Raw genomic sequence first — 104962 nt, 5'->3', positions numbered from 1 at the left:
TGCACTGAGTTTTGCAGCTGTTTCTGTATCATCATGAATGGTGAGCGTTTATATTTTCAAGATCTGTGTGGGGAGGCTTCCCACAGACTTTTCTTAACAAGGTGAAGTCAAAGGCTTTTCGTCTCTTTAACTCTCCTCCTCTTACCGGCTCCCTTCAACCTGTTTCATCGTCGCACTGTTGCATCTTTATCTCCTTTCTATCGCAACTCCATTGGTCACTGCTACTCTAAATTGTGTACTTGCATCCCTCTACCGCTACGGCGGGTGCGTAGCACACGTCTAGCAACAAACCCTCATTCCTTTTCTGTCCAGTTCTTTAATGCAAGAGTGAACCGTTACTCCGAGTCTTTCATGTATGCAACAGGTCAACTCTGGAACTGTTTTCCTTTATCTACATTTCCTACTGCCTATGACCTCCAGAACGCAGTGTGTCCAGGCGTCTTGAAATGAATAGATCTTGAATTTGGTTTCTTGTTATCTTTTTTTTCCCCTTGGAGGGAACAGTCTTGCGAGTTTCTGGCCTTAGGTTCTTTCTTCCTTGCATAAAAAAAATAAAAACTAACGCTAAAATCACCAGTACTTCACATCAGACGCAAGATAAATATACTTCCATCAACTCATCAGTGCCGTTAGATATATAACATTCATACAGGCATAAAATTCAGAGCATTATAACTGCATGAATTAGTGATTGCTCCGTACCCGCTAAATGTTGCCTAAGCTTCTTCCTTCCTCTGATATGCACTTCCTTACCATGTTATTCTTCCTCTGTCCACGTTCCTCCTTCCGATTTAGCGACAAGCTCCATACAGTCAGCGTGTTATCCTTGTCAGTCACGCTAAAACATATGACACCAACTTCTGTGCTTATAGAATTGTAATATTGTAACACTGTCGATTTTTAGATCAACTGGGGACATTAATGCAGTGGTGATTTGACTGTTGTTTACGATATTTTCTTTCATTCTCTTCACGAACGGTAATTTCCATTCTAAAAACACGAATTGCACACAACATATAAATTGTCTTTGCAAACATGTACTACCTCTCTCATTAATGGCCTTCCTAACTTCCATTCTTCCCTTTTTTCGTGAATAATATTTTCTGCGTCTGTCTGTATGAAGTTTAAGACAGCCATTGCCTTCACGAAATGCCACCTCTCTGTTGACAGTTCTCTTTACAAACTCAAATTTCGTAATGTCTTCACGAAATTTAACACGTCTGTGGAGGGCACCTTACTTACTTTCTTTCTTTCTTTACTTTCTTTCTTTCTTTTCTTTTTTTTCACTTCGCGATCTCAGGGTATGTTCTTGTCTCCTCGCAACGCATTTTTGTCTTTATTTTCGTCTCTATGAACCACATTTTTCTACCTACATTTTCACAGTTTTCGTGTCTTCACCATTAATATTTTTTGTCTGTGGTGGTAATTTTTCTTCCTGTCACGAACTTGGAATACATATTTTTCTATCACGATTTTTTCCCCTGTATCTCTAAGGGGTAATATTGTTTTCATTTTCTCCAGGACCTCAGATAAAGAATATTGTGTCCTGTCGAATTTTAAGTCTAGTTGCTATGTATGTTCACGAGTTTTATGCCTTTTTTCTGTGTCCACAAAAAGTAAATTTCTGTCTTCATATTCCCATCGAAGTCACAATATATTCGGTACATCTTTACGAAATTTCACGTCTCTTTTTCTTATGGGCAAATTTTTATCTTGTATTCACTGTTAATATGTTATCGTCACTTTGTTTACATAATGCATTTTTCCCCTTTAGCTCCAAATATCTTCTTCTTGTTTCATTTGGGCGAGAAAGAAATGTAAAGAGTGGAAGACGGAGATGAAGAGGAAAGAAAGGAGGGAGCAGAGGGGGGGAGGAAGAGAGAGGGATTGGAAGGAAGGGAATAGAAGGATGAAAGGGGATAGAAGGAAGAGGAAGGATGGAAGGAAAGGAAAGGAAAGTGGGAATGGAAGGAAAGACAGTGACAGTTAAATTAGGAGAGAGAGAGAGAGAGAGAGAGAGAGAGAGAGAGAGTGTCCAACGCGTTAAGACTGTGCTTTATACTGCTCAGAAAATAGATGCTGCTGTAGCTTGGTTCCTTGTGGGGGGGCTGAGGTGTCGGGGGGCTGAGGTGGGGCGGAGGGGGTTTGGGGGGGCAGGCGGGGGAAAGGGGGAGCAGGGGCCGGGGCGGGGGTCATAGTGGGGTCCGGGCCGGGGACGGGAGAGGGGTCAAAGGTCAGGGAAGGAGGGAGATGGGGAAGGTGAGCGCCGGGGTGATTGAGATACGTCACAACCCTACGTAACTCTTCGATGGCGTTGGACTGCATCAGGATAAAGTTCTTGGCTAGGAGTAGAGTTGCGATTTTGGACAACTTACGCACGGAGGGAGAGTGTGCGTAAGGTATGACGGCGCGTAACTCATCCAGGGCGTCGTTCAGGTCGTGCATCCTACGCCTCTCCCTTGCGTTGATGGACAGGCGTATGTGTTTTTGCTGCCGCGTTTTCCTGTGGTCCCGAGAATCTTGCGGTAATGTCCCCAGTCCTCTCACCTCCTCCTCACTTCCAGAGCCTCCCGTCCCCTCCTCCCTCCCTTCCCTCTCCTCCTTCACCCCTCCTCCCTCCCCCTCCCCTCCCAGCCCCCCACCATCCTCAGGGGGGGCCAAACGGGGTAGGGATAGGAGATCATGTCGAAGTAACTGAAGTGAATCCCGCTGGAGCTGGAACGAGTCTCTGTGTCCTGGAAGTGTCTCTCTCTGTATTGTGTCTCTCGTCTCGTCTCTGGGGGTGTCTCTGGGGTAGTACGGGGTGTGGGGGTCTATGCGGGGGCGTGGGGGGTGCGTGGGGTGCATCCCTGGGGGACGCACCTCCCCTGAAAGAAGAGGGGGCACACCCAGGACTCCGGGGTATGGAAAGGAACTCATTTTGTTCACCTTCCCTTCCTGCTTCCTTCTTCCTTCACCTGTTGAGAGTTGGAATTATTATTATTATTATTATCATTATCATTATTATTATAATAATTATTATTATTATTATTATCACCATTGCTAAAATCATTATTATCATCACTAACATCATCTTCACCATCATTACCACTCATCATCGGCATTATTACTATCATCATCATCACCATCATCACCATCACTAACATCACCACCATCACTAACATCATCACCATCATCATCATCATCATCATCACCAACATCATCACCATCATCACCATCACTAACATCATCATCATCATCATCACCACCACCATCATCATCATCATCATCATCATCATCACCATCATCACACCTCAACAGACAACTCGCAGACTCAGCTGAAAGGGGTGATCTAGCGATTTTAGATTACAAATAGAGACTGAATAGGGAGGCTGCCAGAGATCGAGCAGCATGAAGAGCCGCCATTAGGTGACCAAGGCCGACGGTACGAACGATACGAAACCCACTCTCAGGAGATAACAATAAAGATAACGATAAATATAACAACTTTTCTTCTAGGTGTCTGTACGATGGAATATATCAAATCTAAATGAATCTCTCTCTCTCTCTCTCTCTCTCTCTCTGTTGAAGTAGCTGCGGATTTTAACGTCCTGTCAACCCTTTCAGCACGATGACGTATACCTATTCCTATATGGGTGGTGGAGAAGGACGCCTTTACGTGGTGGCACTGATATGACAGGCCGGTGGAGCTGCCCAGTCATAGGTAGATAGATAAATAGGTAGATAGATAGATAGATAGATAGATAGACATACAGATAGACAAATAGATACTGACCACTAGTTTTAAACGCATTACTTAAAATATGTGTACAGTAACATGGTCCATATTATTATACAGAAAACATTTAAAACTAAGGATGTTTAGTGTTTGACCTAGAGAGAGAGAGAGAGAGAGAAAGAGAGAGAGAGAAGGTCCCTCCATTCCCTCCCTGAATCCTCCCCACCAAAAGGAGAATGGTGAACTGGGAAAGAAGGGTAGTTTCAGCCAGCAGTCTACAGAGTTCCCATTCAGACGATTTAGAGCAAGCTTCTGACAGAGAGAGAGAGAGAGAGAGAGGATGCGGAAAATCGTCGAGAGGCAGCAAGAACAAACGCACATCGGTCGGGAAGGGTTAGGGGTCACCGAACAAACGCGTGTCGGTCGGGAAGGGTTAGGGGTCACCCAAGACGATTTATATCACGTAGAAGACCGAAAACCACCCCTGTACTGGCAAAAAACCGTCTAGCATAAGAAATCTGAGGTTGGGAAAGGCTTGCATAGTGAAGAATGATTTTTTTTTAGCGGTATTTAGAGGACAGACACCCACTCCAGCGCTGAGGGAAACCGTTTGTTGCATAGCACGAGTAAAACAGGAACGATTTACACAGCCCTGACGGTTTTGCTTAGCGTACGGGAGACTTTTGGACCTGGAGGGGTTAGAGAGAGGCTTCATTCACCCCCCCCCCTTCCTGTGCATGACATTATTTTTGTGTTAAGTAAAATTGTCTGAGTTGGAAAGAATCTCTCTCTCTCTCTCTCTCTCTCTCTCTCTCTCTCTCTCTCTCTCTCTCTCTCTCTCTCTCTTTCTCTCTCTCTCTCTCTAGTCCCATCAGGAGCGTAGGGACCCGGGGCTAGTCTTCAGTTCCTATAAATAATCTGATACATCGGCTCAATCTGCTGGTGTGGGCGTGGTTGTGCCAGTGGGAGTAGGGAAGGAATGACTGATGCGGGAAAGATACAGATAACACCTAGCCGTCCCCAGAAAGCACAAGAGATGGCCCAGTGGAGTGTTTTAAGGCTACCTAACACCTCTTCCTTAGCGATTTATTTTTGGCCGGTTAATATCCTTTTGTGCGTTATGTATATAGAGTATGGCAGTGTCAGAAGGATTTATATAACAGAAGAGGGCAGCAAGGTGTAAGAGGTAAAATAAATCGCTTAGGAAAAGGTTTTAGGGAGAGGAAATATGTACAATTTATAACACGCGACGTCCTCCATATTGTGAACTATCCCCACCTTCACGTACACCTGTCCTACACCTGCCCTGCCCTGCTTTGTCCTTACCCTCACACACACCTGCCCTACACCTGCCCTGCCACACCCTCACACACCTGTCCTGCCCTGCTTTGTCCTTACCATCACACACACCTGTCCTGTCCTGCTTTGTCCATACCTTCACACACACCTGTCCTGCCCTGCTTTGTCCTTACCCTCACCCTCACACACACACCTGCCTTCCTCTCATTCTCACACAACTGTCTTCCCCTCACCCTCACACACACACACACACACACCTGCCTTCCCCTAACCCTCACACATACCTGCCTTCCGCTCACCCTCACATACACACACCTGCCTTCCCCTAACCTTCACACACAACTGCCTTCCCCTCACCCTCACACACACACACACACACACACCTGCCTTCCGCTAACCCTCACACACACCTGCCTTCCGCTAACCCTCACACACACCTGCCTTCCGCTAACCTTCACATACACACACCTGCCTACCCCTCACCCTCACACACACCTGCCTTCCCCTCACCCTCACACACACCTGCCTTCCCCTCACCCTCACACACACCTGCCTTCCCCTCACCCTCACACACACCTGCCTTCCCCTCACCCTCACACACACCTGCCTTCCCTTAACCCTCACACACACCTGCCTTCCCTTAACCCTCACACACACCTGCCTACCCCTCACCCTCACACACACCTGCCTTCCCCTCACCCTCACACACACCTGCCTTCCCCTCACCCTCACACACACCTGCCTTCCCCTCACTTTGACACACATAATATTACACCAGCTAATGATAATGGAAATATTATATTCACGTACTGAAAAGATTATTATTGTCTACTAATATTATCACTACAGTTACTATTATAAAACCTAGTACTACTACTACTACTCCTACTACTACTACTACTACTACTACTACAGATCGTAATATCATGTCTTACTATATGTACTCTTGTAACCATTAAGTGTTGTCCATAAGAAAAGGTGTAATGAGGGTGGGGGAGTCAGGGTGGTAGAGGTGAGGGTGGGTTGGGGAGCATAGGAGGGTAGGGGTAGGGGTTAAGGGTAAGGGAAACAGGGGAGGGGGGAAGGGGATGGCTGTAGGGAAGGGGTAGGGCAAGGAGACGGGGGGGTGGGGATATCCAACCATAACTATCCACCTTGAAGTACCAGTCAATCAGCCAGAAAAAAAAAAAAAAAATACTATATCCTCTTACCTTGTAGTGGTGTAGTGGTTAGCGTATCGTGGTGCCCCGGGGGTCCATGTGCCCTGGGGTGTGAAGGGGGGCTCGTGGAGGGGGGCTAGGGGGCAAGGGCGAGTCACCTGTAGCGCAGCATCCTTGACAAAGCCCGTTTCCCCCTTAAGTCCCCCCAGCAGGATAATTAGGGACCTGGGTGTAACACGAACTAGTCCTGGCTGTGTTCTAGGGGGTGACTGGGACTTGTTAAATGGTCCTTCGCCTTAATGAGCCACGTGTAGTTGGTAGGCACTAATCTGGGCCTTCTGACGCAGGACACAAGCGGCTTGAGTGATGGCGGGGATGGTCGGGGTAGAATCTGCTCCAGTCCGCCCAATCTGTCGCCACAGCCGCCTTGGCCCGCCCACAGCCTGCTCCTCCGTCTGTGAGTTGCCAAAACAGATGCACTAATTTCACCTATCTCTCTAAAATTATTCTCAGAAGCTGCTAGAAACGCGCGAGACACAGCAACGTCCATTAAATCACTGTAAAACTAGCTAACATTCCTAAAGGTCCATATAACTTTGCTAAATCTTGGGTAGGATCCTTAAAAAAAATGGTGCTAAATGGAAATAAATGTCTTTGGAGCGAGTTTACAAAATCGCCAACATGGCAACTTTTCAGCGAATCAGCTTCCAATGGCAGGAAAGTCGCCCGGGAAGTCAACAAACGGAGAGCCAATAGAGAGTCTCTATTTTGATGACGTCACTAAGCCACACGCTCTAGTGTAGCCAATTGGAAGATGCGATTTTGATGACGTCACTAAGGCCTGCCCCCAGACGCACGCATCCTGGGCTCTGATTGGCTGCTTTCATATTTAAATTACCAATAGGGAGGATGGCTTGGCGCTGGGAGGACATGACAGATGAAGGGCCGTATGCAAAGTAGTGGGTTTTACCGCAATAATATCATCAGGACAACCACAATAAATGCTTCGAGGTGTCTAGGTTTGACACGGGGAGAGAGACAGAGAGAGGGGGGAGGGGAAAGAGGGAAGATGGAGACAGGAAGAAGATAGGAATGAGAGAGAGAATAAGATCACGTAACTGACAAGGAAAACAGCCGAAATACAGCGAATCTCATCATTAAGTTGGAAAGAAGGAAGGAGGGAAAGAAGGATGGATGGAGGGAGGGATGGAAGGAAGGGGATGGAGGAAGGAAGGAGGGAAGGAAAGGGACAGAGGAAGGAAGGAGGAATGGAAAGAGGGGGGGCGGAAGGAAGGAAGGAGGGGGACGGAAGGAAGGAAAGAAGGACGAAGGAAGATAAAGGAAGGAAGGAAAGAAGGAAGGAGGGGATGGTGGAAGGAAAGAAGGAGAGATAAAAGGAGAGGAGTGGAGGGAGGAAGGAAAGAAGAAGGGTAAGGGACGGAGGAAAGAAGGAAGGACGACGGAAGGAAGGAAGGAGTGGATGGTGAGGAAGTGAATTTTGGAAGGGGGGAGGGTAGTATTTCCCTCAGCTGACATAAATGGCTTGGTGTGGTTCCGTGGAGGCGAAAGGGTTAATATTCCCAGACTCCTATGACTCACTCCCAGCTGAACAAAATCGTCCAGGAGGAAGAGGAGGAGGAGGAGAAGAAGAAGAAGAAGAAGAAGAAGAAGAAGAGTGAGGAGAAGATGAAGAAGAAGAAGAAGAAAAAGAGGAGGAAGAGGGGGAGGAGAAGACGATTTGCTGCCGTATTTATTTCTCTTCATCTTCCTATCTCCAGACGGTTTTTATTCCGTTTAGGATATACTTCAAGACCTAGAAGGGTTACACATAGTCTCCTCCTCCTTCTTCTTCTTCTTCTTCTTCTTCTTCTTCCTCCCCAAACCCATCCGCCACAGATAGCAGTACACCGTGTAGGAATCCGGTGTCCTCTTGTGGTAGACACCGCTTCACTAGGGTCAGACCAGTGTCCTTCCCACGGCGAGGTGCAGGGAAATATGAGGAGGTTTGGCTCCCGGGTGGACGCCGCAGCTGCATCGTTCCTCATAGGGTACACTATGCCTCCACGTGTTGGCTCCTCGTCAGTGTCACGTCCTTGGAGTGAAAGGGTTAAGTGTGTCCATAAATAAGGATAATAATTAATATAAAGATTTTTCTTTTATTCTAGTCTTAATTTAGTCTTTGGCCCGTGGTCTTTTTCACCTAAGGAAGCTTCGTAACACCTCTTCCTTAGCGATTAATTTTTAGATATTCTACAGTTAAGGAGACTCCCTAGCACCTCTTCCTTAGCGATTTATTTTTAGATACGCTTCAGTTAAGGAGACTTCCTAGCACCTCTTCCTTAGCGATTTATTTTTAGATACTCTTCAGTTAAGGAGGCTTCCTAGCACCTCTTCCTTAGCGATTTATTTGTAGATACTCTTCAGTTTAGGAGGCTCCGTAGCACCTCTTCCTTAGCGATTTATTTTTAGATATTCTTCAGTTAAGGAGACTCCCTAGCACCTCTTCCTTAGCGATTTATTTTTAGATACTCTTCAGTTAAGGAGGCCTCCCAAGCACCCCTTCCTTAGCGATTTAGTTTTAGATACTCTTCAGTTAAGGAGGCTCCCTAGTACCTCTTCCTTAGCGATTTATTTTTAGATACTCTTCAGTTAAGGAGGTCCCCTAACACCTCTTCCTTAGCGATTTATTTGTAGATACACTTCAGTTAAGGAGGCTCCCTAGCACTTCTTCCTTAGCGATTTATTTTTAGATACTCTTCTGTTAAGGAGGCTCCCTAGCACTTCTTCCTTAGCGATTTATTTTTAGATACTCTTCAGTTAAGGAGGCTCTCTAGCATCTCTTCCTTAGCGATTTATTTTTAGATACTCTTCAGTTAAGGAGGCTCCCTAGCACCTCTTCCTTAGCGATTTATTTTTGTATATGGCTAGTTAATATCTTTTCGTGGGTTATTTTATGCAGAGTATGGTGACACTAGAAGATGCATATATCACACAATAGGACAGTAAAGTGTAATAAGCAAAATGAAAAATTAATCGCTTAGGAAAAGGTGTTAGGGATGTGACGTTAGAGTGATGTAGCAAAGATATAACACGAAAGAATGTGACGCTGGAATGAGGTGTGACTGGAGTGAGATGTGACGCAGGAGTGAGATGTGACGCTGGTGTGAGGTGTGACACTGGTTTGAGGTGTGACGCTGCTGTGAGATGTGACGCTGGTGTGAGGTGTGACGCTGGAGTGAGATGCGACGCTGGTGTGAGGTGTGACGCTGGAGTGAGATGTGACGCTGGAGTGAGATGTGACGCTGATATGTGACGCTGGAGTGAGGTGTGACGCGGAACTAATTTTTATAGAGCTTTACATGTCTGGGAGTCAATATAGAGCTTTGGGAGAGGAGCCAACTATGGAAAGGAGGAGAAGGAGGAGGAAGAGGAGAAGAAGAAGAAGAAGAGAAAAGGAAGAGGGAGGAGGAGGAGGAGGAGGAGGAGAAGAAGAAGAAGAAGAAGAGGAAGAAGAAAAGAAAAAGAAGAGGGAGGAGGAGGAGGAGAAGAGGAAGAAGAAGAAGAAGAAGAGGAGGAGAAAGAGGAGGAAGAAGAGATGATGATGATGATGATGAAGGATAAAGAAAAAAATAGAAGAGAGAGAGAGAGTGAGAGAGAGAGAGATTGGCAGTCATCCAAGTGATTTGCAGTGAGTGGTTTTGCCGAGACGAAGGTGGGAAGAGAGAGAGAGAGAGAGAGAGAGAGAGAGAGAGAGAGAGAGAGGATATATTTTTGTGCAATAGACAGAGGATGAGGTGGAGGGATGGGGTGGAAAGGTATAGGAGGGAGAGGAGTGTGTCTTGGAGAAAGGGCAGCTTGATGGCTATAGACAGATAGATAGATAAATAGGCAGATAGATAGATAGACAGACAGACATATAGATAGATGGGTAGATAGACAAATGCAATCTTTTTTGTGGCATCGTCCGTGTTTTTTCCACTAATTTACAAAAAACACATTGTATTTATTTATTTATTTATTTTCATCTTTTGTTTACTGATTTACTATTGCTTTTCAGAGGCTGCAGGGGCGAGGTGAGTGGAGGTGATGGTGATGATGATGGTGATATTGATGATGCAAGGGAAAGAGGAGGGATGGAAGTGATGCAAAGGATGAAGCAAGACAGACATCCAGTGAAGCAACGGTGAGATAAGTCTCCTTGGTAACTAGTCAAATCAAGCGTCCAGTCTGACTATACTTGGCCATCAACTGAGCTGGAATGGATTAGGGATATTTGTCAGGTTAAAACAAACTGACTATATAAGAGAGAGAGAGAGAGAGAGAGAGAGAGAGAGAGAGAGAGAATAATATGTGCTGTAATTATAGTTCAAATTTATTCCCCAACTTTCAAGATGAAGAGAGGGAGCTGATGTCCACCAATCAGGAGGAAGTATAAAGGGAGCTTATGACGTCACGGATCTTGGCCAGTCAGAAAAAGAAGGCCCTGATGACGTCACGGATATCTACCAACCACGGAAAGAGGGCCCCTTATGACGTCACCGATCTCAGGACCAATCAGGAAGAAGCTGCTTGTGACCTCACGGATCCCTCCACCAATAAAGCAAGCCCCGTCCTCGACTGTACTTGTAAAACTCTACGCTCACAACTTGCCATACTTCACCACCGAACGTCTCAAAGGCGGCCAAAGCACCCCCTCACAGGACATCAATGTGTTGAAAGTAATTGTCATGGAGTTTTGCTACATATATAGATACTGTACCTACATACTGGTGCTGAACAGGGACGCCTTCACGTGTTGGCACCGATATAATTGGGCGGTGGAGATGCCTGGTTATACAAACGTCCCTCAGCTCCCTCCCTATCCCCCGAAAAGAGAGGATTCTTGGTCTGCAGGAGAGGGGAACTTCAGCCTGCAGTCCACTGGGTTCACGTTCAGATAAGCTTTGGGTTGCACTGCTACTACTACTACTACTTCTTCTTTTCTTCTTTCATACTGCTGCTTACACACACACACACACACACACACACACACACACACACACACACACACACACACACGAACTCTACATCCTCGGGTTGAAGAGACGAACCTCAAAGATCTCAGTGACGCCCTTTACCATTAATTCTTTCTCTCGCCAGACGATTTTATTCAGCATAGTAAAGGCCTCTCATTCAAGGGGTTTTTTCTCAGGGCTGGATCTAACCCCTCCAGTTGGAAAAGCGTCTCCTGGGCTGAGTAAAATCGTCTGGAGATGGAAAAAACATGAAAAAAACACTCCAAACTCAATTAACCCTCTGAATTCGTTTTTTAATAATCTGCTAAACTTTTTTATTGTTTCTTTTTACAGTTTTTTTTTATATATTTTGTTTACTTCCTCTTTTCCTGTTTTTTCCTGTTTTTTTTTACTGTTTCTTCTTTTTTACTGTTTTAAGCTGTCCGTTTTTTACTGTTTTTACTGTGTTTTTTTTTTGTATTTATCCTTTTTTAATGATTTTACTGAATTTTTTATTTTTAATTGTTTTTGCTGTTTGTTTACTGTTCGTTTTTTTCCTGCTTTTTTAACGTTTTTTTAACTGTTTTCGCTTTTTTTTTTTTTTTTTTTGTTTCATGCAACTTTTTTTCGATTTTTTCCAATGAATGCCCGTTCAAAAATCATAAGTTTGTTTACATTTTTTCGCAGAGGCTTGTATCCTCGTCGATTAAAGAAGCTCCCTAACACCTCTTCCTTACCGGTTTATTTTCGGATACGGCTGGTTAATGTCGTTTTGTACGTTATTTATGCCGAGCATGGCGAAACTGGAAGGATTTAGGTACCGCAGAAGAGGACGGCAAGGTGTAAAAAGCAAAATAAATCGCTTAGAAAAAGATGTTAGGGAGCTTCCGATATTACAACGATTAAAGTGACACAGAAAAGGACGGCAAGGGATAATAAGCAAAATAAATCGCTTAGGAATAGGTGTTAGGGAGCATCTGATATTAGAATGATTAAAGTGACACAGATGAAGACGGCAAGGTGTAATAAGCAAAATAAATCGCTTAGGAAGAGATGTTTGGGAGCTTCCGATAGTAGAATGAATATAGTAACGCAGATGAAGACGGCAAGGTGTAATAAGCAAAATAAATCGCTTAGGAAGAGATGTTTGGGAGCTTCCGATAGTAGAATGATTAACGTGACGCAGATGAAGACGGCAAGGTGTAATAAGCAAAATAAATCGCTTAGGAAGAGATGTTAGGGAGCATCTGATATTAGAATGATTAACGTGACGCAGATGAAGACGGCAGAGGGTAATACGCAGAATAAATCGCTTAGGAAGAGATGTTTGGGAGCTTTTGATATTAGAATGATTAACACAGAGGAGGACAGCAAGGTGTAATAAGCAAAACAAATCGATTAGGAAGAGACGTTAGGGAGCCGATGGAGCTGGAGGGATTTAGAGCCAGCCTTCATTAACCCCTTCACTACGAGGGTCCAAAATGCGTCATGGGAGTGAAGGGACGAGGATATACTGAGGTTGTTGCTGTTTTTCTTCTTCCTCCTCCTCCTCCTCCTCCTTCTTCTTCCTCCCACTTCTCAACCCCTCCAGTATCATTATTTATATTGATAGGTAGTCCTCCCTCCAGACGATTTTTTCAGCCCAGGACAGCAGCCTCGTGGTGAAGGGATATATAAAGCTTAAGAAACTCGTCTGAAGATAGGAAGAATTATATATGTTTTGTTTTGGGTGATGATGGTGGTGGTGATGGTGATGATGATGGTGGTGGCGATGATGATGATGATGGTGATGATAATCATGGGGATGATGGTGGTGATGGTAATGATGATGGTGATGGTGGTGATGATGATGATGATGTCGGTGATGGTGGTGGTGATGATGATGATAATTTGTGCAGTAAGGTTCATGTGTACCATTCAGAATGTTACCATGTAACTATAAATCTCTGCCCACTATGTATGTATGTATGGATGGATGGATGGTTGGATGAACGTATGAATGTACAGTACAGTTAGTAATGGTAATCAGTACAGTAACTTTCATAACAGTGTTCATAGGCCGGTCAAAGTACAATTCCATTCATCATAAGTGTCAACACGATGCAAGTGTTTAAACTGTCATAGTATAATTATAACTCTTATGTAAATACTTATAATCATACAGTTGTATACACAAACTCAGTTGATGATTGTTGCCATTACACTGTATATGTAAAATAAAATACAAGTTACGATATCCAACGCATCAGTTTTTGTTTGTTACCCATTAAATTGGTCCTTTTCTATGGTTGCCATGAAGAGAGAATGGTATCCGGCAGGCTGAGTGAGTGCGGCCCCACAGCAACGCTGACAGATGGGCGTTGATGGGTGCGGGTGAGCGTGGGTGAGTGTGAGTGGTTGTAGGTGGGCGTGCATGGATGTCGATCGGTGTTGACGGGTGTAAGTAGGTGTAGTTGCGTGTGGATGTGTGCTGAGTACGTCGCAGGTAGATGAAGGTTGGGGTAAGTGGGTGTGGGTTGGTGTGGTTTGCATAGGTGTATGTGGGTTTGTGTGGGTAGTTACAGGCGGGTATGGCTGGGTGTACATAAGTATGGGTGGGTGTAGTTGGGTGTGGGTGAGTGTAGACGTGTTTATAGAGTGGGGTGCTTGGAAGAAGGAGAGGGAGTCCAAGAACAAGGAGCATAGTGACTAACCAGGAATGTGGTAAAATGATGTGGTTGGGGAGAATGAAGCGAAGAGCGAGAAAGAGTTGGACAGATAAGATGCGGGGGAATTTACGAGAGGGAGGTGGTGTGGCGTGAGAAGAGGGATCGTTACTGAGTAAGGACAAAAACTTTAGGAAGTCGTTTACCCGAGGTCACTGCTGATAGTGTGCAGCGTTAGACCAGTGGCGTAGCAGGTCTTAACAGCTGGGGGGCCAAGGTGGGGTCAAGGACTAATTTGATGGGGTCAAGGTGGGGCCATGTCCTAATCGGAATTGGGGGGGCAGGTAGGGCGAAGCCCTTATCTGAGGGGGCAGGAAGGATTGCTGATCAGTCTTTGAACATTAACATAAATGTTAAAAGTGGAGAGTAGGGAGGGGGCCAAGGGTCTGGTTTGGGGGGCTCCCAGCCCCCCTCCCCGGCTCTGCCACTTCGTCTGACGAGGGTAAAACCTTGCTAATATTTATGCTCACGTTCTCTTACCAGCGTCTCAGGTGGTGGCCACAGCACCCCTACAGAGGACATCAGTCATCACCTGTACCCAAATACCCGACACTGGATCCGAAGGCTTGGCTGTACACAGCTGCGTTAATAAGGTATGTTTGGTATCACAGTTTTTTATGCATACATACAGTACATACAATACAATACATACGTATTTACATACTGTAGCGAACTGTATATACATATAAACTCAGCATTAACAGGAGTGTTGATGTACGTGGATGTGGAGGGACATTGGTACATAGGAAGTAAGTGTGGATAGAAAGTTGTGCTTATGGACATAACGTGTAGGTGGATTTGGACAGATAGTGATGCGTATAAGTACACCTATCTTTACTTACCCACCCAACACCTACCCACCCATCACCTACCCAACCAACACCTACCCACCAATCACCTACCATGACCTACCATCACCTACCCACCAAACACCTACCCACCCATCACCTACTCACCCAGCAGCACCTAGCCACCCATCACCTACCATTACCTACCCACCCAACGCCTACCCACCCATCACCTACTCACCCAGCAGCACCTAGCCACCCATCACCTACCATTACCTACCCACCCAACACCTACCCACCCATAACATACCATCACCAACCCACCCAGCACTTACCCACCCATCACCTACCATCACCTACCCACCCAACACCTACCCACCCATCACCTACCATCACCAACCCACCCAGCACTTACCCACCCATCACCTACCATCACCTACCCACCCAGCACCTACCCACCCATCACATACTATCACCAACCCACCCAGCACTTACCCACCCATCACCTACCATCACCTACCCACCCAGCACTTACCCACCCATCACATACCATCACCTACCCACCCAGCACTTACCCACCCATCACCTACCATCACCAACCCACCCAGCACTTACCCACCCATCACCTACCATCACCTACCCACCCAGCACTTACCCACCCATCACCTACCATCACCTACCCACCCAACACCTACCCACCCATCACATACCATCACCAACCCACCCAGCACTTACCCACCCATCACCTAGCCTACCCACCCCAACACCTACCCATCCAGCAGCACCTAGCCACACATCACCTACCCACCCAACACCTACCCACTCAACACCTACCCACCCAACACCTAACATCACGTACCCATCATCTACCCACCCAAGACGTACCCACCCATAACGTACCATCACCTAGCGACCCATCTTCACTTACCCACAACCACTCACATTCACCTACATCGTCACATCCATTCACCAGTGGGGGTAAGCAGGTCTAGACAAATGGAAGGGGATGGGGGGAGAGAAGATGTGGCCAAATATCTGAGAGGGGGCCCACTGCTATAGAATAAAACATATAATAAATAAACCAAAATTTTAAATATGCATCAGTGGCGGGGGAGGGGGGGGGGGAGAAGGCCACTTGTCTCAGTGAAGGGGCCCAGGACCACCCGTAGCTCCGCCACTGCCATCTACATACACCCACACCCACCTAGAGCCACCCACACATACATATAGCCACCCACACCCACATATATGCACCCACACCCACATAAGCACAACCTCAGTCATCCTCAGTTATCCACACGCACTCAGTTCTATCTACACCCAATCATAGTTAGGTACACCCAACCAAAACCACCTACACCCATCCACATACATCCACCCAACTCCACAACCATTCAGATCCACCAAAGCCCACGTACACCCACTCACAGTTACCTACACTGAACTCCTGCCTACACTCACTTGAATTCATTCAGAATTAACTTCACCCATTCACTGCATAACCACTCAGAACAAACTGCACCCACCTACACCTACCCCTTCTTACATATACCATCCATACCCACCTAAGAACCCCACACCTACCTACTCCCACTTGCACCCACTTACTCCCACCCTCTTCCCTCCCACCATTTCCTTAGCGATATATTTCTCGTATTTCAGCTTAATGTTCTCCTCTATGATATTAATATTGTTTTGTTACCCAAAATATTTGTATCAGTATCACACCAGCAGATACTGAAGGGTTATATGCAGAATAAATCACAATAGGAAATGTATAACAATAATACAGTCCAGCGTCTTCGTTGCCATGGATACCATTTGCTTATCCGCCTACCGGAGTGACGTCTTCAGCCACCCTCTGTCCTCGGTGGCCGACATAAAAATGAAGATATTTCCACTATTTTATCGTTCAGGACTGTTTCTTTGGTGCAGACGGGTGGCTGTACCGATATTACAATACAGACAATACTTATTTATTGTCTGTATACTTGAATAACGTTACTTGAAGCTAAAATGATGTGCTCACCAATGCTACCAACTGTCAAAGTACACTTGGTCTCTGATTTCGGTTCGAGATTAAACCGATATATTAAAGACCGCTAGTTTCTCTGACATATTTCGTCCGTGCTGTCTTAGCGGTCATAATCTAAAACCATTCTGTGAGATATTTGTGTTTCTCGGTTGATTGAATTTATGACATGCAATTTCCTGAGACACCCTGTGATCTGGTAACTGTGTGGGGTGATGCGAGGGTGTGAGAGTTATAGGGCCGTATTCGTAAATTATCTTAACTATTTCTTACGCTAAATATTCATCTATAGAAGTGAATCGGTATCAGAAATCGGTCTGTATGGGCGTATTTCCAACTAAATATTCAACCTGGATTTGCTATGCAGTGTTTGGGCGATATACGAGTGAAAACAAATGCTTCTGTACACAGGTAAAGGTCGAGAAATTTAATGAATATTACGTCATATTTTGTTGGAACTTAATTAGTCACGTCAGGTAATGTGGTGCTAATGTACACCCGATGTCTGGTTGAACTGCACTACATAACTACACACAAATTACCATGTTTTTTAGTCACACAAGTTAATAATAATATTACAAAATGGATGAACGGCGCTAAAGTAGAATGATTTAAATTCTGACGTCATTTTCAGGGAGTTGTTGATAAGTGTGTCAGGTTCTGATACTAAGAAGAGCAACCCTTGCAAGTAAGTAATTCGCTGAAGGACATTTTGTGGCTGTCTCTGGTATCATTATTAGGTAATTTTGGAGGCTGGTATTCCGCCTGAAGGTGGTATAGAATGGGCTCTTTGCGTATACAAGGAATAGGACAAAATTATCTCTTAAAGGAAAATAATCGCAAAGATATCACTCTGGTAATTTCTGTGTGCGTGTGTCTCCCTGGCCCAACATGGATGCCAAAGACTGCCAATTCTACTTTCATAATATCAGCAGGAAAATCCAGACCTGTGGCTGTTTTTTAGCGCTGCATGAGGTATTTATCGCTGATAATATATGGTACTTAACCCTCCTGATGTGCTGTTGTGGCTGTGTTAGTGAAAACAAAGTCAGATAAGAGTGTAGTTGAAACACGCAGGTTATTTAACCTCGTCAAGTTGACTCATTGAAGCAGCTCAACCAAAGGCGTTTTTGAGCTTGACCGAAACCTCGAGGTCTCACAACGCTACACAGTTCCCAGATCTCAGTGGGCTAGGCATTTACGAATTTATATAATTATTACAACAAGAGCGATCATAAAATTAAGGGCTGCGGCATAAATATTTGTGTTGTTACAAATATTTAAGCTCCGTGAACTTTAAGATCACTAAAAACTAGAAACCTTAGTTTTTTCTGTGATTTTCGATGGAAACAGGAGGATAATAGTCTTAATTTACTTGGTAACTCTGCGCAGCTCTTTATTTTGGCTTAAATAATCTTTATGGGCTACAAAGGCAAAATATAAATAATGTAAATACTGCATTATCCATATACCCACTCGCCTGTACCCAAGAATAAGTCCAGAAAGATAAAATAATGGAAATATCGTCATTTTTATGTTGGCCACCGCGGAGAGAGGATAACAGGGACATGGTTCCTGTTGGTGGGAAAACGAGTGGTCTCCATGGCAACGCAGACTCAACTCGCACCTCAAAAATATTTGCTGGTTTAGGAGTGTATTGGTATGTGTGGGTGTAGATGGGAGTTGATGGGTGTACGTCGGTGTGGGTGGGGGTATATGGGTGTGATTGGGTGTAAGTATACTGGGATGGACGTTGATGGGTGTAGGTGTGTGTGGGTGAGTGCGAGTGGGTTATAGGTGGGCGTGGATGGATGTAGGTCGCTGTGTGGATGGGTGTGGGTAGGTGCACTTGGGTGAGGTTTAGTAAAGTTCAATGTGGATGCGTGTAGGGGTTGTAGATGGATGAAGGAAGGTTTAAGTGGGTGTTGGTCTGTGAGGTTGGGTGTGGGGTGCATAGGTGTATGTGGGTTTGTGTGGGTAGTTACAGGCGGGTATGGCTGGGTGTACATAAGTAAGGGTGGGTGTAGTTGGGTGTGGGTGAGTGTAGACGCGTTTATAGAATGGGGTGGTTGGGAGAAGGAGAGGGAGTCCAAGAACAAGGAGCATATACAGTAGTGACTAACCAGGAATGTGGTAAAATGATGTGGTTGGGGAGAATGAAGCGAAGAGCGAGAAAGACTTGAACAGATAAGATGCGGGAGAATTTACGAGAGGGAGGTGGTGTGCCACGAGAAGAGGGATCGTTACTGAGTAAGGACAAAAACCTTAGGAAGTCGTTTACTCGAGGCCACTGCTGATAGTCTGCAGCGTCAGACCAGTGGCGTAGCAAGTCTTAACAGCTGGGGGGACAAGGTGGGGCCAAGGACTTATCTGGGGCGAGGGCCAAGGTGGGACCATGTCCTTATCTTGGGAGGCCAAGGGGACGGGGCTAAGTCTTAATCTTTAGGGGCAGGAGGGATTGCCAATCAGTCTTTGAACATTAAGTTAACATAAATCTCAAAAGTGGGGAGCAGTGAGGGGGCCAAGGGTCTGGTTTGGGGGGACCCCAGCCCCCTCCCTGGCTCTGCCACTTCGTCAGACGAGGGTAAAACCTTGCTAATATTTATGCTCACGTTCTCTTACCAGCGTCTCAGGTGGCGGCCACAGCACCCCTACAGAGGACATCAGTCATCACCTGTACCCAAATACCCGACACTGGATCCGAAGGCTTGGCTGTATACAGCTTCGTTAATAAGGTATGTTTGGTATCACTGTTTTTTATGCATACATACAATACATACGTACAGTACATACATACATACATACATACATACATACAATACATACATACAATACATACATACGGCAAGATGTATATACATATAAACTCAGCATTAACAGGAGTGTTGATGTAGGTGGATGTGGAGGGACATTGGTACATAGGAAGTAAGTGTGGACAGAAAGTTGTGCTTATGGACATAACGTGTAGGTGGATTTGGACAGACAGTGATGCGTATAAGTACACCTATCTTCACTTACCCACCCAACACCTACCATCACCTACCCACCCATCACCTACCCACCCATCACCTACCATCACCTACCCACCCATCACCTACCAACACCTACCATCACCTACCCACCCATCACCTACCATCACCTACCATCACCTACCCACCCATCACCTACCAACACCTACCCACCCAAGACCTAACATCACATACCCACCATCAACCCACCCAAAACCTACCCACACATCACGTACCATCACCTACCCACCCATCATCTACCATCACCTACCCACCCATCATCTACCATCACCTACCCACCCATCATCTACCATCACCTATCCACCCATCACCTACCATCACCTATCCACCCATCATCTACCATCACCTACCCACCCATCATCTACCATCACCTACCCACCCATCATCTACCCACCCAACACCTACCCACCCAACACCTACCCACCCATCACCTACCATCACCTACCCATCCATCACCTACCATCACCTACCCACCCATCACCTACCATCACCTTCCCACCCAACACCTACCATCACCTACCCGCCCAAGACCTACCCACCCATCACCTACCATCACCTACCCACCCATCACCTACCATCACCTACCCACCCATCACCTACCATCACCTACCCACCCAACACCTACCATCACCTACCCACCCATCACCTACCATCACCTACCCACCCATCACCTACCATCACCTACCCAACCTACCATCACTTACCCACCCAACACCTACCCACCCATCACCTACCATCACCTACCCACCCATCACCTACCATCACCTACCCACCCAACACCTACCAACACCTACCCACCCATCACCTACCATCACCTACCCACCCATCACCTACCATCACCTACCCACCCATGACCTACCATCACCTACCCACCCATGACCTACCATCACCTACCCTACCATCACCTACCCACCCAACACCTACCATCATCTACCCACCCATCACCTACCATCACCTACCCATCCAACACCTACCATCACCTACCCACCCATCACCTACCATTACCTACCCACCCATCATCTACCCACCCATCACCTACCCACACATCACCTACCATTACCTACCCACCCAACACCTACCATCACCTACCATTACCTACCCACCCAACACCTACCTATCCATCACCTACCATCACCTACCCACCCAACATCAACCCACCCATGACCTACCATCACTTATCCACCCATCTTAACCTACCTACCCACCCATCACCTACCATCACCTACCCACCCATCTTCACCTTCACATAGCCACTCACACATATCTACACCAAGGCGTATTCATTCACCAGAGGCGTAGCCAGGTCTTGATAAATGAAGGGTAAGAGGGCGAAGGTGTGGCCAGACCCTCGTTTGGGGGGGAGGGGAAGAGCTATAGAATGTGCACATTATAAATAAACCGAAGCTTCAACGGTTGGCCAATGGGGGGGAAGGGCAAGGGTCTGGTTGGGGGCCGAGTACCCTCCATATCTACGCCACTGCCTTTCACATCCACCTACACCCGCCTCGATTCACCCACACCAACTTACATCCATCCACACCCACATATATCCACCCATTTCCACATACACCACTACACCAATCTAGTCACACGCACACACACCTATAGTCACCCACGCCCCCATACATCCATTCATACCCATATACATCCACCAGCAACCACATCCATCCATCCACATACATCCACCCAACTCCACAACCATTCAGATCCACCAAAGCCCACGTACACCCACTCACAGTTACCTACACTGAACTCCTGCCTACACTCACTTGAATTCATTCAGAATTAACTTCACCCATTCACTGCATAACCATTCAGGCCAAACTATATCCACCTACAGTACACCCACCCACTCTTACCTACACCACCCGACATCCACTTAAGAACCCCTACATGTACCCACTCCCACTTGCACCCACTTACACCCATCCTCTTCCCTCGTACCTTTTCCTTAGCGATATATTTCTTGTATTTCAGCTTAGTGTTCTTTTCTGTGACATTAATATTGTTTTGATACCGAAATTATTTGTATCAGCATCATACCAGCAGATACTGAAGGGTTATGTGCAGAATAAATCACTATAGAAAAGGTATAACAATAATACAATCCAGCGTCTGCGTTGTCATCGATACCATTTGTTTCCCCGCCCACAGAAGCGACATCCGAGCCACCCTTCCACCTCGGTGGCCGACATAAAAATGAAGATATTTCCACTATTTTATCGTTCAGGACTGTTTCCTTGGTGCAGACGGGTGGCTGTACCGATATTACAATACCGACAATACTTATTTATTGTCTGTATAGTTGAATAACGTTACTTAAAGCTAAAATGATGTGCTTACCAATGTTACCAACAGTAAAAGTACCCTTCGTCTCTGATTTCGGTTTGAGATTAAACCGATATATTAAAGACCGCTAGTTTCTCTGACATGTTTCGTCCGTGCTGTCTTAGCGGTCATAATCTAAAACCATTCGGTGAGAAATTGATGTTTCTCGGGTGAATGAATTTATGACATGCAATTTCCTGAGACACCCCGTGATCTGGTAACTGTGTGGGGTGATGCAAGAGTGTGATGGTTGTAGGACCATATTCGTAAATTATCTTAACTATTTCTTACGCCAAATATTCATCCATAGAAGTGAATCGGCATCAGAAATCGATCTGTATGGGCGTATTTCCATCTAAATATTCACCCTGGATTGGCTATGCACTGTTTGGGCGATATACGAGTGAAAACAAAAGGCTTCTGTACACGGGTAAAGGTCGCTAAAATTTTATGAATATTACGTCATATTTTGTTGGAACTTAATTAGTCACGTCAGGTAATGTGGTCCTAATGTACACCTGATGTCTGGTTGAACTGCACTACATAACTACACACAAATTACTATGTTTTTTAGTCACATCAGTTGATAATAATATTACAAAATGGATGAACGGCGCTAAGGTAGAATGATTTTAATTCTGACGTCATTTTCAGGGAGTTGCTGATAAGTGTGTCAGGTTGTGATACTAAGATGAGAAACCCTTGCAAGTAAGAAATTCGCTGAAGGACTTTTTGTGGCTGTCTCTGGTATCATTATTAGGTAATTTTGGAGGCTGGTATTCCGCCTGAAGGTGGTATAGAATGGGCTCTTTGCGTATACAAGGAATAGGACAAAGTTATCTCTTAAAGGAAAATAATCGCAAAGATATTACTCTCGCAATTTCTGTGTGCGTGTGTCTCCCTGGCCCAGCATGAATGCCAAAGACTGCCAATTCTACTTTCATAATTTCAACAGGAAAATCCAGACCTGTGGCTGTTTTTTAGCGCTGCTTGAGGTATTTATCGCTGATAATATATGGTATTTAACCCTCCTGATGTGCTGTTGTGGCTGTGTTAGTGAAAATAAAGTCATATAAGAGTGTAGTTGAAACACGGAGGTTATTTAACCTCGTCGAGTTGACTCAATGAAGCAGCTTGACCAAAGGCGTTTTTGAGTATGACCGAAACTTCGAGGTCTCACAACACTACACTGTTCCCAGATCTCAGTGTGGTGGGCATTTACGAATTTATATAATTATTACAACATGAGCGATCATAAAATTAAGGTCGGTCGCATAAGTATTTGTGCTGTTACAAATATTTAAACTTCGTGAATCCTAAGATCATTAAAAACTAGAAACCTTAGTTTTTTTCTATGATTTACGATCGAAGCAGGAAGCTAATAGTCTTAATTTACTTGGCAACTCCGTGCAGTTCTTTATTTTGGCTTAAATAATCTTTATGGGCTACAAAGGCAAAATATAAGTGATGTAAATATTGTAATATCCATATACCCTGCCGCCTCTACCAAAGAAACAGTCCAGAAAAATAAAATAATGGAAATGTCTCCATTTTTATGTTGGCCACCGAGGAGAGAGGATGACAGGGTCGTCGCTGCACTTGGTCTCCATGGCAACATACACTCAGTCACACGCAAAAACACCCGCAGTTTTGGTTTAAGTGAGTGTGGCTGGGTGTAAGTCGGTGTAGGTGGGTATGGGTGTGTGAAGTGTGGTGTAGTTGGGTGTAGGTGGATGTGACTGGGTGTGGGTAGGTGTAGGGGGACGTGGAGGTGTTTGTGGGTAGATGTGAGTACAGTATGGGCGGGCTTAAGTGGATGTGGGTGGGTGTAGCCAGGTGTGGGTAGGTGTATTTGGCCGAGGTAGGGTGTAGGTGGGCATGAATCGATGTAGGTGGTTATAGAGGGGTGTCGGTAAGTTTGAGCATTTGCACGTGGATCTGGATGGATGTAGGTGAGTGTGGGTAGGTGTAGATGGGAGTAAATGGATTGATGAGGGTTGGGTAATTGGGAAGAAAAGGAGATACCAAAGACAAGGTGAAACGTGGGAGATATACTGTGAGTGTACGAAAGGGAGGTGACTGAGGGAGAAAGAGAGGATGCCAGAGAACGAGGTGGAAAGTTAAGGTGCTGGAATATGTAAGGGAGCTTGAGGGTGTGTCGTGGGAAGAGGGATTGTTACTGAGCAGGGATATAAACTCTTGAAGGTCATTTGATCGAGTCTGGATACAGTGTCATACAAGAGCAAGAGCTTGTAAAACTCTACGCTCAAAACCCGCAACATTTCGCTACCTGATGCTGAAGGAGGCGACCAAAACAACCTTCTCAGAGGGCATTAATCTAGACCAAACTCAAAATGTCAGCTGTTGGACCCGAAATGGTTGACCGTGCAAAGTTACATTATTAAAAAAATTTCAATGTTAGGAGTTTAATTGCAGACATATATACTGTGCTTAATTATACGTGAATAGTAGAGTTATTGTTGGTGCATATGTAAGTGGGTGTGGATAGACAGTCGTGCCTATGTAGGTGGGTGTGGATAGACAGTCGCACCTATGTATGTGGGTGTGGATAGACAGTCGTGCCTATGTGAGTGTGGATAGACAGTCTTGTGTTTAGGTCTACATGTAGGAGCGGAATCAGTCATACACACAGTCATACCTATCTACACCCACCCACAACCACTTATACCCACTTACACCCACCTGCAATTACCCATAAGTACCTACACGCACCTACATCCACTTCCACCCATCTACATCCACCCACACCCATGTAAATTCACCTACACCGACTTCCACACATTTACATCCACCCACACCCATGTAAACCCACCTACACCCAATTCTATCCATATACATCCACCCACACCCATGTAAACCCACCTACACCCTCTTCCATCCGTCTACACCCATGTAAACCCACCTACAGTACAACCACTTCCATCCGTAAACATGTACCCACATCCATGTAAACCCACCTACACCAACTAGCACCCACTTCCATCCATCTACAACTATCCACACCCATCCATACCTATCCACACCCATGCACACCTACTCACACCCATCCATACCTGCCCACACCCCTCTACACCCATTCACCCTACCCACACCCTTCCATAAGTATCCACATCCTTCGACACCTACCAACATCTTTACACACCCATCCACACATTGCCCACAACCTTCCACACCTACACACACACACCCATCCACACCTACCCACACACCTGTCCACACTTTTCCAAACCTATCCACACACTTTCAAACCTACTCACACCTTTTCATACCTATCCACACCAATCCACACCCACCCACACCCTTCCACACCTACCCCCACCCTTCCACACCTACCCACACCCTTCCACACCTATCCATACCAATCCACACCCATCCATATCTACCTACACCCATCCACACCTACCCCAACCCATCCACAACTGCCCACATTCCTCCAGATCTACTCACACCCTTCCACACCTACCCACACACATCCACACCTACCCACAGTCTTCCACACATACTCACACCCTTCTATATCCACCCACACCCATCCACACTTACCCACACCGTTCTACACCACACCTTCCCATAACCTTCCACACTTACCCACACCCATCCACACCTGCCCATACCCTTCCATACACACCCACACCCATCCACACCTGCCCACATCTACCCTCACCGATCCACACCTGCCCACACCCTTCCATACCCACCCACACACATGCACACCTACCCATATCCATGCATATTTTCCCACAACTTTCCACACCTACCTCCACTCATCCACACCTGCCCACACCCATCCACATCTACCCATCTCTTTCCACACCTATCCACACCCATCCATGCCTACCCACACCCATCCACACCTACCCACAATCATCCACACCTACCCACACCCATCCACACCTACCCACAATCTTCTACACGTACCCACACTCTTCCATACCCACACACACCCATGCAAACCTACCCACGTCCCTCCACACCTACTTACCCACAACCTTCCACACCTGCGTACACCCCTCCACATCTACCTACACCCATTCACACCTACCGACACCCTTCCACACCCACACACACCTTTCTACATCCTTCCGCACCTATTCACATCCTTTCACACCTATCCACACCCATCCATACCTAACCCACAGCCATCCACACCTGTCCCCACACTTCCACATTTACATATCCATCCACACCTACCCACACCTAACCACAAAATTCCACAAGTACCTGCGCCCTTCCATACCCACCCACATTATCCACACCTGCCCACAAACCTCCAGATCTACCCACACCCATGCACAGTTTTCAATACGTACCCACGCCCTTCTATACCTACCCAAACCCATGCACATTTACGCACACCCTTCCACACCTATCCTCAGCCTTTCACACCTGCTCACTCCCTTCCACACCTACCCACACCCTTCCACACCCTTCAATACCTACCCTCACCCATCTACACCTACCTAAACCCATTCACACCTGCCCACACCCCTCCACATCTACCCATACCCATCCATACCTACCCACACCCTTTCCCACCTATCCAGATCTTCCACACGTACCCATACCCTTCCACATCTAAACCTATCAACACATACCCACACCCTGTCATACCCACCCACACCTACCCACCCACGCAAACCAACCCACACCCTTGTACATCTACACACACCTACCCACATCTTTCCACACTTATTGACACTCATACATACCGACCCTTACCCATCTGCACCCATCCACATCTACCCACACCCATCCACACCATCCATACCCACCCACACCCATTCACACCTACCCACACCTTCCATACCCACCCACACCCATCCATACCTACCCATTCTCACTCATACCTACCCACATCCATTCAAAACCTACCTACACCCTTCCATATCCAACCACACCCATCCACACCTACCCACACCCTTCCACACCTACCCACACCCTTTCACACCTTCCCCATACCCATCCAAACTATCCACACCCTTCCATAACTACCCACACCCATCCTCACCTACCCACAATCTTCCACACGTACCCACACACTTCTGTACCTACCTACATCCATCCAAAGCTACCCACACCCTTCCACACGTACCCACAACCTTCCACACCTACCTCCACCCATCCAAACCTATTCACACCCCTCCACACTTACCCACACCCTTCCACACCTGCCCAGACCCTTTCACACCTATCTACACCCTTTTATACCTACCCTCACCCATCGTTACCCACCCACACCCATCCACACCTACCCGTCTCCTTCCACACTTACCCACACCCATCTACACCCATCCACACCCTTCCAAATCTATCTACACCCTTCCATACCTATTCTTACTCTTCCATAGCTACCTATACCTTTCCTGACCTCCCACACCCATCCACAAGTGCATCATCCTACACTCTACAATACCCATCCCCTATTTACCTATTTACATGCACCTACAGCAATTTATTCCCCCATTTGTTCCTTCGACAATATTTTTCGTGGTGTCTGGGGGGGGGGGAGTCCAACAGCAAATCATAACCCCCCTGTCCTGTACGGCATAGTTTAGTTCATATTTCAATAATAGATGGCTCTGTTGCAGGTTTCACCGAGAGAACGGGATGTTTCTGGCGGGAACGTGACGTCAGCCCTACGTGGACCAATCAGCGATCACCCAAGCTCGATCAGGGAAGCGGCCTTATGTTGTGCTGTTCCTGTACCCCCCCACGGCGCTTTATAACTATGCTTAAGACGAATTTTGCATACATAAAGGATCTTATCTCGCTCGTGCAGTTTTTGCCTCCAGATCAAGTAAATAAAAATGATAGGTTCTGTATTGTATTTTGCACGTTATTACCTAGTTTAAATACGTTACCCAGTGTATTTAAAGTTAGGATAAACTTAAAAATAAACGATCTTATGGTCATTATATACTTAAGAATATTTATAAATACGTCTGTCTGAGGCCCATTTTTCAATAAACTTGATACTGCAATTTGTCTTACATCGTTTTACTTCGTATTCATTGCATTAGAGGCAGAGCATGGTTCATGACTTACACACCAGGTGGCGCTGCATGTCTTCTAAAACCACTGTTTAGCTCTTTTTTTTTTTTTTTTTTTTTTTTTTTTTTAAAGGATATCATAAGGCCCCGTTGCTGAGCTGTGGACCATAGTTCAGGACACAAACACCAGCTGGCGCTGCATGTCTCCTAAAACCACTGTCAGCTCACCATTTTGGGGGATTTGAACAGGACCTCATAAAACCCCGTTGCTGAGCGGCGAAGCATAGTTGATGATCAATAGATGGCGCTGATGACTCTGTGTTGGCGGGAACCAGCCTGGCTAAGGGAGGGGTCTTATGTTTTCCTATTAACGAAAAACTTAGCTCGCTCAAAAATGTCTCTGGTGCCCATTGACAGGTCTCTAAATATGGCCACGAATATTTCTATTGCATTTTTCATGTCATTATAGGAGTTTTATTAAAGCAGTTTAATGACATTAGAGGAATAATAATAAATAAATGCTGCCTAATTCATTTTATTTCACACCCATCTACACTTCTTCCTTCCTTATACCCAATGACACATTATCACACAGGCAACCACACCCCACCTACAAGTGTGCACACCCCACCCTACTCACTCAAACTCACATACACCCACATCCATTCATATACACCCATTTACACCCCCTACATGATCAGATTCAAGGAGGTTTCAGCAACAAATTACGATTATACACAGCTTGAGCATTATTTATGAACACCTACCCACCACACCCACTTTCATCCTCCCGCACCCACTGACATCCACACACATCCACTTATATCCACCCACACCCACTCACACCTACTTACATCCACTCACACCCACCTACTCTTACCCACACAATCTGCATCCACCCACACATACCCACAACCACCTATGTCACGTAATTAACAAATCCGGTTATTTCTTATTTTCATGTGACAATTTACAACTATCTAATGAAGGAGCCTGAGATGCATTGGTTAGGAGAGGGTGTGGGTGCGTTTAAGTGGGCATGGGAGTGTTGAGTGGGTGTGAGTACGTTTGAGTGGGTGTGGGTGCATTTGAGTGGGTGTGGGTGTGTTTGAGTGGGTGTGGGAGTTCAGTGGGTGTGGGAGTGTTTGAGTGGGTGTGGGTGTGTCTGTGTGGGTGTGGGTTTGTTTGAGTGGATGTACGCACGTCTGAGTTCGTATGAGTGGACGTGGGTGCTTCTGAGTGGGTGTAGTACTTGAGTGAGTCTGGGTGTGTATGAGTGTGTGTGGATATGTTTGAGTTGGTATGGGTAGGTATGGGTGTGCTTGAATGGATGTGGAAGTGTGAATGATGTGTTTGAGTGGGTATAAGTGTGTTTACGTGGGTGTGGGAGTGAGGGTGTGTTTACATGGGTGTGGGAGTGGGAGTTTAAGTGGGTTTGAGAGTGTGAAGGTGTGTTTGAGTGGTTGTGGGTGTATCTACCAGAAAATTATGTGAATGATTATTATCAGATGGGTGCATATCGGTGTATGTGAGTGTAGGTGAGTGGGTGGATATACCTGTATGTAGGTGTAGGAAGATGCAGACAGGTGGAGATGGGTAAATGTGCATGTGGATGTCCGCGAGTGTGGTGTGTGTGCATAAGTGCAGAACAGTGTAGGAGGGTGAAGATAGGTGTACTGGGAGTGTGTGGGTGTAAGAAGCTGTACATACAGAGTACATGGGTGTATGGGGATACAGGAGGGTGTGAGAAGATGTAGATGGCTGTGAGTGAGTGTAGGAGCTGTGGGTGTGTGTGCATGGATATAGGCAAGTGCTGATAGGTAGATGGGTGTAACTGGGTGTAGGAAGTGTGTAAGTGGCAGAGTGTAGATAGGTTTTGGTGGCTGGATGTGTGTATATGAATGGGCATGGGTGTGAGTGTAGATGGGTATTGAAGAGTGTACATAGGTGGACGTGGGTGTGGGTTGTAGGTAAACCATGAAAGAGACATTTGCAATTTGTCAAAAAGAGCATGAAAAGACAGTGCCACTAATTGTTGTAATCTTTAACGACAGTCCCATTCACATCCACACCTCAGACACTCACACTTAACCCGCACCCATCCATACACCAATGTTACCCACCCACACCCACCTAAACCCTCCTGACTGCATACCCATCCCTGCCCACTCTCATCCACCCAAATACAGACCCAAAATCAGCCACTCATACCCACCCATTCCCACCTATAAGCACCCACACTCATCTACATGCACCTACACCATGACAGTGTGGTGTGGCATGGTAGAATGGTGTGGTGCAGTATGGTGTGGTGGTGTGGTGTTGTGTGGGGTTGCAGTGCTGTGATGTGGTGATAGTGGTATGTTATGGAGTGATGGTGAGGTCATGTGTAGTGTAGTAGTGTGGTGTGGTGGTGTCGCAGTGTGGTCTGGTGTGATGGTATGGCAATGTGGTGTGGCAGTGTGGTGTGGTGTGTAGTGGTGTGGCAGTGTGGTCTGGTGTGGTAAAATCAAAACTGAATGAATGTATGAACAATGGACCAGTATCAAATAGTATGTCCAGTAAGAACCACATAGTCATCAGCACATCACTAGCCCCTGAAATCAATCATTATTCAACCTTTTTTATGAGTAACATTCCATTAACACTATATGAGGTTAATTAAAAGACACTGTTTGTTCATGCATGCATTCATTGTCTTAATACTGGGGCTTAATGAGTATGAAAAATACTGAAAATTACTCAATGTTCCCAGAGATCAACATGTGGAGTACAAGAAACTGTTATTTGTTAATATAAGGGAACATTAATGTCATGGACAAAAGGAACATATAATTACAATAACACATTCTTTCACAACTGCAGTGCTGTCTTGCCAAGTACTCTCACATGCCTAGGCCAAGAGAAATATTGTCGATAGATATAGCACAATGCTCAAGCCTGATAATGATCCCTTACCCCTTTTAGATCAGCTGATGGCTAAGTGTAGTCAAACTGGAACACTGTATTGACTTCACTGGTAACCAAGGAGATTCATTCCTGTCTCATATCTATATCAACAAATTTCATGCAAACACAGCTTAATATTCAAGCCGTAGGAGTGGATCAATTCATCCAATGAACATAGATCAACTTCTTCCTTACCTCTTCCTTACCCATTTTTTCTTGATAATGTATATTCTTATTAATTTTTATGCCATTTTTATACACATTTCCATATACTGAAAGGCACTAATTGCAAACAAATGAACAGTACTAAGTAGTATGAAAAATAATCAGTTAAGGAAGAGGTGCCACAAAGCTTCCTAATTCAACAATACGACTACCACTGAACTCTATACTGGCAGTCAACTTTATCAGTTTGGTGTGCATTCCAAAGTATCACAACACTTTTTCTATACATATGGTGCTGTAAACTAAAGGACCTGGCAAATCAGCATTAAAAGTACAAGAAAACCGACAATAGTTCTGCAGTTTACCAAGGAATTAACTGAAAAAATTTGTCATATAACAGACTTGCCTTACTAGTTGTATGGAAAAATCTGTTGGTAATATGTAACACATCCCTAACTTATAATAATACCACATGCTGGATATGCTGGAGGGACACCTTCATATAGTGATACAGATATGGCTTGGCAGCTCAACTGCCTGGTTGTATAAATGTCCCTCAACAACTTCCCAATCCCCAGAGAGAATGGAGGACTGCAGGAGATGAGCAATTTAAGCCTGCAGCCCACCAGGTTCTCATTTCAAATGGGCCTGTGGCCAAAAAATAACGATGAAACCTGCCCGTATGCATATCAAACTTGAAGAACACTCAGGAATCTGGCTAATCAGAATTCTGCCATAAAACATACCAGTATCCACAGCAGCAATTGCCCTCTAGTATTATAAAATACAGAAGTAAACATAAAACATTAAGATAAAAGCTATGAAAGCCAGTCTGGGTCCTGGTGATTGAGATAATAAAGCCATATTCTAGTTGGCATATGAGATTTTGCAACACCTCATCTTTACCTGTTCATTGTCTATCTATCTATCTATTGCCAGATGCCTCAATCCCGTTTGGGGTGGCCACAAACAAATCGCCTCCAAGTCGCCCTGTCCCCCGCCATTTCACTGCCCTGCTCCCAACTCACACCCCCCTCTCTCATATACCTCTCCACCCCATCCCTCCATCTCATCCTCGGCCTCCCCCTCCCTCTTCCCCCCTCCACCTCACTCACATACACTCTCTTCGTCAGTCTTTCACCCTCCATCCTCTCCACATGGCCAAACCACCTCAGTGTGTTCCTCATAACGCTTCCTATCACATCTACATCAACACCACAACGCTCCTTTATATCCGCATTCGTCAGCATGTCTCTTCATTGTGCTTATCATAAATTAACACACTCCTATGACATACTCACAAATAAATAATATCATATAACATTAGCTAGAACAGAATATAATAGTGCTAAACTTCTCCTAAACATAAAGGGTCTGCTCTCATACAGGCCTGAGTGTTTAACTTTCAACATCAGTCATACCATGCAACTGTGCCATTTGATTCCTGATAATGCTGAAGATTTTATTCAGCTGATTAAGTCACATAAGTTGAGTGTTACAAATAATACCACTAACCACATGGTCAGGTAAATCCAGTGTTCTGTTCCAACAAATATCACATAATTCATTCAGCTGAGTGAGACATAGAAGGCTGAGAATGTTAGTGAGTATGCTGTAATGTGAACAACTGGTTACAAAGGAAGAAGTATTATGAAGTCACCTATGCCAACTAGTACATGTTATAAATACTGCACTGTCAATAGATGTAAACAATAATACTGCACTATAATGGGAATCAAACACATATACACATCACAAAATACACATCACTTATATCTCATTCCTGCTATTTCCAGATGAATTGATTATGCTTAGGATGGAGTTTTCAAAGTACAGTATGTGTTAAAGCCAAAACTACCTTCACCAACCCCTTCCACAGCATAGGCCTTTACTAACCCCTTCCACAGCACAGGTCTTTACTCTTAACCTCTTCAACAGCATAAGTCTATGTTGAATAAATCCTTCTGGAGGTAACAAGAATACACCAAATTAATGCATCATTTCCGTGAAGGAATTAGCCACTTCCATCAGCTGATGCAATCTTCTGTTCAGTCTTATTCTTGCTGCCTCTGGATGATTCTACTCAAAACTGGAAAGAACTCTTGGGCCCATATTTTCATCAGTTGAGGAAGTTCCTAAACATTTTTTCCTATTTGATATATTCTGTGTTAGATAAATCCTTCCAATACTGCCAACTCTGCATAAATAATGTAAAAAAAGGCTATTAACCACCCATACCCAAAAATAAATAGAAAGGAAGAAGAGGTGTTAGGGAGATTCCTTAACCAGCAAGAATACGAGTTCCATATGGAAGTACAGTAATCAGTGAATTAGATATCTATGTGCTATAGTTTGAAAAGCCTCACCTAAATTAAATAAAACCATCTGGTAGTGGCAAGGGTAAAATGAAAAGCTACATCTTGAGCTCAAAGGGCAACAACAGAGAGAATAGACAGAAAAACAGACATCCCTGCAAATCAGTGAACAGATCACTCGTAAGCAAAGTAGTTTGGTGTCTGTGTGGAGCAATGAGTCACTTATAGCCTACTTCTAAACAGAATTACACTTGGGTACAAATTACAACCTTCCATGCCTGCCCATATTCCCTCACTCTAGCTTCATCAGTATCTATAACACTAATTTGGAGTGGACTAAAGCTACAGGTGATGAAGTTCCAGTGAGGAGGTAAAGGACTGGAGGAGGGAAGTCACGATGGAGTGTAATTCCAATCTGAAATGGACTACAACCTAACCTCAATTCATAAAGCTTCATGTAGATTAACTTCCTCTCTGTGATGATGAAGTTATTGTTATTTAATTTTTTGCTACCACCAGATTATTTTTTCAGCTCAGGAGAGGCTTTTCCAATGAAAGATGTTCGTTATGGACTTCATTAATAATATCATACTCAAGAATTCTTCCTTACGCTGAATATCATAATTTGCAGGTAGCAAGATTATAACAGAAAAATTATCATCTAAAATATCATCTTGAAGAAATGTTAAAAGTATATCAATATCATCATCACCATCATTTTTTTTCCCACCTAAAGACTGGGTAAGGCAGGATTAACAAACAAGAAATGAGAAAGTGTGAAAGTGGAAGGATTATCAACAGCATGCCCAGTGAAATGGACCACACAGTCACTCACACACATCCTTAAATTGTAAAAAAGTACTAAAGTTTCAGAAAAAGTTCAAAAGTTTCAGATTCTTATGTCCAGTAGACACCCAATATACAGCACCATCTCCAGACCATCATCATCATCATCATTATTTTCATCATCATCACCACAATCATCATCATCATCACCATTATCAACACCTTCAACACCATCATCAACAGCACTACCATCATCTTATCCTATCATGACCACCTTCATCATCATGTCCCCAGTCCTTATTCCCATCTAATACTATTTCATCCTACACTATTAAGTAATATCTGGCAATAATTTATAATGGACTGGCAACTACAATACAACCATACTATTACACATTTTGATGGGAATGTCTACCCAAATTTACAAGCTGAGGAGTTTTGGGAAGGAAGGGAGCATGTGCAGTTACATGGAGAGACAGACAGACAAATGAGGAAGTGAAGGAGTGTTGTGGTGTTGATGTGGAGTTATGTGGAGAAACAGGCAGACAAGTGAGGAAGTGAAGGAATGTTGTGGTGTAGATGTGGAGTTCTATGGAGAGAGACAGATAAGTAAGGAAGTGAAGGAGCATTATGGTGCTGATGTGGATGTGCTGGAAAACATTAAGAGAAATACCTGGAGATGGTTTGGCCCTGTAGAAAGAATGGGGGAGAATGGAGAGAGGCTGACTAGGGGAGTGTATGCAGGTGACGTGGAAGGGAGAGCCTGAGGATAAGATGGAGGGACAGCGTGGAGAGGTATATGAGTGATGGGGGTGTAAGTCAGAGAGAACAACCTGATGGCAGAGGACAAATTGATAGACAGATAGGCAGCTAAATAGGTGGACAGACAGACAGGCACACAGACAGACCAACAGACAGAAAGATAAATAGACCCTTGCCTTCTAAAGTTTTAGAATACACCCTCTCAATTTTAACTTCTAGAGCCTCGGGAGAACAACCCATATGTGAATAATATTATCTAAGCGTATTTTCTCTAACCTGACAAACGTCACTAACCTCTTTCAGCCCAGTTGATGGTCACATGTAGTCAGACTGGAGTGTCAATCTGACCAGTAAACAAGGAGATTCATTCCTATCTCATAACGAACACTCACAAAATTTCACGAAACACTAAGCTTAGTATTAAAGTTGTACGAGTGGCCCAGATCTATCAGATGAAAACAAAACTGATTATGATACTAGTCACAATTAAAAAAATAAATAAATCAAAGAATTACAAATACATAATCATACTATTAAGTTTATCCCAGTCAGGCCAAAGACGTGATTTTATTCAGCTCAGGATAAACTTTTTGAACTGGCAGAGTTACATACAGCCTTCAATAACCTTTTCAAAACAAGAGGTCCTTTTCAAATAGAAGAAAGCTGTGTGGAGGAAGCATGAATAAATAGCTGAAGACATCGCCATACTGAAAGGCTTGTTAATCATCATCATCATCAACATCTGGACCTCTTTTCCCACCTTAGGGCAGGGTGAGGAGTAGCAATGTCCAGACAGCCCAAATTTGCCCAATCCAATGGGCCACACTTCCATTTGCTCACCATTCAAGCCCCCAGAATCCTAGCTCTATCTGATACGCCAAAAACATTCACCAAGTTCTGTAGCTTCACATTAACGTATTCAATAAAGTCAATCCAGATGCTGTCACATTAAAAAGGGTTTGTTAAAATAAATAAATAAACAAATGAAAAAAAGTCTCATATATCTAAAAATACTGCACATCTTCCCAATTTTTTGAATACTGCTGCTCCCCTACTTATATTAAAAAAATAATAATAATGAAATAAAATAAAGACACCCTCATATATCTAAAAGTACTGTACAATGTCCTAAATTTTCAAATACCACGGCTCCCCAGCTCATGAACTTAACTGTTTCTGAGACTTTGTTTTTAAACTGGAAAGCTTGTAGGTTGAGATTCACTGATACTTGAGGTTAAATATGTACAAATCATTGATGAACACAGGCAGACACTATATATTATTCGTGTGATAAATACTTCAAGTAAATATAAGAGTGATCATTCTATACCATACCACCGTCATTACATATTAACAAATACTGTATACAATAATTTGTACATGTCATTAATAAAATAACAGTGCTGAAGTGAGATGCATATACTTGTTGACATCAATATAACTAAGCAGCTCCACTGTCCACTTATACAAGCATCCCTCAGTTTCCTCCTATACAAGCATCCCTCCTATCTGTCAAAAGGAGGATGGCAGACTGAAGGAGACAGGCAGCTTTGGCCCAAAGTCCTCTGGTTCATGTCCAGATAAGCCTGTGGTTGCAATTACTACTACTACCACTACAAAATAACTTAATGATTCCCCCCTCAAAAAAAAGTTTATATCTCTGAATGTTAGTATCTCAAAAGTTCACGAGCAGGGGAGTCACCATACATGCTCAGGCACTTATTATAAAACTAAAGTGGCACACTTTTCTCTATCCTTCCATCCCATCACTTGAAGTATGGCTTGATGTTGATATACTCCGGCTGTGACCTGAATATTGCTGCCAGTTCCCTGAAGGATGGGCGCTGGGCAGGGGTGTAGTCCCAGCATCGCAGCATCAATGCAAACACTCCCCTCGGGCATTTCTCTGGGGCCGGCAGACGCTTGTTTTGGTCCAGAAACTCCACTACCTGAAGCAAAGACAGGGAACTGGCAAAACTAAAAAAATGCATCATCATACTAAAAAAGTTATGCAAGGTAATAACTGAACAACACCTCCGACACACCACATCCCATGGTAGATCTCCTTATGGCTGAACATAATCATTTGGAGGTAGCAACAGTCACTGAACAACCCTTGCAACCCATCTTTTGCCCTGCACTGCTTAATTAAATCATCTGGAGTTTGTCAAACATCACTAACCCACCTTATGTCCAGGCAGGTCTCCATAGGGTTGGTCTCCGAAGGTGTACATCTCCCACAGTGTAATGCCGTAGCTCCACACATCGCTGCTGTGTGTAAAGATTCCATAGTAGATCGACTCTGGCGCATACCTGACAAAAATGGAGCCTTGAGTTGTGAGTGTCCATAACAGATCAAATTTACACTTGGCTGCAACTAATATTTACACTGGGCCAACACTAACATTCTTCCACACCTACCTATAACTCCTCATGACAACTCCATCACCTGTATTCAAGCAGTAGTTAATTCTTTTTAACTAGGAGAAAATTTTTGTCCTTATATAGCTTACTTCCCGTAACTCAGGGGCAGAAAAAGACAATACTGCAGCTCAAAAACCTCTCCACAGAACTTCTATGTGGCTGGCACAATATTCTAGTGTTATTCTATTGTTACAGCACAACATTCAAGATGAAGAGACAGGAATATTTAATGCCTTTTTAAAGTAAACAAGTACAGACTCCATTCCCAATAAAAATTAATGTTATTAGTGACGGAATTAGAATGAAGGATAAAGGGCAGGTGTGGAAGGCTGCGAGTTCAAGTTGAGTGTAATTTTAGTTCGGGAAAAATAATAGGACAGGACAATTTTTAATAAACCATCCACAAAGTCTTCATATGACCACAGAAATTTTAAAAGAAATTGTACCAAAAAAAAAAAAAAAAAAAAAAAAATAAAAAACAATGCTTCCTCTTCAGTCATCACCATACTGAAGTTGGCCAGGGTACAGCTTATGTTTTGTATGGACTGGAAGCTATACCAAGCGACCAAACCAGCCAATTACTACCCAACAGTTGCTGTAAGCTGTTGCAATTACCATCCACACAAAATTTTGTAACCCTGCTGATGTACATACCATTTACATGGCCATCTTCTGCCATTTTGTGTGGTGTAGTAATCCTAATCCACACCCAGAGCCCTGAACACTCCAAAGTCTTACCAAGAGTCAAAAGGAGAGCTGGATGTTAAACGGATAGATGATTAAACAGATAAATATAGATATTGTAGACAGAAAGACTGACAGATAGATAGGCAGCCTGACACCCAAGCAAACAGATACAGATAGACAGATAGAGATACAGAAAGACTGACAGAGAGGTATCATTAACACACCATTAAAGTGCTAAGGATCTTAGTATGCATCATGTGTTGGAATGTAATGCTGTAGAGTACGGTAGTGAGACCTGGGTAGCACAGGAAGAGGATATTCATATGCTTAAACATTCCGGAATGACAATGATTATATGGATGTGTAGTGCTTCCTTGAATTCAAGGCCTGGGGGGGCTAGGACTGCAATTAAAGAGTTGAAAAGAAGGATGGAACAGGAATGTACTGGTGTTGTAATGAGGAGGCATAGACTGAGATGGTATGGGTATGTTGAGAGGATGGAGGATGATAATTGGATGTGGAAGGTGAGAAGTGTAATCATCATGGGTAGGGATGCAAGAGGGAGACTAAAAAAGACCTGGGATGAGATTATAGAATGTGACCTCAGGGATAAGGGACTGAACAGGAAGGCTGCTAGAATTCGAGCAGCGTGGATAGCCTCCATTAGGTGACCAAAGCCAATGCATGCAAGTATGTTGGAGCCTTTATAAATGAAACAAGAAACAACATGAATGTGGTAGCCTGTAACCCATGCCAAGCTGAATCTCTGTAGGTAGTTTACCTCCCATGAGTCACTGTTTTACAACCAAGGTAAATTGTACCTCATATAAGATTGCAGCTTGGCCTGTTCAGACCTTCATTGTACCTCATATGAGGTTTACACCTTGGCAAAGTTTAAATACTGGGACTAAGTAGCCAAGCTCTGAGGGACTCTACACTCTTCATTAGGCAATACAAGATTAGATAATAGATAGACAGAAGGACACATAAAAAGACAGCATCTACAAACCATTTAAGTGGCCATCGTCCACCATTCTGTGCGGTGTAGTAATCCTTATCTACACCCAGTGCCCGGGACAGTCCAAAGTCCGAGATCTTACACAGGGTCAGGGAGGAGAGGAGGATGTTACGTGCGGCAAGGTCACGATGGACAAAGTGCCGCTGTTCTAGGTACCTCATCCCTGAGGGGGGGAAGGGGTATAGGAGAGAATACTGTCACCATCATCAATATTGTAATTATTATAATATAACCACTGTTGTTATCATCAATACCATCATCACCACCACTGACACCATAAATATCATCATTATCATTCAAAACATTATGCATCCTGGGGTACATGGAAGAACATAACATCACTGTCATCACTTATCATCATCATCATCATCATCATCCCACACATTATGTTACTTGAAGCAAACAAAAGAATATCATCACCATCATTCCAAGCTTTTCAAACTTAACACATCACACCAAACAGACTTATCTAAGGACAAAGAAACAGCATGCCACTCTTGGCTTAGGAATACCTGTATTACCTAGCAACAGAGAGTGAAAGGAGGTGTAGAAGGATGTCAAATATCTCCCTATCTTACTTCCACAATTACAGACAAGCATAAAGTTTTAGTCAAAATTAAGAGTGCCATGTTTGTTTATATTCTTTATTTGAAGTATATAATGGGATCTAGGCTATTAATTACTGAATAAAGTTTCTGAATTTAACCCCTTGAATATGGAGAAATATCTTTTATTATACTCTTGCAATCACCCCATGATTTTCTTCACCCTGATGGATGCTTTTCACAGTGGAGGACAGATACAGCCTTCATTAACTTCAATACCAAAGCTCTTCCCTAAGCTGAATAAAATCATCTCATGGCACCAAGACAATGAGGGGTTAAAGAGGGGATACTAATTTATTGCTGTCATCTGTGCCGGCAATCATGACACACAAGACCCACCCTCGGCTATTTGTGCTGCCCAGAGCTTGAGGTGGAAGTCGGTGCAGATCTCGGCCTCGTGATCAAGCAGGAAATTCAGGAGTGACCCCATACCCATCAGTTCCTGTACCTGCCACCAAGGGATACACCACATACACAGACAACAAAATAATGCACCATGTATACAGATAACAAAATAATAATACATGCTAAAGTAAATATATAAATAATTACACGTTAAAAGAGTTAAATGTATGGTATTTCAGCCAAAAAATAAATATATACTTAACAGAAAATAAGTTGCAAAATAATGCTACTACTGAGAGAGAGAGAGAGAGTCACAAATTAAAAAGATTCATAAAAAAACACAACACAAAAAAACTCAAGGCAAATACAATAAAAACTTCTGATAGAAATTTCGTTTTTTTAGTAACCATAGCAACAGGCCTTACCATGGCAACGGGGGGTCCATGGCAGACCCCAACGAGCTTAACGATGTACAGGTGGTTAAGGTTCATCATGACCTCTGCTTCCTTCAGAAAATTCTCCTTGTTTACTTTGTCATCGTTGTGTAGCATCTTCACCGCTACGTCAATCTGTGAGGGTTTGTTTAGGGTTAGGAAGGGTGTTGGTATTGTTATTGTTCTTGTCATCCAACCACCTATCTATCTATTTATCAATCAATCCATCCATCCATCTATCTACCAATCTACCTATCCATCTATTTATCTATCCAATTCATAATGCCCCATCAGAAGCATAGAGCAAAGGGCTATAAAACATTTACTCTTAACCTGGCGAAGATCCCTGACCCCTCTCAGCTCAGTTGGTGGCCAAGTGTAGTTACACTGGAGAGCTGCTTTGACTAGTAACAAAGGACACTCATTCCTACCTCACAACTAAGGTTCACTGAATCTGATGCAACTTTGTATTTTTGCTTTGAGAATGACCCAGTTCCCTGAGATTAAAACAAATGACTATAGGCTACTCAATCCAAATACTGAAGAAAAAAAATCACTATTATCATTATTATTCATCGCTGTTGTTAGGTGGGGAAGCTCGCCATCCACTCACTCAATGTAGTGTTGCTCTTGGATGTCTGCCCATTCCTCTCCTCCATCCTTCTTTCCTTCCATCCTCTTCTGTCTTTCTTTCCTTCATTCTTTACTCGTCCTTCTGCCTACGGACGACTGTACACTTCCTCTTCTGTCTTTCTTTCCTTCATTCTTTCCTCTTCCTTCTGCCAGTGGGTGACTCTAAACTAAGTGACAAACCAAACAGTTTCCTGTACACCAGGAAACTATTTACTACACTGGGTGGTAACCATATAACCAGATTTTGGCGCCTGGTGATTTAGTGGGTAATTATGGCACTCCAATCGGATTGAGCCGGTGAAGGTTTATATTCAAAGGGTGGTTGGGGATTATTGCTGATGTAATGCCACTCAGGGATGAGTGAGGCTGGTCACTCTCATCTTAAATATCAGGACCAACCTGCCTAGCCCCGGGCTCCTACGCTCCTTATGGGGCAATGTAGGATTGGATGATGGATGGATGGATCACTGTCGTTGTTAATATCACTGTTGTTATCAGTTTTTGCTATTACCACATCATTATCAAAAGTTCTTAGAACATATTCACTGTTTTCATCTTTGTCACCATCATGGTTAGTACTTGGATGGGTGACTGCCTGGGAACACCAGATGCTGTTGGCATAACGTTCTCCCAACATGTCAAGTGGGGTTAGTGGAGGATTAGTGCCCCTCCCTGTAAAACAATTAACTCTAAGCCCTTGGCCACCCCGTTTGGGATACATGGCATCTGGCAATGAATGAATGAATGAAAATTTTTATAACATTAACCACCAAAAATTATTAAATTCATTCTTGTCATCAAGACACAGTAATTATCATCATCACAAGGAGCTATATTCGTTGTTGTCATCTTTGACAATCATCATTTTTGCGATACTCATCAACAAAGTTATTAATCTCATCATCATCATCATTTTTATAATATTCATTATTGAAAGTTATTAAAGTCATCATCATCATCATCATCTAGCAGCAGCAAGAATAAAACAAACTTATCCCTGTCTCACCTTATCTCCAGACGGACTAAGCCAAATGCCCTGGAGCACTGAGCCAAACTCCCCTTGACCCAGAGTCTCCCCAACGGTGAGCCGAGACATGTCGATCTCACCCAGGATCTCGTGTGTGCGGTTACCATCCATAGTGGGGCTGGAGCCACTCGGATTAAGGCTACCATCAGATGGGTGGCTGTTTAGTCGCAGGCTCTGGGGTTGTGAAGAGAAATGATGAATTTGAATAATGTGGACATCAAAGTGGTAGAGCAGATGATGTGAGACAAGGCAAGTACAGCAGGATGAGGTGGTGGGGATGAGAGAGGAAGGGCTGAGCTTGGAACTAAGTGGTACTTGATGAGATGATGTGAGACAAGGAAAAAAGGATGAGGCTGTTGTTCTGTCCTCAGGCTCATTTGAATACAAATCTGGTGGACCATTGATTAAAGCTGTCCTTCACCTGCATTCCACCATCCTCCTTATGGAAGACAAGGAGGGAACTAAGGGACATTTGTAAAACCTGACAGCATGGCTGCTCAGTTACAGATGGAGTCCCTCTCAAGCACCAAGGGTGAAGTACCATGTCATAAAAATGACACAATGATTCCTCTGAAATCCCCGAACTGGTGCAGCTGATGTTTTCTATGGACTGACCAAGTACCAAAACCAGCTAAATACTTTCCAGAAGTTGGTGAAAGCTGTTGGGAAAAAAAGAAAATATGCAAAATATATAAACTGTTAAGGAAGAGATGATAAAAAGCTTCCAAATCCCTCAAAAATATGGCTGACAGTGTGACAAATGCTCAAATTTGCACCTGAAGGTCAAGCCGTAATGAGTCCCTTGAGGGTGCTTTTGACTGGTTGGGCTGTAGGCTAGGCTGTGGGCTGGGCTGGGAACTGGGCTGTGGACTAGGGTGGGAGCTGGGCTGTGGGCTGATGCTGGGGCGAGGGCTGGGGCAGGGGCTCCTATCCCCTCTCTCACCTTCATCCCACAGATCTATTAAATTTGGTGACAATCTCGTCTCTGTAATAACATGTTAGGTATCAGCATCCTCCTCACTCCTATTCCTTTTTGATGTGATAGGTATAATACAGACAGCCCTCATTTTTAGTCACATATACTCCAAAACATCAAAACTTTTTCTATATATCATTATCATCATCTCATACGTTTCTCTTACCTATGGATGGGGTGAAATGGGATTCATTGCATCCATAAACAAGGAAAGAGAAAGTATCATAAGAGGGAAAACTATTAACAGCATACCTAGCAAAATGGTCCAAAAAATCATTCACACATGATATGGTAGATGGAGTGAACAGTTATGCAAGTCTGTTTGCTGATGATGCAAAGCTCTTGAGGAAGGTAGAGGTTGAGGAGGACTGTAAAATGCTGCAGGAGGATTTGGATAGGATACACCATTGGAGCCAGATGTGGGAAATGAAATTCATTCAAAGAAATGTAAAATATTGGAAATGGGTAAAAGTACCACGAGGCCATCACTGATTTATTTGACGGGTAATGAACCAATCACAAAAGCGAGAGAAGAGAAAGATTTGGGAGTGCTGGTCCAGGATAGTTTGTCATCTGAAAAACATATTAACAAGACAGTTAGAGAGACGTATAAACTCTTGACTAACATAACAGTGCCATTTCATTATATGGATGAAGAGATGATGAAAAAATTGATAGTGGCCATGATCTGCCCCAGGTTAGAATATGCAGCAGTAGTGTAGTACCCAAACAAAAAGAAAGACATAAACAAGATTGAAAGAATACAAAGAACAGCAACCAAGATGGTCCCCAGTCTGGCAGATCTGTCGTAGAAAGAGGCTGGAAAAAAGCTGGATTTGCCTTCCTTAGAGGAAAGGAGAAAGAGGGGTGACATTTTGCAGTGTTCAGGACCATGATGGAAGCAGATAAAACTGACAAAGATCAGTTTGCATGGGATATGAGAGTAACAAGAGGACACGGAATGAAATTGAAGAAGCCAAGCTGCTTGAAGGATAGCAAGAAATATAGTTTTCCTTATAGAAGCACAGACCTGTGGAATAGCCTGGACAAACAGATCATCCTGTCTAAAAACTTAAATGAGTTTAAAGCTAAATCTGACTTATTGAGAAACAGAGACAGGACCCCACGAGCATAGCTCATTTCCTGTATATCACATTAGGTAAATTAGGTAAATACATCACTCAAGTCCATGTTCTAGCATGACTAAAATAAAACAATATGTGACTGGACTGAAGAGGGTTAACAGCAAAAAATAAATTAATTAATAAATAAGTAAATACAAAAATAAATAAAGGTGACTCACAAATAAGGCTCTTGTGTACAGTATTTTCCTTTTCATTCTCACCGCACAACAAATATGACACAAGAAAGTCCTCCAAGCACATACTAGTGACTACAATGTCCGGTGTGTGTGAGCCATACGTGCCAGAGGAGGGCGGCCTCAGCTGGTCCTCGCTGGAGATGTAGAAATGCACGTCTGATGAACTGGGATGCTCATCACTGTTGTGGTTGTTTAGTGCATCCTGGGGAAAGGATTGCTCTGGTCTAGGACTACAATCTAAAATAAAGTTAGCCTTATTATGTTATGCATGTTTTAAAAGACAGTAAAGCCCCTTCCAGGCAGACCCTCTTATGGTGGACGTCTGATTAGGTAGAGAAGTAAAGTGACAAATATTTCTATTGTGTCTAAACACAGCCCTAAGCATGGCACCAAGTGTGAGCCCTACATCTTATTGTTTTATCTGTCCTTTCTTGTTGCTAATTGAATAAAACAATGTGTAAAGTTTTCAAATAATGAACACTAAAATGGTGTGCAGGTGAAATGCCAAATTCTGGTACCATATTATAAATTTACTGTATCATGGATAACCTGGTACCACATGTATAACAGAGACACTCCTCCCATTATTAGTCCACCTGAAAGTTGTTTTACTGTATAACTAATTTTACCTTATAAATGGTCCTGTTCGCTGGGAAGAACTGGCAAATATGCTGAATACTTTAGGTTGCAAGGGAAAGTCTGACAGGCAGATCTTCTATGATTCTGTGAGGACTAAACAAACAAACAAATAAAAAGGGTGGGGGGAGGACACTGAAATAGTACTTTTTGTAACTATAAGGCCTTGTTCACACGAGGCATTTTTAAAAGCGCCGTCTACTGCCAGGGAAACACGGCAGTAGATGCCGCGTTTCCCTGGCGGAAATAGTTAACCATATAAAAACCTCAAACCGCTGAACAAACGCGTGGTAGAAAGGGAAATGTCGGATCGCGCGTTTGGACCAGCGGTTGGGAAAAACGCACGGTAGCGCGTGTACAGTCCAATACGATACCATTGTCTTTGCTAACGCACGTTAGGAAACGTGTGTTTGAAAACGCCTCGTGTGAACAGGGCCTAAGGATTGGTTTCCAAAATATTCAAATTTATTCCACACAATTAATGCTGATGATAAAGATGACGAAGCTGATTATGATAATGATGATGCAGAAAATTATAACATATGGTGCCGGTTAATAATGAATGTGAAGTTATTAGGACATAAACTCAAGGGTCAGCATTAATTACCTGAGGTGTGGCGTAGGCAGAGGAGTGGGTGGGGTCAGGGGGCAGGAATGGGACCACCTCATCCTTATGGGGTAACGATAACATTAATTATGATGATGATGAAGATTTGTATACCTCCAGTGTCTATGTAGCCATTTATCTGTCTGTCAGTCTACCCACCTACCTATCTACTCTGCCTATCAATGTCTCTATCTACCATATCTTTATATTTATCTATCTACTTATTAATGTCTCTCTATCTACCATATCTTTTTATTTATCTATCTACCTATAATCTACTCCTTTATTGCCTCATCAGGATCAAGAGGATCTGGGTGGGCTACTTAGCTTACACACCTGAGGAAAGTAACCAGTAGGTCAGCCCTGAATGGCTTTCTGTGATTAATGAACCCCAACCATCCCTTGTACATAATCTCTTATGGGTCACATCTGTGTGGAGTCCCTTAAACTACTACACCACCATGCATCCATTTATTTTTATGGGGTTACCACACAGCAGTGTAAAGTTTTCAAGGCTACAAGAAACCATCTGGCTTGTCGATCAGTGTACAGATGGTGGGTGCCCCACCTACCACCTATGACGAAGATAAAGACAGAAACAATGACGATAACTATGAAGATGAAGATGATGATGATTATGATGATGATGGAAAAGCATATACTGATTAAGATAAAACTATATACAAAGATGACAACACAGGTAATAATGAAGCTAAGGATATTAGGACACAGTGCAGAGTGAATGCCATATTATAGGCAGCACAGGATACTTCATAGCACCTCTTCCTTGGCAGGTGAATTAGCATATTCATTACTCTTTAGCATTCTCTAATATTCATTTATATTGTTTTAATACAAAAAAGTTTGCATCAACAATATACATGAGGATATTTATGAGCAAAGTGCAGCATAAATCAATATGGAAGAGTTGCTAGGAATAATAAGCCCAATAGAAAAACTTACTAGGACACAGACTCAGGGAGCAGTGTGAGTTACCTGAGGTGAGGCGTAGTTGGAGGTGTGTGTGGGAAGGATCGGACAGGAGCGAGTAGGATCGGGTGGCAGGAGAGGAGCCATGTCATCCTCATAGGGTCTTGAGGACAGAGGTGTTATAACAGGACAGCTGGTGCCATCTTGCCTCAACTCCTTCTGAAAAATGAATAATATACTGTAAAGGCTGCACTCAAATGGGCACTGTATGCTTAACATCACTTATCATTCTTGGTGATTTATTATGTTTATTCAGTCAATCAAATGGTGCTGGGGATGGATGCCTTCATGATGTGGTAAAGGTATAACCATAAAGCAGCTCCACTGCCCAGTAATATGAATGTCCCTCAACTCCCTCCTTAACTCCTAAAACAAGGACAGTGGACTGCAGGAGGAGGGCAACTTCAGCCTGCTGTCAACCAGGTTCACATTTCAGATGAATGAACCTGGGGTTACACTTACTACTACTATTACTACCACTAATCAATCAAATCATGCCATACTTTCCCTTAAACAATCTCAATAATGAGGTTGGCCATGGTACTGATGAGTTCCCTATGTACTGGGCTCTAAACCAAGTATCAAAACCTGCTAATTACTTCCCAAAAGCTGCTGGACACTGTTGGGAAATTTATATGATGCCTTTTTGGACATACTTTTCTGCTAATAAGTCCTCATTAAATTACACAAAAACTTCCTATTAATACATATACCAGTATTGTCAGTTGGAACCACCTTCCCTCATCCCTTCTGTGCAATGGATCACATACCGCACTATCATGAAAGCATTTGTTACACTGAAAGATGCTGGCAAATTTTATGCATGCTATCAAAGTAGTAGTATCAGAAGTTGCAAACCCAGGATAATCTGAATATGAACCCAGTAGACCGCTGGCCAAAGTTGCCCTTCTTCCACAACCCACCATCCTCTTTCAGGGGCAGGGAGGGACAAAGGGACATTTGTATAACCAGGTAGCTCCACTGGACCATCATATCAGTGTATCATTATTATTATTTTTTTTTTTTTTTTATTTTTTTTTTTATGTGTCCGACTCTGGACAAAGGCTTCAGGGCCTATATCTCGGGGGCAGTAGCCTATCCCAAGGCCCAGTAGTCCTCCTACACCTCCACATGTCAGCACTTCGGTGCTAACACCCACCGTCCATATTGAATACATGCTAGGGCTGTCTCATACAGGACTGGTGTATTGGTATTAGCGGGGGTACTTTTATGACATGTCGGCGGGTCATCTGGTAGATCAGGAAAGTCTGCTTCTATGAAATTCAAATCCTTAAACTGTTCCCTGCACCAGCCGGGATTTGAACCTGGGTCCATCAGGACTGCAGGCTGCCTCTCCCTCTCCAGCTATAATAAAAACTGCTTATTAATGTTCCACTGTTATCTCTACAGCTAATTTACAAGCTCTTATCAATTTTCAGTGCCAGTTTTAGGCTATGTATGCAGCTGTGATAATTTGGAAGGCATCTTTGACTTATAATCTAATGAAGACTACCTCAACAAAGTTTGAAAAAAAAAAAAAAAAAGTTTTATGCCAGGTATCCCCGAAAGGCTAAGGCGTTGCCCCTGGGTAGAGGACTTTATGATTGGAGCGTGTAGCATCTCATGACTGGAAGCCCTTCCTGATGTCTACCAATGACCCTTGGGTGGATTCAATCCTCCAACCCTTCGGTCAGAGCAAAGCACTCTAACCCACTGAGCCATGGATGCTGGATATTGGAATTAAAGACCTAACTATTCACTTCAGTGATGGTCTTTTCCATTTTATCCTTACCATACCTTCTCTTGATTAAATTATTCAGGTCAAGATAGAATTTTTGAGCTGAGAGAGTTATATACAGTTTTAATAATCCACTTCAATATAAGATGCCGTTAGTAGTAAGTCTCCTTTTTTGTCAGTACTGTATTTCTCTTTATAATATTTTCACAGAAGCTAAATCTTCCTTTTCTTGATGAATTTTATACAGTGAACCCGTTTTTTATGATCTTTATATAGTGAGCACTTTTTTTACATATAACTTAATGTTACTATCTGGCAGCAGCAAAAGTAATATGAAAAAAGATGCCCCCAAACTGTTAGGGTTAAAGCTGAACTCACCTTGCCAAACAGTATGTGTGGTGGGTATTTGGGTGGCAGGAGGTGGGCAGGGAGGGGGTGTGGAGGGGGGAGGGGTTGGGTGAGGCGGCAGGGAAGACCATCAACAAAACGTACATAGTGGTCCACCATTGTCTCCAGCGAACCAAAATAAGGGCCGTCGTCAATGCTGAATAACTCACCCTGGAGAAAAAAAGAAAGAAAAAATTATACACACTAGCCATCATCACTGTAATCATTGCTAGTGTTCATTATACTAGCCATCATCATCACCATCATCATCTATCTATCTATCTATCTATCTATCTACTGCCAGACGCCCCAATCCCGTTCGGGGTGGCCACAAACAAATCGCCTCCATGTCGCCCTGTCCCTCGCCATCATCATCAAACCAGTATTTCAACCAAAAGACTGGGTGAGGTAGGACTCAGAAACATGGAAAGTTCTAAAACAGGAGAAGTATCATCATGTAACCCTCATTCCCACATCAAGTTAAGACTAAGTGGGATCTTGAAAGAAGGAGAAAGAATGCAATAAAGCAAGTGACCTATTAAATGGTGTGCAATAGAAAACTGGCAACTCTTAGCCTCACTGCTAACCCTTCAGATGTTATGGATGTACTTATGTATTTTACTGAACCTTCTTTTCGTAACTCATTTGGTTACAGGAAAAAAAAAAAAAGCTACTGTATATTTCTTAAGACAAAAAACTCCAATTGTTCATATAGACAATAATGATTATCTTGATGAGGATGACAGACACTGACGATTATATATTGATGACAATGATGAAAACTATAATGACAAAAAACAATAACAGCAAAAAATACTACAAAAAACAAAACAACCAGCCTCTCACCTGGCCCGACACCTCATAGTTAAAAACTGTCGTGCCGTCGTAAAGAGTGAGTACATAGACGCTGTGTTTCCTGGTGCTCTGCCTTAGCAGGAACAGACCCAAGGCTGCATTGGGAGCCTCTAACAGCCTCGTGTGAGCCTCCTGCCGCTCAACACTCCCATGGTAGTACTCGCGCAGCCGGTGCTTGGGCACAAATGGCCGGTGGTTCACTGTGAGAGGAGAACAGCATGAAATTAATGACATGAAATTTGAGTAGGTTCTTAGTTTTAAGTTTTTTCACTCCTTTTTTTTTTCTTTTTTTTTTTTTTTACCTTTTCTTCCTATTATACATAACATATTAGAGAATATTTTGCTGCAGCATGGAAAATAAGTTGTTAAAGAAGACAAATTTTGAAATTAGTGGTACGAAACTTAAGTTGGGTCTTGGTTTGTTGTTCCTCTCTTTTTTTACTTTTTTCTTACTATTATATGTAACATATTAAAGGACATTTTGCTGTTGTATGAAAATTAAATTTCTTTTTTAATATTTTTATATTATCGGTAACATAACAAGAGAATATTTTGCTGTGGTATGGCATATAAACTGCTGTGGAAGACAAGCTATGAAACCACTTAAATTAACAATAAACAAGAAGCAGTGCAAGGCACAGCAAACCCATCCCCAGCAGTCATTTTAGTGCTGACCTATAAACATAACAGGATATCTAGTCAAAGATGTCACACGTCAAATTTGGAGTAAATCAGGAGAAAACTGACGATTTTATGCCCATCTGAAATTTTAGGCCCAACCCACCTAACACTGACCTCCTACGCTAACTGGAGGGTGACCCCCTGATGTAATGAGACATGTTATTGGATGCAGATCTGAAAGATGTACCTTTCGGTTTTGGTTTCATGTCAATGTGATGAATCTGAAAGGAGTTATGGCTAAAACACGATCTATGTTTGTTTACATTTTTTGGGTCTACAGCCTAGGCCTTCGCCCACTTTGGCCAAATATTTAATCAGGTGATCAGAAGGTCATTGCCCATCATCCCTGTACTTTTAGCCAAAATCGCACCAGTAACTTTTGTGTAAAGTTGTTAACAAACAAACAGACAAACCAAGTGAAAACAATACCCGTCCCCGAGCCCCTCTGTGGCGCAGACGAGGAAAGAGCCTAAGACACAGAACATCTTTCACATTGACACGCTTAAAACAGATCGATGGACAGACAGATACACGGATAGATAAAAGAGAGATACACAGAAATACGCACACACACACACTCATTCACTCACCTAAAAGCGAATAGCACTCATTATGTTTTCCCCTCTTTGCGAGATCAAGCGGAGTCTCTCCAAATGCATTCCGTGGGCATGAGGGGGCACCCAAGGCCAGCAGAGTTTTAATACAGTCAGGATTACCATGTTCTGCTGCCTCATGAAGTGCCACACTGTCTGCAGGGGGTAACGTAAATTATAGCAGCTTTACTCGGTTCATTCTGCGGGTGAAACATACATCTTAGAAAATAAAGGTCCCTACCTCTAAATGGTGTTTTAATTGATCAGTCTGTCAGGCATACTTGCCCAAATACTACACTTGCATACGTCGGCCTTGGTCACTTAACGTAAGCCCTCCACATCGCATGATCTCAAGCAGCCTTTCAATTCAGTCCATTATTCCTGAGGCCACACTGCATTACCTCATCCCAAGTCTCTTTTGGTCTGTCTCTCACAACTCAACCCTCAACATTCATTCTTCTTATCCTTTGCATCCAGTTGTCATCCTCCTCTGTCTTACAGCTGAGAAAAAACTGCTACCTCTTCTCCATATTGATTACTGAGCTGTTATATGACATGGGTAGTAAAATACGTTGACAGCTATGAAGAAATGTTAAAAAGATGTGATGTAAGGATGTTGTGCTACCTTTTTCTGTCATTATATAACACGTAATTTGATAAAAGAGGACACAAATCTCTGTCAGGTATGATGAAACTGACTATAGGTTACTGATTATTTTCTACTTTATATATTAATGTATTAAAACATAAATTAAAGAAGAAAGAAAGCTCAAGGTAGAGTCAGGGATAAAAGCTGGCCTACACTAACACTGCATCACATGTACACGTAGGTTATGCTTGTCACTTTCCTCCCTGATACATCATAAAAAAATAAAAAAAAATGTCTATGGGCTGAGAAACATACTACGGCTCTCACATTATAAATACGAACCAGCAGAAGGTGCAAAGTGGATGATGTGAAATATTTTTATTGATGCATCATCCAAACTGTAACTTCTACTCTGTCTCCCATGTCAAAGAATTTATGAAGAGACTGTTTGAAACATTACAAGTAGGCAGTGGAATTGCCACCTACCTACACCTACAAAGAGAACAGCAGTCTCTAGATCCCATTACTATTCCTTTTCATCTCTTATATGACATGCTGGAGACATGTGGGCAGTACATTTTCTCTGTAATTCAAAGCACAGTATAATCAACATGATTCATAAAATATATCATTGCCACCATCATTACCATCATAATCATATTTCCCACTACTAAATGGGGTGGGTGGGAGTCTTTACCACCATTATTATCATCATCATAACCATAATAACTATTTCCCACTACTAAATGGATTGGGTAGGAGCTGCCATTACATCATCATCACCTCATTCCCACCAATATACAAGGTGGGAAGGAGCCATCAACACAACGAACACAGTGATATTTCCCAGTTACCTGTACAAGTGGCCCTTGCTTGGACATCGGCACTGCTGGTCTCCACAAGCAGGCGAACTATACCAGGCCTATTGTGTCTAGAGGCAAGCTGCAATAATACACCAAGCGAGTCATGCATGGGTAAACACAAAAAGGGACACTTTCACTAGAACAAAATGGAGTAAACTTGCCATTTCAGAAGCTGCTGCTCCAATATGCATGTATCCAGACCCAATCTCTCTCTCTCTCTCTTACACACGCATACACACACGTATGCAAAAACTTCCTCAGAAAAAAAAAAGACTAACTTAAAACTATGAACTTGGTGTCATAATAATCAGCTATCACCATGTTATCCTCCCACAAATATGCATTTTTTAAACTTTATTATTCTTTTTCCTTTTTTTTTTTTTTTAGGTGAGGACAGGGATAGACAGATACAAAGATACTGTCCAAACGTGACCATATTAGAGCAACTGTGTCTAAAACGGCATCTTTACCCTGCAGTTGGTACAGTTCAACGTGGACATAAACTCGTTGAATCCAATGATGTAGTTTTCAGATTATTCTTGCTCCCCATACATGATCTTATTCAACTTAAGAGAGACCTCTATCATATTAATGAGATTAATAATGTCTCTATCTAGTACAAGCAGGTCTCGTTATATGTTTGTTCAGTATATGATAAATCGAAAGAATGATGAACTAAGAGTTATACACAGTTTGCATTAACAATTTTGAAAACTGCTTATACAATAATTAAGGTGGCTGCATAAGACAAACCTGTGCATACACGGTGTCTCCTGCACAAGTCAACTGTCAGATGTTTGAGCCAAGATGGACACCTAGTGTTTTTGTTCCATTTTGTGCATGCAGGGTCACTGAAACACCACTGCTATTGCCAAATAACAGTGCAAGTGCACAAAGAAAAGTGCAGTGTGCGATATTAAGTTGAGCAATAGCTTTTTGTTTGTGAAATTCTGAAACTTGTGACTTAGAAATCATGCCTGGCAAGGAAGCTACCCATAGTGGAAAGCATGGTGCTACTGAGGGTGCTGAGGGCAAGACTAAAAAGCTTTTTTTTAGATTCTAGGTTATGTAATCCTTGGTCCTCTCCTATCCCAAATGAACCCATGTCATACTGGCCAAAGTATAAGATAAATCGTTATGAGATGAGTTTTCACTTGACGTAAACCCTTCACATACCGAGGCATGACTGTACTAATACTAGTTCCAACCCCAGTTTCATTTGAATGTGAACCCAAAGGATTGGGGACTGGAGATGCCCTTATGCAGTCCACCATTCTCCATTTTGTGGGATATGTAGGGAGCTGAGGGACACTTATATGACTGGGCAGCTCCACAACCTGGCTATATCAGTGCCACCACATAAGGGCAACCCTCTCCAGCCTCTAACCTCCCCTGTCCAAAAGGTGTCTGATAAGTTGAATAAAAGCCTCTGAAAGTAACAAGAATAAAACACAATTTATGTTACAACAGCAACGTGAAATAAGTATACGGCAGGGAAACTAACCTAAAAAATAAGCATCAGCCAACCCTTTCTACGTCTCCAAGATTGTAAGAAAAACTGAGGTTAGACTATCATAATCCAAATCATTTAAGCTATAGGCAACCACCCTTCATCCCAGGCAAATGTCCAACAATCAACTGAACCAACCGTGTAACATAAAAAATAAAATACACTACGGCCACTGTTCATATGGGAAGAAAATAAGTGGCATGATATAATAATATACAGCTACAATACAGCCATTCTTCATTCAGGAAAAAATAAATGTGGCAAAATATAATAACACAAGTGATAATACACTGCACAATGAAAATACCATAATTGAAAAACTAAATTAAAAATACACTACAAGCATTATTTAGTTGGGAAAAAATGAAAATACAGTCATTCCCAATTGGTTTAAAGATCTACTGGTAAAATATCAGCATTCCTCACTGAACCCCTTTCAGTTTCATGACATCAACTGTTTATATTCACTCCTGGTACTGCCAAAGTACTTTATTTAGTTTTCTGATACCTACTGTATGACTGGGCTAGAAAGCCTCTTCACCAACCCCACATAATGACATCTATTCTTATCATAGTCTTGACAATGCCAAAAAATTTTCCTTACCTTATCAGTAAATGAAACTCTAGGGTTCAAGTGTGTAAAAGGACTTTTGTATACAACCAAGCACCAACAGATTACCCATGCAAAGGATAATTCTCTTCAATTGAGCCTGTGGTAAAATCATGTTTCCCACAATGGTAAGCTTTATCCATATCTGAGTTACAGTATGTTGCAAGATCACCTGCATGACATCCCACTCTCTTGCTACCAGGCTTCAGAATGGCCTCAGTAATCACGAAAGGATTATGTATGCTGCCAGGGAATGTGAACCCAATGCTCAGGATGTGTACTGACTGGTACCTTCTTTTCAAAAAGCCAACACATAAACAAACACATTATGGATACAGTGCTTTCTTACATATGGGACACAATGTAGGAAAAATAAACAGGTGAAGGGGATTTTGAAGACTTCAGTAACAGGTGTTGTGAGGAATACCTGTATTTACTGACGTGAGTGTGGTGGTGGTGGGGAGGGCAGAAGCTCCCTTACACACAAACACAACTCTGAGGTTTACTTTGCCAAGATTTTTGACATTGTTGCTTTCTGAAGGATGACAAGATATGCTTAAACAAATTCACTACACTGTGCTAATGAAATGTTCCTTTTTAACAATTCTGGGACCTGAGCCCTGCACTGCATCTTGCAAGGGAATACAGGCTAAACAGATTGTATACTTAAGGGACTCCAAGTTGTTCCACATAAAGCAGCATATGGCCAGCACACATCACTGAATTTCAGTAAGGAATGTCTGCAATAAAATGTATATAAACATCATCTTCATCCATCATCATCCGGACCTCCTTTCCCACCCAAAGGCATGGTGAGGAGTAGCAACATCCAGACAGCCTAAGCCTGCACAATCCAATGGGCCACATTTCCATTCAATCATCATTCAAGCCCCTGGAATCCTGGCTCTATCTGATACGCCAAAAACTTTCACCACATTCTGTAGCTTCACATGAACGTATCCCATTGAGTCAATCTGGACACTGTCACGGTAAAAAGGGATGTCAAATCCCTGATCATGCACTTCTTCTCACAACACTATTCTCATGCAATACTAAGGTCATTTTGAAGTCTGATACATACCCAGCCATCTACCAAACTTCACTCTAAAACCAAGTGATGAATAAGAACAACTATAAGCATCTAAGGATCTAAATGACAAAATGTAGACTTACTCTGTCCGACATGGAAGTAGTTCAAATTCTGTAACAAAAATTAATATCTCTGAGGGAAATTATAATCACAGACAAGCCAGCCACACTCTAGACAAAGACTGGACATCATTACCATCTACTCCTGTCTCACCCCATGAGGAGCACAGGAGCCCTGGGCTAGGCAAGTTGGTCCTGACATAAGATGAGAGTGACCAGCCTCATCCCTGAGTGCCATTATGTGAGCAATATACCCCAACCATCCCTTGGATATAAACCGACACAGGCTCCATCCAGTTGGAGCGCCTTAATTACCCACTAAACCACCAGATGCCATAGTTTGGTTATATGGTTGCCACCCAGGGTAGTAAATGGTTTCCTGGTGTACAGGAAACCATTTGGCTTGTCACTCAGTGTAGAGTCAACCACAGACAGAAGGAAGAGGAAAGAATGAAGGAAAGAAGGACATAAGAGGAAGGAAAGAAGGAAGAGAGGAATGGGCAGCCACCCGAGAGCAGCACTACATCGAATGAGTGGATAGTGAGCGTCCCCATACCACACAATAATGTAATAAACCATAATCAAAGTGAGTGAGGAGAGGAGAGGAGATAAAAGAAAAAAAAAAGGGGGGGGGAGGAATCATTCTCATTCATCATTATTCCTCTATGTCGCTAGAAACATAAAATCACACAGAAAGATATCATTATCATCAACAACCACCCCCCAAAAAACCCACATGCAGTGGCGTAATCCCTTCTTCGTTTCTGGCCTCAACAAAAGCCCCAGCATCAAGGAGGGCTGCAGCAATCTCCCTGTAGCCCTTCATGCAGGCTATGTGCAGTGCCGTTTGCCCCTGGTTGTTTTTGTCATCCAGTTTGCGATAGCCACACTTCAGCAGTTCCGACACAACCATCATGTTGCCTGGGGAAGTTGGGTTAGATTGGTTAGGTAAAGTTAGGTTAGGATAAGTTGGATATGATTCAGATACATTAGGCTTGGTTTGGGTACATTAGATATGGGCTTGGTTCAGTCAGGCTCAGGCAGATTTTGCTTAATTAAGACTGGCTAGTATTACTGTACAGTATATTAGATTTTTTTGTTAGGTTAGGCCCCACACTTCAGGAGCTCCAGTGTCATACAAAAACCGTACCCCATGGAAAACTGATCTCCAAGCCACTTTTCTATATAGGAACCTGAACACTGGATCACTTTTCTAGTATGGAAAACTGACAAGGCCTACAGAAAACTGACCTCTCATGTAATTTCTCACAAATGTAGTTATGTAAGGACGTTAGGGTGTTTTACGACATATCAGCGGGTCTTGCAGAAAATCATGAAAGTCCACTTCACTGAAATTCAATAATGAAACTGTTCCCTGTTCAAACCTGGCACTGATCTAATACTTCCATACAACATTGGTCTGAATCCGGGTCCTACCAAACAAATGTATTCAACTCGGGAAAGTTGTTTATTAATTCTATATCCGACCTTTCCAATTTGAGATCACTCCTAAGCAGAATAAAACTGTCTGTAAACAGCAAGTGGAAAATACATTAAATGATTACACAAACTTAGAGAGGTAAAAAATAATTCAGAACAGCTAAAAGGTTATCTGAATTAAATATCGGGCTCCTCAGACTCACTCTCACCTTAATAAATCATCTGGTATTAGTCGAAATAGACACTAGCACTGTTCAGACGATGAGAAGGTTAAGTGATGACAAAGGTTATGTACTGTACATTAACTGGAAAAGAATACCAAAGCTGCTTCAACAATGACAGGGTTAACTGGGAAAGAATACCAGAGCTGTTCTGACTATGAGAGGGTCAAATGGAGCCAAAGGTTATCTCAAGCAACTAACCTTGACTGGTGGAGCGGTGGAGGAGACTAGATGCCCCATGGAGCCTTGCTTCAGCTGGGAGTGAGTCACCGGGGCAGGGGTGATTGAGGGTGGTGTGGAGGCCAACGGGATGTATTGTGTAGTGGGCAACCAGTTTATCCAAACCATGGAACACGGGGGACTCACCTTCAACAACTGAAATAATACAGGCTGTAGGTATTAGTGCCTGACTAAAGGTGTGCAAAGGGGAAAGACAGGGAGAAGGAAGGAAGGAAAGTAGGAAGGGAAAGGAAAGAGGAAGGAAGGAAGGATACATATACAACTAAACAGATACATGGATGAAAGAAAAACTGTACATGTCTGTGCTCTACTGGTAACAGGAGAGGGTGTGTGGTATCATGAGGAAGGAAGAAAGGAAGGGTGGTGTGGACATCCAAGGGATGGCATGTGTTGTGAGCCATCAGTTTGTCCAGTCTATGGGCTTGCCTATAACTTAACTGTATCAGCTTTATTTCATCAATTATAAAGAATATAAAAAATGAAATAAATAAATAAGTAAATAATCAATCCATCTAGATGCCATAATCCCGCACGGGGTGGCCATTTGAGTTAGCTGTATTGCAGGGTGGGGCACTAACCCTCCACCAATCCACTTATTGACACATAAGGAGGGAATACATATGGGTTGGTTATGTGGTTACCACCCAGCATTGTAAACGGTTTTCTGACTTACAGGAAACCACTAGGTTTGTCACTCAAAGTAAAGCCACCTTAGGTGGAAAAAATAATAATAAAAAGCGATAGGAAAGATGGGAGAGATAGGGAGAGGTGGGGAGACAGAAAATGAATGATAAAGGTGAATGAAGAAGTAGGCAGCTCTACATCAAGTGAACAGATGATCTTTGCCACCACGTATCACAATCAATCAATCAATCAATCAATAAAAATAAGCATCCAGTGGCAAAAAGGTACCATACTGTATAAATGTCATCCATCAGCTATGATGGAGGAAGGGTAACATACTGTGCCTGGTGAGAAAAATGTACCGGTACTTTGCACCATAACTCTACTGTACCTGTTGTGGAGAAAATGAGTATCCCCTTATGCATGAGGAGGTTTTGTTCATTCCATTAATGTTATATTTGGGCAATTATATTTGCCTAAGGAATGACTTTTTGAACATGGGAGTTAAGATATCATCATCATCATCATCATCTGGACCTCCTTTCCCACCCTAGGGCCCCATCTCCTGTTCAGAGATACCCTTGATAAAACTCTCTGAATACAATATGCCTTTCCAAAGTTAAATAAAATTGTCCAGTAGTAGAAAGACTAAACTAAAACAAAAAGAGATCACTTGGATTGAAGGACCATGCCAACACTAACATACCGGTACCAAGTGAAAAGAATGCACCCTTAAGGTTCTTCTGTATAAGAATGTGTATGAAAAACTCACTTTGCACCATATCTCTATTGTGGAAACAATTTCAAGCAAAACCACAATACATAAGTACCAAGTGAGAAGAATGCATCCTCGCGGTACTTCTGTATGAGGATGTGTATGGGGTGACCCTCAGTGATGAAGGAGAGCACATAGTTGCCAGGGGAGGAGCAGCTTTCTCGTACCAGGAATGTCCCTTCCTCACCACCCTCTGTGGAAATGCAGAGATGAAATTATATGTACAGTACATTCTCTCTCTCTATTTTTACATACATGTGTGTGCCTATCTGTCTAGCTGCTTATCTGTCTGTCTGTCTATATGCCAGCAACCACTCCACAGCAAAAGATCATTAAGGACGACATCTGGTTGGAGTGTCTTAACTCACCAGATCAGCTGTATTTTAAAAACTGTATGGTGGCCTTATGCACTACTGCAGATGCTACTCAAATATGTTTTAGTTGTCTTGCAAAATATATACTCTTAAACAAACAAACAAAAAAGTACTGTACCAGACAAACCTTCCCTCTTTTCAGAATTTTGCCTTAAGAAGCAAAATCAAGAATAGACAGAGTGACAAACTCCTCACTCACCTTGTTTGAGAATTTCATCAGCCTCCTCGCTGGTTATCTTGCCAAAGAAGCATTTGTCCTCATCCACCTCAGACCTGGACGCTGACGAGGCCATCACTGAAAAGAAGAGACCCAAATTTAACCCAAAGTGTCCAAGTATGCGTTTTTCACTTTTTCTTGCCATCTACTGATAATTTTATTCAACTTATGACAAATTTTTCGAAATAGAGGGGTTTGATATTGCTTTAACAACATAATCACAACTTCAATGCAAAACTGCTGCAGGACATACACTCATCTCTCAGAAACAGCCAACATTTTTTATTTTTCATAAGAGTAGTACCAGTACGGCACATTTAATTATATTCTACATTCTCTACTCTATTTAAAATGCTCAGTAATTTTTTCTTTCTTTTATACTGCCCTGTGCATATATGGTACCTCTTGGTTATCTGTATGGTTACCACATCTGACCAAAAAAAAAAAAAAAAAAAAAAAAAAAAAAAGATGTTCTGAAAAAATTGGGGACAGAAGAGGCTGCATCAATACTGATGGAAATGCAAATTTTTGGATTCTATTACTGAGGAATAAAAGGCACACTAGAAGACTATATGAACGAGGTATAGGGTGAGACCAAGAATGAGATGGGGGGATGGGCTGAAGGGATATAGCCTATGAATGAGAAGGTATGAGTGGCAGGGAGGACATGGCAGAGGAAAGTTAGACATGGAGGCAATTTGTCCGTGGCCACCTCTTATGCCTGATCGAATTAAGGTTCTGGCTAGAGATTGTGAGTAGATAAATTAATGCATTATATGCTGTACATCATATTTCATTCCTATTACTGGTAGGTATCAGACAAAGTGCTGCAGTCTCAATTGTTCAGTTAATTGCCATACTTAAATTCTACTGCAACTGTGCCAAAGGAAGGTCACAGTGAAAAGTCATACCAGTCCAAAACAAAGACCAAACTCCACAGCAATCTACATTCAACGAAAAGATCAAAATACAATTTTCATCTTTCTCTTAAGACTTAAAAAAATATACTGCATCATATTCCTAATTTTATAATACAGTATTATCAACTTCATATTAAAAACTCAGAAAATGCAGAAAGAGCAAAATTCCACATACTGGTAATCTTAAATATCTAAATAATTCTTTCAGATGTAGATTCATTCATCCATTCATTCATTGCCAGACGCCATGTATCCCAAACAGGGTGGCCAAGGGCTTAGAGTTAATTGTTTTACAGGGAGGGGCACTAATCCTCCACCAACTCCACTTGACACGTAGGGAGATGTAGATGAAATGGCCAAAAAGGAGGATATGCCTGGAAAAATATAAAAATATGATAGCCCCACTTACATGGTTACCACTCACTGCTGCTTTCAGCATAAATTTTATCACTTTAACCAGGTGTTACATTGCTATCTCCAACTTGAATACTGGGCTGCTATAAGAGATTAATTTAAGCTATTGTAGAATGTTTTAACTGTCATAAAGAAGTGTCATGGAAAGGATGCAGAGTCGTAATATTGTCATCTTTTTCCACTGAGTTGCTGGAAATACGTGGCAAAATGATGAAAATATCCACTCGGTTACACTGAATGAATGGTAACTATTTAGCAGAAGCCACAGCTGGAATTCAAATAGTCTGATTGTTTTCTGTTTATATCTCACCATTTACTGACACTTTCCTTCTATGGAACATCCATTCCCCCCCCCCTTGAGGTCATTAATCCTCTCTGGGGGTCATTAATAACCTCAGGGGTCAATTATGTTGGAAGTGTCATAGAAGTGCTAGCAAATGATACCCGGTAATATATACACAGAAAACACTTCAAAATACTCGAATTCCAGTTGTGGCATCTGTCAAATATTATCAGAATGAGCTATGGGGGCTACTCTTAAATGGTTATATCAGTGCTAATAAAACACGATCTGTTTTGATTGCATGCATGTAATAACCCCAAACAACCTTACCCCGCGACAATGGAAGAAGGATGTCATGTTATCTCTCATCAGCGAAACGCATTCTGATAATGATGAGCGTGAACATGTGTGAACAGGGAAAAATGAAGTTGTCATGTTCTGGCAAGGTAACAAAGGCAGTATTTATCACTAGGGACCCCACTTATTTTACACTACCACAGAACACTGGCACCTCACCTGATTATTCTACATGTCATGCCGCTAAATAGTTGTGAAAGATGGGCCCTGGCATGAAAAGTGCAGTGGTCTCTTCATCCGCGGAAGTGAGAAATGATAACCGTGACGTCACAGTGTTGACATCCAGTGCAAGGTTGCCATGGGGTCAAAAATAAAATTAAATACACTTAAAATCGCTAGATGCTGTTTCCGCATAAACAAATTTTAAAAATATATTGAAAAGGTGTTAAATTCTCTAAAGTACTGCGAATAATTTGTAAAAAATAGTAATTATATCGCCAGATTTCGTGTCGATAAACATTGGAAATAATTGTTAAACTGAGAAGCAAACATTACTAAATCTAGCATCAGCGCTAACTTGTCAACTCTGATCTTGCAGCCTCATTGTTGTCGTTGGCACTGGAGTGTTCGTCTACTAATATATTCCGCCAATGATTTCGTGAAAGTTGTGATTACCTAATATCCATATACGTCTTATAATTAAGTTGCTAATATGACTAACTGTTAGAATATAAGAATAACGCTATGATGTACACCCACGTAACCTGAGACGAACATCTTATGGAGCGAAAGTTTCAGGGGTAACAATAAACCATAATATAGCATTTATATTAAAATATTATACAGGAAAATGTAAAAAAAAAGCCGTTAATCCCAGAATGAATGGCCACAAATGAATTGTCTCCATGTCATCGTATCCTCTGCCTTCTCTGCAGTACACACAACCCTGTACCATTTCACCCCATCCCTCCAGCTCAAAGTTTACCTCATCCACTCTTTACATACTCTCCTAGTAAATTTTTCACTCTTCATTCTCTCCATATGGTCAAACCATTACTATTCCCAGCTTAAAGTTGTTCAGGATTTATTATGAAGTTGTTTTTAAAATAAAGAAATTAAAGTCTATTGTGCTTTTTACTCTGTCAGTGATTCACTACCAGTAGATGATTATACAGTATTCAGTTTAGGGTGAGGGACTAGGAACAGTCCCAGTTAACCCCTTTGCTAACTGAGATCTTTCCTATGGCGAATGAAATCATCTGTAGGAAGCAAGAATATAAGCAAGAGTTCACTATATTCATCACTATCAACATCTGACCTCATTCCCATCTAGGTTCAGAAGGTATGGAAAGAGAATGCAGTATAGGGGAGACCAATCTACAGCATGCCCAATGAAGTGGACCAGGCATTCTATCTGTCTGTTTAGAGCCAAAAAAGTGGCCACAATTGAATTACTTATGTCACCGTCCTGCCATCAGCCTGCTGTCTCTCTAGACACTATCTATCTATCTATCTATTGCCAGATGCCACAATCCCATAAGGGGTGGCCATTTGACTTTGAGTTATTTGTTTTATGGGGAGGGGCACTAATCCTCCACCAACCCACTTGTTGACACGTAGGGAGCACGTATGATTTGGTTATATGGTTACCACCCAGTGTAGTAAATGGTTTCTAAGCTTACAGGAAACCATTTGGGTTGTCACTCAATGTAAAGCCACCTGTAAAGGAAAGAAAAGCAATAAGAAGTGACAAGAAAGATGAGAGAAATATGAAGAGAGGAGGGCAGACACAGAAATAGAATGATAAAGGCTAAGGAAGAAGTGGGCAGCTCTACATCAAGTGAGTGGATGATGGTCGCCACCACCTACCACACTTCTCTAGACACACTTAATAATAAAACCCTGAGGCATAACCATATCCACATTTTTTTTTTCTTTACAGATGCATTTCACATTACCTTTCAGATGGTCAGTCCACTGATAATCATATTAAAAGGGATGCCAATCCCTTATCACGTGCTCCTCTGTACATAAACCATCCAACCACGTCAATATCTTGTCAGTACACTGGCCTCACCAACATCCATATACCTCCTTTTCTTACACTCATTTACCACTTTCATCCACCTTTTTATCATGCCTCTTATCTCTTCGCATCTTCAAACTCACTTGCATATGCCTTTTCCACGTGCATTCTCTCCAGTAACACATCACCTAAGCACACTCTTCAATCCAAATGTCAACAGACTTCCTTCCTCACCTTTCATGAACCGCATTATCCATTCTATGCTCTCTATACACATTCCTCAATAACTTATTCCCACCTTACTCTTACATTTTCATTTTCATACCACACCAGCCTCACATCCATGTTAATGTAGGCACTAAAACACCTTCACAGAATACTCTTACAAGTACAGCCTCCTTTTCTAGTAACGAGACCTTCATAACACCAGCCGCTTTCCTTCCCTGTACCATTTCCCTCTACTTTGCACATTTACCAGCAACTCTCTTTTCTGCTAATGCACTGAGAAATTTTCTCCCTCACCAGTACAAGTCTCTCTCCATTCACAAGCACATCACACTAAGAGTAACCTTCTCTCTTAGCAACCATCACTTACTCTTATGTACATTTTCTTTCAAAGCACAGTGCTCATAGACATTCACCAAACTCTTCACCAATATCACATCTGCACTCATCAGATTTGAGAAATCTACTCTTTACCATTCATTACCATTCCCATCCCTCTCTTCACAACTCAACTCACTGGGTAAAACATGTAAAGGGAGAAAGTAAGACCCATAAGGGGATGATAAAGTAAATAAATAACAGAAGAAGCTATCTATGAAGGTTATAAGACAATCTATATTCAGTTTTTCATATTTTTATTAAGGTATCAAAATATATTTTTAAGATCACATCTAATGAAAGGATGCTGCAGATCAAAACATCACTGAATAAAAATAGGCATCGTTGCATCACACTATGCTAATTCGCAGTTACGCCTTTCACAACTATGAACACACATGGTATATTATTGTGGATAACAGTAATCTACTCTGTTCAGCTGAATGAAATCAAAGCAATAAAAGGCTGATGCTATGAATGCACTGGTGTATTGTATTCAGTCTTATACTTCGCTATTTTGTTACACTGAAAGACCTCCGGTAATCAGTTAATAATGTCTGGGTTAACCATTACTCCTATGGATGCACTTATATTGTTTATTTGGACTAACGTCTATCTCTTATGTTGAGCTGAAAGAAATCCTAGTGGTCAAACTTAAAATGTAAATGAATAAATCCCTTCATTGTTACAGATACACCAAGGTATTTAATTCAAGCTATTATACACTTAGCATAATTTGCTCAACGTAGAGAAATGCTAGCAGTCAAAGAGTTATGACAGTGAGCTGCTGAATACTATGAGGAACAACAAGAATGCAATGAATAATATTTACAGGTGCTGCACAAAACTGAGGGAATGTACGAACACAGTAACCTGTAGACTTGTGTTTGAGAGATATCTGATGGGTGGAAAATTTTATATTCGTACAGTAAATACCAAATCAAGCTGAGGGTGGGGGTAGGGACGGGGTGAGAGGAGATAGGGGGATTTGAGAGGCTTAAAATCTTTCACATTATGTCAATTGTGGATGAACTCTGGGTCTGGGTGTTGGGCAACAGAAAACTGATTAACTGAGGTATAAAGTGCAGTAGTATTGAAAGAATGGTGGCTTGGAATGGCAGGAAGAATTAATGAAGAGTCATGAGAGTCTTGGTGGTGCCTTTAAAAGATGCACGTAGCATGAGCACTAGGATTCATCAATTATTTCCATTGCTTTGCCCTCTCTTGGAAACCTCCCAAAATAGGATGGCCATGATTGGGCAACTATCAATTATATTACATGAAAGACAACTGCAACTGCTCATACAAGATATAGGCATGATTATTGGAGAATTAATACAGAATGATCATATCTTCTACCAGACACAAATAGGGAGAGGGTGAGATGAATGTATGCAGGAGGAACTATTATGAGATGAAACCCTGGTCACAGTGAGGAAAGCTACAAATGTGAACAAGTATTCTTCACATCCAAAATGACAGTGCAGATATACGGTAATTATGGAAATGAAACTATGATAATTCACACTAAAAAAACAAAAACTGAAATAAATGATATTAAGAGTATCCACATGTAATGAGTAAACTTATAAGCCTACAGACTTAAGACTTTTGACTGAATCATTTTTATGCTTAACAATACCTTAAAAATCTATTCATGAAAAGAAATGAGGGCATTTTCCTCTTCAGTATCTCACTAACTGGCTTATTAATACAGTAAAATCATCTCATGTAGTAAGGACACATTTCTAATTGAACTTTCATATCTTTTTAATGAAATTTTATCTTCATCATCATCATCATCATCATCATCTGGACCTTCTTTCCCACCCTTGGGCAGGGTGAGGAGTAGCAACATCCAGACGGCCCAAATTTGCCCAATCCAATGGGCCACGCTTCCATTCACTCACCATTCAAGCCCCCAGAATCCTGGCTCTATCTGATACACCAAAAACATTCACCATGTCCTGTAGCTTAACATGAATGTATCCGATAGAGTCAATCAATTTTATCTTTATTATTGAAAATAATAATAATAATAATAATACAGGTATACCCCGGTTTAACGATGCAATTGGTTAGATAAAAACCCATCATTTGGTGGGGTATCATATATCGAGGTAGTTTAAACATGTAAAGTAATGGGATGTGTTTTTCAGCCTTGGGTTTACCCCCCAACCATGTCCAAAACCCACCCAAATGAGCCCAAAAACAAGTTTAAAGCCATTCTAAATGGCCTAACGCTACAAAAGAAGCTAACCTAATTCTGACACCTGTAAATAACTCACTAAAACCAACACATAAAATCTGAAAATCATCAAATTATTATGTCTGGAAAAAATCAAACTTAATAAACTGTACCCAATATGACAATGTTCACCCCACCTATGGCTAAAACACATTAATCTAAGTCTAAAAACTGTTTAAAAATCAAACTAAACACACAATTTTGGTCTACAAAATCATCGAAATTGGTAAAAAAACAAATCAAAACCTATCGTTAACCCGGGGTTTGGCCATCGTTAGGCGGGGTATGGTGGTATTTCTACCGCCATCGTTAAGCCAGGGTATTGCATCTAGGGGTATTGTATATCGGGGCATTACTGTACCAGCAATCTTATTAATATAACTAAAACTGCAAATAAAAACAGTGTCTGAATAGATGATAATCACTAAAAATACACTAAAATTAAACCCTTTACTAATCAGTACTAAAAATCATAACCAATCTGATTAAGTCCTAAATAATGACTGACAAATAAACACTTGTTATACCTAAGATTTCTTTTGGCAGGAAGGGCTAGGAAAGGAGTGTAGAACATCTCCATGCCTCTAGTTCTTCCTCCAAGCCTAGATTTATTTCACAAGAATGACAAGCGAAAGCAAATTACGGAATCTTTCCATTCCTCCTGTTTTTCCTGCAATAACAAAACTACCTTACACTTGGGAAATTATTAGCTGTTATCCCCATTTATATTGCTCCTAAGCCCTAGAAAATTTAATTTAGCTTAGGAAAGATTTCTCTTATGAAATGCACTGATGATGGCTGCATTTAACTCTTCTAGTGATTCTCTCTCTTAAGCTGAATAAAGTCCTATGAAGGTAGCAAGAATAAATTTAAAAAGTCATTACAGTGAAGTGATTAAGAGGTGATACACGATAAGCTACTATCATCTTTTAATCTGTTATCTCAGGATTGGTTTACTTATGCTAAAAATAAGATGCCTAATACCTTAATGACTCAATCCTGGCTTTGTAGTGCTAAAAATTCCGAGATGTATACTAACAGCTCGAGTCGTTAAAGTCTTTGTGGCCTGTTACTATTCCTTAGTGGCGTGGAGGCAGAGGGAGGGGGAGCCAGGGAGGACGTGGAGGCGGAGAGGAAGGAGGCATTAGAGTTCTCCTTGTCCCCCAAGGAGCGGGAGGTGTCGTGGAGCCGTGTTGTAGAGCCTCCAAGCCGGGACATCTTCTCCTCCAGCCGCCTCATGGCCTTGCGCTGCCTCTCACCCTCTTGACGCAGCTTGTGCACCTCCTGTTATGAGATGTGAGAAAAGTAAGTTAAAGTTGAGGTGTGGTGTGGTAAGGTAAGATGAGATGAAATGAGGTGTGGTGTGATGTGGTGTGGTGTGGTGTGGTGCAGTGCAGTGCTGTGTGGTGTGCTGTGATGCGGCGTGGCATGGCATGGTGTGATTAAGAGTGGGATGAGGTGAGATGAAGTGAGGTAGTAAGGTGTCGTGTGGTGGGATGCAAGATGAACATTATGAAGCCACTGTAAGATGGGTGTTGACAGAGTAAGTTGAAGTGAAACAAGATGTAGTAAAAAGTAATTTTTTTTTTGTTCTATGTGCTCGACTCTGGGCATAGGCTTCACAGCCTGCTATCAAGGCCCAGTAGTTCTCCTACATACCATACACCTCTGCATGTGGTGATGTGGCATGTGAAAGGGTAAGTTGCACAATAAAACCAACCGCAACATTACCTCCTTAAGCTGCCCATTCTCTGTCTTGAGCTGTAGGACATGCTGGATCTTCTGCTTGTGGTTCTGGTGGCCAAGGAGTTTTGCATACTGCTTGCTCAGCTTATCCACCTCCTCCTTGGCTGCTGAGCTGCGTTCCAACAGACTTGCCTTCTCAACCTCATATGCATCCAGTTGTTCCTGAGGCAAGAGAATGGATGAGAAGGTGCTTGAAAGAGAGTACAAATGTATCTTTTTAAGTCTGTCTGTAAAGGAGGAAATTAAAGTAAATGGTATGAAATGTACAAATGTGTACAATTACCTTCATCATCATCCCTTATAAGTAATGCTGGGTGTGGTGTGGTGTCTTATGTGGCATCAATGTATCTGCTAATATCTCAAGTACACAATAGTTTGACCAATTTAACATGGTTGTTCAAATACAACAGACATGAGATGTAAACAGACTACACTAGTGCCAAATAAGACCTAAAAAAATCACCCCAGGTAGTACTTTGGTCAAAATGACTGAATATTAATATGTTTGTGTGCTCATATGCATGCACACATAAATGCATGTGTGTATGTGTGTGTTCATATACATGGATCCCTTGGTGTACTTCGGAAATTGTTAATATTGTGCATCTTTCTTGTGTGTAGCACCAAATACTCATACCGTATATAAAACTTTGGTAATTCGCTAAGTACTTTATCACACTATCAGGTACAACAGAATATCCTCACAATATCTGAGAAAATGGCTGGGTGGAAAACATCAACAAGAAGGGAGGAAACTGAGATGGTCTGGACAGGATGAATGGATGGACCAAGGGGGTTCGGTGAGGAGGTAAAAAATTACTGGAGTACCTGGCCTTTGACAAAGCGGTAGATTAAGAAAGACATGGAATGAGGTGGTGTGTAGCTGTCCTAAGATCCATCCATCCATCCATCATCCAATCCCATGCCCCCCCATGACGAGCACAGGAGCCCGGGGTCCTGACATTTATGATGAGAGTGACCAGCCTCACTCATCCCTGAATGGCATTACATGAGCAATAATCCCCAACCACCCCTTGGATATAAACTTACACAGGCTCAATCCGATTGGATCTAATGGTATTACTCGAGAGCTGGCACAGAACAAAGCACAGTAAAGAAGTGCTATTAACACAAGGGAAAAAAAATCTGAAATACCACCTAATTCAGACATCCAGTTGAGCCTAGGCCACAACAACAACAAGGACTCACTCTGAAAGGCTCAATCATCTTTTCAAGGTGTAGGAACTTATTCTTCCACGTGTTGAGCTCCTCAGTGATGGATGCATTGGTGGAGGTCAGTTCACTACGCTCCTCCTCCCACACCTTGGACAGACGAGAGCACTCTGTTGATACTGCCTCCTTGCTCTTCACCTCCGCACTGTGGCAAAGAATGATCACTGTTGGCATTATCATCATTACAGTTATAATCATCACCATTAAATCATCATCTCTGGCAACTTGCTCCTTCCTGGGAAGCCTCTAACAGAGGATGACCTTGACCCAAATACCCCTAGGCTTTTTTATACTCCCATACATTTCTCACTCTGAAACATTCCACTCTCTTTTCCTCCTCTTCCACCAATATACTGCTCCACTCTCTTCTTCTTTATCATCATCAACATTACTATCATCATTAATGCTGTCACCCTAACTAGACTTCAGATTAATAAGTTCCTCAATGCCCTCTCTATCACCCAGACTGCCAGAAAGGGGTGAGCCTGCAGTCCACCAGGTTCACATTCATATGAGTCTGGGGTTCCAACTACTACCACTACTACTACTACATGTACTACTCCTCTACCCACCTTGCCAGCTGCTCCTGTACTGCTGACAGATCATGCTTCAGCTGTGTGATGGTCTGCTCTGCTGCCTGTCTCTTCTTGTTTAAATCATTCCTATGGCTCTCAAGCTCTTTAACCCTCTGCTGCTCATTATTAAGTGCTGCATCCTTCTCTGCCAAGCTCTGGTGACAAAAATATAGTTGTTTATCTGTAAAGGCACTCCTTATTTTAAGTGTGAGAAGTCATCGGCATCATCCATACCTCTCTGTCCATCTAAGGATGGGATAAAGTGAGGTCAAGATAGCAAGTAAAAAGTGTAAATGAAGAACTAACTAAAAGACTTCCCAGTTAAATGGGACACACTTTCATTCACACACCATTCAAGCCCATGGAATCCTGACATTGTTGGAAGGACACAGGTCAAGAGTGAGAGCAGTGGAAATGAGTTATTTAAGAGGAGCCTGTGGAGTCACATGGAGAGACAGGCTGACGAATGAGGATAAAAAGGAGCGTTGTGGTGTTGATGTGGATGTGATAGGAAGCGTTATGAGGAACACACTGAGGTGGTTTGGCCATGTGGAGAGGATGGAGGGTGAAACACTGACGAAGAGAGTGTATGTGAGTGAGGTGGAGGGGGTAAGAGGGAGGGGGAGGCCGAGGATGAGATGGAGGGATGGGGTGGAGAGGTATATGAGAGAGGGGGGTGTGAGTTGGGAGCAGGGCAGTGAAATGGCAGGGGACAGGGCGACTTGGAGGCAATTTGTTTGTGGCCACCCCAAACGGGATTGAGGCGTCTGGCAATAGATAGATAGATAGATAGATAGGAATCCTGACTCCACCTCACTGGCATAAACATCCATACTTTTACATTTCATACTACCTTCTACTTTTTTCATCATCATCATCATCATCATCCAGACTTACTTTCTCAGCCTAGGGGAAAAAAAAAAAAAAAAAAAAAAAGGACAATGAAATACTAATCAAAGGCTGCCCAACTGAATAAGTCACACTCCCATTCACTCACCATTAAAGCCTCCAGATTTAACGTACATATGCTGGATAGTTTGAACTTAATATAGCATCTTTCCACTATGCATCTCCCATATTAAATGGAGTATGTCTGTACCACAGCAAACATTTTAATATCCTACCTTGTGCAGTGTCGCCAGCTCATCCTGTGTGGTGGAAAGTGTGGCATTAATGGAGTCAAGGGCGAAGGTTTTGTCCACTAGTGACTGGTTGGCCTGGTCCACCTCGTGACGCAGTCTGTTGGTTGTGGTCTCCAGCATGGCACCCATCTCTGATTTGTATTGCTCCAGTTCTGTCACCTTCTCTAAAAGTAATGTCTGCAGGCACAGAATGGGGGGGTTTGGTAGGGTGATGACGACGATGATGGTGGTGGTGGTGAAAATGGTGAGTTTGATGACGATGAGGATGATGATAATGATGGTGGTGGTGGTGGTGGTGGTGAAAATGGTGAGTTTGATGATGATAAGGATGATGATAATGATGGTGGCGGTGATAATAGTGATGATGATGATGATGTGTGTAGTAGCCATACATGCCACTAAAGGCAGTCCTTTTAGGTTGTGTCCACATTAAGGGCTTGCTAGCATGGGTGGGACTTCTGGATCATTTAATTCATAGAAGTTCTTACCCACACCTGCCAGCATCCAGTGGTGCCACATGTATGGGCTTTGAAACAAAACTCCCATCTATACCAGCAAGCATTTGGCATGGACGTGTCCTTATTCAGATAAAGCCGCTTCAAATGTAACAACTTTGAGACATGCTTCTCCCTCATGAATCAGGGGTAAAGCACACATTTCTGGCAACAAATCAGTAACTTTACCTGAAAAACAGAAATTAATCAAACAGCAACTTAATTTGTGAAACAACTGTAACTGAGACTATAAACCCTTCATTGCACTGACATCTTGCTTACTTTATCCATCTCACCACCAGATGATTTTATTTGGCATACAGGTGCTGGAGAGGGAAACCTGCATGTGGTAGCACTGATATGACCTAGTGGTGGAGTTGCCTGTTATTTATAATGTCCCTCAATCCCCTCCCTCTCCCCCAGAAGAAGGATGGTGGAAATCACATTCAAGTGACAGTCTGTTGATAGAGCTCAGCTCTCATGATAAAGAGATGGCAATTTTAGACCCAGTGAAAGTGAAAAGATTATATGCAGCTTCCTTACTAACCTCCAAGTTCCTCAGTTGGTCCTTGTCGCTGTCATACTGCCTGGTGAGTTCCTCCAGCTTTGCCGTGAGTTGTGTGATGGTCTGGGTCTTCTCCTCCAGCTGCTGCTCATATGTCTTACTCTGCTTCAGGCTCTCTTCCTCCAACTGAGTCACTTTACCCTCCAGCACCCGCATCTGAAATATTATACCGAACATCGTATTTCACCACCATCCAAACCTCTCCTCCCACCTAAGGAAGGGATGCGATAGGGTCCAGAATAAAAAATATAATAAAATAAAAAATAATCATCTTAACTATTATGAATGAAATACTGTATGGAATCATCATCATCAATCAGACCTCTTATTCCCACCTTAGGATGGGGAGAGAGAAGATCCAGAGAGCAGAGGAAAAGACAGACAGAAGGAGAAATAGTTACAATTTACACAACTGCATGGGCCACGATCTTCTTCCTTAACCACTCAAGCCCTGGAATCCTGACTCCACCTCACAGGCATAAACATTCATACTTAGAAGTTTCATACTGTACAGCAGTATAAAATAATTTGTCCAGTCCATAATTTGGCCACCAAAGAATTATCTGAATGTCAGTTCTGCATGATTAACATACTGTACATACATATACATCATCTAATCCTGTATTGCCCCACGAGGAACGTAGGAGTCTGGGGCTGGGCACGTTGGTCCCGACATTTAAGATAAGTGACTATCCTTACTCATCCCTGAGTGGCATTATGTGAACAATAAACCCCAACCATCCCTTGGATATAAACCAACACAGGCTCAACCAGGTTGGAGTGCCTTAATTACCCACTAAACCACCAGATGCCATAGTCTGACTATATGGTTACCACCTGGCATAGTAAATGGTTTCCTGGTGCACGGGAACCCACTTGGCTTGTCACTCAGTGTAGAGTCACCCATATACATAAGGAAGAGGAAATAAAGAAGGAATGAAGGACATAAGAGGAAGGAAAGAAGGAAGAAAGAGAGGAATGGGCAGCCACCCAAGAGCAGCACTGCATTGAGTGACGATTTTCATTCTGGTACACATTTTCTATTTATCTACATACTGGCAAATGCTGGAAATTACAATCCAGCTACTATGTACAAAAAAGATATGACTCTAAGCATATCATCACCAGTAAATATTCCTACAAATTACATGCATCCTCTCTCACACAAACACATCAACACAAACTTCCACAATAAAAACACCACTGCTTACCACATCAGCCTTAACATCAACCTCTTCTTGTGTCTCTTTTAAGTGATTTTCAAGGTCGGCCACTCTGGACCTAAGGGTAACTCGGTCCTCTTCAGCCTCCCTCTCAACAGTGGAGACCCTGAGCCGTAGCTGGGCTATGGTGTCGTCCCGACTGGCCACAGTGCTCTCCAGGTTGTCTCGCAGTGTGGTCAGATGCTGCTTCTCTTCCCGCAGCACCTCGATACATTGCTGCATTTCTTCTACTGCATCCGACTTCTTGCGCATGTCAATCTGGTAAAAATTAGAGTATTGTATTCACGCAATTGTTGCAACTCTTTCACTGCATCTTACTTCATGTGCATATCAATATAGAAAAAGTCACAGTATTGTATATACATGATTTACAAAAATTTGTTCACTGTTGTGGTCATCATCCAAACCCTCAATAGTAGTTGTAGCCACAGGTTCATCTGACAATGTGAATCTGGTGAGCTGCAGGCTGATGTTCTTTTTCTGTAGTCCACTATCGTACCTCCCTTTTGGGGGACAGGGAGGGAGCCGAGGGATGTTTGCATAACCAGGCTGATCCACTGCATGGCTATATCGGTGCCACCACAAGAAGGTATTCCTCTCCACCACCTGTGCATACCTATTTCCCACTAATAAGAGGAGTGGGTATGATCCAGAATGATAGAAAGGACAGCACAAAACCACATGCAGCACATAAGGAAATGGATCACATTTCCACTCTCATTATTGTCATTCTAACCCAGATTTCTTCCTAACAGATGGTGAGGTAGGATCCTGGAGCAAACAGAAGGCACAAAAGCACTATCAAACAGCATGTCCAAACTATCCACACAGTCAATCACCATCTACCAACCTGTGTACCTGTCTACGTCCAAATGCCTCTAACCTGGGAGAGGCGACCATAAAAGAATCACATCCAAGTTACCCTGTCGTCTGACGTCAGGCTGTTTTCTCATGAACTCACACCTGTCTTATATACCTCCCTACCTCACCCCATATCTCATTCTCAGTCTTCCCCTCTCCCTCAATGTCATACTGTTCACTCTCCTAGCATGTCTCTCATTCTCTATTCTCTCCACACAATCATTCACACATGAAAACCTTGGAAACAGTTGCTTTATCACATTAGCAAAAGCACCAGCACCAGAATAATCCCGAGTGGAGTTGGAAGCAAAATGAACACGGTAACATCCATTCATTAAATCACAGTGAAGAGATCATTAAGAAATGGGTCCAAACATCACCATATACTTTGCTATTTACACATACCAGTACCAGTTTATGATGTCCTCAACACTGTTACCATAATCATCCCACGTCTTCCCACCAATAGGCAGGGTGAGGCGGAGCGTAGAAAACAAAGACTAAGATAAAAATACCGGTACTGATGCTGAAGAACTAATCAAAAGCATGCCATGTGAAATGGGCCAAACACTCATTCATTTACAATTCAAGTTTATGTAAGCATGTGTGGATATAATTACCTTAAGTTGTGTAATTTGAGTGCAGAATCCTGAGTTAGATGTAATGAGGGCCTCCACCTCACGCTGAGCCTCCGCTGCTGCTGCCTTTGCCTCAGCAACCTCACGTTCAAGGCGCTCCTCTAAGTCACGGTTCTCAGCCTCCTCACATGCTAAAGAAGAGAAAATGGAGGGGAAAAAAAAAATCACCATCTTTCTGACCATTTTTCCCCACCTAAATATAGTGTCTCGTGGGATCAGAAATTCTGTTTTATTCTATCACCTAATCTTTCAGTAAACCATAAAGAATGTAAGGTTCATGACTAAGTTAGGCTATTCAGCACTGACACTTAAGGCAAAGGTGACCAGCATCTTTCTCTTGGGTGGCATCAGATGAGCAATAAACCCCAATCACTTCTCACTAGTAAATCCTTATAGGCCCTATCCAGCTGAAGCACCATTTCCTACTTGATCACAAAGTGTTTATTAGGGTCATAAATAAATATAATATGTACAGAAAAATATGTACCAAGTAAAACTGAAACTACTGTATGTCTGATACTACATGTCTTATATGATAACCAAACTGATGTACAGTTAATGAATACACTGTTTGGGTCTATTAAATAATTAAAAAGAAAATTAACGCTTTAAAAGACAGGCACAAAAGAACTGACAGCACCAAAACAAAATTGATGCAGTGTGTACGAAGATGGCAAAACAAAAGATGCAAGCCTCTATACATCTGAAAGTTGCCAGAATGATATTACATCACTAGTATAATAATCACTTCAACTTCTCTCTCCTCTTTTCTCTTAATACTGTATATATCAGATGCTGGAGAGTGATGCCTTCAAATCGTGGCATAAATATTACTGGGCGACTCTGCACTATGGTTAAATACATCCATCGACTCTCTCTATTCCCTGAAACAAGGATGATGAACTAAAAGAGAAGGACAGTTTCAGCCTGCAGTCCACTGGGTTTACAATAAGATGAGCCTAAGGTTGCATCTACAAGTACTACTACTATTACTGCTGCTACCAGTACTATTCACCCCCATCCTCTCAATTTCTCCTCCTCACTCTTTCTCAGAACCTACCAAGGGCATCTTCAAGGCTGGTATACTTCTGCACTAGGTTCCTTAAGTTGCACTCCATGGCCTGGTGCTCCTCCTTCAGCTCAGCCAGATCCCCCTCAGCAGCTCCCCTCACCAGCCGCTCCTGCTCCAACTGCTCTGTGGTGTGCGTGAGGACACGGCGAGTGGCTTCCTGCTCTAGTAGTGCCTCTGAATACTTCACACCAAGGTCCTCCAGCTCACTCTCGATATTCGTCACTCTGTGGGAGGATTGGGGAATGTGAGGAGCATCTTACACCCTTAGTTTTACCCTCACAGCACCAATATTCCAACTGCCTAAATGAATGAGATAAAGTGTATCCATACTTTTACACTCACACCAACACTGAGAATGGCTAAAGCAAAGAAGTTAACTAGGCTATAGCCCATTTACTCGTGTCTGACAAAGGTCTCTATTCTCTTGCAGTTCAGCCGATGGTTAAGTGTAATCAGACAGGAGATATGATATGTCTAGCAATGAAGAAGACTCATTCCTACCTCAAACCGAGGCTCACTGAATTTCATGCAACTACAACTTGATGTTCAAGTTACAAAGGCACACCGAGTTCCATCTGGTGAAAACAAATCAGTTGTATTCCCTACACTCTTACACTCACAGTAACCTTGTTAGTGCCCACCTTGCTATGTGCTGAGCCTCACGGTCACTGATCTCTGCCATAAGCTCCACTATCCTCTCCTCCAGCTGACGGTTGGTGTCTGCCAGGTCTGTGGCTCGGGTCTGCAGGTCACAAACACTGTCCTCGCGGCTACGCAGAGTTGCTCGAACCTGGCTTAGCTCTTCCATTAGGCTCATTAACTGTAAGGGCAGGGATTCCAAGTTAGGCCATACACAACAATCTCTGGCTACTGTCTACTGTGCTCATTAACTGGGATTGGGAGGAAGCTGAGGTTTTCCTTATGGCCTCAGGCTCATTAAAAGTGTCAACCCAGAAGACTGCTTACTTACGCTGCCCTTCCCAGCAGTTCATCATCTTCCATTCAGATAGGGAGGTAGCTAAGGAATGTTTGTATAATCAGGCAACTGCACTGCCCAGCCATTTTAATACACACCAAGTAAAGGCATCCTTCTCCAGCATCGGGAGTTGAGGTGCCTTTGTATAACCAGGAAGCATGGTGACAATACATGAAGGAATCTCTCTCCAGTACCAAGACAACATTAAGGTACTGTATATGCAAGTATTAGTATATAAGGGAAGTACAGCTAGGAAGCCCCCTAAACTCAAGAGCTTATGGGACAATGATCTCTTCCTTTACACGGTGGTGGAAAGTCGATAATTGCAATGACAATGACAACGACAATAATGACAAAGATGATACTGGTGGCAATGATAATAGTGATGATGATTCTGTCCTTCCCCCTGCTATCTGCCCACCTGTTCCTCCTGGCAGGTAAGCATCTCCTCCACCTGTGCAGCTGCTGTGGATTTCTCCTGGAGCTTCTCCTGCAGTACTGTTGTCTCACACTGACGATGGCTCATCTGAACAGACAAAGGGTAGATTATCATAAAACTGAGATTATGGGTGTTTCACCTAAACTTGGCCTTGATGTTTGTCCTTTTGCAGCTTATTTCACATAGCTAATTGGCACAAGACAATGCTATGACTCTACATTATTTTCAGAGCCCTTCTTCATGACTACCACCACATTCTAGCATTAATTTACTGTTATAACGCATCATTCAAAATGGAGAGTTTTTTTTTTTTTTTTTTTTTTTTTTTTTTTTTTAAGGCGGTTAGAATAATAAAAGCACAGTACCCATGGATATTCATTCCTATCTCATATGGAAAGCTAATCAAATTTTATACATCAACAACTTAGCACCAACATCCAACTGTGTAAGTGCCCTAGTTCCATCCATCGAGTAAAAACAAATAAAATATAATCTCACCTCCTCCTGTAGGGTAGAGATAAGCTCTGCCTTTGCCTCAATGTCGTAGTCCTTAGCACTGATCGTTGCCTTGAGTGTGAGTACCTGGTTTAGCTGCATCTCTGCCTCTTGTTGTAGGTCCAGTGCAACACTTCGAGCAGTCTCAAGCTCTTCTTCAACCTCACACAGCTTCTTGGATGACTCTGCCAACTGACCACAGATATTAAATGCTATTTAGACTACTGTACGGGTTCAAGATCTTCCTACATGATTCTGAAAACTTACTAGACATTAGGCACTCGCTGGCTCTGGTATACAGGTTATTGCCTCACACTGTCATCTTCACTGTCAATGCCAGGTCAATGGAAAAACAAATTTCTATCATCATCATCATCTGGACCTCCTTTCCCACCCTAGGGCAGGGTGAGGAGTAGCAATGTCCAGACAGCCCAAATTTGCCCAATTCAATGGGCCACACTGCCATTCACTCATCATTCAAGCCCCCAGAACCCTGGCTCTATCGGATACGCCAAAAACATTCACCATGTTCTGTAGCTTCACATAAATGTATCCGACAGAGTCAATCCGGAGGCTGCCATGTTAAAAGGGGTGCCAAATCCCTGATTATGCACTTCTCCTAACAACATTCATCCAGCCAGCTCAATCTCTTGTCAGTCCCCTCGCCTCACCAACTTCCAAACCTCTCTTCCTAACACACTCATCCACCATATCTCTTCACCTCCTCCTTGGCCTACCTTGCCTCCTCCCTCCTTTTAATTCACTCAGATATACCTATTTTACCAAATTTCTATCACTAACCAAAACAACCCCGATTCTTTCCTGGTGAAGCGATGGTAGATGAACTGACTAGCTGATAGGTGGTATGAATCACATGTGAGTGGATGTTTATGCCTGTGAGAAGGAGTCAGAATTTTAGAGACTTAATTGATGTTTGAATGAGTGTGTGACCCATTCAACAGGGCAGGGTTGTGGGTAAATCCTCCTTCCATTCCCCCCCCCAATCTGGATTGTACCTTTCCCCACTTTTGGGAAGGAAGAGAGGTTTGGGTGATGGTTTTATGCCTGCAATTTCCTTCTCCTACCAGATACATACTTAACAAACCTTCAACTGGTAAGGGAATCTACAAAGTAAACAAAATAGCTTAGCATTTGCCTGAAAAAAATCCTTATTGTGTCTCATTTACTTAAGCTATATATATATATATATATATATATATATATATATATATATAAACACAGAATCAGCTACATCACACTGGCATATGAACACCATGACATTTCTGACACTACAGAAAGAACCATACTGTACTAACCTCTGCCTCCCTGGCCTCCATTTCCTTCTCCAAAAACTGTTGCACCACTTCCTTCTCCTTCACCTCTGTCTCCAGGCATTGTGCTCTCTCCTTTGCCTCCTCCAGTGCCACTGCCAGCCGTGCCTTCTCCATCATGGCCTCACTAAGCTTGGCTACCAGCTCCAACTTCATACCCTCCGTCTCTGCTAGCCTGGTGGCCAGGCTCTCTTTCTCTGCCTTAGCTGCCATCAGACTGCCCTCAACATCACTGATTTTCTGTTCCAGTTTGGTCACCTGGGAAAGACGAAAGAGTAGGAAAGTATTATTTTTTAGAACATAAAAATATCATCTAACCCTGTGTTGCCCCATGAGGAGTGTAGAGACCCGGGGCTGGGCAAGTTGGTCCTGATATTTACGATGAGAGTGACCAGCCTCACTCATCCCTGAGTGGCATTATGTGAGCAATAAACCCCAACCACCCCTTCAATATAAAACTACACAGGCTCAATCCAACTGGAGCACCCTAATTACCCATTAAACCACCAGGTGACATAAGTTGGTTATATGGTCACCACCCAGATGTACAGGAAACCATTTGGCTTGTCACTCAGTGTAGAGTCACCCACAGACAGAAGAGGAAAGAATAAAGAAAAGAAAGACAGAAGAGGAAGAATGAAAAGAAGGAATGATGAGAGGAAAGGGTAGTCACCCGAGTGCACCACTACATCGAGCGAGTGGGTGGTGAGCGTCCCCACCTTAAAAAAAAAAAAAGTCCCTAATTTTGTCATTAACAGGAAAGATAATTTATTTTCTTGAAATTCAGTGAAATCATTTATATTAAACTTTTCCAAACTTTAAACAATCTGAGTGAGCTTAAGACTTTCAGAGTTGGAGAGGGCTTCACATAAAGCATATCCAAACACCTTCAGTAAGAAAGATCCTTTGCAGGCAGATTACAATTCTCAGGAATTAGTTTAATTATGGTCAAAAAGACATTACACTAGTGAAAAGGTTAACACACCAAACAAATAACAAACTGAACGGGGAAAAGGCACTAGAGGGCTTGTTAACCCCTGGTCTGTGGCAGCCCTAAACACTTCCTATGTCTGTGGTGCAGGAAAACTGGTGAAAAAAAAAATCATGTTTTCATCATGCATTTTGACCCACTTATACCTAACCAAACATGATAACATTTTAGTCAAAGTTTATACTTCACACTGACAATTTGTGACCTACTCATCACGCATAAGCATGCAGTAGGCATGAAAAATGACCGAAAGTTCACACTAATTCACAATGCTTTTCTGGAATGTACAACGCAGTCTACCAACTGGCATTTCCAGAATGCTACAAGCAGTTAACCCGCGGCGTCCCGTCAACGTTCTTCCACATCCTCACGTTTTGTCACTGCCAATCCTGTCGACGTACTTTAACGTCCTGCAATTGCAAGGTTCATAATTTCCACAATTTTCAAAATTCGCGCGAGATTTTCGATTCGCCCACCTACCCAAGCCTCCCCTACCTGCCGCCAGGCGGGCAGCATCCCAGACCCCGCGTGACCCGCGCTCACCCTTGTCTCGGTCACTCACCTGTTAGCAGTGACCCAGGTCAGACATGGCGCGTAAAGGTCTCTCAGACGACGAAATACAACCCGCCCTGGATGCCTTCACTGGAGATAGTGATTCTCCACTTGATGATGATGTGGTGGATCGAGATTACGTCCAGCCTGAGGAGGAAATAACAAGCAGCGATGAGGAGGTCCCTTCGCCCCGGAAAAAGCGGTATGTGACATATCGTAAGGCAAGGGAAGGCCAGCCTGCACCCAAACCACCTGCACGGACCTCTCTCCATCCCCTAGAGAGAGATTCTGATGAGGATGAGGATGAGAATGATGACGATGACGGCGGCTTAGGACGTGATGTTGCCTCGTGGTTGGGGAAGGAAAAAATCTCACCCCGAGGATCAGAAGGTGGGGCGAGAAGGCAAATAAGGTATGGTCCTAGTGTTTTGTCTGGGGAAGGCGAAAGTGGTGTGGTGGGAGTGCGGGGTGAAAGGGAAAGTGGTGTGGCGGGAGCGCGGGGTGAAAGGGAAAGTGGTGTGGTGGGAGTGCGGGGTGAAAGGGAAAGTGGTGTGAGGGAGGCAGCACAAGCACGTGGTGCACGTAGGCCTAGGGGAGAGGAGGTGGAGCCACTCCCCAGCACGTCTCGCCCCACAATATTCCCAAACTTTCTCCCCACAGCCCCAGGATGTGGGGAAAGGAAGGAAAGGGAAGGGAAAGGGTAAAGGAAAAGGGAGAGGGAAGAGAAGTGCGAGTGATGAAAGGCGCCGCTCTCCACCTCCCCAACCTCCCCCACCACCCTCACCTCCCCACCCTGACGAAGGCGACGATGGGGACGTGGCTGGAGACAGTGGTGTCTCATGGAACTGGGAAGATGGGAGTAATTTTACTCTCATCATTCACCCTTTCACTGAGGAGTGGCAGTCTGGTTGCACGGCTCCAGGTGTGCAGGCGGGTTCCACTAGGGTGGATTTTTTCCACCTGTTCTTTGGCGAGGCGTTTGTGGGGCGCATAGTGGAACAGACAAACATATTTTCACGAACACAGTGCCGTGAAAGTGAACGTTTGGGAACAACGAGCAGGCATTCCCAGCAATATGACTATCCTGTGACAATTTCTGAGATGTTCTTATTTTTTGCCCTGGTTCTCTTGATGGGTGTTGTAAGAAAAAATCAAATACCTGCATACTGGACCACTGACCCAATGACCATCACACCTTTCTTTGGAAAGGTGATGAGTCGTAATAGATTTCAGCAGATTCTCGGCCGCCTCCACTTTTTTGATGCAGAAGATCCAGCTAATGCTAATAACACTGATAAAATGAGGAGAATTAGGCTTGCATTTGATCATTTACGGGAAATGTTCCGCTCCTCATTTTATCCTTAGAGACCTCGTCTTAGACGAGAGTCTTGTGTTGTGGAGAGGCAGTATTTCCTTTCACCAGTACATACCCAGCAAGAGACACCATTTCGGGTTCAAGATCTTTGTTATGTGTGACTGTAAGACTGGTTATGTGCAAGACATAGTCTTGTACACGGGCGCACAGACAGATATAACAGAAGATCGTAGTATAGGACTCCCAGGGGCCGTGGTGAAGACAATGATAGAGGAGTACCTTCATCGTGGTCATGTGTTGTACCTGGACAACTGGTACACTAGCCCTCTTCTCGCTAGGTTCCTCCACCAACACGACACCGGAGTCTGTGGTACAGTCAAGAGAAACCGTTGCCATATGGTCAAGATAGGGAGGAAACTTGACAAGAACGAGGTGGTTTTCTTCCAGGCAAATAACATCCTTGTCACCCTGTGGAACCACAACAGGGAAGTTTGCCTCCTATCAACTGTACACAGCCCCCTGATGCACCGCACAGACTCCGTTGATCACCGTAGCGAGAGGAGGCGCAACGTCTGGAAACCTGAGTCTGTACTGGACTATAATCTGAACATGAGGCAAGTGGATCAGTCAGACTCGATGATTTCCAGTCTTGACTGTGCCAGGACCATGATGAAGTGGTACAAAAAGCTCTTTTTCCACTTGCTCAACATCACGGTCCTGAACGCACACTAGCTGCATGCCATGACAACGGGAGTATCAGAGACCTTTGAGGGGTTTGTGAGGGAGCTGGCACGTGAAATAATCGCCAGGCATGCCCAGGACAGACCCACACACCGCACCCGCACCCCCATGGCTGCCCAGACTCCCCTACGCCTCGCAGGACGCCACTATCCTAGCACAATCCCTTCCGAACCAAACCGTCGTAAACCCCAGCGCCGCTGCCATGTATGCACGCACTCAACAGTCAGACCAGCCACTCAGAGAAAAGACACAAGGTACGAGTGTGTAGAGTGCAATGTTGCGTTGTACCTTCAGCCATGTTTCAGAGAGTAACATAACTTCCTACACTACTGAAACTGTGTGGGATGGCAATATGACGCTCAATATAATGATAAGGCCAGTCAGTATGTGCTAAGTCTTATATAAAGTTGAAACGGGTGTAATGTTAGCAGGAAAGTAATGTATAAGCTGAGAAATAGAGTAAGTTGAAAGAAGTGATATCAAAACTACACCCACTGTGTAAATCTGCGAAAATATGACGCTCAGTCTAACACTCTGGTCAGTAAATATGTGATAGCAAGAATATAAAGTGGAAACGGGTGTAATGTTAGTAGGAAAGTAATTTATAAGTTGAATTCTAGTGTAAGATGAAACAAATGATATCACGATAACACTCACTGTGTAAATATGTGATAATAGGACGCTCAGTAGAATAGTGAGGTTTCCAATTATGTGATAGCAATGATATAAAGTGGAAACATGTGTAATGTTAGTGGAGAAGTATTATATAAGTACAAAAATAGGTTGTAAGTTGAAATAATAGTCATAGCGACTTCACCCTCTGTGTTATTATGCGCTATTATTACGCTAAATATTTACGTAAGGCCTGAAACTATCTCAAAACAGTTCTCAAAAGTGGAAAAGTGTATAATGTTATTAGGAAAGTATTATGTAAGTTGAAAAAACACAATACGAGTTGAAACAACAGTCACAGCGAGTTCACTCACTACGTAAATAAGCGCTAACATTATGCTAAATGTTATCGAAAGGCCTGTGAATACGTAAAAACAGTTCAATAAAATGTAAAATGGTATAATGTTATTGGAGATGTATTATGTAAGTAGAAAAAATGATATGTATCATGATTCAGCAATGTTAGCGATTCATCGTGACCAGTCTGGCCGATTTCGCTCGGTTCGCACGATGGTACAATGCTTATTTCAACTCTATTTTTGTATAAAATCCAATTTACTCTTGTATCACATGTTTTTATGTTTGTAATAAATACATATCTACTTACTTTCACTGGTTTCCCAGACTTATAATACCATAGAAAACGTGAGAGCCTCAGACCACCAATATAGAACACGGTACCAGGTGTAACGAAGGTATACCTGTTTAGGCCACTTATGGACCTCGGTGAACACTTTCTTGGTGATTGACTATTGTTCCTGACCAAAAGCGAAAGTTTTAGCAAAAAAAAATTGGGTCCAAAAATGGTCGGGATTGGGGGGTACCAGTGGTGAAAAAGTGGTCGGCACAGGGCGGGTTAAGGGGTTAAATATATTCGACAAATTGAGCTTGTGACTAACCTCCTGATATCGTGCATTAAGTTCCTCCTGATGCATAGTGTCAGTGAGCTCCCTCTCCTTGGCTGCCAGACTCAACTCTGATACTGTGGCCTCCAACACTGAGACTCTAGCAGCCTCCTCCTCTAATGTGGAGATAGTCATCTCATACTCAGATATCTGTAGACAAAGAGCATAGTAGTATCATCATCATTATCATCATCCAGCCCTTACTGCCATCACCATCATTATCACCCAGTATCATCAATGCTGTCATCCCTACCCTTCTTCCCATCTCATAATGGGGTGAAGCAGGATCCAGACATAAGGAAATGCAATGTGTTCAGGTATCTTGAATGAATGAATCTTGAATTTGACTTTCTTCTTCAATTTCAATTGAAAAGAACAAATTTGGCTGGTTTTATGCCAGCCTTTTTTTCTCTATTTCTTTCTTTTTGTGCATAAATACATAAATAAATAAATAAAGTAGACAAAATGAAGTGTTCTTGTGTTACCTTAGAATTGAGGTTAGTAATGCTGGTGTTAAGAAGCTGTATCTCAATGTCCTTCTTTTTGATGGTCTCCTGGTGGTACTGTCGCTGCTGCTCCCGTTCTGCCACCAGACTCTCGTACCGCGCCACTAAGTCTCGCACTCGACCCTCCACTTCATACTTCCCTCGCACAGTGTCATCCAGCTGTACAACAGGAGAAAAATCATCATATTCATCATCATCGGTATCACCCATACCTCTTTTCCCCACCATCATCATCAATTCATACCTCTTTTCTCACCTAAAAATGGGGTAAGGTAAGGTCTTAAAAAATAAAATAAAATAAGGGGGGGGGGAGAGACTAATCAGAAGTCTGTCCAAATATATGGGCCACACTGATTCACTCACTATTTAAGCCCTATAATTCCACTTCACAGGCACACAGATCCACCCTTACACACATCATCTCTCTCATTAACCACAATTTTAAAAAATCACCAGTCTACCTTATGCTGTAGGTTATGCACTTCATACCTCTCGTTAACCAAAAGTAAAAACACCATTCTACCTTGTGCTGTAGGTGCTGCATGCCGACCTGAAACTGATCAGCGCGTATGTGAGAGCTGGTGGCGTCGGCAACCACCTCATCCAACTGTAACTGCAGTTCGGCAATCAGGTCCTCTTTCACCAACAGGGACGCCTCCAGATTGTCTCGTAGATGGGTTAGGTGGCTTATTTCTTCTTTCATAACTGCTGCAGCTTCTTCACTTAAAGATCCTTTCTCATCACTTTCCTAGAGGTAAGAAAAATAATTACTGCATCACCATCCTGAGATGAACAACAGAATCATCACTTTTCCACTTCTAATTCTTGTAGGTGGATTATATACATGGTTTAATCTTCTTTCACAGTTACTGAAACTTCATCACTTATGGATCCTTTCTCACTGCCTTCTTGAAGCTATAATCATAATAACCAAATTCCTCGAGAGATAAGAGAGGAGAAAAGAAAGGAAAAGACAAGGAGAGAGAAGATGAAATCCTCTCCATCCAGCTACCTTTTCTCCCAATTTATCACAAGGACATAAATGTTGTCTAAATTATTTTTAAAGAGAACAGAATTGACAAAAGGAAAAATATGAGAAATAAATAATCTCCACTCATCTTTCTTCTCTCTCTGAAGTATGCACAATGAAGCATGAATAAGTATTTGTATTTTTCTAAATCATATAACTTCCCTTTGCCCTAACTCTCTCTCTCTCTCATTATACAGTATTTAATTATTTTTCTTCACCTGGACTGACCTGCATTTCCTTTAGTTTAAGCTGGAGACCAGAGCGTTCATCTGTGAGTGTGGAAATGACCTGCTGAGCTTCGGCCAATTCCCTCCTGGTGGCATTCAGCTGCTCGGCCAGAACAGGCACATTTGAACCATCCTGAATTGTGGTGGAACCTGGGGATGCAAATGAATTGAAGTAAAGTTTTGGTTTTGATGTCAATATGCTGGAAAGTTTTAGAAGAAACTAAGGTGTTTTGATACTGGTGTCTATCTATCTATCTATTGCTGAAAAAGTTAGGAGAAGTGGCTATCCTGAGACAGTTGGTCGTGTGGAGAAAATGGATAACAACAAAATATTAACCCATTCCTGGTTGGCACTTAGTTTATAGTTACCTGTCCTGGTGGGATGGGTGGACAGTATGGCATATAAAACCTCCCTACAACCTGGGCAATGATTTCCTCCATTTTCTATGGGTTCCCAAGGCCTGATGACCAAGCGGACCAAGCGGGATTTTTAAACATCCAAGGGTATATATACTGTACATACTAAACCTTGTGTGACGTGCTTTAAAGTGAGTATATGTATGTACTAAACCTATCTCTATCTATCTATTGCCAGACGCCTCAATCCCGTTTGGGGTGGCCACAAACAAATCACCTCCAAGTCGCCCTGTCCCCCGCCATTTCACTGCCCAACTCCAACTCATACTAAACCTCCTATGGGTTAATGATGTCACTTTCACCACCAATGTCATCATCATCATCACTATCAACCGCAGCAGCAGCAACTTCTCTATGTTTTCAAAAATGTACAGGAAGGATCCAGTAACCGAGAGAACAAGACATGTAAGAATGAACTAAGGTTACAAGCTTGGTAATTAACTACACAATAATCACTCTTAGGAAGGAAACTCAGCCACAGGTAAATAAAGTCAAGGTTCAAGCTAAGACATATACAGTATTGCTACAAATCTTATTACACAACTGAAATTTTCTTCAAAAGTCCCAAGTGACTGGTGATCTGCTGATTTTGGCATTTGATGTAGCTTCCAGATTACAGAAAATATCAGTTGTACAATAGCCAGCCTCAATATGGGGATTCCCTAAAATGAAGCACAGTATCATTTATTGCAACACTTTATAAACAGGCCACAATGTAAATTACCTTGCTGAGTGGGTGCACCATGGGGAGTTGAATGACCGTTTCTTTCATGCCCTGGTGAAACAAATGCTTCATCATCCCCCACACTGAAAAAAATAGATAAATAGAAAATAAAATACTTTATCACTGTCCCTCTTTTCCCAGTCTAGGATAGAATGTGGTGAGGAAAAAACATACAAGTGCTCTGGGACCTGTGGTGAGGTTAGATGGCACCACCACAGATGTCAGCAAATTTGGATTCTCCATGTCACATAACCATATATGGGACCTGGGCTGTGCACAGGATTTCTGAAGGGGGGAAGGGGATTTGGGGGAAGGGGAATCATAACACAGATTATTCACTTTACTTCATTCATTCATCATCTAATCCTGTGTTGCCTCATGAGAAGCATAGAAGCCCAGGATTATGCAAGTTGGTCCTGACATTTAAGATGAGACTGACCAGCCTCACTCATCCCTGAGTGGCATTACGTGAGTCATTAACTCCAACAACCCCACGAATGTAAATCTGCACAGGCTCAAATCAACTGAAGCACCTTAATTACCCGCTAAACTATGCAACGTAATACAGTAAACTTACGTACTGTAACTGACTAAAATACTGAATGGGTACAAGCTTGGGTAATTTACATACTGAACGCTACAGAACCTTGGATGTGAAACAAAGAATTTGGTCATTTACTTGACATCTTTCACTAAAAAACACAGGAAAAACAGAAGAAAAAACTTCTTCACACGCTGATTTCTGACCATAAACTAGCTCACTCTGCACAAAAGTACTGTTTATATACCCATATGAAACATTTTAGAAATTTCCACTACATTCTACAAACTTCCATTTTTTTCAATAGCCTTCCATGACCTTCCATTATTCTCTTCGGTAACAAAACATTCTAGGACCTTCATGAAACTTCTTTATTCGTTCTTTCTTATAATTTGTAGAAATTTATAACTCTTTTTCTATTATTTCTCTATCTTGTTACATTCTTAACAGGATTTAATCAATTTAATAAGTTGCAAAATTTTTCATTCTTTCCAAATAAGGGGGGTTTAAATCCCCAAAACACCCCCCATGTGAACAGCCTTATATAGGCCAATTTTGTGTCTCAACAGGCTTTAATTAGATACTTTAACTAAAGCTGTTGCTGGATAGCACCACCTCTGGCATCAGCTGATGGCAGATTTCGAGTCTCCACGTTAAATTCCCAAATATGGTGCCACTTTTGTCTCCAAAGGCCTCCTTTTAACAAATTTGCCAGAAGCAGAAGAATGCCGGCCACTCACTGACCTGCTGGCTATCGCCGGAGGTGAGAGAGAGAGAGCGAGAAAGAGAATAAATTACCCTAAGTCTGTCTAACTGAACAAGTGGCACTCCCATTCACTCACCATTCAAGTCCCCTGAACCCTGACTTCACCTCCTAAACTGAATACAACTATCAGACAGCAAGAGCATGATGCAAAAGATGCCAGTGTTTACCTTTTGCAAGCAGTGTCTGCATCTTCACTGACTGCTGTTGCTACATCATGGGTATCCTTCTTGCCAAGGCGACTCTTAAGCACTGTCAACCTAGAATAAAAACATTAGTATAAAATATATGGAATCCAGGAGAGTGTATGTGGGTAGGGAAGGTGAGACTGAGGACCAGACAGAGGGACGGGGTGGAAAGTCACATGAAAGAAGGGGGGGTTGAAGAGAGGGCAGACTGATGTCAAAAGAAATGGTGACATGGAAGTAATTCTAGTGTGGCCATCCCTTCCAGAAAAAACGCATCTGGCTAATTTATCTATCTATCTGTCTATCTATACATACCCAGTACACAGTTAGATGACTATGTACTCTCCAGTAGCATTATGTGATCATAAAAACTTCCAGTTGACTCTCAAATTTAAGTCATACAGACAGTCAAGTGGTGGCACTGAAAACATCCCTAAACTCTTTCCTTATCCTTCAAAAGGAGGTTGATGGACTGCAGAAGGGTAATTTCATCCTGCAGTTCACTGGGTTCAAACTGAGAAGAGCCTAGGGTCACAACAACTATGGCTCATTCATTTTTACTAAGCTGAGATTTTCATCCTCTCCAGTTAATTACTCCTAACTCAATGGCAGAACAAAACAATGCTATGGCTCTATGTCTTTCCCTGAGCACTTCCTCCGACCAGTATCATACCGTTGTGTTAATCTCTTGTTATACAGTAACTCAGCACTCAAGACAGAGAGATGGTACGGTAAATTTATGCCTACTTAAAGGGAACAGAATATAGCTGCAGTAAATGGAAGTTCTCATGATAAGTCAGGCATGAGTTACATAGTATTATCATTTTTTCCCAGACAACTGGTAGTGTAGATTGTGGCAAATGGCAAATCAGCTTCACAGGTAGCAAAGAATTTTAATATGCAATGTCTCAGTGATTTTCCATGGGGGTAAACAACAAAAAAGAACATGTAGTAAGTTATAATGAGTACTTATGGCCATACAGGTATTAATAAAACTGAAAGAACAAAAACGTGGACAAGACCCGAAATTCTGACCGTAGTTTCAGAAGCACTTGATGGTGACTGAAGATGTTTGACCTTTCTGAATGGTTACTGACTACACTCTACAATGTGGGATACAGATCAATCATATCGAACAATTACAGGTGCTCCACATGTGATCATCAGTATCAGGGGTTTAGCTTACCCCTTCGCTCACTTGGTTTTAATATATTCATCAATGTACTGTATGTTATTCTCTTCCAATGCCAGGATACTCACTGTGACTCCAGCTGTGTAATAACCTCCTTCATCTTGTCGCGCTCCTCAGTCAGCTGCTTAATCCTGTCCTGTAGCTCCCCAACCTCTCCCCCATTTTGATCCTTAGGGTGACCTCGCACCGCTCGTGCTGATGTGGAGCGAGTCAAGGCACGTGGTCTGGGGGGCTGTGGATTGCAAAATAATGTTATATTGGACACGTTGCTCATCAGTGTTACTGTGATTTCAATATCCTAATCCTGTTTTCATTAATAACTGAGGTGAAGTTTGTTTACTAAGAATCATCATCATCCCGACAATAATGTCCCATAATAATAGTATCATCATCATCATCATCATCCAGACCTCCTTTCCCACCCAAGGGCAGGGTGAGGAGTAGCAACGTCCAGACAGCCCAACTTTGCCCAATCCTATGGGCCATGCTTCCATTCACTCATCATTCAAGCCCCCGAAAGCCTGTCTCTATTGGATATGCCAAAGACATTCACCACGCTCTGTAGCTTCACAAAAACGTACCCGACTGAGTCAATCCGGATGCTGCCACATTAAAAAGGGGTGCCAAAATTCCTGATCATGCACTTCTCCTATAGTACTGTAACAATAATATAATACTGATAAAAAAACTAGTACTACTATCAGCACTACTACTACTACTACAGTTCATTCACCTATACTTGGTGTTGCAGCCTACTTCCCATAGTTCAGTGTTAGAAAAAGAAAATACTACCGTATGGCTTTAGCTACATTCTCTCCATAGCCCTTCTCCATTATTAGCATCATATTCAAGTGTTAATCTGCTTTAGCTCGGAATATGAGTTAGAGCGAGATGACATTTTTATGCCAAACTGAAGTGAACAGATTCTACTTCCTAATTACAACGAAACTGTTACCATTACTACTACTACTACTACTACTACCACCACCATCATTGCTCATAGTACACTGACACTGAGGAAGAAGCCACTGGATGCTGATGATCCATTTGATCCGGTGGAGACTGTGGATGAGTTGAGCCGAGAAGAGGAGGCAGAGGTGGGGCGCTTCTTTGTTGGTGACACAGCTGGGACAAGGTCAGGATTGTACGTTCCTGGCCCAGGGGTTGCCTAGGGGGGGATAGTGGGTGGTTATGGTCAACAGCATAGGCATATATACAGAGGTATATGAGAAAGGGGTGTGTGAGTTGGGAGCAGGGCAGTGAAATGGCGGGGGACAGGGCGACGTGGAGGCGATTTGTTTGTGGCCACCCGGAACGGGATTGAGGTGTCTGGCAATAGCTAGATAGATAGATAGACTTATCTCAAACTAGAGGTATTCTTGTTTTACCTAAAGCTACTTTATTATTCTGACTGCAAACTAATTCTACAAACTACCTTGAATTTTCTTAAACTTGGCCTACTCTTCATTTAAAATCGCTTATGATCAACCGTGGGTATATAACAGTATGCTAATACTGTACCATATACTCTAATGCATGATCCATAAGTAAATCCATTGCTAAATCCTTTAACAGATAATGCTGCAATTGTTCAGTATACTCAGTTCTGGCTACTGTCTGACCATTTAGCACAAGAAAGAGAGCCACTACATTCAAGGGGTCAAATGCCATACCTCTGCCGTCTGCCTCCACCTCTCGGACTTCTCCATAGACAACACCGGACATCCTCCATTCCTGTCTTTGGGATTATACGCTGTTGGGGGTGGGGCACAGCCTGAGAAAGATGAACAATCACTAGTACACTTAACAGTACGTATGGTGCTGGTGAGGGATGCATTCATGTGGTAGCACTGATATGGTTGGGAAACTCCCTTGCCTGGTAATATAAATGTCCCTCAGTTACCAACCAGTCCCCTGAAACAAGAAGACTACAGGACAAGGGTAACTTTAGTCTTCAGTCCACTGGGTTCACATCCATGAGTCTGATGAGTCTGAGGTTACAACTAGTACCAAGAACAATACATATACTGGGCAGCAGCTACTATATATTGCCCAAGAAGCTTTGTGCTTAAATGGGTCAGCTCCTTTTCATTTGACAGCTGCTTTTCATACTGCATCTCCTTCAGCATACTGGTTAGGTTCGCTAACCTTGGGGTCTCTTTTGTGGACCTCCTCCAAAAGATATGAACATAGCCATGTATGTGACAGATGAGAGCACTCTTGTCTGGATGAGGCATTGCTTCCGGCATGGTATTACAGCAATTTTCCAAGCATATGACTGTGTTCTCAGACCTGACAAAACATAGAAGCTCAATGATGAATCACCAGGCATCCATCTGCTGATTCTCATAGAGTTTTGAAAATGGTTTCCCGGGTTACATGAAATGATTTGGATTGTAACTCTGAGTAGAATTATATGAAAGTACTGGTACTAATGCACTGTGTGAGTGAATGGTGCCTGCCACATCTAACACCAGTGGTAGGTAATTTAATACTGTATATTTACTGTATAACAGAAACACTGAAGGGCAACTGACTGTTTACGTTGACATAAGGCTCAATGAGGGGACGAGTGAAATTCACCAACAATATGAACATTAAAACAATGCTTAATGTGAATTAACCATCACATAATGCCTGACAACTTATGGGGGACAAGTTTCTTCGCCACAGGCATCCTCCTATGGTACTATCTATCTTCTCATAATCCAAAGCTTAAAAACTATCTCAGTGAACTCTCCAATGATGGCTGACAATTTACTGGTAAGCATTTTACTCTGACTAACGCCACCCAAATTTATTCATAACAGGGAATTCATCCGTTGCCCAAAGGCTGAATAAAAAACAACAGCTGACACATCACACCACATGGCTGGCGGTCACAGAATCTGCCAGGGTCACAGGGTTCAAAGTTGTTTATGGAGAACAAGAGAGTTCACCTACTGGGCTCAGGGATGTACCGGTATCTCTTATTTCATTCTTGCCATTCAGCTTACGATTTTTGGAAGTGGAGGAGTTAGATATATCTTTACCAACTCAATACAAGGCCTTTCTTAAACTGGATAAAGGCATCTGATAGCAGCAAGAAAAAAGGCAGGAGCATCACCTGGATTCAACGGGATGAATGAATTAAAAAATAAATAAGTACAAGTGGCTATCCTAAGCACAACAGAAGGCACAATCTCACATACCATGCAGCATAAAAACAATGTAAAGGACAATACAGTCATACAAAACCAAACATCAATAAAAACACCAAGTCAAAGAATTCCATATTACTACAATATAACTGAACTACCCATTGCACAATTGTAAATCTTATGTTAAAGCCAATAATTGCTCCATAATTTTACAGTGTGGTGTAAAACAGAAAAGAGGACAGGTCTAATACCCTGTTATGCATTTATCTCCAGCAAAACAACCTCTGATACGTATACTAGTTATATACCAAGGAAATGCACTCCCTCATCCCAAAAAAACTATACGTGAAGAAGGTACACGTGCACCAGATAATTATTAGCTAAGCAAAAACAAACCATACCCACCACCGTGCCCCCAGTTTAAACCCCATCAAACCAATAACGCCCCTTTAATTATCCTTTTAACCAAAACAAAAACAAATCCATACCCAAGCATCGTACCCAGTGTAAAACCCATCCTATTTTAAAGACCAAATAATCTTATTTCCGCCCCTCCACTTACCCACTTCCTCGTTGAACCGTTTCAGCTTGGCCTTGGAGAACATCCTGCACGTACTCACTGACAAAAAAATGGCCAGATGATCCCACACAGGCCAAAATCCACCCCTACCCCTAAAACTGGATCAAAATTCTTCCCACTGGAGTTCCTCGAGGGTTCGCGGGAGATTTAAACTGAGACAGCCAATCAGTGGCTGGTTTACTGCACCACTGGCCATTCAGGGACCCGCTCTCAAACCCACATGGCGCATGGATTGTTTACGTTGAGGGAGTTTTTGCCTGCAATAATTAGCTTGGTAGAGTTTTAAGAGAATACTCTTTTGCTATATTTTTAAAAATAATTACGTAGATTTCATACACAAAGACGTTATTTTGTCTTTGCTTTACATTAGCGATGTTTATGTACGATTTTTTTTTTTCTTTGATGAATGAATACGAGGGTTTAAAGTGAAGATGTTCTCAGTATTCTGTTGTAAGTGAGGATGTTCTCAGTATTCTGTTGTCAACGAAATTCTAAGCACCCTTCCGTGGTTTGGTTTTCTCTGTTTGTACTGTGTTTTGCAGGGGACTTCATTATTTTCAGACAGCGCGATTTACGGGCTTACCAACGAGCGCCACTTTCGAGAAGGAAGCAAATTACAGTACTTAACAGCAAAGTATAAATTGTAGGTAGAGACCCTACGGAAAGAGTCAGAGTAAGGTGGAACTGTGTAAATATGTGTGGTAAGTAAGATGGGTTGATCAAGACTAAGAAGTAGACTCAGGAAAACAAAATACGTGTAGATATAGATAGACAAGTGAAGTAGGCAGGTAGGGTGTGATAGACAGGTAGCAAGGTAGACTGAGTGAAATACACTAGTAGAATAAGACATGTAGGGTGATGTAGACCGGTAGAATAAGGTAGGTGAGGAAGTCAGGTATAGTAGGGTGAGGTAGTCAGGTGAATAAGGCAGGTAGCCATGTAGATTGAGACTGACGGGTAGAAGAAGACAGGTAGAGTGTCTGACTTGGCTCGTGTCTCTAACTGGGGTAAAAATAATCTTGTTGTTTTTAATGCATCAAAGACTCAGAGTTTGCACCTATCAACCCGACAAAATCTTCCACAGGTATACCCACTAATTTTTAATAATATTCAGCTTAATCCTGCATCATCCTTGAACATGCCAGGGGTTTCATTTACTCGGGACTTATCTTGGAAAGATCATATTACATCTCTTGTAAAATCTGGTTCCAAGAGATTAGGTGTGCTAAGCCGACTCCGTTCCTTCTTTACCCCTGCACAATTGTTGACTCTATACAGGGGTTTTATCCGCCCCTGTGTAGAGTACAACTCTCATGTGTGGGGAGGCTCCCCACATACAGCTCTTCTCAGTAGGGTGGAGTCAAAGGCTTTTCGCCTCATTAACTCCCCTCCTCTTACTGACTCCCTTCAACCTTTGTCTCTTCGCCGCACTGTTGCATCTTTATCTCTTTTCTATCGCTACTTCAATGGTCACTGCTCCTCTGAACTGTCTGCATGCATTCCTCCACTCCTACGACGGGCGCGTAGCACCCGTCTAGCAGCAAACTCTCATCCCTTTTCTGTCCAACTCTCTAATGCAAGAGTTAACCGTTACTCCCAGTCCTCATTTATGCAACAGGTCAACTCTGGAACTGTCTCCCTCTGTCTGTATTTCCTGCTTCCTATGATCTCCAGTCTTTCAAACGCAGTGTGTCCAGGCATCTGGAAATGAATGGATCTTGAATTTGGCTCTCTCTTGTATTTTGTTTTTTTCTTGGAAGGAACAGTTTTGTGGGCTCGTTGCCTTTGGTTCTTTCCTCACATAAAAAAAAAAAGATAGAAAGATTAATCCTCTCACGGATGGGACAACTCTAGTATTCCATTCTAGTTAAAAACACGATTAATGAAGATCCCTAACACCTATTCCTAAGTGATTTATATGCATACTCTACTGCACCTTACAGTCCAAATGTGTTATATAAATCCCCCAAACATCGCCATACTCTGCATAGATAACGTATAAAAAGGTTATTAATCAGCCATATCCAAAAATAAATCGCTAAGGAAGAGGTGTTACGGAGCCTCCTTACCAGGCGAGACTACGAACATACGTGCCATAATCTCGTCCTACATTTGCTATCTCGCCCATATCAGAAGATACAAACTTGTCATCCATTGATTCATCTGCCAATCCTTATTTATTTATTTATTTATTGCAGAGTCAAGAGCGTAGGGGACTGGGGCTAGGCTAGTTATGTGGAGTCCATTAATCCAGCACAAAAAACGTGTGTGTACCGTAAATAATTAATGTGTGTGTGTGTGTAACCTACTTATTTTGTTTCAAGGTAGTCGTGAGGGTGTGCGTGCGTTGGTAGTGGAGACAGTGTTGTGCTATCGAACGCGAGCCAGCAACAAGTGCCACGTTTTGTAACCGTTCTACCTCCACAGCCACTCACCTGCCAAATATACCTCTGCAACTGAGCTATATTCATTTGTGCAATTTAAGAAAGCTACTACTCCACTTGTGCAACTAAAATATTCTACGTGTGCAGCCTAAAATGCTCCTTTTGCAACTTAAGTGGCTGTAACTCCACGCCTGCAAGTCCACGTCTGCAACCGAGCAATATCTCCATTTGTGCAATCTAAATACGCTACTATTCCACATGTGCAACTTCTATTACTTTAACTCCACTTGCACAACTTAGAAATAACTCCAACTGTGCAGCGTACATAGACAATATCTCTACTTTTGAAATCTATGCCATAATCGACTTTTTCGCCTATAGAGATAATTAAGTCCCTTCGTGCAAAGATATGGCTACGCGAATTACTATATTGCATCTCTAAGTCTGCAGAATACAACTCCTTGCTTGCAGCCTACGAATGTACATCATAATAGTCGAGGTTGCATGAAATTCGAAGTCTTATATAGTTATGTGGTAGAAATGAGTCTTCTCGATTACTTCTCAAATTAGACCTCCATCAACTGAGCTGAAATGGGGTTAAGGATCTTTGTCAGATGAGAATAAATCTCCTATGATATGGATGTAATGTGTTAGATGGCTATATGAGTAAAAATCAATATCAGACAAACAATGCCATACATAAATTAATTATAAGAAAGTTTATAATACGAGCCCCCCAGTCTACAGTCCCATATTTTGGGCCTACAGTTCCGCACCTACATGCCGCGCTTTCATATTATGCATTCCCTAACTCCACATCTGCCACACTGCAGTCGTACCCTCCTTTAAGGTAAGTTTTTTTTTTTTTTTTTTTTTTTGTAAACTATGTAATCATAATACTCCAACACATTTTTCATAAAACCTCCCAACCATAAGGTCTGCCTACGCTTAATAAAACTGTCTAGTGGAGATCGTTTTAATCCCTTCAGTCCGAGGCAGTAGCACAACCAAGTTTCCACAAATAAGGGGGGTCAAGATGGGGCCAAGCTGTTTCCTGGAGGGAGGGGGGCACTGCTATACAGTGTGCACATATAAACTAATCTTAAACTTCAATAGGGCGTCAGGGCTTAAAAGGGGAAGGTGGGGTTTCATAAGGTCCCTCATAGCTATGCTATAGGCCTGAGTTTATATATATATATATATATATATATATATGGGAACAACTTGACAGCGTTAATTTCACACAAAAAAGCTTCCATGGATTTAAAAAAAAAAAAAATGAATATGTAACGTAAAAAAAAAAAATGGGAAGGCAGTCATGGAGAATCACGTATTCAAAACGAATGACTGAAAACAGTGAATGGCGAGGTGTCGTGACAGATATATAGAACTTTTGTTATATACTCAGCCAACATTTCCATCTCTCTTCATCATGAATGCTGGTTTGTAACTAGAGATTAACATTATATGGTGCTAGTCACGAAGAAGTGCTATGAAATGGATGTAAAGCAGTAGCACGATCTTTTTCTAGCACTAAATTAGGTGAAATAAGCTCCAAAAAGGCGAAAATCTGGGTCAAGTTTAGGTGAAGAAGGTATACTAAGACCCTTTATGAATAGTGTTAGTCGTCTACTCTGTCATTGCTTGTACTGACATTCTTGTGGTTGTCGGGTGAAAAATGGCAGCTTTTCAAGACTTGAGTACTGACATGTGAGTGCTGTGTGACCAGACCTTTGACCCCAGGAGGTGAAATGTGAAAAATCCATTTGATTTCTTTCACTTTAGCTTGGCACAGATTTTTGTTCTTTTGCAGCGTATTTCACGTAGGTCAGTGGCATAAACAATAGGATATTGTCACGGCTATCAGTGTTCGACATGTGGGGGGCTTGGGGGTTTGGCCCCTCATGTACAATGAAGACCCATGGAAATAGCCTACTCTGAAGGATCCATCACGTGTTATAAAAAGACCTTCTCAGATAAAATGTGCTCATTTTTGTTACGAAGGATATATTAATTTTACAATTATGGACACAACGAAAGTTAATAAAAAGCTAGCCATTATTTTTTTCATTTTAAGAGTTAGATGTTCTTCACATTACGAAGAAGACTCAAGTTGCTAAGTTTGCAATATTGTCCCCTAGCTTCATTCTGTGGTTGTGTGTGTGTGTGTGTGTGTGTGTGTGTGTGTGTGTGTGTGTGTTTTGGGAACACTTGAAATATGCCGACTTTATTAACTTTCTTTAAATCTCATATGCAGGAAAATTTAGAAATGTTTCCTTAATAGCCCGCGGTTCAGGGGAGGCTTTGAAAAATAACACACTACATATATATTTAATTTAAAAAAAGAAAAAAAAAAAAAGGAAATGCCTTATGATATAGGGAATATTACACCCTGAACCTCTGAATTGTGCTCTGTAATACTATGTTCACTTCATACGGCCATATACTAGGCTGATTTAAAAAGTAGGGCCCCGCTTGAAGGGCCTCACCGTCTAAGATGATCACCTCTTTTTACTCTTCCAACATGGTGGCTGGACTGTGCGACTTCAATGGGTGCCAGCACATCGGAGAGCAAGGGCAACGAAATTGTTGATGTGCAGCGAAGATGGCTCACACTTTGGCTGTTCTCGACCCTCTCTCTTTAGTTCTATCCACTCAGAGGACCTTACTAAATTAAGCGTGCCATGATCAGCGGAACTCCTCTTTAGGCGTTTCGTTGCCGACACAATCTTAGGACGCAACCGGACGGATACCTCCCTTCATCCCTGGGCTCGATCTCCTGACAGAACTACTGATGTCCTTCTGACCAGACTCAGCATAGAGCACACCACTCGACACTGCCACCTATACCGTCTCCATCTTTCCCCTGATCCTTATTGTCACTAGTGCCGCACAGTGGACGAGGCAATCGACCACTTCCATTTTGACTCTCGTGGGTTCCACTCTTACTGCAAGGTCCCAAGTGACTTACCTCTAGCTGGAGGGATCACCTCCTTCACCCTGCCAACACTACTGCCGCGACAGGGACTCGACATGCCTCAACGCACGACCGCAGTACGCCTTCGTGGACGTTTCTGAGGAGCAATAGGCACTTTCCGTCCACTAGTGCTTTGAACCAACACATTTACTTCAGTGCTAGCAAGATGCGGCAACATCGCTGTCCCCATCCTTCATTACCCCAATAACAACGAGATGATTACCTCCTCAAATACACTGATCTTTTTCGAACAATGACAACTATGCAACCTTTTCATATTACTTCCTCGTGACTAGCATCGCATTCAAGTGTCAATCTATTGTTACAGCTCAGTATTCAAGATGAGATGGCAATTTTAAGCTAAGGTCACAAACGTGAAGTAAAAATGTACAGCTGCACAAGTCATGGACATTTTTCTTGCTTCCTTGGTAGGGATTCGCATACACACACACACACACACACACACACACACACACACACACACACATGCTAAATTTAACCAGGAGAGAGAGAGAGAGAGAGAGAGTCTGTACGGATAATATACTGAACGGAATTAAACTGAATAAAAATCGACATGTGCCACCTATTATTTCCATCTGTCAATTTCCCCATATTGCGTCCTAGCACTGTCCGTGAAGTTGAGTCAAGCTTTCCCCACTCAGCTTGCCTTTAATTTTCCATTTGGGCCCGAGGATATCCTTCACTTTATTGTTTCCATAAGCTGACGATCTGTTTCAGCTTAGGACAGACTTTTCACAAGAGAAAGGTTAAATCTGACATTGCTATACCCTTTCAATACAGGAGACCTTTTTTAAGTTCAATAGAAATGTCTGGTAAGAGTAATAATAAACTAAAAAGACATTCTCGTGGACTGATGGGATGAAATAACGCAGACGACCAGCGAGGGTGGTGGATAGTGCACACGGCAGCAAGTCTGAAGGTTCAAACATTAAATCTAATTCCATGTATAGTGAATAATCTCTCTCTGAAATTCAGACTCACCAAGGATAACTCAATTTACTATACCAGTTGCATGGAAAAAGAGTAGTATCATAAAACAAATTTACAGAAAATCCTGGCTGGGACTACAAATTACACAGCACTGTACATATCTCTATACACTTACAAGTCTTCAACCACAGCTGGTCTCGGGGAAAAAAATTTAAACGCAATAACAAAGCCTTTGATATGGTCTGGCAACAGTAAGGGCATATGAATCTTAAATATATCACCGACGAACTCCCTGTGTGTCGTAAAAGGTGACAAAAAAGGTGGGTTATCAGTGACCAATCCTATTAAAAACAAGTTAAACATAATATGACCATCCCCTTTTAGGATTAAGGCATCTGGCTATAGTTATAGATATATAGATAAAGATTATTGTATTTGTAGTAATCTGGTGTTGAAGAGGGACGTCTTCATGTGACGTCACTGATATATATAACAATGATGCTCTGATGCTTGGTATCCTGGAGCACTGCACTTGGTAACGGCATGCCTGACGCACGTGTGCCAGCCTCAGTTCTCACTCGGTGACGCCCCCAGCTCTCACTTCGTCCTACTTTAATCATCTGAATCATATTACCCAGTAAACCATCCCCATAAATCACCCCTCTTACCTCTTTTCCTGTCGTCTTCTAACTGTACTAACCCTGCTTTCTGGTGAAGTCGGAGATATTTTCTGGACTACCCCACTGCCTTGCTGGGGCCACGGCCATAGCAGTAGCCGGGGGTCCAGGAGATATAGCCGTGCGCCTGAAAGACTCGGCCTTTGCTCTCCAACTTCCTTCCCATCTTGCTGGTTAAAGATTGGGTAGGACTGCGGTCCTAACAACCTGAAACCACCCTGCTCTCACAACAAGTTTCGTGATCAGGGTAACGGCACCAACACATCCTGCACGCCCATTGCATCCCGGGACCTGTGCAAAAGTGAGGTGTTTGGCTTTTTCCTCCCCTGCTATTAACATCATGCACTACACTTCCCTCCCTCCCTCTGTTCAATAATGGTTCTATCAGTTAAAGTCAAATGCACCCTCCCCTCCCTACCCTCAGATCCTGGTCAGACCCTGTTTACTATAACCGAGACTCCCTTTGTCAACCTTTTTACAAACAGTAAGGACAAGATTGTTAAAGTCACCCTTGCCTCTCAGACCGATCTTGATGCCTACCTTTCCCCCACCAACCAACCCAAATTCTTGGATGCTGGTTATGAGTTGATCTCTACCCTGTACAGTCCTCGCAAGACGTGTCTCCAGACACGTCCTTAGCCATGACGACACGGACCTGATGACCGAACTTTCCCGAAAAAATGACATTAACGTTGCCCAAATCCTTCGTCTCGTTAACTCATCTTCTATCAAAATTCGCTGCGCCTCCCCCCAAGAAATTCAGAAACTCTTCATTCATGGCATCAAGGCTTTTCATTCTATCATCCCTCCCAGCAACCTAAAAGCCGAGCAGTGGTTTGATCTTGCCCAATGTTTTCGATGCTATGGCTTTGGACATCAAACAAGATCATATAAGAAACCCAAGACTTGTTCCAAATGTTCTATGCAGGACCATTTTTACACCAACTGCACCAGCAACACCATCAAATGTATTAACTGCGGCGAAGGCCACACTGGGATTGCTAGTAACTGTCCCACCAAGAAAAACCTGTTAAAGAATGCCCGGGCTATCCACCAACCTACTCAGAACACTAACTCAAACCAACCCCTCACTGCACCTCAACACTCATCCTCCATTTCATACGCTCAAGCAGCCCAATCATCCTCTCAGCCTTCAACTCACGCACCCAACACTCCCTGTACTCCTCACCCCATCACCACCACCCCTAACCCCCTTACCTCCCCTCACACGTCATCCTTTGACCTCCTCCTGTATACCAAAATCACCACTGTAATGCAAGCCACCCTACATCACTCTCAGGCTACAAAAATCCCCTTTGCAAACCTCATCAATGAGGCACTGACTGCAAACGACCTACCCACCATTGTCATACCCCCTTCATGGCAATCTCACATCTCAAACCCTCCCCCCACTATCACCCCTTCCTCATGGACTCACAACAACTCACACCCTCCTACCGCAACCCCTCCCATCCCCCCCACCCCCGCCATCACTAACTCACCAACTCACGCATCACCCCACCACACTGCCGCTCCCCCCCAGGTATCCACACCCCTTCAATCCCCCCGTCCTACCCCACTCCTCCCCACCCATCCCCCCCAACTTAGTTCCAAGACCCTTCCTCCATCTTCCCAAACCCCCCAACCCTCAACCTCAACAACACCAACCAGCACTATCTCCAACCCCATGCCCCCCCCACCACCCCCCATTACCACCCCCATCAGAGATCGCAGTGCTTCCTGCAAACGGAAAGCCTCAGAATCCCCTGAATCCCTCTCCCCACACTCCCCCACATCTCACAACACCCACCAGTCACGACCTAGGAAACGTAGTCTCCCTACCCACAGAAAGAGAACCCCATCCTTCTCCTCCGCCTTACCTCATAACACCACACATATAACACACTCAGACTCACCTCCACATCATCACGAACATGATTAAAGTCATACAGTTTAACATCAGACACTATTACTCAAACAGGCACATACTCACCCAATTCATACAAGAACACGACCCAGACATAGTACTACTTAACAGCACTTGCACCAACACCACCAGGAAAATCAAACACTACGGCTACACTACACTCCAAACCGACGAGGGTCCACACGATGGAGTAGCCATTATGATCAAGGGCTCCATTAAACACGAATTCATCACAACATGGAGATATAAACACTTCTTAACAGTCAAGACACACACCACCCTCGGCTCCCTCATAGTCTCCACCACATACACCAGACCCAACACTGGCATCCCCTTCACAGACATAAACAGACTCTTTAACAACACAGCTCCAACATTATTAATTTCAGACTTAAATGCACTACACAGAACATTCCAACACAGCACAACAAACAACCACGGTACACAAATGTTTGCTATTTACAGCCACAAAAGACTCAACTTTCTTGGACCTGATTTCAACACCACATTCACACCTAGGGGATCAGGAAAACCCGACCTCATTTTCGCCAACAGAGCATTTAACATCTTTCATCACCACATTGCTCCTGACCCAATCTCAAGGTCCGATCATATTCCCATAATCATGACCATTTCCACCAACCCGATCCTGATCCCCAGCACACAACATTATGATTACATACATGCAGACTGGGATGCCTTCAAACAAACACTTTCAGAACAGGAATATATCACTAACTATGAGGGGAAACATCACACTGACATCAAGGAACAATGCAAACACCTCCATACATGTATACTTAACACTACCAACCTCACAATTCCCAAAACTACACACACACCCAATTACACATTCATACCTTCAATACGAACACAGAGACTCCTAGTGTGTTACCGTCGCCGGTTTGAACAAAACAAATACAACTTCGACCAAGTACGGTTCGACCTGTCCCACCTTCGGACACACATAATTAACAGTCTTGAATCCGACCATAATACACACTGCAGACGCCTCATAGAAAATGCACAACGACACAGGAAAACAATTAAGACCCTGGGAGTTTTGGAAACACATCCGACGTCTAAAGGGCGTTAGCACACCATCAGTATCGAAACTAACTGTTAATAACAGATAAATTACAGACCCCAGGGAAATCACAGACACATTCAAAAACGCCTGGCAACAAGTATACTACCCCAACCCTCCTCATCCTGCCGCAACACGACACATAAGACATATAGAACAACACCTCAACACCATTAATGACCACGTTACACCAGACGCAAACATACACCTAAATAACTTAGATCTTCACAGCCCTCTCACTGCACCCATTCTCGATGACGAGGTCAAATCTATGCTCGCTAGAACTCCCAAAAAGGAGCCGGGTGCCTCAGGTATCGGTTACCACATACTCAAACATCTCCCAGACACATTCATAAATGCACTCACACACCTATACAACGCTGCCCTAGCATCCGGCTACTTTCCGGAGACCTTTAAGACTGCGACAGCTACCCTCATCCCTAAAAAAGACAAAACAACAACTGATTCCCTAAATTACAGACCCATTAGTCTACTTGAAATGCTAGGAAAATTATTCGAACGCATCATTAACAACAGATTACGCCTACACTTAGAAGACGAAAACCTTCTCTGCCCCCAACAATTTGGCTTCAGACCTAGACGCTCCATCCAGGACGCCCTCAACATAATCACAAACTACATCCACATTAATCAGAACACCCCCCGCCCTGCATACAAGACCGCGCTCATTACCCGTGACGTGAAACGAGCATTTGACTCAGTATGGCGCGTAGGCCTGAAGTACAAAATATGCGAACAGTTTCACTTCCCAAGACCTATTCAAAAATTACATTGCAGCTTTCTGGACAACCGCACTATGCGTATAAAATTTAGAAATAATTATTCTGATTACTTTCAGCTTCATGCAGGTGTACCTCAGGGCTCCGTCCTCGCTCCTACTCTTTACACCCTATATACAAATGTCATTCCCCCCCCACTTCATGACGACTCATTAACCATACAATACGCCGACTACATCACTCAGCTTTCACGTGCGACAACAATTGACAGATTGACCACAAAAGCAAGTATAGAGCTTGACCGTGTCGCCAAATGGGAGCAGAAATGGCGGATTCAAGTCAATCCCTTGAAGTGCAGTGTTACATATTTTCGCACAAAAACAGCCAACCCCCGCCCACTTTTTCTAAATTCGCGTGATCCTGACCGTGTTCCCATTCCTATTAAAAACACCAGCACCGTACTTGGCCTTACATATGACAGAAACATGACACTTCACCACCATATTAAAACCAAGACAGCCATGGCCCACAATGCTCTAACACA

General features: G+C 42.8%; 3 protein-coding genes across 3 annotated transcripts; all 3 read right to left on the bottom strand.

Annotated features, from left to right (window-relative positions):
• Positions 1-2043: 2043 nt before the first annotated feature.
• Positions 2044-2919, bottom strand: LOC145391724 (uncharacterized). The gene is made up of 2 exons (XM_080266261.1): positions 2659-2919; positions 2044-2601 (listed from the first exon to the last, which is right to left on the bottom strand). Exons 1-2 carry the CDS (start codon positions 2917-2919, stop codon positions 2044-2046), a joined length of 819 nt encoding a protein of 272 aa, XP_080122387.1.
• Positions 2920-36739: 33820 nt separating this feature from the next.
• Shark (SH2 ankyrin repeat kinase) lies at positions 36740-61848 on the bottom strand. The gene is made up of 19 exons (XM_080266260.1): positions 61744-61848; positions 59593-59688; positions 59075-59212; positions 57582-57755; positions 56456-56640; positions 52442-52529; positions 50996-51154; positions 49716-49924; positions 48861-49040; positions 46751-46903; positions 45755-45817; positions 44494-44713; positions 42991-43172; positions 42194-42388; positions 40546-40689; positions 40115-40223; positions 39162-39333; positions 37228-37354; positions 36740-36990 (listed from the first exon to the last, which is right to left on the bottom strand). Exons 2-19 carry the CDS (start codon positions 59684-59686, stop codon positions 36808-36810), a joined length of 2775 nt encoding a protein of 924 aa, XP_080122386.1. The 5' UTR covers positions 59687-59688; positions 61744-61848; the 3' UTR covers positions 36740-36807.
• A 5603-nt stretch (positions 61849-67451) lies between these two features.
• LOC145391722 (uncharacterized) lies at positions 67452-93700 on the bottom strand. Its single transcript, XM_080266259.1, has 23 exons — positions 93658-93700; positions 91629-91729; positions 90968-91123; positions 90024-90187; positions 88746-88835; positions 87272-87354; positions 86132-86280; positions 85397-85621; positions 84853-85032; positions 84362-84517; positions 79177-79449; positions 77864-78052; positions 77348-77452; positions 76592-76770; positions 75939-76174; positions 74861-75009; positions 73389-73637; positions 72139-72312; positions 71080-71274; positions 69938-70110; positions 69357-69510; positions 68133-68309; positions 67452-67685 (listed from the first exon to the last, which is right to left on the bottom strand). The coding sequence occupies exons 1-23, from the start codon at positions 93698-93700 to the stop codon at positions 67452-67454; spliced, it is 3834 nt and encodes a 1277-aa protein (XP_080122385.1).
• Between the last annotated feature and the right edge of the window lie 11262 nt (positions 93701-104962).

The sequence above is a fragment of the Coenobita brevimanus genome, chromosome 19 (genome assembly GCF_032717465.1).
Source record: "Coenobita brevimanus isolate Jiangsu-jjx chromosome 19, ASM3271746v2, whole genome shotgun sequence".
In the NCBI taxonomy this organism is placed as follows: Eukaryota; Metazoa; Arthropoda; class Malacostraca; order Decapoda; family Coenobitidae; genus Coenobita; species Coenobita brevimanus.
This window is presented reverse-complemented; position numbering and strand designations above follow the sequence as displayed.

What these genes read in the sequence shown, in the direction of transcription:
- Shark (XM_080266260.1), bottom strand. Translation starts at nt 59,686, where the DNA reads ATGGCCTCGTCAGCGTCCAGGTCTGAGGTGGATGAGGACAAATGCTTC. An exon ending in CCACCGCTCCACCAGTCAAG is followed by an intron (nt 56,641 to 57,581) that starts GTTAGTTGCTTG and finishes CAACTTCCCCAG; the next exon opens with GCAACATGATGGTTGTGTCG. An exon ending in TTAGTCCGTCTGGAGATAAG is followed by an intron (nt 40,690 to 42,193) that starts GTGAGACAGGGA and finishes AAACCCTCACAG; the next exon opens with ATTGACGTAGCGGTGAAGAT.
- LOC145391722 (XM_080266259.1), bottom strand. Translation starts at nt 93,700, where the DNA reads ATGTTCTCCAAGGCCAAGCTGAAACGGTTCAACGAGGAAGTGG. An exon ending in TGCAGCACCTACAGCACAAG is followed by an intron (nt 85,033 to 85,396) that starts GTAGAATGGTGT and finishes CCTGTTGTACAG; the next exon opens with CTGGATGACACTGTGCGAGG. An exon ending in TAAAAGAGACACAAGAAGAG is followed by an intron (nt 72,313 to 73,388) that starts GTTGATGTTAAG and finishes ATAATATTTCAG; the next exon opens with ATGCGGGTGCTGGAGGGTAA.
- LOC145391724 (XM_080266261.1), bottom strand. Translation starts at nt 2,919, where the DNA reads ATGAGTTCCTTTCCATACCCCGGAGTCCTGGGTGTGCCCCCTCTTCTT. An exon ending in TCCTATCCCTACCCCGTTTG is followed by an intron (nt 2,602 to 2,658) that starts GCCCCCCCTGAG and finishes GGAGGGGTGAAG; the next exon opens with GAGGAGAGGGAAGGGAGGGA.